The following is a 144,179-nucleotide window of genomic DNA, read 5'->3' on the forward strand; positions in this document are numbered from 1 at the left end:
ACGACTTTGCCCGGAGTTAGCAGTATAGTCAAATAAAATAAAAATAAATAAATAAAATGTTAGCAGGGGTGGCACCAGGATTATTTTACCAGGGGGCCACCCATGATGAGCGAGTTTCTTCAGGGGGGAGGGGGGGGGCTTAGTCATTGTGTTATGACTATGTTTCCTTTCGGGGAGGCAACGGGAGGTAGGGCAGGAGAAAATTTTGGGGGAGCTTCAGCCACGCCGTGCCCACCTTGGGTGCCGCCCTTCAATGTTAGCTGAAAAAATAACAGAACAAGTTGTAACTATGCAAGCAAAAATTAGACTGTTAGTGAAATTGCATATTAACATAGTTAAAGAAGTTACAGTAAAAGTCTTAACGAAATAAACAAGAATCACAGTTTGCAAAAAAAAATGTGATCACATCATTGGTTTGTTGCTCAACAGTACGCTTGAGCCTAAAGTGTCATGAAAATGAGAATAAGGAATAATAGATGTGATTTATCCTAGAAGATCCTTCTAGTTTTATTAGGTTCGGGGAATAAATGACTGATAACATGTGCGAGTCGAACATCGCATGATTCCCGCCTTTTAGGGATAGTCGCAACTAGTGTCGATGCACGGTGGAGGGAAAATAAAGCCCTTATGCAGGGTGTGGCCATAGTATATTTTGGCAAAGGGACATATGCGGGAGAATTTGCGGCGACTGGCGAGTGACGGAAGCTTTATAGAGTCATTCATTCAAGTGATAAAGCAGACAGAATTATATTGGACTAGCTCAAGAGCAGAGGTTAGTACAACGGTGGACTGGTACCAAATGAATGCAGCATATTTGTGCTTACTTTGTACTAAAGTTTTGTGAAAAAGTTTTAAAGGGACAGGGGTTAGCATTACTAATGGTTTTGTTGATGTGAACAGACTAGGTAAGAGTGCTAGTTACACCCAGGTAGTGATGGGATGGTATGAGCTCGAAAGCGGAGTTGTCAAGCAGATAAGCAGTGTAGAAAGGTGTTCGGGAAACGTTTAAGACTTTCTATTCAGTAGTGTTTAGGGTGTGGCTGAACTAATAGAGTAGCAGTCAAAAGCACTGCATCATGTAGAATACTTCTGGAGGTGAAAAGGACACGTGCGATAGATGGGGTGGATCTTGAAATAGAGTGAACTCGGTATGCTCTGTTTCTGATGCCATGTGCAGGGGACCGCATGCGTGAAACCTCAGAAGCTCCGACGGCTGGTATAGAGGCAAAAATGTACACGCCTATGAGGCGAGTTTTCAAAGCCAATTTTTACAGTGTGACGGAATACTTTAGCCTTTACAGTGATGTAGAATAAAATATACTTGGTTCTGTGCTGAGAGGGATGTAAACTGGCATAGTATACTGCTGAATGCTTTATTCGGTGGTTCTGAACTCCGAAGTAGTAAACTGCATTAGACCTCTTAGAGGTGTTTATAATATCGTTTGTGTTCGCATGGTTAGTGTGTATGTACACGCACTAACCAATCATGTAAAATCAATGTATCAATGTAACAAGTCTGTGAGGAGATGGCTGTAAGCTGTGTCGTTTGAGCTATTTGTGGGTGAACTTTTTCTTTGTAAGAATAAATATTGGCAGATCCCACCTACAGTGGCAATCGCTGATATGCGAAGCAGGAATGAGAAAGGTTAATAAGTCATTTTAAAATCAGTACAACAATACGAAGTGGAGGTAAATAATGCCATACATTACTTTCGTGTCATGATTATCATGTTTGGATGTGTCGTTTACCTTCATCTATTGACCTCACGTGATACCAAATTTAGTATAAGTGGAGCTAGCCAAATAGCCACGAGCACGCTATCAGGGCGGTATGTTGTCAATTTCTTACATAACACGCATGTCAGGATTATCATGTTTGCACCAGTCATGTATCTTAGTCATCTATTGACATCATGTAGCACCAAACTTCATATATGTGAAGCTAGCAAAACAGCCGCGAGCGCATAATGAAGGGCCCAATATACCACAACGTTACGCTGATGCGCACGCACGCTGGTCACAGCGACGCTATGTTAACTCGGGCACTCTACAGTCTCGCGCCAGGCGCGACCTACGCGATCAGCGTCCGTCTGCGCGGCCCAACAACAACCGGCGTGAAATGCGACATGCTGTATTTCGCGCCGATGCGTTACCCAGGCATCACTGCGTCTGCCTCTTTTCCTGACGGAGGGACGCAGCACACGCTGAACCGCGCATGTGCCGAAGCAATGCAGCGCGGCGCGCTCCTGCGAGTATGTGGCAGAACATGCGCCTGGCGGGGCAACGCCGGCGTGACGCGACGAAACGAACGCCGGCGCGCACGCGCACCGCGTCACGTTTAAATGTATTGACGCCTTTACGGTGGCATGTAGTCATGTTCTCACAAGACACGCATCTCATGATTATCATGTTTGCACCAGTCACTTACCTTCGTCGTCCATTGACGTCTCGTAATACCAAATTTGGCATATGTAAAGCTAGCGAAACGGCCACGAGAGCATCATGAGTGTGGTATGTAGTCACGTTGTTGCATGACACGCATGTCGTGATTATCAAGTTTGTATGTGTCATTTACTCATGTCGTCCGCTCGCGTCGCGTATTACAGAGTTTGGTACATGTGAAGCTAGCAAAACGGCCACGAGCGCATCATGAGCGTAGCATGTAGTTATGTTGTTAAATGGCACGCATGTCATGATTTTCATGTTAGGGTCTGTCGTATGTGTTCGGCATGTAATCATGTCATACCATACCAGTTTTGCAACATGCCTTGCGAACAAAACTACCGCAAGAGCTGCAAGATCATGAAATGTAAATCATGACAATCATGTAATGGATTTCATGTTGTGACAAGTCATATGTTCTTCATACAGTCATGTTATGTCACACCAAGTTTGGTATAGATACCATTAACAAAACGGCCAGGAGAGCTAAAAGTCCTAAGCGGATAGATGGATACATGGATAGATGGATACATGGATAGATGGATAGATGGATACATGGATAGATGGATACTTGTGTGACGTGCCCGCAAACACGGACTGAACCCCGCTCCTTTCAAGATGTGTACGCTCGTTTCTCAAACCCACGCATGAAAAAAAAAAGGAAAAGAAAACCTTCGGTGTAACGGATGGGCATTCCAGAGTGAAGTACCAGAAGGGTTCTTTCTACTATTCTCACGGGCTCCCCCGTGCAAACATGAGGACCGGGCGGCGCCTTGTCGTCTACAGACCGTGTGGCAGTGTACAATAATCGGCGCGTACCCTTCAGATCTGTGGCATGGGGGAGCAGCAGAACACCTTTTGTTGGTTCGGGGAATGTGACCTTTGCGGCAAGCGCCTGTGCCGGGTCCAGTACGCCTTTCCGTCAGCTTCCGTGGCTCCAGGGCTCATTACTGAGTTCTGCGCAGATGGCCGCCCGCAGCGGTGAACGACGAAGAAGCGGCGGCTACGGAGAATTTCGCGGAAGACACCGAGCTGCATGGAAACGTTGAGACTTGGTCTGGACATCGGCTCACCAAGTACCTGAAGCATCAGGACCATTGTTCGCCCGTAATTAAGGTGTCTTCGGACGGCTCGCCCATCACTCTCCCTGAGGCTCGAGTTTGTACATTGTTACTTGCTCGGCTTTGTTTGGGAGAGGGTTTTCTACTGCTGTAGGCCAAGGGCGCGGCCGCCGAAGATAATACACTCCGACTGAGAAGAAACTATGCTGCGTGGATAGCGGCGATTGGTTTGGTGCCCCGATAGGGCAGAGTGGGAACCCGAGAAAAGCGGCCACGTGTCAGGAAAGGGGAGAAGCGAGGAGAGTTTCTTCCAGGGGGAAAAAAGAAGTAGACGGCGACGGAAGGAGACAGATCAGACCGCGATGTGAAGAACCAACCTTCGGCCCCGACTCGAGCAGCCAACTCCGAGGCTCCGACTACATGGACATTCTGTGAGAAAACTTCACCTGCTTTACTTGAACGAGTTTTGCGGTAAGGAATGCGGCGTATTGAGACATTGCGCGGTTTTATTAATTTATCACTTTATCATTTGTGTCTTTGTATGTTTACTTTGTATTGAGGCACCATTGTATTGCCACCGCTACTCGCTTATGCATCCTGTTTCGCGTGCCGCGAGTATTTGCTGATGTGTTATACCCTTTTGTGTAACAGAGATGTCGTTCACGGGCAATATGTGTGTACGCCATTTGCACTTGTTATTCAATTAAATGCGTCCGTGATTAAGAAAAGATTGTGACGTCTCTTACTTCCCGGCCCCAGCACGAATCCCTGTATGTGGAAAGCAATTGAGACACGTAGCCAAGAGGCAACCGGATAAAAAGAGGGTTGAGAGGCTTCCCTCTCTTTGGCGATCGGTGGCGTAGTGGGGACGTCTCAAGTGGTGGCAGCGGTAGGATTACTGCAGGGGCAACGGTGCGAGATTTTATCCTCGTATTAGGGAAGGAGTGACGGATGGCACGATGAATAAACAGGCTACGCAGGTGGCTCAGGGGAGCGCGCTAGGAACGAGCTCTTTGATGTTAGGAAACATGGTTCCCTCGTTCATGGGAGACGCTGCAGGTCCGAACATTAGGGACTTCCTGCAAATTTTAGAACAGGTTGGTAGAATGGGGGGATGGCAAGACAGCCAACTCATTGGCATTGCGCGTTGTAAGATGCTAGGCGCTGCACATGATTTTGCGTGGAGAGATGATAGTGTCACCGCAGCGTCTACCTACCCTGACTTCAGAGCTTTGGCCCTCGAGCGGTTCGACTCAGAACCCCTTAGTAGCAAGGTGGAGAGGTTTAAGAACGTGAGACAAAACGCCAGAGAGGAAGCGCGCTCGTGCGCAAATCGCATACGATTGCTCGGGACTGCCATCCTGGCTAACTCCAGCGGCGAAGAACCGGCGAAAACTCAGCTGCGCCGCGAGATTCTGGCCGAACAAATGCTGTCGCAGTTCCTAACTGGCCTAAGGGATCCGGTCCGCAGATTTGTTTTGTCTCGCGACCCCAAATCGTTCGACGAGGCGATCGACGTAGCAGCTAAGGAAGAACGTAACGAAAAACTTTCACAGAGCTCCTCGGTGCCCGTTCGGCATGTCGACGAAAACGTGAATGCGCACGAAATGCGCAGCCGCCTCGACCGCCTGGAAAAACTCCTAGAGGAGAGTTTGAGGTCACGCGACCCTGTCGGAGATGATGGGCAAAGAAACGCAAGGCGGCTCCCTTTTTCCGATCGATGTTTTAACTGCGATGGCTTTGGCCATTTCTGGGGAGAATGCGACCGGTATCGACGACGCCGACCGTGGAACACGCATTGTGATCGTCGTACGCCGGAAAACTGTGGCAGCGAGGAGACGACGCCGAAGTCGACGGCTCAGGAAAACTAGGTGCGGCCTCTTCTGGTAACCTTAACAGGCGGAGATCAATAGCAGTGGTAAATTTTTGCGGGGAGACGAATCCGGTCGTTGAGTGTGCCGTGGGGAAGGGTACGCTGAGGCTGCTGATAGATACGGGATCAAAGGTGAGTCTTGTGAAGAGCTGTGCACTGGGAGGAATAGATGAGAGGTGGCAGAAGACATTGCAGAAATAGGATAGTGAGATGTCCCTCGTTGGCATAACTGGTGACCCTATACACACCCTCGGCCGTTTTAGAGTACCCGCAAAAATGAAAGAAACCACGTTTGAGGCAAAATTTTTTATTTGTGGAGACGGACTGTCATTATGGGCAAATGGTATAATTGGCCAAGACATTCTAATAGAACAAGATGCCGACCTCCTGCTGAGTGAGGGGTGCCTGAGAATAGGCAGCGAGCGTGTCCCATTTACCAATTAGGTTGGAAAACCCAGGCCAGCCGAAAAACTTAGTTCCGGTGAAATGAACCACAGTCCACTGAGGCCGCGTAATGTTAATGTTGTCTCCCTGATCGAAGAGGCTACTCTCCCACCACTATGCGAGTGCGTACTGGCAGGTCGGGCTCGCGCACCGGTGCCCCCAGGCGAAACCAAGGTTGTCAAGGTTAATGGCCTAGAAACAAACGGATTAACTGCAGTACCTACTTTGACCACCACACGGGAAGACGGCGTATTGCCAGTAAGGGTGGCAAACCTAACATTGAAGGAGATCCACCTCCCTAAGAATAAAGTGGTCGGCTCCTTGGTTGACACAGAAGCCTACCACGCGGTCGCGATGGTTGAGGGAGCGGGAGGAGGCGCCGTTGACGAAGGAGATCTGTTGAAGATGTTCGATCTGTCGCACGTCGACGGAAAGGAGAGGCAAATGATGGAGAGCATGATAGTGCAGAATCAGTCAATATTCTCAACAGGAACAACAGACTTGGGGCGATGCGAAGCTATCAAGCATAGGCGTAGGGGCGGCACCTGTATATCGCCGGGCATACAGGATCCCTTTCGCACGCAAGGAAGAAATGGAAAGACAGGCAGACTCCTTACTGGGAGCAGAAATAATGCAGCACTCAACCCCCCCCCCCTCGGGAGCGTCCGCACTGCTGGTCGAGAAGCCGGACGGGTCATACCGATTTGTTGTCGATTTCAGGGACCTCAACAAAGTTTCCCGCATTGACCCATATCCGCTTCCACGAAACACTCGCCTAACTGGGGAAGGTGAAATATTTTACGGTCGTGTATATGGTCAGCGGGTACTGGCGAATTGAGATGGAGCCTGGTGATAAAGAAAAAGCAGCCTTCAACACCCCCTCCGGTCATTACGAGTGGAACCGAATGCCCATGGGGCTTGTAAACAGTGCGGCCATCTGGCAGAGAACCGCAGATGTGATCCTCGCAGGCCTACTCGGCAAACTTTGCCACGTATATTTAGACATCATAATATACAGTGAGATGTTCGAGGACCATCTGCGGGACCTCGGTGAGGTGTTTTCGAGAGTGCGAGCGGCTGGCTTGAAATTGAAACCCGCTAAGTGCCAGTTTTTAAAGCCGGAGGTTAAATACTTGGGACACATCGTGTCCGCGGAGGGCGTCCGTCCGGACCCGTTGAAAGTACAGTGCATAAGAGATTTCCCACCACCCAAAAACAAAACCGAGGTGAGACAGTTCTTGGGACTCTTGTCCTATTACAGGAGACACGTTCCTTCATTCGCGAAAATAGCGAAACCAATTACCCGCCTCACCAGCAAGAGCCCATTCGAATGGAATGCAGGCACCCAGGCGGCATTCGAGCAACTAAAAACGCTGCTCGTAACGGCATCTATCCTGCGGTTTCCAGACTTCTCAAAATCGTTTATTTTGACAACGGACGCGTCAAAATACGCTGTCGGAGCGGTGCTATCTCAAGTCCATGACGGACTTGAACACCCAGTGGCCTACGCAAGCCGCCAGCTTAATTTGGAGGAGCAGAAGTATGGCGCGACTGATCAAGAGTGTTTAGCCGTCGTTTGGGCAGTGCGTCACTTTAGATGTTACTTGTACGGTAGGAGTTTCCGAATGGTTACCGACTATCAACCTCTCAGGTGGCTCATGAACGTGAGGGACCCTAGCTCGAGACTGGCGCGCTGGAACTTACTCCTTCAGGAGTACAGCTTCGACATCGTACATCGCCCAGGAAAGCGGAACCAAAACGCCGATGCCATAAGCCGTGTGGGTGTGGCGGGTATGGTCGATTTCACGCCGTCGTCTGATGAAGCTCATTTCCGTGAGGAACAGGGTAGGGATCAGGCACTTCAACAGGTGATCCAGCAATGCAAAAACTCCACAGACAACACCTGTGGGAGGTATCGGCTAGACAGCGCCGGACTATTGAGACTAAAGGAGGGAAGTACTGCAGACGTCGGGAAAATCGCCGTTCCGAGATCGATGGTCGGCGAACTGATGAGAGTACACCATGATTCACCTTGTGCCGGACACCTGGGAATAAGGAAAACCCTGTTGCGATTGAAGAAGGTATTTTCTTGGTTAGGGATGAAAGTGGACGTGGTCAAATACTGTAGCAGATGCAAGTCATGTATTCTCCGGAAGATACCGAAGGGTCGAAAACAGGCTCCACTTCAAATATTCTCTCATGTACACGAGCCGTTTCAGAGAACTGCGATGGATATTGTGGGACCGCTGCCATGTACGACCTCCGGAAATAGGTACGTCTTGGCCTTTGTTGATCACCTGACTCGATTCGCGGAAACATTCACGCTGCCAGACCAGAAGGCGGACACGATCGCTAAGGCATTCGTCGAGGGCGTAGTGTTGCGTTATGGCGCCCCGTTGCAACTCCTCACAGACCAGGGCACCAACTTCACTGGTAAACTCGTGAGAGAGGTATGCGACGTGCTTGGTGTGAAGAGGCTACGAACGACCGCCTACCACCCGCAGTGTAACGGAGCTGTCGAACGCCTAAACCAAGCACTCGTTGGGATCATGTCCCATTACGTGAGCGAGGACCAGGGGGATTGGGATAAGTGGCTCCCGTTTGCGACTTTCGCCTATAATACCGCCGTCCACGAAGGCACAAAAGACAGCCCTTACTACCTCCTGTTTGGCAGGGACCCCGTCGTGCCCGGGGTGGCTTTCTGTAAACCAAAGGGGCACTACGGCACACTCGATGACTACTGCGCGGAGCTAACACAGAGGCTTCAGCGAGCTCACCACATGGCTTCGTCCACGCTCCGTTCTGCGGCAGAGTTGCGTAAAAAGAGGCTTGGACCTTCCCGCAGGGACCCGAAATTTAAAGTTGGAGAGAGAGTTTATATCAGGGTCGGCGCGGTCGTGCGGGAACTGGCCAGGAAGTTAGCCGCCAAATGGGTTGGACCGTATCGCATCATTGAGCGTCTTTCGTCCGTCACCATGCGCGTGCGTAACATTAAAACGCGCGAAAGCAAGGTAATACACGTGAACAGGCTGCGACGAGTGGATCCCTCGGGACGCGCCGAACTTGAGCAAAGCAGCCGACTAGAGTCCTTGACACGGTCATCCGGCAGTCCAGCTATCGGGGCAGGTAACGCGAACATGCCTAACATACCCCCGGAACTGCTGCTGGAGTTAGTTCTACAGGAGCAGCCGGAGCGACTCGTATGTCCAGCAGGCGCCACGTGTTCTAGATACGCCCTTAGAAGCCACGGTCCTGTCCCCGATCTACCTTAGGTTAGGAGACAACGCTATGACCCACCCATACAGCGGACGAACAGGTAGGCAAGAGGCGAGCCGGGATCTTGGGCCACCTGCTATGTCGGGGTCATAAATGTACGTGGTGATTGCTATTTTGATCCCCATGTTTTCACCCATATCCTACTTTCGTTACTTTTGTGTGAGCACTGTGTCGAAGTTTTTCACCCCTCGTGGATTTTGTTTTTGATCTCCATGTTTTCACCCATATCCTACTTTCATTACTTTTGTGTGAGCGCTGTGTCCAAGTTTTTCGCCCCTCGTGGATTTTGTTTTTGATTCCTATGTTTTCACTCATATCCTACTTTCATTACTTTTGCGTGAGCACTGTGCCAAGGTTTTTCGCCCTTTGGGAATTTTTTCTTTGCTCATATACCCGATTCGTTTCAAAGAATGGATTTTGAAGAGGGCGTGTAGTTCATTTGATTAGTGTGGCTTTGTGTTACACGTAATATCTGATGTTGGCCTCTGAGCGAATGATGTGCCTGGAACCGATTGCACCTATGGCATAGGGGAGGAACATAGAGTTAGTGAATGTGAGATTACCTAGACCTCGCCACGTGTCGGAGAGAGGGCGCGAAGGAGACTGGTCTGGGAACGGTGTGGTTTAGATAGACAGGATATGTGACTGGCATCTGTGGCCCAATGTAGGCAGATTATGAGAGGTGGTTGGTCGAGATACCTAAATGGGCGCTGCACAACAGGTGATGAGATGAGACAAGATAACAAACTACGGCGTTTTCCCTACACAATAGTGTCGTGCCTCGATAGGAGGCGGGGAGGGCTGGCTTGCAGGAAGAGATGAAGCAGCCCCGGTATCGACGAGGCCACGTGAAAGTTCAGATTGAAATGGTTTCACAACGTCTCCCCGCACGGAAGTGTCGCGCCTCGTTAGGAGGAAGGGGGGCATTGTGATCGGTATTGATGTATAACGCCTAATGTCACAGTTGCATAGGACAGCATATACGCTACGTTCTCAGCCATTCCGAACACGCAAATCGCGTTGAAGGTCCCTTTCCCTCACCGACAGGTTCGTGCAGCAGAGGCCGGGCAGGAGATGGATGGTATGCGAAGGTAATTCAGTGCATATTCAGAATTCAGATTCAGTGCATATTCAGATTCAGAACATAGGTTATGCTGCCTGTGTGACCTATGTTCTCCCGCCTTCCCGCTTTTCGTCTGGTTTGAAACGTTCGAGGTCTTAAAATTTTGTGCATGTGTGAAATGAAAGTGTATTAAAATGTGTGTATCCTTTGTTCGGTTGTGCCGAGAGTGGACAGTGCAGGCGAAGTGTGTGATGTGCTCGCATGTTAGTGAACCTTCCGCATTGATGACTGAACGCTGCATGTCAAACCATCCGACGAGCAGCTGTGACCAGTGTGCGTTTTGTCCACGCGTCATCCACGAGTTTCTGCAGTGATTCTGAAGGTTTCAAGTGTGTTGTGCGCGGTAGAAATACGGAATCAAACTGCTTCGTGGTGGCTGATGATTCAGCGACAATCACAGATTTGTTCTTCTCAGCGACGCGCCACCGCCACGGCTGAATCACAAGTGTACTGTGTTCGCATATTGTATTCCTAAGACTGCCGCAATGTCTCAATTTCGCTGCGCAACCCGAAGGCGTTACGCGCCCGCATTTCTCGCGTTTGCATTTCCCCGCTGGAAAAATTCTTCTGCAAGATGAAGGGATTGTGACGTCCCCGCAAACACGGACTGAACCCCGCTCCTTCCAAGATGTGTACACTCGTTTCTCAACCCATGCATAAAAAAAGGAAAAGAAAGCCTTCGGTGTAACGAATGGGCATTCCGGAGTGAAGTACCAGAAGGATTATTTCTACTATTCTCACGGGCTCCCCCGCGCAAACAGGAGGACCGGGCGGCGCCTTGTCGTCTACAGACAGTGTGACAGTGTACAATAATCGGCGCGCACCCTTCAGATCTGTGGCATGGGGGAGCAGCAGAACACCTTTTGTTGGTTCGAGGAATGCGACCTTTGCGGCAAGCGCCTGTGCCGGGTCCAGTATGCCTTCCCGTCAGCCTCCGTGGCTCCAGGGCTCATTACTGCGTTCTGCGCAGATGACCGCCCGCGGCGGTGAACGACGAAGAAGCAGCGGCTACGGAAAATTTCGCGGGAGACACCGAGCTGCATGGAAACGTTGAGACTTGGTCTGGACATCGGCTCACCAAGTACCGGAAGCATCGGGACCATTGTTCGCCCGTAATTAAGGTGTCTTCGGACGGCTCGCCCATCACTCTCCCTGAGGCTTGAGTTTGTACATTGTTACTTGCTCGGCTTTGTTTGGGAGAGGGTTTTCTACTGGTGTAGGCCACGGGGGCGGCTGCCGAAGATAATACACTCCGACTGAGCAGAAAATATGCTGCGTGGATAGCGGCGATTGGTTTGGTGCCCCGGTAGGGCAGAGTGGGAACCCGAGAAAAGCGACCACGTGTCAAGAAAGGGGAGAAGCGAGGAGAGTCTCTTCCAGGGGAAAAAAAGAAGTAGACGGCGACGGAAGGAGACAGATCAGACCGCGACGTGAATTACCAACCTTCGGCCCCGACTCGAGCAGCCAACTCCGAGGCTCCGACTACATAGACATTCTGTGAGACGAACTTCACCTCCTTTACTTGAACGAGTTTTGCTGGAAGGAATGCGGCGTATTGAGACATTGCGCGGTTTTATTAATTTATCACTTTATCATTTGTGTCGTTGTATGCTTGCTGTGTATTGAGGCACCGTTGTATTGCCACCGCTACTCGCTTATGTATCCTGTTTCGCGTGCCGCGAGTATTTGCTGATGTGTTACCCTTTTGTGTAACAGAGATGTCGTTCACGGGCAATATGTGTGTATGCCATTTGCACTTGTTATTCAATTAAATGCGTCCATGATTAAGAAAAGATTGTGACGTCTCTTACTTCCCGGCCCCAGCACGAATCCCTGTATGTGGAAAGCAATTGAGACACGTAGCCAAGAGGGAACCGGATGAAAAGGGGGTTGAGAGGCTTCCCTCTCTTTGGCGATCGGTGTCGTATTGGGGACGTCTCACATGGTTAGAGGGATACATGGATCGATGGATAGATAGATGGATAGATAGATGGATACATTCAAAGTCGCCGAAGTTTGCTAAGAAATGCTTCACATTTAAAAATGGAAATATTAGGAGTCATTTCACTTTGCAGAGGTGGCTTGTCATGCAGCAAAGTGGTCACATGGTGGAGTCCAGACTGGTATGAAAGGCTAAGTTGCAAACGTGGCCATTAAAGTTAAAACCTCCGTGACAAGTCTACCATGACACATCAGTGATGACTTTGCCGTGATTATGAATACACTCAAACCTCGATATAATGAACCCGGATATAATGGAATATCGTTTATGAGGAAGCAAATGAAAAATTGTCTTGCAATAGAGTGTTTAGAATATATACCTTTATAACGAATTTTTGGATATAGTGAACTTTTTATGCAACATTTAATCTCATTATAGTGCAGTTTGAATGTAGGCTTCATTGGAACATGTAACATACGAAATCCAGCTTACAATATTAAAGGCTATGCCCATCCTTTTCAAGCAGCGTTTGCCTGTAAACACAAACGCTTACTGGGGAGAAATGGCTTCCGGACGATATAACCCCTTTAGCAATGGTGTGTGCAGCTGTACATGTCAACTACACGAGCACATTGCGCATTGCGTGTTCTTTCAAACTGCCTGAAACGTAGTGTGTGCATTTGCACAGGCTTTGTTATGGACAGCTAGTTAAGTCATTCTTCTGCGTAGTGTTGAACAGGGTCGTTGTGCTGACGTTTCCATGTCTATCGATTGTTTGACATGCCTCGTTCCGGGACCAATGTAAACATCTGCAAAGCAAACTGGGCGCACCTATGTTTTGAGCCTAGAGTTTAGTCCTTCTTGTGCAGCAACGAAATATAGGTAATTGTGTTATAATTAGATATACAATGAGATGCTAATGACAAATAATTACAGAAATGTGCGCATAACAGCAGGTTATCTCATTTCTTCTACTAGAATGCGGTATAGCGGTATAGTGCGTTGAAGATGAGTGTATTGTGTTGAGACACAGCTTCAGTCTATCATAAGGTTCGTCTGAAGGGAATCAAGTCGCATGGAAATGTCATGGCACTAGAATGTTTTTATTTTATTCTTTGACGTTTTCTTTGGGCACTGTTTGACAAAACAACACTTGGAATACCAATGACGCCATTGCTCTGCAGGAGGGGGAGCCATGGCGGTGGAAGACTCAAGGCATTTGTGTGGTTATGCTATATTCACATTTTGTAATCGTAGGTGTGCATTCTAGTCTATGGCAGTTGCCAGGGGTTCCTTGTCTATTTCAAAATGCTTTAATCAGTTTTTCCTTCTGAGCACAAACTTGCTCTCAATGCATATACGGCTGTACTGTGAAGCAAAACGTGCCCATCAGTGGTGGCAGTGGCTTGATTTCCAACAGATGGCTGCGCCAGTGCTTCGAAGTACCTTTCTTGGAAGCCCATATAAAAGCCTCTCAATTCTAACTTTTTTCACTGAAGGAAGGGTTTTGCTGCAACAAAATCCTTCCTCCAATGAGCTACACAGTGTGCCTTGATGAGTACCTAAGTTTATGGATTTGTGCACATTGTGCCTTGATGAGTACTCAAGTTTATAGAATTATCTGATCTTCAAATGTGTGATTATTTTGCTGATTTGTGTGGTACAGATCAACGCCATATCAAGCGTAGGGCCAAAGACTCTTCAGGCAGTCATACACACAATGCTTCATTCTCTGTCGGATCCAAAACCCCTACGGCACTCCAGTAATTGCCAACAAGCCCAGCGCCCAGCTCAGTCATGCCATCAACATGTCATTTCTTGCTATGGCAGCTTTTAACGCTAAGCATAAATGCATGGGTTCGATTTCTGGCCACGAAATCTGTGCTGCAGTTGAAGTTAAATGCGAAAACAGCCATGCGTTTAAATTTAGGTGTGTATTGAAGAACCAAGGGTAGCGAACAAAGATCCGGGCTGTCCTACTATGCCATGCTTCAGAATAGTTTTTTCAAATGGCACCACAGGTTACCACGTGCTTGTGATGGCACAGTAATGCTAGTGACCTCTCTCATGTGATCCTTATTTGCATGAGCAAGGATTGGGCTACACGTTTAGTTAGGCGAACTTCAGCTGTTCAAGTTAGTGATTTCTCCTCGACGTAGCAACTGTGTAGATGCATAACTCAGTTTTAGTGCACATTAGCTGTGCCTGGGTGTCATACAGTAAAACATTTGTGATACGAATGTTGCGGTTTCACCAAAAATATTCGAATCATGTGAAATTTGTATCACCAGACAATATAGAGTATGAGCATCAAAAAAAATCTGGCATATGTTTTTATTACTGCGTCTTGGGACCACATCGTCGCGAACTGCTTTGAATAGTTTCTAGTGAAGTTTTTAGGCAGCAACAATTATAACTGCAGTCTTGAATGCAAGACCCATGCGCACGTGTGAAATTTATGAATAGGGTGTAGCGACCTGCGACATACACTAGCGCCTTCCTAATGCTAGTTAGCTTTTCCGCAAGACACAAGAGTACTGCACCAAAAGTGAATAAGGAATGCTTTGCAGGTAATAAATGAAGGCCTGAAAATTTTAGAAGCAGTGTCCTTTGTTATTACAGTTGAACCCCTTCATAAAGAAACTGATGTAACAGACTGATGGGTGTTAAAAAAACCAGTGTGCCTACATTGAAACAGGGGTTGATAGGAAAATGCATGGTACCCTGCGTGTAAAAGACACCTCATGTAAAAGACAAGAATTGTTGCCTGTTGCACGTCCCTCATAAAGAGCTGAACAGTATTTTCTTACCGCGGTGGTGTTGATGTTTTTTGGGAGATTTAGGGCAATGGCAGCACCACGGGAGAGTTTGCAGAACTGTGCGTTCCCAACAGTCGTGCATGTTGACGTTCTGAGGCGTAGCTCTTTTGCCGAGATCGTCTTCTTCCTCTTTCATTCCTCGTTCACCATTCATAGCATGTCTCAATGCTCGAGGACACTGCCCCCATTGTTGTCCACATGTGGCTGCCACATCGACAGCACAGCATTCTTTGATGTGTAAAAAAAAAGAGCGCGACGTCAATGTTATCTGTAATCTATATATGAAGGCATACGAAAGTGCATTAAGGCTTTTAAAATTAGTGCATGCATTCTTGGAGGCTAGGACATGTCGTTGAAGGCATAGTTTACAAAAATGAACTAGAGAGGACTCTGGCACTGCGATTTTTCAACCATTATCGTAATGATGGGTACTACACGGATTTTCTAGGCTTCTTGCTTTCAGGCTTCGAACACGCTTGTCGATTTGTTCATTGGGGTTTTAGTTTTGTTTTAAAATAAAAAAGGAAGGCACCCTTGGGAACTTCTTGAACAGATTTGAATTGGTGAGCCTGAAAAGTCAAAAAGGTGTAGCGTAACAGCTTAACCTTTGCTAAGTTTTTTGCGGCTAAGTGAATTGAGGACACATGGAGCCAAATTGTGCCGAGAGAACTTAGATTAGACAAATTCGTGGACTACCCAACATTTCCACTTTGGCTAAAGCGCCGCGTGTTACATCTCCCATGCACGCTAGCACCAGAGTCACCTTTAGTATAATAGGACACTCTGTGACCGAAGGTATATTCTGGCGGTGCGGCACTCTAGCCCGCACTTGGGTTTCCGCACCAGTGCATGCTTGTTGCGCATTCTGCGACAGCAGGAGCAGCTCCATATCATAAGTATTTCGTAGCGGAGGTTCATATCAAACGTCCCGGGGTGACAATCGGTACACAACAACCATACTAGATTACATTGTGGGCTTGTAAACCTCTGCTGGACCAAAGAAGAATTCCAATCACCACAAAATTTGTACAAGCACTATTCCTACCACTACGGTTTTACTGTACAATGGGTTTTCTGTGTGAGGCCTCAGAATTTAGTTAGTTTTGCTTCTGAATGATATGAACTTACTCAACCCTCACCTATTTGCTTGTCACTGCTACTGTGAACCTTCAGGTCAAAGAGCAGCCTGGGTCCAACCGATCGTAAAGGCAGTGACACGAGCCTTTCAAGTGGTTGATCCTACAGCCCATTGCCCCCATCTAAAGTGCCGGACTTCAAGACTCCTGACTTTGAGCAGTTCCGCAGTCCTTTCAAGGACTGCACCATACACAGGAATCCCAGCAAAGGTCTTGCCATGCGATATGGTAAGTACACGCTGCATACTTCGATGTCAATGCCTAAGAAGCCCGAAAACTGCCAAAAATTACTCAGAAAAATGTGGTTGCAAAACTTTAAGCATATTTCTGATGACCAGTGAAGCTCTGAGTGGTCTGGTGAGGGCGAATCTTGGGCTGACGAAAAACTCGAGTTCGAGTGCTACATATCGAGTTTTAGACAGTGTCAAATTAACGGAAATATTAAGGTAGCAATAGCCTTCTGTAGCTTGAGTATGCTTTAAGGGAGGATGGAGGGATAAAATTTAGAGACTTTCTGAAAAAAAAATCGCTTTTAGATTTGAGTTGTTTTGGATTGGTGGTGCATTAACGATGCTGAGGATTCTTGGTTGTTTGTGCAGCAGAAGACAATAAAGAAATCATTTTTTTCTCGAGATGTTGGCGTGGAGGTCTCTTACAAAGTCACGGCTGCAAAGTGGGCAAGATGCCGATTGTTAAAGAAACATGAAAGGGCAAAATGTTTTTTTACGTATTAGTAAAGCACGGTTTCATTATCCTGAAAACACTACTCTTGCCGCGACATGAGGCCTGTTATGCGAAAAAATGTGCGAAAAGAAAATGCGGGTGAAGTCGCCACAGTGTGAAATTTAAAAAATGGCACTTCAAGCTTAATTTTCACTGCTAATAACTAATAATGAACTTATGACAGTCAGACTTAAGGCAACACAATTCTTAGAGTGCAGTTTGTCAATCTAAATGAAGTCATTGTTTGTTTTTAGTTTAAGCACCGACATCAAATTTACACTTGTCAAGATTTTAGCGTCGAGTAGCTATTGACCCCCTAGTAGCGATTCGCGACCTAAAACGCATATGAGTGACGAATGAGTATCTGTAATAATAATATATTCACTATCGAACGTGGTTTAAAATAGGTGGAAAACCCGCCAAATTGTAGTGCTGGCAGCGCTACCTCGCGGCCACGTCGAGGCCGCTGCACAGCTAATGCCGCTTTCACAAAAAATAGGGACGTCACACTGGCGTTTCGTCTGCTAGGAGCGCACGTACAGTCAGTCCAGCAGTGTCACTGAATGCTTAGACATGCCTCTGTCGCCAACATCGTCATCCTCGCCGTCCTCGCAGTCCTCGCGGTCAACATCGGCAGGTGATGATGACAGCGACCTGAAATTGGGCATCGCCGTGATTTGCGACGATCCTTGCTTGACAAGCTCTGCGTTAAAGGCTATGTATTTATCAGTCGCGGCCGTACTGTCGGAGCTCAGGAAGACCAACTACACACATCATGTCGCGGACGATTGGCGAGTGAATTGCTGCTTTTAGCTACAGCAGAGCACACGGTAAAAATAGCCTCGGCCTCGAGAAGAGGTCTAGTACTGCCAGTGAAACCCAACTCGTTCGCCAGCACAGTATTTACTCTGTAGCAACTAGCCACAAAGGGAAAAGAGCAAACGCGGCTGTTCTTCACAGGCGTCCAGCCCGTCTGTCCAACGGCGCATATAAAGCCAACCCACTTGCTGCGTTGGGTTTCGTGGCTTGGTGAAACGCCGCACACTTCCCACTTTTTCCGCACCTCGACGTGCAGGTTCTCACTACGCAGTGGTTCCCTGACATTCTGGCACGCATTGTCGCTCTGAATGATCGTACTCACACGCAGTGGAGCACAACGCAAATCAGTCGATGTGACACGATGAATCGCACGCATGCTTCAACATAGCAAGGATAGCGACTAGTGAGAGCATGGCTGGAAGTCGGCTCAAAACACGCTCGAAGATTGTCGACGTCATCGTTACTAGCGTATTGTCACTCGAGATGGTATTTGTGGAACGTGTCACATCGAACACGTAGCACTAGTGTCGATGTCACAGGGCAGTCTATTTTTAGTTTTTTCTCCTTAGCTTTTCTACGCTGTTTGACGTCGCAACAAAATAACTTTTACGCGACGGACGCCATTCAAATTTGGCCAAGAAGGCCTACCGTATTTTTGCACGTATAACCCACCCCTGCTTGTAGGCCCGTGTGCTCAGATTTGGGTGCACGTTAAAGAACCCCAGGTGGTCTAAATTTCCGGAGCCCTCCACTACGGCGTCTCTCATAATCATATAGTGGTTTTGGGACGTTAAACCCCACATATCAATCAATCAAATCAACCCACCCCTGCATATAATCCGCACCCCCACTTTCAGCTCACTGAGAAAGAAAAAAAAATTCTCGCATATTGCCCGCACATTTGATATACAGGAAAGGCTGTACAAAAGCTACTGCTTAAACAACATAGCACATATGTAGACAGAAAAAGCTTTATTTAGCAAGCAGAATACGCTGTCTCCAAGGCCAGTCACAATTCACTCACTGTCACTGCTCTCGCTAGAGCTATCACTTGAGCCGCAGTCCTCACTATTATACACAAGGTCATCTTCGGTTCCATCCATGTTGTTTGTGATGCAGCATTTCTTGAAACTTTTTCGCACCATCTCACCTGGAATCGCCTTCCATGCCTCGACAATCCACTTGCAGAATAGGGCAATATCAGGCCTTCGGACTCGTCCTGTCGGCGTCAAGTCGTAGCAGCCTTCGGCCATTCACTCGGCGTAATAGCGCTTGACATGCGCTTTGAAGGGCTTGTTAAGCGACACATGTAGAGGCTGCAACATTGACGTCATTCCACCGGGTATAACAACTAAGTCGGTGCCGTTGCATGAAAGGCGGTCCTTCACTTCTTTAGTTGTGTGGCCGCGGAACGAGTCAAGAACGATCATGGACCTTTTTGCGAGCATCGCACCGGGCCTCTTCTCCCATACCGTCTTGATCCAGTCTACGAACAAGCCGCTGCTCATCCACGCGTTCTTGTGTGCGCGCACCACCACACCGGCAGGCAAATGAACCTTTGGTAGAGTTTTCCTTTTCAAGATGACGTACGGTCGCAGTTGCATGCCGTCGGCGAGGGCACAAAGCAAGACTGTGATGCGCAGTTTCGTGTTCCTGCCGGTAAGCTCGCTCACCGAACTGCTGCCCGTCTTCTCAATCGTTGTGTCCAGTGGCATTTCAACATAAACAGGAGTTTCATCCGCATTGCCGATTTGCGAGAAAATGTAATTGTGCTGCTTTCGCAGGCCAATTACATATCTCTGGTACTTGAGCAGCTTCTCCTCATAGGAAGCCAGCAAGCGTTGACATATTGTAGTCCGCCGTCTGATTGAGAGCCCTTGCCGCTTCATAAAGCGGTGCGGCCATCCGCGGCTCGCACGGAACTCGTGAGGTAGGCCTAGCTCCCTCGGAAGTCGCCGCGCTTCCACTTGGGCCATCTCGGTCGATACGGCGTGACCCCTGCTTCTCACATCTTCGATGAACTTTACTAGCTCCGCCTCGAGCTCAGGGTAGGCACCGGTCTTGGGGCCATGAAATGACCGACGGTTGTGGTGCGCGGCTTGTAGGCTTTCTTCTTTCTCCGCAGTCGCACGCAGGACTCGTCCACATCGTGCCGTCTTCCCGCTTCGCGATTTCTGTATTCCTCGGCGACGACGATGATCTTAAGCTTTTGCTGTGCCGTGAAGGCCTGCCGCCGTACGTTACATATGGTGACAGAACAGATAGGCTTGGCGAACAGGTCGAGATGTGGAGAACTAGCGGTATCAGCGAGGTAAAGAGCGCTCACACTCGGCGACAACTTGACAACACTACCCCTTCTAGTACACTGTAACAGCACCCTGGAAACAACAGAACCGAAAGGCATGCCTGCTGCCGCTTCAAAAAGTAGTACATTGATTTACTGATAATATCTCTATAGCCACTATAATATCTCGTTTGCCTTGCTGAATTAAATACTGCTTTATTTATTATGGAACTTTCTGAGACAGCACCACCTTTTCGACAAGCCCTTTCCAGCCCCACCGCGGTGGTCTAGTGGCTAAGGTACTCGGCTGCTCACCCGCAAGTCGTGGGTTCGAATCCCGGCTGCGGCGGCTGCATTTCCGATGGAGGCGGAAATGTTGGAGGCCCATGTGCTCAGATTTGGGTGCACGTTAAAGAACCCCAGGTGGTCAAAATTTCCGGAGCCCTCTACTACGGCGTCTCTCATAATAAAATGGTGGTTTTGGGACGTTAAACCCCACGTACCTATCAATTATCAATCGACAAGCCCTTTCCAAAAGTAAACATGGCGTCCGTGACGTAGGGACATGTGGAGGGTCACTGAGCGGCCGCGAACGTCCAAAAAATATACTTGTGGTGTGGTGTGACAGTGGGATTTTACATTGAACAATCGAATTGTATCTCCCCAAATGTTTTTCTAAACGCTTTAATGATGCAAGCAAGCGAAACCAAAATCGGCCGCAAGCTGCCGTGCTACTTGCGGAGCAACACTAATTTGCGGGAACCGCCTCCGTAGCCTTCGCTACACTGTTAAGGGGCTTCATAGCACAACAGGCATTGCTGTGAAGCAGCACTATAGGAAAAACCCCACGTATTATCCGCACCTCCACTTTGCCACAGAAATTTTTGGGTTTTTGGTGTGGGTTATACGCGCAAAAGTACGGTATGCATACCAAGTGATCGAATGATGCGCACATCTCAATCTTGAAATTTGATGTCAGGGCTCTTTTAAGTGAATGTGTCTGTGTTGGAAAACTTGTATCCAGCGATTTTAATTTATGCGAGACTTTGTTGTGAACCAGACGACAATCAAATTAAATTGGCAGGAATTTAGCCTGGCTAATGGAAAAGTCACTTGCTCATTGGTAACGAAGCTCAAGTGGGTGGAAACATATCAAGTGATTGGCATTAAACCGCTGGTTTAATGCCAATTCTTAGTGGGTTATGGTCTTTTTGTGTGCTACTTGGCTGATATATTACTCCAAAGAGTTCATTGCAATTAGCGGGGGATCTTTTTGTGACCAACACTTCTAGTGAGCAACATTCACACCTCGAAAGCTGCGAAAAATTGAAGACGATTGGATCTGATTGTCAGAGCAGCAGCCCCAACTCCGCAGCAGGTCATTTCGATTTTTTGTTTTTGACAATCGACAAAGGATGTTGTAAAATCATCGAATTCTTTCTTCTCAGTTCAAAGTACGTCAGGAAAACTATGATTTCCTAATTGTTTTGCCAATAGCTGCATACATACAAGGTTCTGTTCTAGACAAACTTTACAGGATCAAGGTAGGGTACTTTTCTGATCACAAAGTGTTTTCAATCACATTAAAAAACCTAAATGTCTGACATCCAGTAACAAGGAACAAAAATCTTCACTCTTTGGATTACACCTTTACAAAAATGTCATAAGAGGCGTGTGGCTCTCCTTAGCCTGTACTACAAATCACTTGCAATGGACATAGTTATAAAAAAAGTTGGATATTTTTATTATTTTTCAAATGACAGTTCTCCTAAGTTGATATACCTGATCAATCGCTATAATAGCTGTTTTTTTTAAATAATGCTAGGTTGCTAAAATTCAGAGGTAATCTATGTCTGCAATTTTCGTCAATATTGGTAAAGCAGTTCAATTGTTCAATTCAGCTCTGCAGAACCCGTTAATTATGTACTGAAACCTTATTACAACAAAGTGTCATGCTACACAAAAAATAAGTTTGTGATATATGAAAATTCATTATAAGGTGCATTCCTTACACTCTTTTTATTGCAAGCCCCGCCGCGGTGGTCTAGTGGCTAAGGTACTCAGCTGCTGTCCCGCAGGTCGCGGATTCGAATCCCGGCTGCGGCGGCTGCATTTCCGATGGAGGCGGAAATGTTGTAGGCCCGTGTGCTCAGATTTGGGTGCATGTTAAAGAACCCCAGGTGGTCGAAATTTCAGGAGCCCTCCACTACGGCGTCTCTCATAATCATATGGTTTTGGGACATTAAACCCCAAATATCAATCAAAACTCTTTATATTGCAAGTTTACTCTTGATTTATTTCATCATAGCTGATACTTAATAATGCCAGTGTTCGAGTTTTGAGTGTAGTTGACCTCTATCGACTTTCTATTGGTGACAGAGCCATATTGCTAAGCCTTTAAGGCAGTCTTTATTCAAGACTATCCATAACTGGGTATGAAACGAGACTTTTGTGTGGTTTCCATCCCTCCATCCAGATGACAGCTCTTCAGAGCTCGATTCTCCGGTAAGCGCTACGATCGACGTCAAGAAGATAGTGGCCTTCCCGATCCCTGACACGCCACCACATTACAGTGAGTACTCCGTAAGGACCACACAGTGTCAGTTTTCATGTGCTGTTGTTTCTGGCTGTTCCAAATCAAGGCGTGAGCATGGCCAGGCGATTAAATTTATTTTTCGGACACAAAGTTCTTTATAATAGAAAAAAAAGCCACAAGAAATAAGGTTGAGGTGCAAGTGTTAGTCTCGATAATGCCAGTACGTGAGAGCGATAAAACTGTCCTGTGCGATCAAGAAATCCTTCAAAACAGTACCGCTGTGATGTCTCCTGTGTAACTCCGCCAAAAAATAGTTTTGGACTGGAAACATGAAGTTGACTGACTCCTGGTTTGACTTGTGTGGTTTTACTCTGGCACAACCATACGAGCAATTGGTCCAAAATGGGAACCTCGCGAGGAGTGTATAATTTTTCATATTATGGCGTTTCACAGGCAAAGCCAAAAAAATTAAGGACATCTTACTGCTTTTATTCATGTCGCTATAGTTATCTCTCATGGAAATAAATGTATAGGTATGCATCATGTGCAGGTCTGTTGTTAGTTTTCTGCCATAGGTGCGGATAACCTCAGTGATGTTCAGCACTATCGCAAAAGTGTAAAAAACTGTGATTGGCTCTGAACCTTTCGAACGAGGTTTTTAATTTGTGTACAAGAGTATTAACAAAGGAGAGAGCCACTGTGAAGGGAACTCAGATGACCTACACAGCATTTTCTTCAACCACATTATGTTCAACACCATAAATTCAGTACCCCCTTCCCCCTAATTGAGCTGTTTTCACGTCGGGTTTTTCCTCCACACCCTCAAACTCTTGCGATAGCCTACGAATTTTGAATAAATTTAATGCACATTATTTCGAATGACAAAAAATGCGGGTACAATGAGCACTATAGGTGGTGCTAGCAGGGGGCACGGTGGGGCTGGAGCTTTTCCAGTGGTGCAGCTGTTACCGAGTCTCGGTGTCTTGTGGCGAAAGCTATTGACCCGAGGGCATTATGACTAGACTGCTTCAGTAGTTTCATTCCTAGCAGACAGTGTTGCTTTGCTTTAGCAGCAGTTGGCAAATTTGATTGTAAGAGCGCAGTTGAAAGCGCTGTTGTGCACACACCATTTCGGCAGACGTAGCAAGTCGCTAGTATACCCGTTTACATGCTGTGCTTCTGCCATTTATGTACTTCATGTTGAGATGACGCACCACAAAAACTTCTTTGTGCCCTGGTGCAGCCGTATCCCCTTAAACGATTGCTTTGTGGAAATAAATCAATCGATTCAAAGTAAGTTCACTGCCAAGTCTTAATTCTTATAACGACATGATTTGTTGCGACCGCATTCATTGCTTCACCCTTGCGATGAAACTGCTTTTTTTTATTGGCGGGTTTTCATTAGAGGTGTTGTTTATATGCAAGAAAATTATAGCAGTTACTTAACTAGGTTATACTATTATACTATATTCACTTGCAGCTGGCACACCCGAACTGAGTGGCAGCCCTGAGGTGTTCACACTTCCCGTCAATGTGACCATGAGGCGGAGGCGTGCAACGAGGAATATGTCTCCTCTTGTTCTTCCGGAATCGTTGCCGGAACACCTTACGGAGTATGTCTGAAATCTTTTGCTTTGGCATCCAATGATTATATATATAGGAAAGAAGTGTATACTTAAGGGCTCGTTTTTCAGTGTTTTACACAATATTAATGAGATATAACAGACAATAATGCTAAGGAAGTATAGGGGAAGATACTAGACCGAATTGTAATGTAAATATGAAGAAAAGTAAGTGAATATATATATATATATATATATATATATATATATATATATATATATATATATATATGCATAATGTGTGTGTGTTGTATGAATATTGCGTGCGTTAGTAAGTTTTTTGTTGGTTAGGGAAGTTTTTCTGTGACAGCCGAGAAAATGACTTGTTGCGAAATCAGTGTGCAATGCCTTTGCATGCTATGAAGTATTTCGAGAGCTTGAGGGGATTTGAGAGTGCAGTTGCAAACATTCTAAAATCCAAATGGTTAGCACGCACACACACACACACACACGTACGCACGCACGCACGCGCACACGCACTCAAGCACTCACTCACTCACTCACTCTGCAGAACCCGTTAATTATGTACTGAAACCTTATTACAACAAAGTGTCATGCTACACAAAAAATAAGTTTGTGATATATGAAAATTCGTTATAAGGTGCATTCCTTACATATGTATATAACAAAGAAAGAGAAAGAGACTATATACATGAACGACAATCCGCAAGGTGTCCGTTTAGGAAGTCCAGTTTGTCAATGTGTAGTGACAGTTGGGAACCGGTGGGTCTCTGGTGGGCGACACTGGGAGTTGCACAGAGGACGCAGGAGGAAGTGCCGGGTCGCTGTGGTAGCCGACAAGCGGGTCTCACGGTGACCTGGTCGGACAGGCCGAGAGTGGGCCGTGTGTCGCGAGGTCATGACAGGATGGCGAGTGACAATGTTGGCGCTGGGTGCAGAGGACACTATACTGCCGCCTGTCGAGATTAGAGGTCCCGACAGGGCCCCATGATGGTGGTGGTGGTGGTGGTGGTGATGGTGGGCATGCGCCAGTATCTGCGGCTGGGTGAACGTCGGTATCTGCACCAGGGATTGGTGCTGGTCTGTGTGGAACGCACTCAGTGCGGGCTGGGCCAGCATGGTCTGCGTGGGCAGCATGGCCTGCAGCTGTTGCAACGTCAGTGGCTGTCCGGGGACTATGGCAAACGAGGGGGGCGACATCATGCGTGGCGGGGCCAGAAAGATGTTGGGCCTTGGCCCCAGGTTCTGTAGAATGACAAGCGTCGGGGTGCCAGGCGGTCCTGGATGTCCCCCATGGGGCCTGGGCCCCGTCTGAGGCCCCAGGGTCAGGCCCGTGGCATGGGGTGGCCGCAGGGCCAGTTGGACCCGCTGTATCTGTCCCAGAGAGCTCTGGGTCTGCCCCAGTGCGCCTTGTATCAGAATCGGGCTGTGGCCCAGGCCCGGAATGTACTGGTTCAGCAGGAAAGTGCCGTGCGCAGGTCCAGCCGGAAACATGCCCGGCTGCGCTGCCGCGGGGTTCCCGATGAGCAGCAGACTCCCCGTGTTGAGCCCCATCGCGGCTCCGCGCTGCACCGTGGTCGCAGGCTGCGGCGCCGGTACAGGCGCGGGCCGCGGTGTGGCTTTGTGCTGGGCTGCCCGGGGAGAATGGGACCGGGTGGTCGCCGCTGCCGAAGGGGTCGTCATGTTCGCGCTGCCGCTCGACAGCTTGGGCAGGATCTGTGGCTGCTTTGGCTGGATGAGCCGGGGGGCACCAGAGGTGCGAGGACTGGGGCTGGCCGAAACCACCTGTGCGACGCCGGGTCTCGACGCAGGTGCCTGCTGCGGCGCCACGGGCAGAGGGGCGACGGTGGAAGTTGCTTTGGTGGTTGCCGGTGTCGACGCCGACGATGAGGGCAGGCTCTGGCTCCGCGAAGGCACGGCGCTGGGGCCCGTCGTAGACCACGAAACAGAGACAGGGACAAGGGCGGGGAGCGGGGACGCCGAGGGTGGTCGGCTGCTGGCCGGGGAGCTGCGAGTGGAGTGTGGCGAGGCACCCGGCAGGCCATTGCTGGCACCAGTGGCAGGTGGCGGAGCGGCAGGGGGCACGGTCGAGGGGCTGACCAGCAGCTGCGGCGAGGAGGAGGCCGAGACGTCTGAGCTGGTTGTCGGAAACGGCGAGGGCCACGGTGTCGCGTGTCGTCGCTTTCGTGGAAAACGTGCAGGTGGCAGGTACGTGTGATGAAGCTCTGCACGGAGGCTCTGAGGGAATGTACCTCTCGGAGGGAAGGTCAGTCGCAGTGGGGGAGTCTTCTACCTCGCGGTCGTGATCACGTGCAGGAGTGGATGTTTCTGCGACCGGATCAGGTGTAGAAGTAGTCGAAGCCGGGGTACCGAGGTAGCGGTCAATGGAGGGCTGCGGACCGGTTCGTACCTTGCTCTGCGACGCCTGGGAAACCTGCCTGGTGCGGGTAAACGGAAGCGGACGGTATGTGTTGCCGCTGCGGGCGAGCACCGCAGTGCAGAGGGCATCGTAAGGCTGCGGGCTGGTGCTTGAAGTGGCAGCGAGATGGCGCAACTCTACCGGAAGGGCGTCGAGAAGAATGGCGTGCATCAGCAGCTGGTCCGTGATGCCATTCACCGCAAGAACGGCGTCGAGCTGCATAAACCGTACCTTGGGGTAGGTCGATTGGAACGGCGGCACTGGCGGGCAGAGTTGCGGGAACATGGCAGCGGGCCGTTCGGCGAAGGGCGTGTTCTCCGGGTCACCAATGTAGCGGCGAGAGAAGAAGAGACGTGAGACGGCGTCGAAGGCGGCCGATGGGGCCGTGCCGATCTCGCCACTTTATTCCAGGCCTGAAGCGGAGCCACGTCGGCTACCAGCGTCTGCCACGCCAGGCGTGTCAGCTCGTTCTAATTCTTGCGCAGCTCGAGCTAGCATCAGCTGCGCGAGAGGTGCGGTGCGGTGACCAAGAAAATGATGATGGTGATCATGCACTACAGATTGATTTATTGAAATCACACCAACTTGCCTCCTGTAACAGTGCACATGCTCAATAAGTCATGACCTCGTGCTGACAGAATGCTCCGTGAAGGCCCCCTATGTACTTTTAAAACCAGCAGGTGTTCAGTGTACAAATAGCTCTTTAGAAATAGGACTCAAACGACTATGTGCCTGCCGCTCTCTCTGCTGGCTTTCTAGAAATCGGTAAGGTGGCGAGCGGTGATGCGGCGGGGACATTCGACGCTGTACATGAAAGGGATCGCATGTGCACGAGAGAGATCCAGTGTGAGATTAGCCTTTCCTCACTGAGATTCAGCCTCTGCAATTATTGCGGTTTCGGCGAGTAGCAGAATTCGTTTGTTACTCCAAAAGCCGGCACGTTGCCGAGCATGTGATCTCTTGCACGTCCTGCGCAATTCAAACTCGGCGTGGTCGTCGGCACTGGGAAATGCGTTTTTGAACACTCGGACTGCGTGTTCAGTTCGTGTTTGTCTCATTGCAAGGAACCATCGATGCGAGACAGATTGTTCTTGAATCGAAGTCTATCGTATACGCGGCCACTGTGTCCAGACGTGCACACGATAAAGTCTCGTTATTAACTGCAGTTAGTCGATGTTGATGTGCTGTGGCCCATTTTGTTATTTTACAGTATGTTGACGTGCTCGGTGTGTCTGCATTCTTGAATAATGGCCTGCATCTCTTTTGTCTGAAACGAGCGTGTCACAATCTGCGCACGTTTGCACAGGTCTTTGTTATACAGACGATGAGCCCGATGACAAAGGCTTTCTTTGTGCGATTTCGGGGAAGTGCCCTGCAGACTTGCGCTTTTTTCGCGTACAATGGCATTATAGCGCTGAAGTTCACGTAGGGAGAGTGTCTGCTGCGCATGGTGGTGGGAACCATTGAATAAGTGAGTGCATGCACCATCTGCCGCCGCGCCCGTGCAGCAGCTGTTTTGCTTGGCACACTTGCCTGGTCTTAAGAGCTTCGCTTGGTGGTGACGTTGAAGTGCTGGGCTAAGGAGCTTCATGCCTAAATATGATCAAGCTCTTTCTTTGCATAAAACACTCCACTTTTCCCTGCAAAATGGGAGTGGTGTGTGGCCGAACGACCTATGTGTGGCAGACCGGGTTATGTATTAAGCGTTTAATAGAGCATTCCAGCTCACTAGGAAGTGAGTGGGAAGCACCTGCTGTTTAATTGTAAGACGTGTGCCAAGAAGCAGAAGCTAGTTGTAATGTGATAATTTCGGAGAGCTCGTTTTGCAGAAATCAGGACATCGGAGTCATTTGTTGAGAGTGAAAAATCACTTTATCCGTGACCGAAAGAATAAGATGCAAATAAAATAAATATTTCAGGGTCCAAGTGGCGAGCGATGCTGTCTGCAAGGCAAGCAAATGTTCTACCACAGAGTCACAATATTTGTCAGAATAGCCTCGGAAAAAAAGAGCACTATATCAGTATCATGTAGTGGAAAGAGCTTACGCTTCATATATTGCGTGGCAGAAGCATACAGTCTCGCCAGGCATCAAAATTTGTGAATTTAGCAAAAAGTGGGTGCTCTAAAAGGCCACCCATTATAAGGTCCTCGGACATATTTAACCATAATCAGCAGCAGAACCATAAACAAAGTGAACAGCTGGGTAAGTTCGCGTGTTGCCCTACGGACACGTAGTGAGCCCTCCGCTGATTCACAAAGTAAATATGGCCTAGGGGCACTTAACAGTGGGGCTTGTAACAGGCATTCATCGATGCTTTGAAACGACCAATGTTACACACACAGCCATTTGGGAAAGGGAAGGAGGTCTCGAATTTCTCGTTACAATTCGCCGTCGCTCCACCTAAACCATTCTGACACTCTGGGTCGGACATATTCTGTGCTCAGAAGACTACTTAAAAGGAATGGCCTGTCTGCTGTGCTTGCTGTTCTCCTTCTGGATCGATCTGTGTAAATACACTAGCAAATAGTTATGTTTCATCTCGTTTTACATCACAGTATCGTGGTTCGTTGGCGTAAAACTACAAGTAATAACTGAATGATGGCAGAAATTGATCCTTATTTGTGGTGTACATTGGCGTGCAAGAGTCTTCTTCAAGTTTCAGTTTGTAGTCCACACTTTCGTTTTTCTTGTTACAGGAGATTAGAACAGGAGCCTGAAAGTGACAAAGGTGATGAATCGAACGACAAAGATGATGAATAAGACGAGTCTGACTATGGCGAGGACACGTGGGGCGCCACAGAAATCCCCAGTGCTCGAGCACCGACAGTGCCGTTTTTTCCAAGCCCGGACTTGGCAGCCACGGGCGCATCATCCACGAGGAGATGGCCAGGTGTTACGGTGCACACATAGTGTCACCAGTCTCAACAGCCGATTCTCCGGCAAGCACAGGTGAGCATACTAGTAATTATAGACTGTGATGGACACTGTGGAACAGTTTAACCTCCACTATAACGAAATTGTCTGTATAACAAACTACAGAAGGCTTTTATTAAATGGGAAATCTGTTGAATGGAACTGCTGCTTATTAAATGAAACTGCCTCTGGTATCATTGGTCTCGTACTTGAATTATACACGCTTGTTTGTCGCTTGGTAAATGGAACTCTTGTTAAACGGAATATCCTGGTACCTTTAGGTTTGTTTGATAAGCTTCCTGTAACATGCTGCCCATATGAAAGACTGTGTTTTCGTGTAGTGGAGTTTGCAGGCCTTGCTGCCAGAGGAATACATAGAACAGTGTTTTTTTTTTCAGCTGCACTATAGCAAGCATACGCACAACTGAAAAGGAAAGCAACTGCGCATTTTGCATTAGAAGTTTAACTCTGTGAGGGTCAAATTTTTTGTGACATAACCTCCAAAGATGCGCCTATTTGAAAAAGCGGAGCTTATCGTGGAAGCCACAAACCACCCAAAGAATTTGGTGTGTGGCGCCGTGTGCCATCAACGATACTTCTTTCTTCAAAGCATTTCCCGAAGACGCCGGCGTAGCGACACGGCGATTAGAAGGAGGTCTTCTTGTATTTTTTTTTGCACTCCTTGTTTTGTTCGTTCTTCTTTCTGCTTTTTCTGTGTTTCAAGAAAACACTAAACCTTCACCTGGAAGCAAGAGCCTGTCTTCATTGTTTCTGTGTTCCATTCTTTCTTTGCGCTAGGCCACTTTAGCAAAACTGGAAACAAACTAGCCTAAACCGCTAGTCTGCTTAGACAAAATCGTTAAAGCAAGCGCCACCATTACAGTGGCAGCAAGGAATTCAGGAGCCTTAATTCCTTTTTTTGGTCAGAGACACATGCTGACCGCCGTACTCGTGTAGGATTAGCCGTAGCATGTTACAAGTAACGGCATTAATGGTAGTACATTGCTTTTTTTAGGTAACACAGTAATGTACTCGTTATAATTTCAAAACTCTAACGGGCAAAATACTTACGTTAAGGTGGCGGTCCTACTCTAACGACACTGGCTCTGCATTTTAGGCACTATTTGCTGATGCACCACGCTTACTGTGTGGTCAGAGTATCGATGTGAATTGTATCCACTATAACACAAGTTTGTGCTCCTCTGCAGCAGTAGAGTGACTTCTCGTTCGTGAGTCTTGTGTTGAGGCCGAATTGACGATGTCTAGATGACGGCCTATCTGAGAAGCTACTGCTGCTGAAGTGCAATTGACGCGCCAAATGTTTAAACTAAACAGACTTGTGTTAAATAAAAGCATAGCTTTTCTCGATTCTTTTGTTAATGGTTCCAGTCCTTCGCTTGAACTATGCTACTTCAAGCATAGCTAATAGTGTTGCCGCCAAGTATCCGGATTTCGGTGTACAATGCATTTGACTTGCTTTCATACAGTATACGCAGTTCTTTATTGCAACTGATATCTGTAAATATGTCATTATTAACAATTATATGCAGTGTAGGCCTCTTTGTAATGCATTAATGGAACTCGGACTACGGTGATAAAATAATGAGGAAAAATAATTGCAAGTTTCAATGCACTGCGCGTTTAAAATACTCTGCTGCACATGACTAATCTCTGTACGAAGTATGACTATCCCCGACATAGAGATAAGTATTTCAGTTTTTGCAAAACTATCTCTGAAATATCCCATTACGTCAATTACAAATGTATCTCAGTATTTGTATTTTAGGCTTCCACACTGTGTATTTCAATATCTGTATTCCGGAAAACTTTTTCGGGTGTCTCTGCCCAGCCTTAGTATTAACTGCATGTAACTCCCTGAAAAGATGATTCTTATGCAATAAAAAAAGAAGGCTAAGCCGTGAAACACCTATCCAGAAAAAATCCACACTTCCGCAAAGCCCCACTTTAACGATAAATGAACATATTGCTTTGGCGTCGATTCATCATTTTCCAAGCGTAAGAGCTTCTTATACCAACTGATGCACTCCATGTACAGGAAGTTCTAATAAAACATAACATATATATCAGGTCATCACTTGCATTCTACCGGAAGTCCAATACTACAACTATTGTGGACATTGCAATACTAGTGTATTGTGGACATTGCTAGATGCCTACCAATGAACAGGCGGCAAAGAAAGTGCTCAGGTTCGCCATTACGCTAGGATGTGTATAAAAGCTTTAAAGACGCACTGGTACTGCGTGTTTGGCAGGCTGTCGGGTTCCTCTGAGCAACTACTTTTGATAAGCACTTAACGCATGCAGACTACTTCAAAAGAGATCATCAAAAAGAATACAACTGTGGCACACAAAAAACACAACTCACGAGTGCAGTTGTCCCACTCCCTTTGTCGCTTGTCTCCGTGCACTCCAAGACAGTACTCAGGTGGCCCTTTTGTTGCGACGACAACTACAGAATCGGGCTCAGCCTTGGCTGTGCCGACAATCCCGCGAAGGCAGTGGCCAGTGTCGACGGCGAGGACGCAGGGCTAGTCTCCACAGCTGGAGATGAGGCAATGTGGCCGCCAGTCGACACTCCTGACACTGAAAAGAGTAGTAAAAAAGGGGACAACAGTGCAGCTGTTATTTTCCAGAGGCACTGTGAAAATGTATTTAAAAATGGCAGACAAAAAAAAACAAAAAATCTTCTCATTGCACATGCAGCGTCTTCATAGCCATTATGTTGAACTGTAACTTTACGGCATTTGGCCATTTGAGCCCAATCCAGCTGGCAAGCATTAAAATATTAAAGTAGGCCCATACAGTTGAAACTTGAGATGAATTCTCAAATAAACTGTATTTACCATGTTTATGCGACTGCATGTTGTTGACTTACGAGATTTCAACTTTACTTATGAAGATGCAGAGTCAATTTTTGGAACTCGAAACATCGAACGCCAGCAAGACTAATCACAAACCTAAAAGCGTTTTTCACTAGGAGACCTGGAATAGCCACAGAAATCCTGGAGCGAGCCCTTGGATTGCACCAAGCCGAATCTGCCAGTAAAACATGTGAATGCACCGCGGAGGTCATTTCGCAAGTTGTTTACGTACAGGTCACTAAACCAGTTCTGGTAATGATTCCCTTTTCAGCTTTCCATGTTTCCATGGCACACTTGTCGCCTCTGCAGAGCATGCATTTCGACCACACTGTTCTTAAAAAAGCAGGGGTATCGTTTTCTTGTGCTGCACTGAAAAATGTAAAAGAGCACACGGAGATTTCTGTGGCTGTGCGCCTGCTGCTGCTGGGCGTGCTTATCGCTAGACCGCAGTTCCTTCACAGCAGTGAACGCAGCCATTTTGCAAAGCTCAGCCCATGCACAATGACTGAAGTGACGTACGCTGCTCCTCGAACTTCCGCCCAAATCTAACTTGGTGGGGGAGCAGCGAGAGCAAGACCGCCTCCGGGCGAGTTGCTCTGAAACTGCCATTAAAAAGAGCGAACCCACTCCAAATCTACCAGCGAAATCCAGATTAGTAGCAACGGAGCAAGAAAACCTGCTCTGGATCTACCAGTGAAACGCGCCATTGGATACTGCAGTGTGCTTTCAACATAAAATTTGCTTTCTGGCTTACTCATTGGATTCTGTTCTGCAGCTCTTTTAAAATGTCTCAATAAGTTTTATTACATGCCACTGAGTTCATAAAGACACCATTAGGTTAATAAATGTCGATCACAGATGTCGTAAGTAATGCAACCATTGATTGAAGAGCCACTGTACTAATAGGCAGTGGCCATTTGTTTGTGGGGTACTGGTAATAATTGTCGGAAGCGCCACTGGCTCTCGCATGTTTTCATTCAGCTGTTGTGTGCTACCGATGTTCCCAACATTCGAGCTTGACCATCATGAGTGCCATCCTCGCCTCAAAAAACTGCACTCGTTCACAACAGTGCTCAAGAAGGCTGCCATTCTCTGCGCCGAAGAAGCAAGTACTGCACAGCACGACGCAAGTTTGGAGTTTTGTAATGGCTGGTGCAGCACTGATCAGAATTGGCTGGAACGGCAAATCATCGCAAGTCATGCCAAAGGATGAGGCTTTCATGTCCAGGAGTCTGGATGCTTTTCGCGCAGCCGAGACCTTCCACCATACACGACCAAACTATGAGATCTGTCAACTGGAAACTTGCAAACGGGTGCAAAATTACGCACGCATTGCTGACTTCAGACGGCCGAGTGAAGTCCAGGCGCTGACGGTTCATCGGTTCATCGTGATACATTAAAAAAATAACCATCAAAGGATGCCATGAGTACGCCTTCTTTGACCCTCGTAACGGCAGGTGACCAAAAGCAGTCTCTGATCAAACTCCGGGCAAAGTCTCGAAGCACTGTGAAAGGAAGCCCGATACAAATCCGAGCTATGCGATAATAAATGAAACCAGCGAGGAAAAAAAACACCAGGCCTGTGCGAAATGCGCAGCACAGTCACACCGAAAGCTGGAGGAGTGGCCATTAAGAGCATTTTATAAACAATCCTTGAGTAGCTGCTGCAAACCCACTTACAGAATACCCACCACCCTATAAATTTTGTGTAGTAGGCCGGCATTCTTGTTCACTTGCTCTTGCAGCTCATACCCACTGTGGAAAAGCGGTCAGGAATTCGTTTGTTTGTAGCCTAGAATCCATGGCTCATACCTACTTCGGTGGATCGGCCAAGAGAACATATAGTCTCATATGGGCTGTAACTGCACTATTGCTTACAACCAAAAAAGGGGAAAAAAGTTGTAAAATCAAGACAGTATATTCAAAAAAAGGAAAACAAAGATTACTATGCTTCATCGGAGAAGAGTGGTACCCACTACGCACTTACAAAAAACTTTGCGCAATTTTCTGATGCTGTGACTGACGATGATAAAGAATTATGCCTGAAGCTTGAGTAATGGGTTTGAGCAACCGACATCTCACTTGTTACGCAATTCACATTGTGCGACGCCTGGTTCTGAAGCACTTTATTATTCATATTAACGCCATTCCTTTCCCGACATCAAGCCTGCCTAAAGCTAGTTTGCAACAAAGTTCCAAGCAGCAGCGTGGCTCTGTGGTAGACTACTGCACTGGCACGCAGGGTACCCTGGTTCGAATTCTACTATGCCCTTGTCTTTTACTTTAGAGAGTGTTTTTCCTTGTTCAGCACAATAGTGGTTATGGACACATGTGGTGGCGGCGCACGCTACCCTTGTTGTGATCTTGTAACACCTTTCGTTGTAAAATCTTGCCCTTTCCTTCGCTTTGGCTGTGCTACGTACAGACAAATCACGAAAAATACACTCCAACCTCATTATAACAAAGAGGCATCTTACATAAAAACAGGTTAGTCATAACCAAAAATTTGTTATGAAGGTACATTCTTAGCACTATTTCTATTGCAAGAATATCCTTCATTTACTTCGCTATAACCGATATTTCATTGTATCCAGGTTTGAGTGTATTTGCAAATCCAGAAGCGAGAGGATAAAAGCAAGCGGTGGCGGAGGAAGTAGGTGAGCAGGATAGCGACACCAATGAAGAAGTTATGTTGATCAAGCGATTCTGGTAGGGTGGTCAATCGATCTGAAAGAATAGAATGATGACTCTGAGAAAAGAGTGAAAAATTGAGAAGCGTCACCAACAGGCCGATGGCGGAAGGGAACAACGACTATCAGCGCTGGAGTTTGTGAGAATGTTTCGTGAAAGGGAAACATTCGAGATACGGGCTGGATACATTATGCAAATGGTCAAAACGGTGTTCTTCAATGCAGGAGATTGCATATATAGTGCGATCAGTTTGTTTCCGTTGTTTTAAACACCATCCAAGTTACACTGCGAGTTATGAGTAACTGTTTTTGATAACCGAGTGTTTAGGTTCGTGTGATGCTTGCAGTCTTAGCCCAGATTATACTTTGCGTTAGGAACTCCCTGCTCTGAATGTTTTTGGACAACAACCATCATTCGTTGCTGCCCAAAAAGAGCCTACCCTAAATTGTCTGTGCATTTGTAGTGCATGTAGAAGTGGCCGGTTTGTTGGCCCTTGGTACCTGTCTGGCGATTGCCTCCTTATAAACAGGATCAGTGACAGTAACATACAAAATATCACAAGAACTTGTGAGCAGATCACAGGAGCTTGGGAGCAGGAACACCAAAGATGTTTCAATGTCACTGGGGCCAGCAATAAAGTATACCTGTGGTTTTACGTCCGAAAACCACGACATGGTTACGAGACATGTCGCTGTAAAGGGCTCCAAAAATTTTGACCTTATGATGTTTCTTAACATGCACCGACATCACACAGCACACTGGCTTCTATTTTTTTCACACTAGGGCCTCCGAACTAACGTTTCATGACTAAGAGCTGTCTTGACAGCTAATGAGGAAAGTAGCAAGTTCTGCAACTAATACATTTATTCTTTCAGGGTTTACGCCGTAAGTGTATGGCATTGCATTGGCTTTTGCTTGCGCATCCGAGCGTGCCTCTAGCAGTGCAGCTGGTTTGGTTTCATCGTTCCGGTGCTTTTCGCTTCTTGCACCCGCAAAACTGATGGCTGTGTGGTGTATAATCTCTTAAAGAGTGACCGCTTGTTACTTTCTCCTTTATTGCTCCCCAGAGCGCAATTACATCTGTTTTTATGAGGCGCTACATTACACAAACAATGCCGCCCTGGTTGCGTTTCCTGTTTTGGCGACTCTGAAACGCTAACTCTCTCTTGTTGCCATTAAGACGAATAATTATTTTACCTTTTTCACTTGTTCTCCTTTTTTTATAGGTGCACGACCATAAGAATTTTTTCCACACTTTTACTCACTTCACTTACGCTATTAAAGTGTGCACCAGTTTATTTGCTGCTTGCGAGTCCAGCAAAAAAGTACTCTGGTGTGCCTATTTTTGTGTGTTTGCAAGCTATGTTTATCAAAAGTAACTTACCGTACTTACTCGATTCAACCGCGCCCTCGACTGTAACGCGCACCCGATTTCCACAACGAAAAAAAAAAGTAAGACATCCGTTGCAACACGCACCCATTTTTCCCGCTGGCCCGAACGATCACACCACTCGAAAAAACAACTCATTTCGGGAGCGTCTTCCATTTAAATATGAGGCACGGGGCAAGCTTGTGCTCATCTGACGTGTAACAGAGCATTGCCATCACTGTAGTTTTACCGTGGACCGATGTCAGAACGCGAACTTCCTTCGGCTCTTCTTCTCGACGGTTGTGGTGCCAGGCATGTCGAAGTAAAGAGACGTCTGATCGACATTCCCGATTCGCCCAAGCAGGCAGCCGTTGTTGTGCTGCAAGTTTAGGACGAACCTCTGAAAACTGTGAAGCTTTTCATCGTACTCCTCCGCAAAACTTTTCGCATATGCCCGTTCACCTTCGGAGGGAAAAGCCTTTCCTCTTCATAAAGTTTAGCCAGCACCCGCTCGCTTTAAACTGGCTCCGCGTTAGAACTTTTTCTAAGGCTAATTGCATAGCCCGCACTTGGAGCAGTTCTGTCGTCATGGGCCACTGTGCCGCTCGCTGCTCAAGCACATACTCGCCGAGCAGTTTTTCAATTTGCGGAAACCGACCCTGCAGTGGTCCACTGGAGCCTTTGCGTGAAGCTTTGCTGTCGACAATCTTCTGCTTTTGTTTCCGCCAGTCTCGCACGCACGTTTCGGGAACTCCGAACGACCGCGATGCGGCCCGATTCCTGTCCGTTTCTGCACACGCGATGACGTTTCTTTTAAAAGCGGCATCGTAGTGCACTCGAGTTTTTGGAGTCGGCCCTTCCATGCCCTCGATGCTAATGCACTACAAGATGACGAACTCCTCAGCACACGTACGAAGTGCTGCACATGGGAAACACATAGGCAGAAATGGCCGACGCGCCATGCCAACGCACGAAGGGGGCGGCCATTTTAGAAATTTCGATGGCAATAGAATGACCGCATTCATTTTTTTTTCGTACTCGATTCTAACGCGCATGCGATTTATGAACTCGCTTAATTGGAAAAAAAGGTGCGTGCTAGATTCCAGTAATTACGGTAGTTCTAAAAAAATCATAAGAGTTTCTTATTTAGGGTTTTGCTTGATGCTTTATGGTCCCTCAAAACAATGAGAATTATTTTAAAGGATAGAATAGCCCAAAAATTTAGTTCAGGAATAAAAAAAATAAACATCTTTGGAGGTTATGTCAAAAAAATTTGACCCTCACAGAGTTAAACTTCTATTGCAAAATGCGCAGTTGCTTTCCTTTTCAGTTGTGCGTATACTTGCTATAGTGCAGCTGAAAAAAAAACAAAAAAACACTGCTCTATGTATTCCTCTGGCAGCAAGGCCTGCAAACTCCACTACTCGAAAACACAGTCTTTCATATGGGCAGCATGCTACAGGAGCTTATCAAACAGACCTAAAGGTACCAGGATATTCCATTCAACAAGAGTTCCATTTACCGAGCGACAAACAAGCATGTAGAATTCAAGTACGAGACCAGTGATACCAGAGGCAGTTTCATTTAATAAGCAGCAGTTCCTTTCAACAGATTTCCCGTATACTGAAAGCCTTCTGTAGTTTGTTATACAGACAATTCCGTTATAGTGGAGGTTAAATTGTTCCACAGTGTAAATCACAGTCTATAATTACTAGTATGCTCACCTGTGCTTGCCGGAGAATCGGCTGTTGAGACTGGTGACACTATGTGTGCACCGTAACACCTGGCCATCTCCTCGTGGATGATGCGCCTGTAGGCTGCCAAGTCCGGGCTCGGGAAAAGCGGCACTGCCGGTGCTCGAGCACTGGGGATTTCTGTGGCGCCCCCCATGTCCTCGCCATAGTCAGGCTCGTCTGATTCATTATCTTTGTCGTTCGATTCATCACCTTTGTCACTTTCAGGCTCCTGTTCTAATCTCCTGCAACGAGAAAAACGAAAGTGTGGACTGCAAACTGAAACTTGAAGAAGACTCTTGCACACCAATGTACACCACACCACAAATAAGGATGGATTTCTGCCACCATTTAGTTATTACTTGTGGTTTTACGCCAACGAACCACGGTACTGTGATGTAAAGCGAGATGAAACATAACTATTTGCTAGTGTACTTACACAGATCGATCCAGAAGGAGAATAGCAAGCACAGCAGACAGGCCACTCCTTTTAAGTAGTCTTCTGAACACAGAATATGTCCGACCCAGAGTGTCAGAATGGTTTAGGTGGAGCGACGGCGAATTGCAACGAGAAATTCGAGACCTCCTTCCCTTTCCCAAATGGCTGTGTGCGTAACATTGGTCGTTTCAAAGCATCGATGAATGCCTGTTACAAGCCCCACTGTTAAGTGCCCCTAGGCCATATTTACTTTGTGAATCAGCGGAGGGCCCACTACGTGTCCGTAGGGCAACACGCGAAGCTACCCAGCTGTTCACTTTGTTGATGGTTCTGCTGCTGATTATGGTTAAATATGTGCGAGGACCTTATAATGGGTGGCCTTTTAGAGCACCCACTTTTTGCTAAATTCACATATTTTGATGCCTGGCGAGACTGTATGCTTCTGCCACGCAATATATGAAGCGTAAGCTCTTTCCACTACATGACGCCGATATAGTGCTTTTTTTCCGAGGCTATTCTGACAAAAATTGTGACTCTGTGGTAGTGTGACACTTGCTTGCCATGCAGACAGCATCGCTCGCCACTTGGACCCTGAAATATTTATTTTATTTGCATCTTATTCTTTCGGTCACGGATAAAGTGATTTTTCACTCTCAACAAATGACTCCGATGTCCTGATTTCTGCAAAACGAGCTCTCCGAAATTATCACATTACAACTAGCTTCTGCTTCTTGGCACACGTCTTACAATTACACAGCAGGTGCTTCCCACTCACTTCCTAGTGAGCTGGAATGCTCTATTAAACGCTTAATACATAACCCGGCCTGCCAAACATAGCTCGTTCGGCCACACACCACTCCCATTCTGCAGGGAAAAGTGGAGTGTTTTATGCAAAGAAAGAGCTTGATCATATTTAGGCATGAAGCTCCTTAGCCCAGCACTTCAACGTCACCACCAAGCGAAGCTCTTAAGACCAGGCAAGTGTGCCAAGCAAAACAGCTGCTGCACGGGCGCGGCGGCAGATGGCGCATGCACTCACTTATTCAATGGTTCCCACCACCATGCGCAGCAGACACTCTCCCTACGTGAACTTCAGCGCTATAATGCCATTGTACGCGAAAAAAGCGCAAGTCTGCAGGGCACTTCCCCGAAATCGCACAAAGAAAGCCTTTGTCATCGGGCTCATCGTCTGTATAACAAAGACCTGTGCAAACGTGCGCAGATTGTGACACGCTCGTTTCAGACAAAAGAGATGCAGGCCATTATTCAAGAATGCAGACACACCGAGCACGTCAACATACTGTAAAATAACAAAACGGGCCACAGCACATCAACATCGACTAACTGCAGTTAATAACGAGACTTTATCGTGTGCACTTCTGGACACAGTGGCCGCGTATACGATAGACTTCGATTCAAGAACAATCTGTCTCGCATCGATGGTTCCTTGCAATGAGACAAACACGAACTGAACACGCAGTCCGAGTGTTCAAAAACGCATTTCCCAGTGCCGACGACCACGCCGAGTTTGAATTGCGCAGGACGTGCAAGAGATCACATGCTCGGCAACGTGCCGGCTTTTGGAGTAACAAACGAATTCTGCTACTCGCCGAAACCGCAATAATTGCAGAGGCTGAATCTCAGTGAGGAAAGGCTAATCTCGCACTGGGTCTCTCTCGTGCACATGCGATCCCTTTCATGTACAGCGTCGAATGTCCCCGCCGCATCACCGCTTGCCACCTTACCGATTTCTAGAAAGCCAGCAGAGAGAGCGGCAGGCACATAGTCGTTTGAGTCCTATTTCTAAAGAGCTATTTGTACACTGAACACCTGCTGGTTTTAAAAGTACATAGGGGGCCTTCACGGAGCATTCTGTCAGCACGAGGTCATGACTTCTTGAGCATGTGCACTGTTACAGGAGGCAAGTTGGTGTGATTTCAATAAATCAATCTGTAGTGCATGATCACCATCATCATTTTCTTGGTCACCGCGCCGCACCTCTCGCGCAGCTGATGCTAGCTCGAGCTGCGCAAGAATTAGAACGAGCTGACACGCCTGGCGTGGCAGACGCTGGTAGCCGACGTGGCTCCGCTTCAGGCCTGGAATAAAGTGGCGAGATCGGCACGGCCCCATCGGCCGCCTTCGACGCCGTCTCACGTCTCTTCTTCTCTCGCCGCTACATTGGTGACCCGGAGAACACGCCCTTCGCCGAACGGCCCGCTGCCATGTTCCCGCAACTCTGCCCGCCAGTGCTGCCGTTCCAATCGACCTACCCCAAGGTACGGTTTATGCAGCTCGACGCCGTTCTTGCGGTGAATGGCATCACGGACCAGCTGCTGATGCACGCCATTCTTCTCGACGCCCTTCCGGTAGAGTTGCGCCATCTCGCTGCCACTTCAAGCACCAGCCCGCAGCCTTACGATGCCCTCTGCACTGCGGTGCTCGCCCGCAGCGGCAACACATACCGTCCGCTTCCGTTTACCCGCACCAGGCAGGTTTCCCAGGCGTCGCAGAGCAAGGTACGAACCGGTCCGCAGCCCTCCATTGACCGCTACCTCGGTACCCCGGCTTCGACTACTTCTACACCTGATCTGGTCGCAGAAACATCCACTCCTGCACATGATCACGACCGCGAAGTAGAAGACTCCCCCACTGCGACTGACCTTCCCTCCGAGAGGTACATTCCCTCAGAGCCTCCGTGCAGAGCTTCATCACACGTACCTGCCACCTGCACGTTTTCCACGAAAGCGACGACACGCGACACCGTGGCCCTCGCCGTTTCCGCAACCACCAGCTCAGACGTCTCGGCCTCCTCCTCGCCGCAGCTGCTGGTCAGCCCCTCGACCGTGCCCCCTGCCGCTCCGCCACCTGCCACTGGTGCCAGCAATGGCCTGCCGGGTGCCTCGCCACATTCCACTCGCACCTCCCCGGCCAGCAGCCGACCACCCTCGGCGTCCCCGCTCCCCGCCCTTGTCCCTGTCTCTGTTTCGTGGTCTACGACGGGCCCCAGCGCCGTGCCTTCGCGGAGCCAGAGCCTGCCCTCATCGTCGGCGTCGACACCGGCAACCACCAAAGCAACTGCCACCGTCGCCCCTCTGCCCGTGGCGCCGCAGCAGGCACCTGCGTCGAGACCCGGCGTCGCACAGGTGGTTTCGACCAGCCCCAGTCCTCGCACCTCTGGTGCCCCCCGGCTCATCCAGCCAAAACAGCCACAGATCCTGCCCAAGCTGTCGAGTGGCAGCGCGAACATGACGACCCCTTCGGCAGCGGCGACCACCCGGTCCCAGTCTCCCCGGGCAGCCCAGCACAAAGCCACACCGCGGCCCGCGCCTGTACCGGCGCCGCAGCCTGCGACCACGGTGCAGCGCGGAGCCGCGATGGGGCTCAACACGGGGAGTCCGCTGCTCATCAGGAACCCCGCGGCAGCGCAGCCGGGCATGTTTCCAGCTGGACCTGCGCACGGCACTTTCCTGCTGAACCAGTACATTCCGGGCCTGGGCCACAGCCCGATTCTGATACAAGGCGCACTGGGGCCGACCCAGAGCTCTCTGGGACAGATACAGCGGGTCCAGCTGGCCCTGCGGCCACCCCATGCCACGGGCCTGACCCTGGGGCCTCAGACGGGGCCCAGGCCCCATGGGGGACATCCAGGACCGCCTGGCACCCCGACGCTTGTCATTCCACAGAACCTGAGGCCAAGGCCCAACATCTTTCTGGCACCGCCACGCATGATGTCGCCCCCCTCGTTTGCCATAGTCCCGGGACAGCCACTGACGCTGCAACAGCTGCAGGCCATGCTGCCCACGCAGACCATGCTGGCCCAGCCCGAACTGAGTGCGTTCCACACAGACCAGCACCAATCCTTAGTGCAGATACCGACGTTCACCCAGCCGCAGATACTGGCGCATGCCCACCATCACCACCACCACCACCACCACCATCATGGGGCCCTGTCGGGACCTCTAATCTCGACAGGCGGCAGTATAGTGTCCTCTGCACCCAGCGCCAACATTGTCACTCATCATCCTGTCATGACCTCGCGACACACGGTCCACTCTCGGCCTGTCCGACCAGGTCACCATGAGACCCGCTTGTCGGCTACCACAGCGACCCGGCACTTCCTCCTGTGTCCTCTGTGCAACTCCCAGTGTCGCCCACCAGAGACCCACCGGTTCCCAACGGTCACTACACGTTGACAAACTGCACTTCCTAAACGGACACCTTGCGGATTGTCGTTCATGTATATAGTCTCTTTCTCTTTCTTTGTTATATACACTTCAAATCGCGCAAAGCGCTAAGGGGGGAGCTTTGTAGTGCATGATCACCATCATCATTTTCTTGATCACCGCGCCGCGCCTCTCGCGCAGCTGATGCTAGCTCGAGCTGCGCGAGAATTAGAACGAGCTGACACGCCTGGCGGTTTGGACGCTGATAGCCGACGTGGCTCCGCTTCAGGCGAGGAATAAAGTGGCGAGTTCGGAACGGCTCCATCGGCCGCCTTCGACGTCATCTCACGTCTCTTCTTCTCTCGCCGCTACAAATCTGCTACAGATGAGTTCTGCGGAAACCCGCAAGGTGGCGGAGGGATTAAAAAAGGGGAAAAAGACAATCACCCATTTGCAGCATGAAGCTATAAGGAAACCCGTAAGGATTTGTCAGAAAGAAAAGCTTCTTAGTTCCCGAAAAATTCGTCCTGGTGCGAGATTCGCACTCGGGACCAACGCCTTTACGGGGCGGTCGCTTTTCCAGGAAGCTAGCAATTGGCACTGCGAGAGTGAATTCATCGACAATTTGAAGCAAATGGACGCAAGGATGTCCTTGTGGCTTCCTGCTACAAAAAGGATTGTCTTCCCTTGCTTTCCGAATCGATCTGTGTTCATCCTGTCCACTTATGCTCTGACGTCTTGTCCCAGCCACAATAAAGCAGTTTATCTTTACAGAATAATGTCTTGACTACACCTCTTCTGTCAAATGTTCTGCCTACAACATTTCCGCCTCCATCGGAAATGCAGCCGCCGCAGCCGGGATTCGAACCCGCGACCTGCGGGACAGCAGCTGAGTACTTTAGCCACTAGACCACCGCGGTGGGGCTTGCAATATAAAGAGTGTAAGGAATGCACCTTATATCGAATTTTCATATATCACAAACTTATTTTTTGTGTAGCATGACACTTTGTTGTAATAAGGTTTCAGTACATAATTAACGGGTTCTGCAGAGTGAGTGAGTGAGTGAGTGCTTGAGTGCGTGTGCGCGCGCGTGCGTGCGTACGTGTGTGTGTGTGTGTGCGTGCTAACCATTTGGATTTTAGAATGTTTGCAACTGCACTCTCAAATCCCCTCAAGCTCTCGAAATACTTTATAGCATGCAAAGGCATTGCACACTGATTTCGCAACAAGTCATTTTCTCGGCTGTCACAGAAAAACTTCCCTAACCAACTAAAAACTTACTAACGCACGCAATATTCATACAACGCACACACATTATGCATATATATATATTATAATATATTATATATATAATATATATATACATATATATATATATATATATATATATATATATATATATATATATATATATATATATATATATATATATATATATATATATATATATATATATTTTCACTTACTTTTCTTCATATTTACATTACAATTCGGTCTAGTATCTTCTCCTATACTTCCTTAGCATTATTGTCTGTTATATCTCATTAATATTGTGTAAAACACTGAAAAACGAGCCCTGAAGTATACACTTCTTTCCTATATATATAATCATTGGATGCCAAAGCAAAAGATTTCAGACATACTCCGTAAGGTGTTCCGGCAACGATTCCGGAAGAACAAGAGGAGACATATTCCTCGTTGCACGCCTCCGCCTCATGGTCACATTGACGGGAAGTGTGAACACCTCAGGGCTGCCACTCAGTTCGGGTGTGCCAGCTGCAAGTGAATATAGTATAATAGTATAACCTAGTTAAGTAACTGCTATATTTTTCTTGCATATAAACAACACCTCTAATGAAAACCCGCCAATAAAAAAAGCAGTTTCATCGCAAGGGTGAAGCAATGAATGCGGTCGCAACAAATCATGTCGTTATAAGAATTAAGACTTGGCAGTGAACTTACTTTGAATCGATTGTTTTATTTCCACAAAGCAATCGTTTAAGGGGATACGGCTGCACCAGGGCACAAAGAAGTTTTTGTGGTGCGCCATCTCAACATGAAGTACATAAATGGCAGAAGCACAGCATGTAAACGGGTATACTAGCGACTTGCTACGTCTGCCGAAATGGTGTGTGCACAACAGCGCTTTCAACTGCGCTCTTACAATCAAATTTGCCAACTGCTGCTAAAGCAAAGCAACACTGTCTGCTAGGAATGAAACTACTGAAGCAGTCTAGTCATAATGCCCTCGGGTCAATAGCTTTCGCCACAAGACACCGAGACTCGGTAACAGCTGCACCACTGGAAAAGCTCCAGCCCCACCGTGCCCCCTGCTAGCACCACCTATAGTGCTCATTGTACCCGCATTTTTTGTCATTCGAAATAATGTGCATTAAATTTATTCAAAATTCGTAGGCTATCGCAAGAGTTTGAGGGTGGGGAGGAAAAACCCGACGTGAAAACAGCTCAATTAGGGGGAAGGGGGTACTGAATTTATGGTGATGAACATAATGTGGTTGAAGAAAATGCTGTGTAGGTCATCTGAGTTCCCTTCACAGTGGCTCTCTCCTTTGTTAATACTCTTGTACACAAATTAAAAACCTCGTTCGAAAGGTTCAGAGCCAATCACAGTTTTTTACACTTTTGCGATAGTGCTGAACATCACTGAGGTTATCCGCACCTATGGCAGAAAACTAACAACAGACCTGCACATGATGCATACCTATACATTTATTTCCATGAGAGATAACTATAGCGACATGAATAAAAGCAGTAAGATATCCTTAATTTTTTATGGCTTTGCATGTGAAACGCCATAATATGAAAAATTATACACTCCTCGCGAGGTTCCCATTTTGGACCAATTGCTCGTATGGTTGTGCCAGAGTAAAACCACACAAGTCAAACCAGGAGTCAGTCAACTTCATGTTTCCAGTCCAAAACTATTTTTTGGCGGAGTTACACAGGAGACATCACAGCGGTACTGTTTTGAAGGATTTCTTGATCGCACAGGACAGTTTTATCGCTCTCACGTACTGGCATTATCGAGACTAACACTTGCACCTCAACCTTATTTCTTGTGGCTTTTTTTTCTATTATAAAGAACTTTGTGTCCGAAAAATAAATTTAATCGCCTTGCCGTGCTCACGCCTTGATTTGGAACAGCCAGAAACAACAGCACATGAAAAACTGACACTGTGTGGTCCTTACGGAGTACTCACTGTAATGTGGTGGCGTGTCAGGGATCGGGAAGGCCACTATCTTCTTGACGTCGATCGTAGCGCTTACCGGAGAATCGAGCTCTGAAGAGCTGTCATCTGGATGGAGGGATGGAAACCACACAAAAGTCTCGTTTCATACCCAGTTATGGATAGTCTTGAATAAAGACTGCCTTAAAGGCTTAGCAATATGGCTCTGTCACCAATAGAAAGTCGATAGAGGTCAACTACACTCAAAACTCGAACACTGGCATTATTAAGTATCAGCTATGATGAAATAAATCAAGAGTAAACTTGCAATATAAAGAGTTTTGATTGATATTTGGGGTTTAATGTCCCAAAACCATATGATTATGAGAGACGCCGTAGTGGAGGGCTCCTGAAATTTCGACCACCTGGGGTTCTTTAACATGCACCCAAATCTGAGCACACGGGCCTACAACATTTCCGCCTCCATCGGAAATGCAGCCGCCGCAGCCGGGATTCGAATCCGCGACCTGCGGGACAGCAGCTGAGTACCTTAGCCACTAGACCACCGCGGCGGGGCTTGCAATAAAAAGAGTGTAAGGAATGCACCTTATAATGAATTTTCATATATCACAAACTTATTTTTTGTGTAGCATGACACTTTGTTGTAATAAGGTTTCAGTACATAATTAACGGGTTCTGCAGAGCTGAATTGAACAATTGAACTGCTTTACCAATATTGACGAAAATTGCAGACATAGATTACCTCTGAATTTTAGCAACCTAGCATTATTTAAAAAAAACAGCTATTATAGCGATTTATCAGGCATATCAACTTAGGAGAACTGTCATTTGAAAAATAATAAAAATATCCAACTTTTTTTATAACTATGTCCATTGCAAGTGATTTGTAGTACAGGCTAAGGAGAGCCACACGCCTCTTATGACATTTTTGTAAAGGTGTAATCCAAAGAGTGAAGATTTTTGTTCCTTGTTACTGGATGTCAGACATTTAAGTTTTTTAATGTGTTTGAAAACACTTTGTGATCAGAAAAGTACCCTACCTTGATCCTGTAAAGTTTGTCTAGAACAGAACCTTGTATGTATGCAGCTATTGGCAAAACAATTAGGAAATCATAGTTTTCCTGACGTACTTTGAACTGAGAAGAAAGAATTCGATGATTTTACAACATCCTTTGTCGATGGTCAAAAAAAAAAATTGAAATGACCTGCTGCGGAGTTGGGGCTGCTGCTCTGACAATCAGATCCAATCGTCTTCAATTTTTCGCAGCTTTCGAGGTGTGAATGTTGCTCACTAGAAGTGTTGGTCACAAAAAGATCCCCCGCTAATTGCAATGAACTCTTTGGAGTAATATATCAGCCAAGTAGCACACAAAAAGACCATAACCTACTAAGAATTGGCATTAAACCAGCGGTTTAATGCCAATCACTTGATATGTTTCCACCCACTTGAGCTTCGTTACCAATGAGCAAGTGACTTTTCCATTAGCCAGGCTAAATTCCTGCCAATTTAATTTGATCGTCGTCTGGTTCACAACAAAGTCTCGCATAAATTAAAATCGCTGGATACAAGTTTTCCAACACAGACACATTCAATTAAAAGAGCCCTGACATCAAATTTCAAGATTGAGATGTGCGCATCATTCGATCACTTGGTATGCATACCGTACTTTTGCGCGTATAACCCACACCAAAAACCCAAAAATTTCTGTGGCAAAGTGGAGGTGCGGATAATACGTGGGGTTTTTCCTATAGTGCTGCTTCACAGCAATGCCTGTTGTGCTATGAAGCCCCTTAACAGTGTAGCGAAGGCTACGGAGGCGGTTCCCGCAAATTAGTGTTGCTCCGCAAGTAGCACGGTAGCTTGGGGCCGATTTTGGTTTCGCTTGCTTGCATCATTAAAGCGTTTAGAAAAACGTTTGGGGAGATACAATTCGATTGTTCAATGTTAAATCCCACTGTCACACCACAAGTATATTTTTTGGACGTTCGCGGCCGCTCAGTGACCCTCCACATGTCCCTACGTCACGGACGCCATGTTTACTTTTGGAAAGGGCTTGTCGATTGATAATTGATAGGTACGTGGGGTTTAACGTCCCAAAACCACCATTTGATTATGAGAGACGCCGTAGTAGAGGGCTCCGGAAATTTTGACCACCTGGGGTTCTTTAACGTGCACCCAAATCTGAGCACACGGGCCTCCAACATTTCCGCCTCCATCGGAAATGCAGCCGCCGCAGCCGGGATTCGAACCCACGACTTGCGGGTCAGCAGCCGAGTACCTTAGCCACTAGACCACCGCGGCGGGGCTGGAAAGGGCTTGTCGAAAAGGTGGTGCTGTCTCAGAAAGTTCCATAATAAATAAAGTCAGTTTCATAATAAATAAAGCAGTATTTATTTCAGCAAGGCAAACGAGATATTATAGTGGCTATAGAGATATTGTAATTGCTAACAAAGTAAAGAAAACATTAGAATTCAATCAACCAAAGGAACAAGCAGGATTTCGAACAGGCTACTCAACAATCGACCACATTCATACTATCAATCAGTTAATAGAGAAATGGTCAGAATATAACCAAACACTATACATAGCCTTCGTAGATTACGAGAAGGCGTTTGATTCAGTAGAAATATCAGCCGTCATGCAGACACTGCGGAATAAGGGTGTCGATGAAGCATATATAAATATCCTGGAAAAAATCTACAGGGAATCAACTGCTACCATAGTGCTTCATAAAGAAAGCAACAGAATAACAATCAAGAAGGGTGTAAGGCAGGGGGACACAATCTCCCCAATGCTATTGACCGCATGCTTACAGGAGGTTTTTAGAAGGCTAGAATGGGAACAGTTAGGGATAAGAGTTAATGGAGAGTACCTTAGTAACCTGCGCTTCGCCGATGACATTGCATTGCTAAGTAACTCAGGGGACGAATTGCAACTCATGATTACGGAGTTGAACAGGGAGAGCAGAAAGGTGGGTCTTAAAATTAATCTGCAGAAAACGGAAGTAATGTACAACAACCTCGGAAAAGAGCAGCGCTTCGAGATAGGTAATACTGCACTTCAAGTTGTAAAAGACTATGTCTACTTAGCACAGGTAATAACCGCAGAGCCGAACCACGAGATTGAAGTAACTAGAAGAATAAGAATGGGGTGGAGCACATTCGGCAAGCACTCTGAAATTATGACAGGTAGATTGCCACTATCCCTCAAGAGGAAGGTATATAACAGCTGTATCTTGCCGGTACTTTGCTACGGAGCAGAAACTTGGAGACTTACAAAGAGGGTGCAGCTTAAATTGAGGACGACGCAGCGAGCATTGGAAAGAAAAATGGTAGGTGTAACCTTTAGAGACAAGAAGAGAGCAGAGTGGATTAGGGAACAAACGGGGGTTAAGGATATAATAGCTGAAATAAAGAAGAGCAAATGGCCATGGGTCGGGCATGTAGCGCGTAGACAGGATAACCGCTGGTCATTAAGGGTAACCAACTGAACTCCCAGAGAAGGCAAGCAGGTTAGGGGGAGACAGAAGGTTAGGGGGGCAGATGATATTAAGAAGTTTGCGGGTATAAATTGGCAGCAGCAAGCACAGGACCGGTTTAACTGGCGGAACATGGGAGAGGCCTTTGTCCTGCAGTGGACGTAGTCGGGCTAGTGATGATGATGATGTATGTCATGTAACGACATGACTACTTGCCAGGCTCATGATGCGTTTACGGCCATTTCGCTAGCATCACATGTACCAAATTTGGTATTACAATACGTGAATGGATGACAAAGGTATGCGACTAGTACAAACATGACAGTCATATGATGCGTGTCATGTAACAACATGACTACATGCCACGCTCATGATACGCTGGCGGCCGTTTCTCTAGCTTCACATGTACCAAACTCGGTAATACGCGACGCGAGTGGACGAAATAGGTAAATGAGACATCCAAACATGATGATCACGACATGCGTGTCGTGTACTGCATGCCACACTCATGATGCGCTCACGGCCGTTTCGCTAGCTTCACATATGCCAAATTTGATATTACGCGACGCCAATGAATGAGGAAAATATGTGACTGGTGCAAACATACTAATCATAAGATGCCCGCCATGTGAGAACATGACTATATGCCACAGTCAAGGCCCCAATATTTCGCCGGCGTTCATTTCGTAGCGTCACCCCAGCGTTGCTACGCCAGGCCCTGGTCTTGCCATATACTCGCAGGTGCGTGCCGCAGGGAGACGCAGTGTTGTCTGGGTAACACATCGGTACAGAGTAATGTTACTCTATGCCTTTGGCGCAAAATGCAGCATATCGCATTTCGCACAGGTTGCCATCGGGCCACACTGACAGACGCTGGTCGCGCTAGGCGTCAGACTATAGAGTGGTCGCGTTTTACTAACGTAGCGTCGCTGCGTGCAGCGTGCGCGTGCATCAACGCTACATTGGAGTATAGTGGGCCCTTCATGATGCGCTCGCAGCCGTTTTGCTAGCTCCACATGTACCAAATTTGGTGTTAGGTGATGCCAATGAATGACGAAACTTATGACTGGTGCAAACATGATAATCCTGACACGCGTGTCATGTAAGAACATGACAACATACTACGCTCATGGCGAGCTCGCGGCCGTTTCGCTAGCTCCACATTTATTAAATGTAGTATCACGTGACATGAATATATGACAAAGGTAAACGACAAATTCAAACATGATTATCATGACACCAAAGTCATGTACGGCATCATTTACCTCCACCTCGTACCGTTGTGCTGATTTTAAAGTGACACATCAACATTTCTCATTCATGCTTCGCTTATCGATTCCCATGCATGCACTGTATGTGGGATCTGTCAATTTTTTTCTTTCTTTATGTCAGTCACATTCTTTAGCAACTTAGACTGTCGAAAATGTGCGCGTACGGCCCTTTTCTTGAGCATGTCTCCCCCTGCAACTTCTTTATTTCCTCTAATGAAACTTTTTAACACAGTTGAAGTCTAAGCTTCAAGCAGGGAACGCACATTGGCAGCCTCGTGAGCACTTCATAGTCATTACTCACGAGGCTGCTTGCTGACCCACTAGGACAACATAACACACTTTCAGCTTTTCTATGTCCTCCTTAAGTTCGGCCAATTGGTTGATGGTATCTGCATAGCCGGCCGACTTGGCTAAGCGATGGCGACGGCTGATAATGATGACTGTCATGTCTTCTGCGAGGACTACGCATTTCTCCTCAAATAGCGCTCGTTTTTCTTCTTTGAACACTATAAACACCACAAAACGTCTTGTTTTACCATTTTCAACAACGTTTCACCAGCACAAAGCGGACAAACAGACGTTTTCTATGTCTTGAAGCGAACTGACGCCAGTTGTTGAAAGCATGTCGGGACTTGAATTTCACTGTCTTTGAGTTCAGTGATCGGAGATAGTCCATTCTTTTTCGCCGATGATATTCTGGAAAGTACCCCACTTCTATCGGGCAGCTTTCGCTTCTTTGTCGGGGCTATTTGAAAGGTAAGCGGGAAAATTCGGGAATATCTGTGCAAGGCATCCTTTGAGAAGGTCCCACTTTCCTCTGGCGATTTGTACCTTTTTACCATTAATGACGTGAGTGAAAGTCTCCAGGACGTCCTCCTCATGAAGGTGCATATCACACACACGTGATGTGCTGGGCAGTTTCTTATCCGCACGAGAAACAGCGTGGTTCCATGCCTTTCGCTGCTCTGGTACACACGAGGCACAAAAAAAATGTCATGGTACATGTCTCTCATTTCCTGTAGCCACTTGTACAACCGAAAACGCAACGTGTGGGCATGATGAAAACACGCAACACATACAAACCAGAAAAGGGCATGCTGAAGCACAAGACTGTTCACGCAGAAAGAAGCCTCCACGGTAGCGACGCACTGCAACATGCACAGCCGACGGAGGTTAGTACGGGAGTGACACGAGCGAGCATGCTGCGAGTGAATCCTGATGTGACAGCAGCGTCATGTTTGTCTCTGGCAGTGGCGGCGCCAAGCAACATGGCTTAGTTTTGCAACTTACCTAGTTCTAAAAATGTTGGCTACAGTAACATAGAAGTTCTGTAATGAAAAGAACCTTTGCATGCCAAATTTTGAATTAAAGTGTCAGCTTCTCAATTTGACTATGTTAAGCAGTAATATTGCCAGAAATATATGTCAGATATTCAATAGAGAGCTGTTCTTGGGAGTCAGAGAAAATTTGTTCTACAAAAAAATTGTTACGAAGGTCTGCCGCATGTTTAAAGTGTCCTGGTTGCCTTCTCTGACAGTTTCCAGCAGCTTCAGCATTGCTTGCATCGTTTTATCAGACACAGGGTTGCATCTAGTGTCACTAGGAGTTCCTATAATGTCATGACGACACGCGCATGGGTGCGCATCAGTGCTACAAAACACATGCGCTGTTTGAAACTGTCTAGCAACCCCACCTGAATTGAGTCAGAACAACCTTAGAGTTCAAGGATAATAGCACCTCAGCTTCAAGTTTTATGGTCACGACGTATTGCATCAGCCTGAGACATCCGCAGCCGTTCCTGGATTTCCTTTGTTTGCATCCTCAAGTTGTCTCCTCTGCGGCAACTGCGTATAGCTTTTGACCTTTGTGCGCAATCTTATAGCTACTCTGGTTACGTGTGTGGTCCACCTTTTGCTGGAGGGCAGCGTGCTGGCGCTGGCTGCGGAGCTTTTCCTAATGAGAAGAAGGCCCCCGGAGATCTTTGCCCCGACTATGAAGCAGTGTGAAAAGCTTTAGAACTGCGTGCGATATTGTCTTCTTTTTAACACAATATGCGCGAAAATGTAAATAAATATGCTTGGATACATATATTGAAACGCCAACCTATGCGGAGTAAGGTGGCTCATGGAGAGAGGTGACGCTAGATGAAATGGTGAAGTTCATTAGACACCTCATTTACAGAGGGATTATTCACATCACGGGTATCCATCTATATAATGGAATACCTAGAGACTTATCACAAGACAACAAAAATTTACAGAGAAAAGTGTACAAGTACACTTGTGTCTCAAAAAAAACCATGCAATATTTCACTGCATTGCACGAGGGAGCGATGGAGCAACACCTTGGTTCTGGTTTTCTTTGTTTATGTGAAGAGAAACATATTGTACAACATTGACTATTTTTCCTGGGCCATTTTATCTACAAAACCTATATTCAAAATTTCCTTTGTTTTGAATATTTTTGCATATATAGTGTTTTTTTTGCACTGTTTACCATGTAATGACCAAAAATTACACACTTCTCACATTTTTATTCATTCTAAAGTATTTTGTTGTTCTACAAGATATATTTTTCAAAAACAGCATTTCACTGTGCCAAGTTTGGTATGCTGCAATGCATGCTGGAGCACTTTTCTAACTGCAAAAACAATTTCCCGAGACATATGAAAAGCAACCATTTTCGTGCAGTAAGAAAAAAGTTAGGACTTGTCGCACAAAACCAATTAGAACATTTGAATGTTGTCACTAACGTGAAACTAGAAATATGTGAATATTCGAACTTTCAAACATTTTGAATTGCACAGGAATTTTACTATAAGAACTTCTGCAACGTAAATAAACAGCCCACGTGCGAATTTTTAGACTGTTCTGAAAAGTTGCACATTCTTAAACGATGAATGCATGCGTTTATATCCTGCTCAAGCAGTAAAATCAGCACAGCTCATTGCGAAATAGTTGCTTTATTGCCTCCCAGTTATCCAGCGTTTTGGTGTGTGGCCAAGTTCTCTAGAACACATTCGGTGATTGCCGTGAAGCCCGCTTGACTCTCTGAAGCTCGGATATTGTCTTTATATTAAATATTCAATTTTTACACAAGATTTGTGAGCAAAAGTTAGAAAAGTATTACGAAATTGCTGCTAACAATAAAGTTTGGATGAGGTGCTCACTGCTAGACCGCTGTACCGGGAGAGTCTATCTACATACTACATACATGAGTAGTGCGATATAGCGACATACTTTGAGGTTTCGCTTTTGAAAATTATCTTTTGTGGTTTTCAGCAAAAATAGTCCAGGGGTAGTTGCCCACACTTCCCACTCGAAAGATGCAAGTTCGAATCGCAGCAGTAGACGGTCGATTTTTATTGTTTGTGTAACTTTTACAGCTGTATTGGCTTGCTTTTTTTCTTTCTAAATCTAGCTTCAGTTGCTATGCATTGCTACGAAAAGTTACGTGAAATATGAAGTTTTTACCGAATCCCATGCAGTGGCACTGCAAATGAATACACTTGCTGTCAAACGTTTTTTTAAATTCATATTTCATGGAATTTTTGGTAGAAATATGTAGCAACTGAAGCTCAAAAAAGGAAACCAAGACAGCAGTACAAGTGACACTAAGAATACAAATCTACTACCTACAGCTGCTGGGTCTTTTGAGTGGGAAGCAGGAACTCTGCCCCTCTACTACTTCAGCAAAGCCGCACGCATCTCTTAAAGCAATGACAAATCACAGACAACCAACCGAAGTTCCGCATGCAGATTGACTCTGTTTGGCCTGCATTTTCTGTGCATTGGTGCTACAGTCGTTCCGGGCACTCCCCTCTCCTAGTAAACTCGTTTAAGGTTGGAGTGTGTGCACCTGGATCCCTGGGTTGATTGACGACGCAAACTATAGATGGCCAACGTGGCCTCCACATCTCGCTGAAAGTAGCGCAAAGTTTCGAGGCTGGTCGGGCATTTTGGTGCAGTGAGGCACAATTCCGGCGAATTTCATGGTTTTGATGCAGCTCAGCGCAAAAAAGGGCAATTGAATCAAATTGGCGCAGGTGTTGCACTCCTGAACACCGCGAAACACTTGCGTCTGCACCTCACCATTCACTGACCTAGCACTGCACTCTGTGCAAGAAGACGAGGGCAAAAAAAAAAAGCAGAAGCAGTGTGCACTGCGTTTTAACTTTAGCTCGAGGACATTTATGGTCAAGTTCAACAAAGTTATCGCAAGTGTAATTTCCACCTGGTAAGAGTGCACAGTTTCAAGTAGTACTCACAAAACAATGCAACTTACGAGCTCTTCATGGCCAAATGCCACCGATGGTGATAATGGTGATATACAGCTGAAATTCCCATCAATCAATGACGGCTGCCTGGCATTCGTTATCAGAGACTCTTCTGGATGAGCCCACTGAAAGAGCAAAAAAGAAAAGAGGAAGAAAAAACTGTCCATTTTCAGATATAAATCTCTAACCTTTCATGTGAAGGCTTGTGCAAATATTCCCAATTCCAATTTGCCTCAATTGGAAATTGCAAAGTATTAGAAATGAATGACTGCATCTATATAATATTGGTCCACATGTAACCTCCTGTAAAAGTGGTTTTACTGCAAGATAAAGGTTCTAAGCCTTGAAAGCACCTACCCAAGTGTATGAAGCACCTACCCAAGTGGGTGGGCTCGGTGGCTACGCCACGGAACAGTCATCTAACCCGCTCCTGTTTGCCATGCAGGTGTACGTGATGCTTGCCATTCACGCACTTGCCTCCGCCTCACTGGGCACAGTGCCCTACAGACAAGCAGCCTGCGAGCCTTTGTGGCTCGATATCGGCGCGGATACGCCTACCCAATGCGGTTTGAACATCGATGCACTGGCCTGTCAAGCGGCGCCCCCACGCGAGGAACTATGGATACGGCAGCCACTAGTAGCCCCATCGCCATCAGCATCACCGACAGCTATAAAACTGGAGCATCCCCGCGCGGCCTGCTGTGGGCTCGGTGGCTACGCCACGGAACAGTCATCTAACCCGCTCCTGTTTGCCATGCAGGTTGGTAGAAAAAGCTCTTTGTTTTCAAAAAAATCAAATAATTACTGTCTCGTCCAGCTGCCGAGCCCGCAGTACTGTGTATGCCTTGCTTTTGAATGTATCGATGCCATTCACTGTTTATTACTGCTACTGTCAGGGGATATAGAAACCAATCCAGGGCCTACTGACCCTGTAATTCTGGCTGAGCTGAAAAAAATATCTACCGGGCAGTCTGCACTCCTTTCCGAAGTGCAAGACTTAAAAGTACAGCTGCATACTACGGGAAAAACTATTCGTGGCCTAAGTGATAGAATAGCACAGTTGGAGGAGCACTACAAAACCCTTTCATCTGTGCGATCAGAACTAGTGACATTGCAGGCCAGTACGGCTGCCACCAGCCGTCACATTGAAACCTTAGAGGCTCGGCTTGAGGACGCTGACAATCGCTCGCGACGCAACAACCTGCTATTCCACGGACTTCCAGATACTAACCACTCTGAAACTTTCTTGGAATCGGAAGGATTAATTATGAACCTCTGCAGTGAGCACTTAAACATAAAAATTGATCCAAAGGAAATTGAAAGGGCACATCGGCTCGGCCGCTACAAGGCTGGCCTGCAGCGTCCTATCATAGTAAGATTTACATCTTTTAAAACTAAAGAAGCTATCTTGTCTAACGGCAAAAAACTGAAAGGTACAACTTACGCAATCAGGCAGGACTTCTCACGCTCGGTTCAAAATGCACGAAAACACCTAATAGCCTTCGCTAGAAACAAGTCAACCGCTTTTTCATGCCCTTACAAAACGTTGTTTCTTGGTTCAAAGAAGTATGCCTTCGATGAAGTATCGCAAAAAGTCAAAGAAATCCCATAGCAAACCAGGCAGCATCGCCAACTGCCACACCGCACCCGTAATGACGCCCGAGCAAATGTCACTACTTCTGTGGTCTACACTAACGTGCGCAGCTTCCTTTCAAAACGCAAGGAAATATGTAGTCTTGTCTCGTCATCTAGCAGCAATATAGTCGTGCTCTCCGAAACGTGGCTTTCTGGTGACGTCACAGACGACAAAATCCTGACCGATCTTCCGAACTTCAACGTTTTTCGTAACGATCGTAAGGGCGCCCGTGGGGGAGGTGTTCTGATCGCCACTAGTAAGCTATTTTCGTGCTCAGTCATCGACATTGCGACTGACTTAGAAATCCTATGGCTTCTCATTCGTTCTACACCACTAACATTGCTACTTGGAGTGTGCTATCGGCCCCCGCAAAGCAACCCAGACTTTCCACAGAAATTTAACCACATATTGAATCATCTCATGTTGAAACACCCCAACGCGCGCGACCTAATTTTCGGCGACTTTAACTATCCCGACATCGATTGGCAAAATCTGGCAGCTTTGTCAGGAACAAGCGCGGAAGCAAAAGAATTCTTCAATGTCTGCCTAAACTTCAACCTCACACAGCTGGTGTTGGAGCCAACCCGCGTGACAAGTAGCTCAGCGAACATATTGGACTTGATATTAACAACACATCCCGAAACGCTATCTTCGCTTACATATTTGCGCGAAATCAGCGACCATAAGGTTATACACTCAGTCTTCAATTTCAGTCACTCGCCCAGCCTGATTCAATCCAAGACTATCAATCTATATGATAAAGGGAATTACGAGGCAATCAACAACGAACTTCAAGGCTTTTTACCAGACTTTGAAGCTCGCCTTTCAAGCAGAACAGTCGAAGACAACTGGACAATCTTCAAAAACAAAATAGGGGAGCTAGCAAGAAAGTTCATACCTACAACTACTTTTCGTACGTCTTCCCAGAAACCATGGTTCTCAAAAACCTTGAAAAGACTAGAAAATTCAGACTGAAAAGACTAGAAAAGACTAGTTCAAACACCTTGAAAAGACTAGACATTCGAGATACGGCCCGTATCTCGAATGTTTCCCTTTCACGAAACATTCTCACTAACTCCAGCACTGATAGTCGTTGTTCCCTTCTGCTATCGGCCTGTTGGCGACGCTTCTCAATTCTTCACTGTTTTCTCAGAGTCGTCATTCTATTCTTTCAGATCTATTGACCACCCTACCAGAATCGCTTGATCAACATAACTTCTTCATTGGTGTCGCTATCCTGCTCACCTACTCCCTCCGCGACCGCTTGCTTTTATCCTCTCGCTTTTGGATTTGCAAACACTACACTCAAACCTGGATACAATGAAATATCGGTTACAGCGAAGTAAATGAAGGATATTCTTGCAATAGAAATAGTGCTAAGAATGTACCTTTATAACAAATTTTTGGTTATAACTAACCTGTTTTCATGTAAGATGCCTCTTTGTTATAATGAGGTTGGAGTGTATTTTCCGTGATTTGTCTGTACGTAGCACAGCCAAAGCAAAGGAAAGGGCAAGATTTTACAACGAAAGGTGTTACAAAATCACAAGGGTAGCGTGCGCCGCCACCGCTTGTGTCCATAACCACCATTGTGCTGAAGAAGGAAAAACACTCTGTAAATTAAAAGACTAGGGCATAGTAGAATTCGAACCAGGGTACCCTGCGTGCCAGCCCAGTATTTTACCACAGAGCCACGCTGCTGCTTGGAACTTTGTTGCAAATTAGCTTTAGGCAGGCTTGATGTCGGGCAAGGAATGGCGTTAATATGAATAATAAAGTGCTTCAGAACCAGGCGTCGCACAATGTGAATTGCGTAACAAGTGAGATGTCGGTTGCTCCAACCCATTACTCAAGATTCAGGCATAATTCTTTATCATCGTCGGTCACAGCATCAGAAAATTGCACAAAATTTTTTGCAAGTGCGTAGTGGGTACCACTCTTCTCCGATAAAGCATAGGAATCTTCTTCTTTTTTTTGAATATACAGTGTTCATTTTACAACTTTTTTTTTCCCTTTTTTGTGGTAAGCAATAGTGCAGTTATAGCCCATATGAGACTATATGTTCTCTTGGCCGATCCCCCAGAGTACGTATGAGCCGTGGATTCTAGGCTACAAACAAACGAATTCCTGACCGCTTTTCCACAGTGGGTATGAGCTGCAAGAGAAAGTGAACAAGAATGCTGGCCTACAACACAAAATTTATAGCGTGGTGGGTATTCTGTAAGTGGGTTTGCAGCAGCTACTCAAGGATTGTTTATAAAAGGCTCTTAATGGCCACTCCTCCAGCTCTCGGTGCGACTGTGCTGCGCATTTCGCACAGGCTTGGTGTTTTTTTTCCTTGCTGGTTTCATTTATTATCGTATAGCTCGGCTTTGTATCGGGCTTCCTTTCACAGTGCTTCGAGACTTTGCCCGAAGTTTGATCAGAGACTGCTTTTGGTCACATGCCGTTACGAGGGGCAGAGAAGGAGTACTCATGGCATCCTTTGATGGTTATTTTTTTAATGTGTCACGATGAACTTTCAGCGCCTGGACTTCACTCGGCTGTCTGAGGTCAGCAATGCGTGCCTATTTGAGCACCCGTTTGTAAGTTTCCAGTTGACAGATCGCATAGTTTGGTCATGTATGGTGGAAGGTCTCAGCTGCGAAAAGCATCCAGACTCCTGGACATGAAAGCCTCATCCTTTGACATGACTTGCGATGATTTGCCGCTCTAGCCATTACTGAACAGTGCTGCACCAGCCATTACAAAACTCCAAACTTGCGTCGTGCTGTGCAGTACTTGCTTCTTCGGCGCAGAGAATGGTAGCCTTCTTGAGCACTGTTGTGAACGAGTGCAGTTTTATGAGGCGAGGATGGCACTCATGATGGTCAAACTCGACTGTTGGGAACATCGGTAGCACACAACAGCCGAATGAAAACATGCGAGAGCCAGTGGTGCTTCCGACAACTATTACCAGTACCCCTCAAACAAATGGCCACTGCCTATTAGTACAGTGGCTCTTCAATCAACGGTTGCATTAATTACGACATCTGTGATTGTCATTTATCATCCTCATGGTGTCTGTATGAACTCAGTGTCTTGTAATAAAACTTACTGAGACATTTTAAAAGAGCTGCAGAACAGAATCCAATGAGTAAGCCAGAAAGCAAATTTTATGTTGAAAGCACACTGCAGTATCCAATGGCGCGTTTCACTGGTAGATCCAGAGCAGGTTTTCTTGCTCCGTTGCGACTAATCTGGATTTTGCTGGTAGATTTGGAGTGGGTCCGTTCTTTTTAGTGGCGGTTTCAGAGCAACTCACCCGGAGGCGGTCTTGCTCTCGCTGCTCCCCCGCCAAGTTAGATTTGGGTGGAAGTTTGAGGAGCAGCGTACGTCACTTCCGCCATTGTGCATGGGCTGAGCATTGCAAAATGGCTGCGTTCACTGCTGTGAAGGAACCGCGGTCTAGGGATAAGCACACCCAGCAGCAGCAGGCGCACAGCCACAGAAATCTGCGTCTGCTTTTTTACATTTTTTAGTGCAGCACAAGAAATTATAGCCCTGCTTTCCGTGAACAGTGTGGTCGAAATGCATGCTCTGCAGAGGCGACAAGTTTGCCATGGAAACATAGAAAGCTGAAAAGGGAATCATTACCGGAACTGGTTCAGTGACCTGTACGTAAACAACTTGCGAAACGACCTCCGCGGTGCATTCACGCGTTTCACTGGCAGATTCCGCTTGGTGCAATCCAAGGGCTCGCTCCAGGATTTCTGTGGCTATTCCAGGTCTCCTAGTAAAAAACGCTTTTAGGTTTGTGATTAGTCTTGCTGGCGTTCGATGTTTCGAGTTCCAAAAATTTACTCTGCATCTTCATATGTAAAGTTTAAATCTCTAAAGTCAACAACATGCAGTCGCATAAACATGGTAAATACAGTTTATTTGAGACTTCACTTCAAGTTTCAACTGTATGGGCCCACTTTCATATTTTAATGCTTGCCAGCTGGATTGGGCTCAAATGGCCAAATGTCGTAAAGTTACAGTTCAACATAATGGCTATGCAGACGCTGCATGTGCAGTGAGAAGATTTTTTTTTTGTCTGCCATTTTTTCTAAATACATTTTCACAGTGCCTCTGGCAAATAACAGCTGCACTGTTGTCCCCTTTTTTACTACTCTTTTCAGTGTCAGGAGTGTCGGCTGGCGGCCACATTGCCTCATCTCCAGCTGTGGAGACTAGCCCTGCATCCTCGCCGTCGACACTGTCCACTGCCTTCGCGAGATTGTCGGCACAGCCAAGGCTGAGCCCGATTCTGAAGTTGTCGTCGCAACAAAAGGGCCGCCTGAGTACTGTCTTGGAGTGCACGGAGACAAGCGACAAAGGGAGTGGGACAACTGCACTCGTGAGTTGTGGTTGTGTGCTACAGTTGTATTCTTTTTGATGATCTCATTTGAAGTAGTCGGCATGCGTCAAGTGCTTATCAAATATATTTGCTCAGAGGAGCCCGACAGCCTGCCAAACACGCAGTACCAGTGCGTCTTTGAAGCTTTTATACACATCCTAGCATGATGGCGAACCCGAGCACTTTTTTTGCAGCCTGTTCATTGGTAGGCATCTAGCAATGTCCACAATACACTAGTATTGCAATGTCCACAATAGTCGTAGTATTGGACTTGCGGTAGAATGCAAGTGATGACCTGATATATATGTTGTGTTTTATTAAAACTTCCTGTACGTTGAGTGCATCAGTTGGTATAAAAAGCTCTTACGCTTGGAAAGTGATGAATCGACGCCAAAGCAATATGTTCATTTATCTTTAAAGTGGGGCTTTGCGGCAGTGTGGATTTTTTCTGGATATGTGTTTCACAGCTTAGCCTTCTTTTTTTATTGCAGAAGAACAATCTTTTCAGGGAGTTACATGCAGGTAATACTAAGGCTGGGCAGAGATACACGAAAAAGTGTTCCGGAATACAGATATTGAAATACACAGTGTGGAAGCCTAAAATACACATACTGAGATACATTTGTAATTGACGTAATGGGATATTTCAAAGATAGTTTTGCAAAAACTGAAATACTTTTCTCTATGTCGGGGATAATCATACTTCGTACAGAGATTAGTCATGTGCAGCAGAGTATTTTAAATGCGCAGTGCATTGAAACTTGCAATTATTTTTACTCATTATTTAATCACCGTAGTCCGAGTTTCATTAACGCATTACAAAGAGGCCTACACTGCACGTAATTGTTAATAATGACATATTTACTGATATCAGTTGCAATAAATAACTACGTATGCTGTATGAAAGCAAGTCAAATGCATTGTACACCGAAATCTGGATACTTAGCGGCAACACTATTAGCTATGCTAGAAGTAGCATAGTTGAAGCGAAGGGCTGGAACCATTAACAAACGAATCGAGAAAAGCTATGCTATTATTTAACTATTTAACACAAGTCTGTTTAGTTTAAACATTTGGCGCGTCAATTGCACTTCAGCAGCAGTAGCTTCTCAGATGGGCCGTCATCTAGACATCGTCAATTTGGCCTCAAAACAAGACTCACGAACGAGAAGTCACTCTACTGCTGCAGAGGAGCACAAACTTGTGTTATAGTGGATACAATTCACATCGATACTCTGACCACACAGTAAGCGTGGTGCATCAGCAAATAGTGCCTAAAATGCAGAGCCAGTGTCGTCAGAGTAGGACCGCCACCTTAACGTAAGTATTTTGCTCGTTAGAGTTTTGAAATGGTAACGAGTACATTACTGAGTTACCTAAAAAAGCAATGTACTACCATTAATGCCGTTACTTGTAACATGCTACGGCTAATCCTGCATGAACACAGCGGTCAGCATGTGTCTCTGACTAAAAAAAGGAATTAAGGCTCCTGAATTCCTTGCTGCCACTGTAATGGTGGCGCTTGCTTCACCGATTTTCTCTAAGCAGACTAGCGGTTCAGGCTCGTTGGTTTTCAGTTTTGCTAAAGTGGCCTAGCGCAAAGAAAGAATGGAACACAGAAACTATGAAGACGGGCGCTTGCTTCCAGGTGAAGGTTTAGTGTTTTCTTGAAACACAGAAAAAGCAGAAATAAGAACGAACAAAACAAGAAGTGCAAAAGAAAATGCAAGAAGACCTCCTTCCAATCGCCGTGTCGCTACGCCAGCGTCTTCCGGAAATGCTTTGAAGAAAGAAGTATCGTTTATGGCACACGGCACCACATACCAAATTCTTTGGGTGGTTTGTGGCTTCCACGATAAGCTCCGCTTTTTCAAATAGACGCTGCAAAAAACAGAGAAGAAAAAAAAACGAGAGAAAAAATTATGCACTGCTCATTCAATTGGCATGAGGAAACACGCCCCGCCGCGGTGGTCTAGTGGCTAAGGTACTCGGCTGCTGACCCGCAGGGCGCGGGTTCGAATCCCGGCTGCGGCGGCTGCATTTCCGATGGAGGCGGAAATGTTGTAGGCCCGTGTGCTCAGATTTGGGTGCACGTTAAAGAACCCCAGGTGGTCTAAATTTCCGGAGCCCTCCACTACGGCGTCTCTCATAATCAAATAGTGGTTTTGGGACGTTAAACCCCATATATCATCATCATCATGAGGAAACACATTTTAAGAACGACACTGTTGCTTGCCGCCCATTGTGCAGTATACAATGCTGCTCGTAATGAAAACATCGCTGCTGGAGTTCAAAATGGCAGTATAGCAGTGTTGGGAAGCTCAAGCAGGTGATCATTCAAACACATTCCAGTTCTGCCTGAAGGTGCAAAATGGAATGCGCGTAGCAAAGCGACTAGCTCACCTTCAGGAAGGTACGAGTCAGTTTCACCCTCAGCAGAAATGTAGAAATGGTGAGTGCATATCTCGCCGCGAACTGCCAAGATCAGAGCAGAAAAAAAATGGTTCCCATTCTAAACAAGTCTTGCCTCATTTCAGAAAAAAAAGTTACCAGATACCCGTGTCCTGGATAGTATCGAGATAGGGGCAATACATTGTAAAGTATTTCACTACTGAGGTACAAATACATTTTTGAAAAGTATCTTAATACAGCTATACAGCTACTCAAAAGTATCTCTGATGGGGGTGTAGCTCAGTGGGTAGAGCTCTTGCTTTGCGTGTGAAAAGTATCTCTGAAATACTGTCGCGATACTCTTGTATCGTAATACTGCTCAGCCCTGGTTAATACATACACTTGGGTAGGTGCTTTCAAGGCTTAGAACCTTTCTCTTGCAGTAAAACCACTTTTACAGGAGGTTACATGTGGACCAATATTATATAGACGCAGTCATTCATTTCTAATACTTTGCAATTTCCAATTGAGGCAAATTGGAATTGGGAATATTTGCACAAGCCTTCACATGAAAGGTTAGAGATTTATATCTGAAAATGGACAGTTTTTTCTTCCTCTTTTCTTTTTTGCTCTTTCAGTGGGCTCATCCAGAAGAGTCTCTGATAACGAATGCCAGGCAGCCGTCATTGATTGATGGGAATTTCAGCTGTATATCACCATTATCACCATCGGTGGCATTTGGCCATGAAGAGCTCGTAAGTTGCATTGTTTTGTGAGTACTACTTGAAACTGTGCACTCTTACCAGGTGGAAATTACACTTGCGATAACTTTGTTGAACTTGACCATAAATGTCCTCGAGCTAAAGTTGAAACGCAGTGCACACTGCTTCTGCTTTTTTTTTTGCCCTCGTCTTCTTGCACAGAGTGCAGTGCTAGGTCAGTGAATGGTGAGGTGCAGACGCAAGTGTTTCGCGGTGTTCAGGAGTGCAACACCTGCGCCAATTTGATTCAATTGCCCTTTTTTGCGCTGAGCTACATCAAAACCATGAAATTTGCCGGAATTGTGCCACACTGCACCAAAATGCCCGACCAGCCTCGAAACTTTGCGCTACTTTCAGCGAGATGTGGAGGCCACGTTGGCCATCTATAGTTTGCGTCGTCAATCAACCCAGGGATCCAGGTGCACACACTCCAACCTTAAACGAGTTTACTAGGAGAGGGGAGTGCCCGGAACGACTGTAGCACCAATGCACAGAAAATGCAGGCCAAACAGAGTCAATCTGCATGCGGAACTTCGGTTGGTTGTCTGTGATTTGTCATTGCTTTAAGAGATGCGTGCGGCTTTGCTGAAGTAGTAGAGGGGCAGAGTTCCTGCTTCCCACTCAAAAGACCCAGCAGCTGTAGGTAGTAGATTTGTATTCTTAGTGTCACTTGTACTGCTGTCTTGGTTTCCTTTTTTGAGCTTCAGTTGCTACATATTTCTACCAAAAAATCCATGAAATATGAATTTAAAAAAACGTTTGACAGCAAGTGTATTCATTTGCAGTGCCACTGCATGGGATTCGGTAAAAACTTCATATTTCACGTAACTTTTCGTAGCAATGCATAGCAACTGAAGCTAGATTTAGAAAGAAAAAAAGCAAGCCAATACAGCTGTAAAAGTTACACAAACAATAAAAATCGACCGTCTACTGCTGCGATTCGAACTTGAATCTTTCGAGTGGGAAGTGTGGGCAACTACCTCTGGACTATTTTTGCTGAAAACCACAAAAGATAATTTTCAAAAGCGAAACCTCAAAGTATGTCGCTATATCGCACTACTCATGTATGTAGTATGTAGATAGACTCTCCCGGTACAGCGGTCTAGCAGTGAGCACCTCATCCAAACTTTATTGTTAGCAGCAATTTCGTAATGCTTTTCTAACTTTTGCTCACAAATCTTGTGTAAAAATTGAATATTTAATATAAAGACAATATCCGAGCTTCAGAGAGTCAAGCGGGCTTCACGGCAATCACCGAATGTGTTCTAGAGAACTTGGCCACACACCAAAACGCTGGATAACTGGGAGGCAATAAAGCAACTATTTCGCAATGAGCTGTGCTGATTTTACTGCTTGAGCAGGATATAAACGCATGCATTCATCGCTTAAGAATGTGCAACTTTTCAGAACAGTCTAAAAATTCGCACGTGGGCTGTTTATTTACGTTGCAGAAGTTCTTATAGTAAAATTCCTGTGCAATTCAAAATGTTTGAAAATTCGAATATTCACATATTTCTAGTTTCACGTTAGTGACAACATTCAAATGTTCCAATTGGTTTTGTGCGACAAGTCCTAACTCTTTTCTTACTGCACGAAAATGGTTGCTTTTCATATGTCTCGGGAAATTGTTTTTGCAGTTAGAAAAGTGCTCCAGCATGCATTGCAGCATACCAAACTTCGCACAGTGAAATGCTGTTTTTGAAAAATATATCTTGTAGAACAACAAAATACTTTAGAATGAATAAAAATGTGAGAAGTGTGTAATTTTTGGTCATTACATGGTAAACAGTGCAAAAAAAAAACACTATATATGCAAAAATATTCAAAACAAAGTAAATTTTGAATATAGGTTTTGTAGATAAAATGGCCCAGGAAAAACAGTCAATGTTGTACAATATGTTTCTCTTCACATAAACAAAGAAAACCAGAACCAATGTGTTGCTCCATCGCTCACTCGTGCAATGAAGTGAAATATTGCATGGTTTTTTTGAGACAAAAGTGAACTTGTACACTTTTCTCTGTAAATTTTTGTTGTCTTGTGATAAGTCTCTAGGTATTCCAATATATAGATGGATACCCGTGATGTGAATAATCCCTCTGTAAATGAGGTGTCTAATGAACTTCATTTCATCTAGCGTCACCTCTCTCCATGAGCCACCTTACTCCGCATAGGTTGGCGTTTCAATATATGTATCCAAGCATATTTATTTACATTTTCGCGCATATTGTGTTAAAAAGAAGACAATATCGCACGCAGTTCTAAAACTTTTCACACTGCTTCATAGTCGGGGCCAAGATGTGCTCCGGGGGCCTTCTTGTCATTAGGAAAAGCTCCGCAGCCAGCGCCAGCACGCTGCCCTCCAGCAAAAGGTGGACCACACACGTAACCAGAGTAGCTATAAGATTGCGCACAAAGGTCAGAAGCTATACGCAGTTGCCGCAGAGGAGACAACTTGAGGATGCAAACAAAGGAAATCCATGAACGGCTGCGGATGTCTCAGGCTGATGCAATACGTCGTGACCATAAAACTTGAAGCTGAGGTGCTATTATCCTTGAACTCTAAGGTTGTTCTGACTCAATTCAGGTGGGGTTGCTAGACAGTTTCAAACAGCGCATGTGTTTTGTAGCACTGGTGCGCACCCATGCGCGTGTCGTCATGACAACATTATATGAACTCCTAGTGACACTAGATGCAACCCTGTGTCTGATATAACGATGCAAGCAAAGCTGAAGCTGCTGGAAACTGTCAGAGAAGGCAACCAGGACACTTTAAACATGCGGCAGACCTTCGTAACAATTTTTTTGTAAAACAAATTTTCTCTGACTCCCAAGAACAGCTCTCTATTGAATATCTGACATATATTTCTGGCAATATTACTGCTTAACATAGTCAAATTGAAAAGCTGACACTTTAATTCAAAATTTGGCATGCAAAGGTTCTTTTCATTACAGAACTTCTATGTTACTGTAGCCAACATTTTTAGAACTAGGTAAGTTGCAAAACTAAGCCATGTTGCTTGGCGCCGCCACTGCCAGAGACAAACATGACGCTGCTGTCGCATCAGGATTCACTCGCAGCATGCTCGCTCGTGTCACTCCCGTACTAACCTCCGTCGGCTGTGCATGTTGCAGTGCGTCGCTACCGTGGAGGCTTCTTTCTGCGTGAACAGTCTTGTGCTTCAGCATGCCCTTTTCTGGTTTGTATGTGTTGCGTGTTTTCATCATGCCCACACGTTGCGTTTTCGGTTGTACAAGTGGCTACAGGAAATGAGATACATGTACCATGACATTTTTTTTGTGCCTCGTGTGTACCAGAGCAGCGAAAGGCATGGAACCACGCTGTTTCTCGTGCGGATAAGAATCTGCCCAGCACATCACGTGTGTGTGATATGCACCTTCATGAGGAGGACGTCCTGGAGACTTTCACTTACGTCATCAATGGTAAAAAGGTACAAATCGCCAGAGGAAAGTGGGACCTTCTCAAAGGATGCCTTGCACAGATATTCCCGAATTTTCCCGCTTACCTTTCAAATAGCCCCGACGAAGAAGTGAAAGCTGCCCGATAGAAGTGGGGTACTTTCCAGAATATCATCGGCGAAAAAGAATGGACTATCTCCGATCACTGAACTCAAAGACAGTGAAATTCAAGTCCCGACATGCTTTCAACAACTGGCGTCAGTTCGCTTCAAGACATAGAAAACGTCTGTTTGTCCGCTTTGTACTGTTGAAACGTTGTTGAAAATGGTTAAACAAGACGTTTTGTGGTGTTTATAGTGTTCAAAGAAGAAAAACGAGCGCTATTTGAGGAGAAATGCGTAGTCCTCGCAGAAGACATGACAGTCACCATTATCAGCCGTCGCCATCGCTTAGCCAAGTCGGCCGGCTATGCAGATACCATCAACCAATTGGCCGAACTTATGGAGGACATAGAAAAGCTGAAAGTGTGTTATGTTGTCCTAGTGGGTCAGCAAGCAGCCTCGTGAGTAATGACTATGAAGTGCTCACGAGGCTGCCAATGTGCGTTCCCTGCTTGAAGCTTAGACTTCAACTGTGTTAAAAAGTTTCATTAAAGGAAATAAAGAAGTTGCAGGGGGAGACATGCTCAAGAAAAGGGCCGTACGCGCACATTTTCGACAGTCTAAGTTGCTAAAGAATGTGACTGACATAAAGAAAGAAAAAAATTGACAGATCCCACATACAGTGGGGATCGATAAGCGAAGCATGAATGAGAAATGTTGATGTGTCACTTTAAAATCAGCACAACGGTATGAGGTGGAGGTAAATGATGCCGTACATGACTTTGGTGTCATGATAATCATGTTTGAATTTGTCGTTTACCTTTGTCATATATTCATGTCACGTGATACTATACTTAATAAATGTGGAGCTAGCGAAACGGCCGCGAGCTCGCCATGAGCGTAGTATGTTGTCATGTTCTTACATGACACGCGTGTCAGGATTATCATGTTTGCACCAGTCATATGTTTCGTCATTCATTGGCATCACCTAACACCAAATTTGGTACATGTGGAGCTAGCAAAACGGCTGCGAGCGCATCATGAAGGGCCCAATATACTCCAATGTAGCGTTGATGCACGCGCACGCTGCACACAGCGACGCTACGTTATCAAAACGCGACCACTTTATAGTCTGACGCCGAGCGCGACCAGCGTCTGTCAGTGTGGCCCGATGGCAACCTGTGCGAAATGCGATATGCTGCATTTTGCGCCAAAGGCATAGAGGAACATTACTCTGTGCCGATGGGTTACCCAGACAACACTGCGTCTCCCTGCGGCACGCACCTGCGAGTATATGGCAAGACCAGGGCCTGGCGTAGCAACGCTGGGGTGACGCTACGAAATGAACGCCGGCGAAATATTCGGGCCTTGACTGTGGCATATAGTCATGTTCTCACATGGCAGGCATCTTATGATTAGTATGTTTGCACCAGTCACATATTTTCCTCATTCATTGGCGTCGCGTAATATCAAATTTGGCATATGTGAAGCTAGCGAAACGGCCGTGAGCGCATCATGAGTGTGGCATGCAGTACACGACACGCATGTCGTGATCATCATGTTTGGATGTCTCATTTACCTATTTCGTCCACTCGCGTCGCGTATTACCGAGTTTGGTACATGTGAAGCTAGAGAAACGGCCGCCAGCGTATCATGAGCGTGGCATGTAGTCATGTTGTTACATGACACGCATCATATGACTGTCATGTTTGTACTAGTCGCATACCTTTGTCATCCATTCACGTATTGTAATACCAAATTTGGTACATGTGATGCTAGCGAAATGGCCGTAAACGCATCATGAGCCTGGCAAGTAGTCATGTCGTTACATGACATACATCATCATCATCACTAGCCCGACTACGTCCACTGCAGGACAAAGGCCTCTCCCATGTTCCGCCAGTTAAACCGGTCCTGTGCTTGCTGCTGCCAATTTATACCCGCAAACTTCTTAATATCATCTGCCCCCCTAACCTTCTGTCTCCCCCTAACCTGCTTGCCTTCTCTGGGAATTCAGTTAGTTACCCTTAATGACCAGCGGTTATCCTGTCTACGCGCTACATGCCCGACCCATGGCCATTTGCTCTTCTTTATTTCAGCTATTATATCCTTAACCCCCGTTTGTTCCCTAATCCACTCTGCTCTCTTCTTGTCTCTAAAGGTTACACCTACCATTTTTCTTTCCAATGCTCGCTGCGTCGTCCTCAATTTAAGCTGCACCCTCTTTGTAAGTCTCCAGGTTTCTGCTCCGTAGCAAAGTACCGGCAAGATACAGATGTTATATACCTTCCTCTTGAGGGATAGTGGCAATGTACCTGTCATAATTTCAGAGTGCTTGCCGAATGTGCTCCACTCCATTCTTATTCTTCTAGTTACTTCAATCTCGTGGTTCGGCTCTGCGGTTATTACCTGTGCTAAGTAGACATAGTCTTTTACAACTTGAAGTGCAGTATTACCTATCTCGAAGCGCTGCTCTTTTCCGAGGTTGTTGTACATTACTTCCGTTTTCTGCAGATTAATTTTAAGACCCACCTTTCTGCTCTCCCTGTTCAACTCCGTAATCATGAGTTGCAATTCGTCCCCTGAGTTACTTAGCAATGCAATGTCATCGGCGAAGCGCAGGTTACTAAGGTACTCTCCATTAACTCTTATCCCTAACTGTTCCCATTCTAGCCTTCTAAAAACCTCCTGTAAGCATGCGGTCAATAGCATTGGGGAGATTGTGTCCCCCTGCCTTACACCCTTCTTGATTGTTATTCTGTTGCTTTCTTTATGAAGCACTATGGTAGCAGTTGATTCCCTGTAGATTTTTTCCAGGATATTTATATATGCTTCATCGACACCCTTATTCCGCAGTGTCTGCATGACAGCTGATATTTCTACTGAATCAAACGCCTTCTCGTAATCTACGAAGGCTATGTATAGTGTTTGGTTATATTCTGACCATTTCTCTATTAACTGATTGATAGTATGAATGTGGTCGATTGTTGAGTAGCCTGTTCGAAATCCTGCTTGTTCCTTTGGTTGATTGAATTCTAATGTTTTCTTTACTTTGTTAGCAATTACCTTGGTAAATAGCTTGTATACTACAGAGAGCAAGCTGATCGGCGTGTAATTCAAGTCCTTGTCATCGCGTTTCTTATGTATTAAGATGATGTTAGCGTTCTTCCAAGACTGGCACTCTTCCTCTCAGGAGACATCTCGTAAACAGGGTGGCTAGTTTTTCTAACACAATCTGTCCTCCATTTTCAGCAGATCTGATGTTACCTGATCTTGACCAGCAGCTTTTCCTCTCTGCATGCTTTCCAAAGCTTTTCTAACTTCTATCATTACTGGTGGGGTGTTATCTGGGTTACTGCTAGTTCTTATAGTATTAAAGTTGTGGTTGTCCCGGCTACTGTTCAGGTCTCTGTAGAACTCCTCCGCTAATTTAACTATCCTATCCATATTGGTAGTTATTTTGCCTTCTTTGTCCCTTAGTGCATACATCTGATTTTTGCCTATCCCAAGTTTCCTCTTCACTGCTTTGACGCTTCCTCCGTTTTTCAGAGCGTGTTCAATTCTCTCCATGTTATACCTTCTTACATCAAATACCTTACGCCTATTAATCAACTTCGAAAGCTCTGCCAGTTTTATTTTGTCTGTTGTATTCGAGACTTTCATGATTTGACGCTTCTTAATGAAATTCTTCGTTTCCTGGGAAAGCTTACCAGTGTCCTGTCTAACTACCGTGCCTCCAACTTCCACTGCACACTCCGTAATGATACTCGTCAGATCATCATTCATTGTATCTACGCTAAGGTTGGTTTCCTCACTAGGAGCCGAGTACCTGTTCTGAAGTGAGACTCTGAATTCCTGTGCTTTCCGTCTCAGTGCTAGCTCATTGATTGGCTTCTTGTGTAACATTTTCTGCCGTTCGTTCCTCAAGTCTAGGGGAATTCGAGACCGTACCATTCTATGGTCACTGCATCGTACCTTGCCAACCACTTCCACATCCTGCACGATTCCCAAGTGTGCACTCATTATAAAGTCTATTTCGTTCTTATTTTCGCCATTAGGGCTCCTCCATGTCCACTTGCGGTTTCCTCGTTTTCGGTAGAAGGTATTCAAAATCCGTAAATTATTGCGTTCTGTGAATTCTAGTAGAAGCTCTTCTCTGGCGTTTCTATACCGATACCATAATCTCCTACTGCCTGGTCTCCAGCCTGCTTCTTCCCTACTTTTGAATTAAAGTCTCCCATCAGTATAGTATACTGTGTTTTTACCTTACTCATTGTGGATTCAACGTCTTCATAGAAGCTTTCAACTGAAGCGTCATCGTGGCTGGATGTAGGTGCATTAGCCTGTACCACCTTCATCTTGTATCTTTTATTCAGTTTAGTTACGATACCTACCACCCTTTCATTAATGCTATAGTATTGCTCTATGTTGCCAGCTATGTTTTTGTGAATTATGAACCTCACTCCCAGTTCTCTTCTGTCAGCGAAGCCCCTATAGCAAAGGACGTGCCCATTCTGTAGCACCGTATAGGCCTCATCTGTCCTCCTAACCTCACTAAGCCTTATTATGTCCCATTTAATGCCCTCTGGCTCCTCGAATAGTACAGCTAGACTTCCCTCACTAGATAAGGTTCTAGCGTTAAACCTTGCCAAGTTCAGGTTCCAATGGTGGCCTGTCCGGATCCAGAGATTCTTAGCACCCTCTGCTGCGTTGCAGATCTGACCGCCGCCGTGGTCAGTTGCTTCACAGCTGCTGGGGACTGAGGGCCGTGGTTTATTTCACGTATGCATGTGGAAGGTAGTGGCCAGATACTGCACCAGGGTGGCCAATCCTTCTCTGGTGAGGGGGTGCGTTCCCGGTGGTGTTTTGTCGGTGAGGCCGCACCCCAGGCCTCTTAATGCAGTTCCATCACCACGCGGATTTTTTTTATCCGGTTGGGAACTGCACGGCACCGGGATTTGAACCGCGGACCATTTGCATGCGAGGCGGATGCTCTAACCACTATGCCATCGCCATGACATACATGTCACGAATTTTATGGTAGGGTCTGTCGCTTGTATTCGCCATGCAATCATGTCATACCATACCAGTTTTGCAACATGCCATGTCAACAAAACCACCGCAAGAGCTGCAGGACCATGAAATGTAAATCATGACATCGATGACATACATGTCATGATTTTCAAGTTATGACTAGTCAGTTATGTTCTTCATACAGTCATGTTATGCCATACCAAGTTTGGTATCGATACCATTATTGAAAAGGCCAGGAGAGCTAAAAAGTCATAGGCGGCTACATAGATGGGTGGGTGGGTGGCACACAGAGACGATGCACACAGAAGTATAAGAAGTGTTATAACCGGCCCCGCGGCTGGGCCGCGCCTCGAAACGCACGAACAGAGTGGCCAGGGCAAAAAGCGAGCGTTTATTGTCCGGCTTGGGTTTTTATAAGAACGAAAAATAAGGGAAGAGGAAGAGGGAGATAAGATAGAAGGCGCGCGCAGCGTAGACTGGCAGCGCTTGTTTAGCGGTGGCGAACAGTTCGTGGCATTCCTTCTTCCTTAGAATCCATAACGCTCCACTGGCTTCTTGATACGTGTGGAATGTCTTAGCTCTGGGGGCGGGTGGCCCGGAAGACCGGGGCCAGTAGCCGCTGGAGCTTCGCAGTCTTGTACTGGAGGGTCCGGGCTTATCTGGGGGCTAGGGAGAGCCTCTGGACTCGGCGGTTCTTCGATGCTTCTCAGCCTGAGCTGGTCCATGTGCCGGTGAACAAGCCCGTTCTCCGTGTCGACAGACACGATGCGTGCACCAGAGGTTGACCGGACCTTCCCAGGTGTCCACTTGTCACCACGGCCGTAATTGCGAAGGTACACAGGATCTCCCGGTGCGAAGTTCCACTCGGCGCTGTCAGCAGAGTGGACATCCCCTGTTGCTCGGCTCTTGGGAGGAAAACACATGTCTAATCGGGTGCGGAGCTGGTAACCCAACAACATTTCTGATGGTGAGCGCCCGGACGGAAGCGGCGTGTTTCTATAGCGGCACAGTGTTCTAGCCAGCGCCCTTGACAAGTCTGCGTCCCCACACTTCTTTAGTCCGTCTTTGATTGTTCGCACCGCACGATCGGCGAGTCCATTACTCTGTGGATGGTGGGGGGGTGCCCGCATGTGAACTACTCTGTTCTGTTGCAAGAACTCCTTGAACTCCCATCCAGTGAATGGCGTGCCATTATCAGACACTACTGTGTGTGGCAGACCGAATCTACTGAACAGCGTTCGCAGGGTATCGACTGTGTTGCGCGAGGTCGCGTGAGCCAGGGGAATGGCCTCAATTCATTTACTGTGAGAGTCCACGACGACAAGAAGCATCTTGTTTTGGATCGGATCCGCGAAGTCGACATGCAATCGCGACCATCTTTCCTGCGTCTCTGGCCAGCGAATGGGTGCTTGCGCGGGTGGCATGGGCAACGCCTGTACGCAGTGCTGACACACAGCGGCTAAGCGCTCAATATCGTGGTCCAAGCCCGGCCACTAAAATTTTGACCGTGCAACTGCCTTCATTGCAGAAACTCCTTGATGAGCTCCATGTAATAACTTCAGTAGCTTCTTCCTGGCTTCCGCCGGAACCACAACACGATGACCCCAGTGAAGCAAGTTATGCTGCACGGACAGCTCGTTCCGCCTTTTGTGATACTCCCGCATCTCTGTGCCTTCGTCCGCAGTGCGTTGTGGCCAACCTTTGATTACGTATCTGCACACACTCGACAGTACGCCGTCTGACTGCGTGAGGGCTTCAAGCTCTTTCATGGGCACCGCCAACTCGTCCCACTGGTTCACGACGAGGACGTACTCGGCCGCATCCTCGTCGTCCTGCAGCTCCTGTTCAAGAGATTGGGGTAACCGGCTTAATGCATCCGCGTTGAGCATAAATTTTCCCGGCTTGTACTGCAGTTTATACTTGTATGCACCAAGTAGTAGCGCCCATCTTTGTATTCTGGCTGCCGCCATGATGGGGGTCTGACGGTCGTGCCTTAACAGGCCCAGCAAAGGCTGGTGATCCGTAACCAGAGTGAACTCTCGCCCCAACAGGTAGTCCCTAAGCCTAGTAACACCAAATATCAAGGCTAACGCCTCGCGCTCAATCTGAGAGTACTTTCTTTCGGCAGTTGTCAGCGTTCTCGATCGAAAGCCTACGGGTCGCTTCTCGCCTTCGGTGTGATGAAAAAGTGCAGCACCAACTCCGTATGGGGACGCATCACACTCCAAGAAGAGCTCACGGTTCGGGTCAAAATGAGTGAGTATGGGTGCCGCGCACAACGCATTTTTCACCTGGACAAAGGCTTTCTTTTCTTTGGTGCTCCACGTCCACTTAGCGCCCTTTTTCAGCAGTTTGTACAACGGTGCTAGAATGGTAGACTAGTCGGGCATAAACTTGTTATAAAAGGTTACCATGCCCAGAAATGAGCGTAGCTCGCAGACGTTCTGTGGAGAGGGGGCTAGCCTGATGGCATCCACGTTCTTTTCCATGGGATGCAGTCCGTTCGCGTCAATACGGTGACCTAGATATGTAACAGAGGGCTCGCTAACGCGGCAGTCATCAGCACGAAGCTTAATGCCATGTTCAGGGAAGCGCTCGAGCACAGCCATCAGATTGCAACTTTGGCTGTCACCCTCTTCCGCTATCAACACGTCATCTAGGTACGCTTGCACCCCAGGCAAGCCCTGTAGGATTGATTCGATCCGCCTTTGAAATATCGCCGGTGCCGAAGCAATCCCAAACGAGAGGCGGTTGAAGCAAAAGAGGCCCTTGTGGGTGTTTATCACGGCCAATTTGTGACTCTTCGTCTAGCGGGATCTGGTTGTAGGCGTCGCGCAAATCCAAAATGCTGAACCGCTCCCCCCCCACCTAATTGCGCAAAAATATCCTCGATAAGAGGCAGCGGGTATTGTTCCAGCTCGCATACTAAGTTCAAAGTAACCTTGAAGTCACCGCAAATGCGAACTGTGCCGTCTTTCTTTGAGACTGGAACAATGGGCGTAGCCCATTCCGAGTGCGTCACTGGTGATATAATGCCAGATGCCAGGAGTCGATCTATTGCCTCTGAAACTTTATCTAACAGAGCGTAGGGTACCTTTCTTGCCTTGAAAAACTTTGGCGTCACTCCAGGCTTGATGTGAAGGCGCACCGGTGGGCCTTTCACGAGTCCTACCCCCTCCGTGCACAGGTCGGAGTAGCGGTCCAACACAGCAGGCGCGGGCGGAGACTCCGGGCTCGACCCGAGTGGTGGCGCAGCTACGTGGAGTACTGCTGGGCTCTGCTCTTGTAGTTTCTGCAGCAAATCACGATCGCACAGGAGAGGACCTTCGCAGTCCAAGACGATTAGGTTGCAATCAACCTCCGCCGATTTGTGGCCTACAAGCATTGACAGTACTCCGAGTACGGGTAGCTTCCCCAAATAGCACGCCACCTTTATCTTCGGCTCTTGCAACTTCTGCCATTGATGACGGTGGGCTTTGTAGGTTGCTCTAGGAATGACGCATACGGGCGAGCCGGTATCAACGTCCATTTTCAGCTTTACGCCGTTCCATGTGAACGTTTCCTGAATCGGTGGCACCAATGAATTCTTCGAAGTTACGGACCAAAGTTGCGACGCGCTGCTATCACTGCCGTTGGCTTGGGCTGTTACATTCAACGCGTTGTCGATTCTTTGGCACATGCGTGCCAAGTGCCCTTGCTTTCCCACATTTGTAACAGTGCCTCCCACGCATTGAACAAGTCGCGCGCTTATGATTACGCTTTCCACAGCACTCGCATAGCTTTCAGTCTTCGTTTTTCTTCTGGCCTCGCGACACCCAGCGTTGCTCCTTCATTGCTGACACTGTTACCGGGGGCGTTTCTCGATTTATGTTCTCCGCATCTAACTCTGCCCTTTCTGCCCCCAACGCAAGTGCCTCTGCTTCTTGTAATGTCAACGCAGATTTCGCGAGCAGCTGCTTTTGCAAATTTCTTGAACGTACCCCGCACACGATACGGTCCCTTAACATCCTATCCAGCATGGACGAGAAGTTGCAGTTATGCGCTAGGCGCCGCATTTCCACAATGAATGCGTGAACAGACTCTCCTTTCTGCTGGTTTCGGTGGAAAAACTTGAAGCTTTCTGAAATTTCGTTTGGTCGTGGGTCATAATACTCGCTTAGAACTTTCACTACCGCATCGTAGCCGAGTGCGTTTGGCCTCTGCGGTGCCACTCTACCGCATAGCACATCAATCGTTCGCGACCCAAGTGCGGCTACCAACAGGGCTCTTTTCCTTGCGTTGTCCGTGACTTCGTTTGCTTCAAAATATGCCTCAACCTTCACGAGGTACGCTTGCCACTTATCTGTGTCGTCGTTGAATTCTGAGAGGCGGTGACTCATTCCTGTCGATGGGGTGGCTGCTTGCCCGCCTTCAGGAAGCAGCTGGGTCTCGTTCTTTGTTGAAATACTCGTCGCCACTGTTATAACCGGCCCCGCGGCTGGGCCGCGCCCCGAAATGCACGAACAGAGTGGCCAGGGCAGAAAGCGAGCATTCATTGTCCGGCTTGGGTTTTTATAAGAACGAAAGGTAAGGGAAGGGGAAGAGGGAGATAAGATAGAAGGTGCGCGCAGCGTAGACTGGCAGTGCTTGTTTAGCGGTGGCGAACAGTTCGTGGCAAGAAGTATCACGCTATAAGAAGTATCATGCTGGCTCTGATAGTGTAAAAAGAAGCGTAATTCACACAACGAAGGTTTCAGCTCACATTAGACGAACGTTTCGGCCGTTCGACCGGCCATCCCCAGACGAAGGCCGGCCCCACGGCCGAAACGTTCGTCTAAATTGTGCTGAAACGTTGTTTGTGTGAATTACGCTTCTTTTTATATATATTTATATATACACACACATATATCGTAACGGGGATTGAAAGAGCGAGAGAGAAAAAGTAGGACTCTCTCGAGCGATGGTGATTCGGCAGTGATGGTTGAGCGCTGGCATTTTCAGTTTAAATAAACCCACCACATCCGTAACAGCTTTGGTGGAGGTGCTGGGTCCTGCACCCCGCAGCAGAAGTTCTTCGAAGTAGCAGACAGTTAGCTGTCCTACTCCCAGACAACATCAGCATGAATTACGACACAGCAATCCCGTTGACGTACTACGCTGCTGCATCCACCAGTGCCACCAACATGGCTCAAGGTGGTCATAGACCTTGACAACCATACTACTGGGCACTTGAACCATGGATATTCTCGGATAAAACTGACGAAGACGTGGATGCTTGGCAAAAACACTACGACAGAGTTAGCTGCTACTACGGATGGGGCGCGCCGGCAAAGCTTGTGAACGTAGTATTCTTCCTTGCTGGGACTGCTTTGCTTTTGTTTGAGAACCATGAACATGTCCTCACCACTTGGAATATATTTGTTGAGGAACTGAATGCCTGCTTTGGGGACACGAGTTCTATGAAAAATAAAGCTCAGCAAACGCTGTAACGTAGGGCTCAGTTGCCCGGTGAAACGTGCACAACCTACATTGCAGAGGTATGGAAGCTTTGCGGGATGGTCAACGCAAATATGTCTGACGAAGGCAAAGTCGGTCATTTGTTAAAAGGCATCACCGAGGACATGTACAATTTTCTCATAACGAAAGAAAACTTGAACACTCCTATTTTCAAGCAGCAGTGTCGCGCTTTCGAGGCGTTGAAGAGCCGGAGAGTTTTACCCAAGTTCAGGCACTTGGACAATGTTCCCACTGTTGCAAGTATGGACGTTGCTGCCTGCAAAGACATTCCCTTCCTCGTACGTTGGGTAGTTCGCGAAGAGCTCGTACGGCTTCGAACAGGTGATACTCACCACCAATGCTCATTCGCCGCGTGCCCCGAGCCACCTCTCTACTAGATGCGAGAGCGCCACGTCGAAAACCAACCGCGCACAGAAACTGCAGATTTCGCCCTGCAGCTTTCATTTTCCCCTACAGGTCACGGCCACCACCGGATGTCACCACATCGACGTGCCGTTGCAGACCTCCGAACGTCGTCAACCAGGCCTCTACCAGAAGACTACTATGCGTCATCACGAAATGTTCCTACAGAGCATGTTGAAATGTATATGAAGCATCGTTTATTGTGGGCAGTTCAGAAAGCCATAATTATAATGTATTTGCCTTATGCTGCTAAATATAGCGCAGTATTAAGTTTCTGCAGCAGCACAACAGCAAATCCCAATATTATACTGTTAGCAAAGCTCTTTAAGGATGGCCGCCACGGCATCTTGCCAGGACGACTACGCGTTTTCGTATGCTAGCGGGAGCTTGTTGCGCCGCCAGCGCCACCAAACCGGAAGCTGTCCTTGCGCCGTGTGACGGGTAGTCTGACTTGGGTAGTTTGACTCTTAGAACTTGCCTGGTTGTAGAAACGTTGACTGTAGCATAATCACGAGGAGCACGCACTTCCATCAAGTTCCCCAGCCTAGTGCACTTTTTTAACAATACACGCGCATTGGTTCGTGCAAAGGTCTGTCAAAAATCACTACGTTGCCAAAACAGGAATTCTAATTGATTCTGAAAGTTAAGTGGCTGGACTAACTACTAGAAAGCGCTGGGTGCATGAGAAACAAATTTTACATGCCAAAATCGATGACCCAAAAGTGTCGATCACTAGTGATAGATTTGAATAGGCGTGGTAACGAAACAGTTGAGTAATATTCATACAAACCTAGCTAGGCCACACTTTTTGTGTGTTAAAACTTTAAAAAGCATTCTTTATATTACCTCAGAATACAGAAGACTTCTGATCGTTAAATACAGTCGAACCCCCTTATAGGAGACACTGATACAAGAGACAAATGGGTATAAGAGACACCAGTGTGCCTACAGTTGAAACCTGCCTTCGACGTCAATGGGCACGTTTTTTTCTTGTCGTCTGCAAGGGTTTTGAAGTTTTAAGGTGAATAACTTCTGTCACCTTGCTCCAACTTCTGTATTTCTTGTTGTGTTCATCTCTGTATTCCGCACAACACACAGCCCAGTGCTTCAGAATGCAGGCAGAACAAGGAACATTGCAGAGCCCCTTTAAATCCAGAGTGATGTTGATAATAGAGGTGTTCAAGTTATTTACTGATGACTCTTTGTACTATATCTAGATGTTTAGCAGTACTCTTATCTCCTTGGCTTTTCTCTCGCAGGATCGACAGTCCGAACAGCCGCTTTCAGACTCTCTGCTTTCGTTCATGAAACACGAGCGAAGCATTCTGCAGGCTTCCTTGGACGAGGGTGCCGTCCTTCCCAATAGCGGAGCAAGACAACTGTCGAGTCTGAAGGCAGTCTCTGTGTCTTCACTTTTGACAATCGACACTGTTTTTGACAACCTTTTTAAATAGTGCGAACCATTTTGCTTTGACCAGCCAACAAAAGGCAGCAGGAGAGGGCCTGCAACAACTCTGGCAATGTGAAAACCTATTAACCTGCTCTTTCAGTTGGCAGAGGTTGTCAGTTTTAGTGCTCTTTTTTTCCTTTTTACAAGAGCGGCTGCATGCATGTAGGCTCGTACTTATGACCATGCAGTAAATTATTGCACCGAAATTTTTTATTGTGGACAAATGGGCTGGCACAATGTATATACTACTCTTTGTCAACTCTGTTTGCATTGTATAGAGTTTCACGCTGTATAGATCTAGTTTTGTCATCCTGGTACCCCGGGAGGCGTCAAACATGACCAGCTTGATGTGTTTTTAAAATTTTGGTACATTAACGAGGCTGTCAGACCTCTTATCAATCCTTCAGATGTTGCATGTAAAAACAACCTGTATATAGTCAAATGTGTGCATAATTTCGAGGCTTTCAACATTTCATTGCTACGAAAATATTATTTATATGTCTTGTAACTATAAATATTAAATATATTATATTTATTGTCCGGTCCTGCTGTTTTAGATAAATATAAGAAATTGTAAGCTAGGAATGCAATGCCTATTCTTTTTCAGCTTCTGTGTTCATTTTGAGAATGAGAAATTTTACTTCAGACGCTGCTTGTCAGAAATGATAGGGCCTTCAGCAAAGCCTTTACATTGTAACTGGAACACTGCGAAATGGTGTTTAATGATGCATATATGTGTTCTTAGCCATTTGTCAACATACCTAGCAAGAACAAGTGTACATAATTTTGTATGAAGTGCCTCAAAGAGCTAAGCTACCACAACTGAACTGTTTAACTATAAATGAATAAATGATAAAGTTGTCTACATTATTGCCATGCAAAAAAGGGGGAAAAGGACCACCGGCCACAAGCTAAGCTACAAAACTAGCTTGGTTGTGCCTGAGGCCCAACTGAATACACTGATGTGGTATACATGGCTAGAAAACTGCACCTAACAAGCAAAATGAATTACTTCATGCTTCACAATAAAAACTAAATTTTTAAGTTGGAACTCGAATGAAATACTCAACCGGTACAATATACATTTAAAAAGCATACGAACTGCACATTACACAATATGTGTTATTTATTTGTTGGTGTGTGTATGTAACAGTCATGTTCAGTGTGTCACCGTCCATAAAGTAATGGCATCCAGAGGGATGCACACAGACGCACTTCACTTTAACTATTTACTTTCAATAAAACATGAAAATGAAATACACATGAAAAGGTACTGACAACAATGTTATAACTGTAGTGGCTGCTTCGAATTCAACATTGCTAATTAGGAGTCCAAATAGTAACCTAACTTCGCTGCACGTTAAAAAACATAGTCTGAATATAGTACTTTTCTTGGTGGAAGTTCGGGTCCGCAGTAGCAATTGACACCGGGCCCTAGAGCGTAGCCGATGTGGGTTCTGTCCAGGAGTCCGTGCACATCTCGCCTTCGCCCGAACCAAGTCTCGACTGCCTCGAGCTCTAGGTCAGCTTCGTCGAAATATCGCGGCTTCTCTCGAGATTTTTTCGGGGTCAATTGCAAGAGAGGAGCCTTTGTTCCTGCTGCGCCGGGGTGCGTGGTGTTTACACTGAACTTTGCCTGGCGCCGGGACTGCAGGGCCCACGTAGGGGGTGACTTCATGTTTTCTGGTGTGCGATATGGGACGCCCACTCCAAGTTTGCACTGTCTGGTGATGTATTTACTGGGCATATTTACACTTGAGTTTGATTATTCAACGAAATCCTTTTGTATATGCACGCCAGTGACAATGTGTAGATTGAAACCTGGATGTAACAAAGCCAGATATAAAGAAATATCGGTTATAACGAAGTAAACGAAAGTCTTGCAATAGTCGGGAATATACCTTTATAACAAATTTTTCGATATAACGAACCTATTTTCGTGTGAGATCGAACTTTGCTGTTATGAGGTTTGAGTTCAGTTCTCAGTACAATGATGTTCGTTTTATGTTGTTAAACTAGCTAATAATTAATTGACTTCTCCGCATGCCATGATGCCAGGTATGCTGTGGGAGCGCAGGTTGATTGATATGTGAGGTTTAGCATCCCGAAACCAGCATATGTATATTGCCACCTACTTCTAGTAGTGGCTCGTATGCCAAAGCAAAGGCTCAAGTTTCAAGTTTCAAGTTTATTCAACAACGATGTCAGTTTACAGAAAAGTGTGTACAGGATTGGTAGTACACACAAGGAGCCCCAAAGTTGGAAACTGTCAGGGGGGCTCCCATACATGATGTTAACGGGAGAAGAAACAAAATATACAACATTCAGTTGTTACGGTATCTTCAGTAAGAGAAAAAAAAAGCACAGTGCGAAAAAACGAAAGTAGAAAATACATATATGTTTAGCAAGGCAAAAAAGAAAACTCTGAAGAACAAACAAGCGCAAGTTATAATACAAAACGTAAGGACAATATAACATGTAGCAATTGTTATCACTACATTAAAAAGCAGTTGCTAAGATGAAGACAACTGTTGCAAAAAATATTTCTTTACTTGGTTTTTGAATGCATGTTCTGTGGTTGATGATTTTATTACGTAAGGAAGGGAATTCCACAGCTTGATTCCCGTAAATGTGGTAGTGAACTTGCCGTAGTTTGTGCGAACTTTAGGCAGAAGGCGGTTATCAAGCTCAGAAAACCTAGTAATATTATTATTTACAAGGCCTTCCAAGACAATGCCATCTATATGCACATTACCGCGAAAAAGCCTATACATCACAACTGATAACTTCAGCTGAAAGAGGTGATAAAGAGGATGTATATTTAAATTCTGATAAAGTGGCGTTGCATTAGTTAAGAAATGGCTGAAAGTCATGAGTCGAAGTGCTTGATTCTGTAGGCGTTGTAAAAGCCACAAAAGAGAAAGAAGTGTGCGTGAGGGCCCCGCTCTGGCAAACAAGCCCAACCAACAACTCCACCTCACAAATGAGGCACCATCCGTTTCATGGCCGATCCCCCGTGGTGGGTTGCCCCAGGACTTTAAGGAACAACCAACCAAGCCCAACCGACGCGCTTGGTTAGAGCTGTGTTGCGCAGACGTCGGTAAACCGTCGGTTGGTCGACTTCGAGCGCGTGGCTGCTTTGAACGAATGGAACGACGCGGCCAAACTATGGCGTGTGTACTTCTATTTGGAGGAGGGAGCACGTACCTGGTACATGAATCATGAGGAACAGATGACATCGTGGCCCGAATTCCGCCGCCAGCTGTTGGATACTTACAGAAGTGCTGATCGCAACGAACGAGCGGAGCGAGCGCTCCAGGCCCGCATCCAGATGCCCAATGAAACTGTCATGACCTATGTAGAAGATATGACGCGCCTGCTCCGACGGGCTGATTCGAGTATGACAGAGGAAAAGAAGTTGCGTCACCTGATGCGGGGAGTTAAGGAGCAACTTTTCGCTGGCCTTGTACGGAGCCCCCCGAACACGGTCGCCGAGTTTTTGTCCGAAGCCGTCACGATAAAAAAGATGCTTCAGCATCGATCCAGCCTGTATGAGCGGCAAGTGAACACGTCCACTGCTCAAGTTCTCACGACTATTGGGAGCAACACCGAGTGTCTGCGCGACATCCGCTCTATAGTACGCGAGGAGCTGCAAAAGGCTGCCGCACCACCACTACCTACAGTGAGTTCCATTGCAAGCATATTCAAGAACGAGCTGCATCATGCCCTTCGTGACCCTGTGAGTCTGGATAACGCCACACCCGCCCCGGCTGACTACCAGCGTGCGACCTATGCGGAAGCCTTGAAGCGCACAGCTTCCTCTTCCCCGCTGTTTGTTCAGGCACCTCCTACGGTTTCACTTCAGTCGGTGCAGCCTCTATGGTACTACGAGAACACACTCACGCCCCCACCCGAGTTTTTGATAGAGTTTGAACCCCGTATTGTTCCTAATCGGCAGTGTTGCCGGTAACACGAACAATATAGTATCAAACTGCACTCTAATATGAAAATGGAGGTTAGATTGTGCTCACGTAGGCACCCATTTAAAAAAAAGAGACATTTGTAGGCACCTATAAGCGTTTTGGCACGAACGCCATAAGTAGGCATATATAGGCACCTAACAACACTATAAAAGCTTTCCTTGACCTCTCATTTCTGCTCATAAAAGCTTAGAATTCTGCTCATTCGCTTAGAATTTGATCGCTTGTCGTGACAAGTGGGCTAATTTTTATATGTGGTATCTCCTCTTCGAATTCGATTTAAAATCATTGGAATTGAATCGCTATACATTTTGAACTTAAAATTCATTACTCGCAGAAGCCTAGATACAGGAGGTGGTTAAAAATCTAAAGGAATACAATAGCGGATGTCCAAAAGAGTGGTAACGCAGGTAGTATACTTAACAATGAACTATCGACTGTGTATGTTCTCTCACTTGACAAATCAAAAGCTAGTGACCGAAAGGAAGTCTCATATGTCTAAGTCTTTATTATATGCTGTTTTAAAAAGTGCCACCATACGCACTAAGTGAGGGATATTAGAGGAGCTTGCTCGGCGATGATCGGGTAATGCTCAAATATTTTGTACACACTCCTCTACAATCATAAGAACACCAATAAATAAAGACGTGACAAGTTTGCTGGTGTCCGGTCCCTTGCACTGCGTCCTGCCCCTTGCGCAGTGCAAGAGACAGGACGCAGGGTATCGAGTAAATTAGTGCTTGGTGGCGCTCTGTTCCCTGTTTTTACAGCGAAAGCTGTTATAAGATCACAACTCGAACTTGTTGGCAAACTTGCCTTAGGCAGGCTTGATGTCAGGAATTCAATCGCGGTAATACGACTTGTAAAACGTTTTAAAACAGCGAAAGAACAAGCTTGCAGTCGTCGTGTAATGCGAACAGCGTAACGGGTGGGTTGTTTAATGCTCCAACACATTACAAAAGCTTGTTTTTGTTCATCTATTAGCTGTTTCACATACCCACTTCAGGCATAATTCATCATTGTTGTCAGCCACTGCATAAGCTATTGGCACGAAATTCTTCGCAATAGTTTAGTGGACACCATGCTTCTCAGAAGAATGACAAAAAATAGTATAGCGAATGTCGGCCAGCCACCCTAAAATATCTATTATTAAGGCCGTAGTGGGCATCAAGCAAGTTTGTTTTCAGCACTCGCCCAATGAGTGTTTAGAAAAGGCTCTGAAAGGCCGCTCTGCTTTCACTGTGACTGTGCGGCACCTTCCGCGCAGGCCCAGCAGCTTTTCTTGTGAATGTGTTGTTTAGCATGCTAAAAAGTTATGAACGAACGCCGACTTGAGGCCAACGACAACAATAAAAAAGGCCATCCCGCCGAAGGTAACCCTGATGGGATGCGAAGCAGCAGCGTTCCGCACGAGTTGTACGGCGCTAACGCGGTTGCTGTGGTGAGCGCTGCGAGTTTTGTTTGAAGCCATGGCTGGCATAGGTCTTGTTGGTGACACGTACAAACATATTTCAACGCGTACGTTAGGCGCGCGTCAGGTTTATTGCTCGTGAACCGACAATTTGGGGGTGTAGTGAGCATTGGTCGCTGCATGTGTTATGGGCGAACAGATGTGGCAAGCAAGAGAGTGACGTTAGCGAGGGGAGCGTGACGCCAACGCGTAGCAGTGCTCTGACCTACTTGGCACCGCACCAACACCTGCGGTGCATTGTACGGAGGGACAGCGTTACACAGGCTAGTCAAAGAGTTGCTTCACAGTGGATGCTGTCGCAACAGCGAAGTTCTCACCTTGAAACTACCACTGGTGCTCGCGACGAGTGACCTAATTCTTCCTCGGACGTACGAGACGTCTCGCCCATCCTTGGAAAAGGAGTGGTGGACATCAACCCCCGCGGCTGCCTAGGGTTTCCACCGCGCCTCTAGCGCCAAGTGGGGCCTTGCATTAGTTCGGGCCATTCCGGCCGACGCCACTTAGAAATACCGCTTCGTCCGTCATTGAGACAGTTGCGCCATCTACATGTGTGCCTAGAAAAGTTTGTCCTTCGTGCTTATGCACAATGCGGTGCCTCGTTCTTACCATTTAAGCCGATGAGAATATCCACTACCCCCAACGCGATGCAACAGGTTTGCACATGCACCCCTCCACCCCCACCTCGGAAAGACTTAATCCTGCCGACGCCCTGTTATCATTACACGTAACTGTAATTCATCCATTGTCGAAAGCCTACTCATGTTTGTGATTTTCAGTTCCAGTCCATTTTGTTTATTTTTTTAGTCTTCTTTGGTCGCCTATTTTAATCGTAATAAAATGAACCATCTATCAATAAACACATTGTGCTTACATTGAAGTTACCTATGTCTAATTATCATTATCAGTGGATACCTTAGTACGTTCCAAGCGTTTGCCGACTTGACGCCACATCAACGGCTACAGAGGTCCCCATTCTTTGCGTGTCAAAAACTATGCAGAAATCGCACAACAGCGAAAACCACTCGAATTTTCTTTTCTTGCGATTAACGAAAACTTGGCACGTTGTGAAGATATATTTGTTACAAATTTATTGTAATGGCAAAGGAACTCTCGAATTCATTGTGTGATAACATAACATTTCTTGCTGGGTATTTTAATTCACAACACAAGAAATACGGGTGGGACGGTTACGGGGATATACACCATAGGGGGTGTAAAAGCGCGTAATCATGAGCTGTGCATGCACATTTTGACGCAGTCGTCCTTCGTTCGGAATCGGTTATCGCCAGTAGGGCAGCGGTGGTGTGCGAGGACGGCTCCCGATGCCTTGACGCAGCGGAAGGTGCCGCTTCCCGCAGTGGGAACTCCGATAGCGAAGTACGGAAACCTAGCATTTGGAATAAGGAAAAAAGAGACATCATATGCGCCACGAAACTTTCGTCATGATTCATGACACTAATGCGTTAGTTATAATATTGTTACGGATGTGATGGGTTTATTTACAATGAAAAATGGCAGCGCTCTACCGTCACTGCCAAATCACCATCGCTCGAGCGCGTCCGATCTCTTCTTCTTCCTCGCTCTTTCAGTCCGCGTTACATTTCCCTCCGGGCAAGACGAAGCTCACCGAGCGAGTAGAAGCGATCGGTTGTTGTAGGGCTTCAATCGGGCAATGTGCACAATTTGCGTCTTGCGCGAACGCCGGTTCTGAGCTGTCACTCTCGCGACAGCGTAAGTGATGTCAATTAAGCACTGAGTAATTACAAACGGTCCTGAGTACTTAGAAAGAAACTTCTGGCAAAGTCCCTTTTTTCGAACAGGCGTCCACAGCCAGACCAAATCACCTGTAGCGAAAGTCACGGGCGGGTGTTTTGCGTCGTAACGGTCTTTCGCGCGAGCGTGGGCGGAAAGAGTTCGGAGCCGAGCAAGTCGACGAGCTTCTTCGGCGCGACACAAAGTCTGCGCGACACTGGCGTTTTCGTTCGTCGAAAATGGAAGTATGGTGTCAAGGAAACTTTGCGGATGACGAGCATAGAGAAGAAAGAAAGGCGTATAACCTGTGACTTCGTGTTTCGCGGTATTAAAGGCGTATGTAACAAAAGGTAATACGGCATCCCAGTTCTTGTGATCCGCTGCGACGTACATTGAAAGCATGTTGATGATGGTACGATTGGTGCGCTCAGTGAGGCCGTTGGTCTGAGGGTGGTATGGCGGGGAATGGCGATACTGACACCCACAAAGCCGTAGCGACTATTCGACAACGTCAGCGGTAAACTGACGGCCGCGATCACTTATCACCACACGAGGGGCCCCGTGATGAAGTATAATCGAGTGTAGAAGAAACCATGACACATCAGATGATGTGGCTGAAGCAACCGCCATCGTTTCGGTATACCGCGTCAGGTAATCTTCGCACACAATAATCCAGCGGCGGCCGGTGGTAGACTTGGGGAAAGGGCCCAGTAAATCTATGCCGACTTTTTCGAATGGTGATGTCGGTGGCTTAACCGGCTGCAGTGGGCCGGCCGATGGTGTGGTAGGTTGTTTGTGGCGTTGGCAGACATCACAACTTGCGACGTAGTGCTTGGTGGTCTTCCAGAGTCGAGGCCAGTAAAAACGTTGTCGGATACGGTGAAGCGTTCGGGCAAATCCAAGGTGCCCAGACGTGATGTCATCGTGCATGGCTTGGAATACCGCAAGACGCAGGCATTCTGGCACGACAAGTAGTAGTGTGGAACCATGGCTGGAGTAATTTTTGCGATATAGTAGGGCGTCATGAATCACGAATGGCGTGGCGCGTTTAGAGCTACGAGCCACATCAATCATTGGTTTCAGCGAAGGGTCACGCTGTTGTTCGTGACGAAAGACATCCAATTTTGGGAAGTTGGATGAGATTGCGGCCAGGTAGTTGTCAAAATCATCAGCATCCACAGTTGGAGATGAAAGACGAGATAAGCAGTCGGCATCTGCGTGACATCGACCGCTCTTGTAGGTCACAGAATAATTATATTCTTGAAGCCGTAAGGCCCAGCGAGCCAACCGACCAGCTGGGTCACGTAGTCCGACAAGCCAACAAAGCGAATGGTGATCTGTGACGATCTTGAACTGCCGGCCGTACAAATAAGGTCTGAACTTTTGGACGGCGAAAACAACTGCAAGACATTCCAGTTCGGTGACCGTATAATTCCTCTCCGCCTTAGTCAAAGTACGACTTGCATACGCCACGACGTGCTGCCGGCTATCGTGATATTGAACTAGCACGGCACCAACTCCGATACCACTAGCATCTGTATGCAGTTCCGTGAGTGCCTCCGGGTCGAAATGGCGCAAGAGGGGCCCGGAAGTAAGCAAATACTTCAGCTGCTCGAAAGCAGCCTCACACTCAATGGTCCATCGAAATGGAGTGTTTGTGCGGAGCAACTCTGTCAGGGGATGAGCAAGCTGGGCGAAGTCTTTGATAAACCGACGAAAATAAGAACACAGGCCCACGAAGCTACGGAGATCCTTCAAAGACGTCGGTTGCTTGAAGTCTCGGAGAGCACTGATTTTGTGCGGGTCTGGTCGTATACCGTCCTTGTCAACTAGATATCCAAGCACAAGGGCTTGACGCTCACCAAAATGACACTTCTTTGCGTTTAAAATGAGACCAGCTTGTTTGACGCAGTCTAGAACAACGCTAAGCCGATGGTTGTGTTCGTGGAATGTCTTGCCAAAAATAATTACATCATCGAGATAACACATACATATCTCCCATTTGAGACCGCGAAGGATGGAGTCCATGAATCGCTCGAAGGTAGCTGGGGCATTGCATAAGCCAAACGGCATAACGTTGAATTCAAATAATCCATCAGGCGTTACAAAAGCAGTCTTCTCTTTGTCAGACGGATGCATTGGTATTTGCCAGTATCCAGACCTTAGGTCGACAGACGAAAAGTATGCGGCCGAGTGCAGACAATCAACAGCATCGTCGATGCGTGGTAGCGGATACACGTCTTTCTTTGTGACGGCGTTGAGACGGCGGTAGTCTACACAGAATCACCAAGAGTTTTCTTTTTTTTACCAATATAACAGGAGCTGCCCAGGGACTGCTTGACTTTTGAATAACGCCTTTCTGCAGCATGTCGTTGACCTGATCGGCGATCACTTGCCTCTCTGACGGGGATACGCGATAGGGTTTCTGGCGTATCGGTGTAGCATCTCCCGTGTTGATGCGGTGGTGCATACGGGATTCGGGCAACATGGAACAATGCTTGTTTTGAGCGAAATCAAAGACTCCCGCGTAGCGTGTAAGTACCTCCTCAAGGACATTCCGCTCGGAAGAAGGCAACGACTTGTTGATCATACGTTTAATCGCGGCTGAGTAGTTGGGCGCAGTCTGACTGATAGCTGGAGACTCTGAGACCATTCTCACGTCAACTGTGGCCTGCTCCTCGAACGTACCCAGTTTGAATCCGGCTGGTAGAACAACAGGCTCTGAGGCTGCGTTGAGGGCCCACAAGCAAGCATGTCCGTCGATGGCTGTAAGGACAGACCGTGGGACCAGCACATTCTTCTTAATGGCGTTTGCATGATCAGGCTCCACAAGTCCAGTGCAGGTTCCTGAGCGGACATGAGAAGAGCATACGGGTACAAACACTGCTGTCCGACCAGGGATCGTCACATCTTCAGACAACGAAAGAGCATCGATGGGCAGAGTCGGAAAATCGTCAACTATTGCAGCGGGCAACGTACTTTGTAGAAGAATATCTCCAGTTCCACAGTCAAGCGTAGCGCCGCATTCATAAAGGAGGTCTATCCCTAAAATGATGTCATGAGTTGCGCGAGCCAGTACGGTGAATTCAACTCGGAAATTTTGTCCACCAATCGTGAGTACAACTGAACAAATACCAACAGGGCATAACGTTTCGCCTCCAACTCCACGAAAAGTTTCTTTACGATTCCACGCGAACATAACTTTGTGACCCAAGAAACGATGTTTGAAACGAAGGCTCATAACCGAAACAGCAGCACCAGTGTCTACAAGAGCAAGAGTATCTACACCGTCTATACACACACGCACTTTGTTCATCAACATCACAGCAGAAGGAGGAATTGGCGAAACTGACCGTCCCGCGACCGCACCTCCATCGGTCGCACCAGTTAGTTTTCCAGCTGATGCGGGGAAGGTGACCGACGACGCGGAGACGGCGACCGGCGGGACCGTGTCGGAGGCGGCGTCAGGCTTCTCTCGGAGGCAGGGGACTCGCTGCGAAATTCGTTAGGCCATTGCTGTCGAGGACGGTGGTCGGCCGAGTGAGAGGTCCAGGTTTCGTGCACACGAGGCGGGTGCGTCGAAAAGCGTGGCGGCACAGGCGTTTCGTACATACGAGCCGGATACGTCGAAAAACGTGGCGGTGCAGGCGGCCGTCTGGGACAGAAGCGCGAAATATGTCCTGGGAGACCACATGTGTAGCAAACGGGGACTTGTCGACTTACGTTAGCCGGAGCAGAGGTGGCAGATGTACGCGGGGACGGGTCGTGCTCCGCAGGAACATTTTGTGATGAAGCATAGTAATCTTCTGGTAGAGGCCTGGTTGACGACGGTCGGGGGTCCGCAGCGGCACGTCGAGATGATGACATCCGGTGGTGGCCACGACCCGTCGGGGAAAACGGAAGCCGCGGGGTAAAATCTGCAGTTTCTGTGCGTGGTCGGTTTTCGACGTGACGCTCTCGCATCCAGTAGGGAGGTGGTTCGGGGCACGCGGCGAACGAGCATTGGTGGTGAACGTCACCTGCTTGAAGTCGTACGAGCTCTTCTCGAACTACCCGACGTACGAGGTAGAAAATGTCTTCGCAGGTGGCGACGTCCATACTTGCGACAGTGGGAACATTGTCCAAGCGCCCGAACTTGGGTAAAATTCTTCGGGTCTTCAACGCCTCGAATGCGCGACACTGCTGCCTGAAAATCGAAGGAGTGTTCAAGTTTTCTTTTGTTATCAAAAAATTGTACACGTCCTCGGCGATGCCTTTCAACAAATGACCGACTTTGTCTTCGTCAGACATATTTGCGTTGACAATTCCGCAAAGCTTCAACACTTCTTCAATGTAGGTTGTGCACGTCTCGCCGGGCAACTGAGCCCTACGTGACAGCGTTTGCTCAGCTTTCTTTTTCATGGAACTCGTGTCCCCAAAGCAGGCCTTCAGTTCCTTAACAAATATATCCCAAGTGAGGAGGACATGTTCATGGTTCTCAAACCAGAGCAAGGCTGTCCCGGCAAGGAAGAATACTACGTTCACGAGCTTCGCCGGTGCGCCCTATTCGTAGTAGCGGCTCACTCTCTCGAAGTGTTTTAGCCAAGCGTCCACGTCTTCGTCAGTTTTACCTGAGAAAACTCGTGGCTCAGGTGCCCAGTAGTCTGGTTGTCGATGTCGACGGCCACCTTGTGCCGTGTCGGTGGCACTGGTGGATGCAGCAGCGTAGGACGTCGATGGGATTCCTGTGTCGTCGTTCATGCTGATGTTGTCCGGAGGTAGGCCAGCTAAGCGTCTGCTTCTTCGAAAAACTTCTGCTGCGGGAACCAGGATGGCAAGTTACCCAGCACCGCTCCACCAAAGGTGTTACGGATGTGATGGGTTTATTTACAATGAAAAATGGCAGCGCTCTACCGTCACTGCCAAATCACCATCGCTCGAGCACGTCCGATCTCTTCTTCTTCCTCGCTCTTTCAGTCCGCGTTACAATATTTATTATAATAGGTACATTACATTGCCATCGAACGTAAGCCAAGACTTGGTCATTGTTATCTATTTCCGGGCTTGTGTTGAATTTACTGTGGGCTTTGCGCAAACTGCAAACATCTTGACACAGGGCAACTCTTCAATGCGAACGCGTAAGCAACACTATAGCCTCACGTTGGCTAGCGCCAGATATGCGAAAATTTGATTTCACTAGTTCTAGTTCACCACAGCTGCTGAAAAATACGTCGGCATTATAACAGAGGTTGAGTGATTTATCTCTTAGGAAAAGCAAAAGAATTGTACTTCGTGTGGGGCTGCGAGGAACTTTAACACGGGGGTGTCTCTTATGCATTCTTTTGACTCTCGGTCCAAAGCCATCGTTTGTTTTCCCAGTGGATGTATTGATACTGTGATATGCTGCCTTAAGCAAGCCTTCTGAAGCTCGCTCGGTTTTGCGCAGCCTCCGTATTTGGCTCACCTTTGGCCAAGCGATAACGTCATGCCGAACGTCATAGTGACGTCATCACGTTATTACTTATGCATCACTCGTGTTGCAGCCGATGGTCAATTATTGTATTTGACGAGGTATACCTAAGGCTTTCACCTTCAAGGACTTCACGTTATTTCCACATATTGCAACTTTCCCCCAGAGCAATTCGCCTTTGTACGGGCTTTCAAACGCGGAAACATGAAGTTGGCCTCGTAGTAAATAGCTTCCTTTTCGTTTTGAGCACGTCCCCTTTAATTCGCTGGCCTCTGAGGACAACCACAGGTTAGAATGGTAACAACGTGCGTTGAAATTAAAATGTAATTATACCCTTGTTGCATATATGCGGTAACTTAATTGAATACACTTTGAGCGAGTGTACTTCGCCACGAGTGTCATTAGCATGCTGTCACACGAAAAACTAGTGTCACTCACTGCAATGTACACAATGCCAGCAAGGGTGTTTGCCAACGTCCCTTCGCTGTGACGGACTGTTTAGCTTCGGTAGCAGTGGCTTGCACATAAATACGCTAGGGTATAAAGAGGCGCTCATGGTATTTAAACATCTGTTGCCGTTATTATGAATACTGCTGTGTGATGAAAGAAGTCATATCAGAACTAAAAGCTCGCTACCCTTGTGATCGAGCAGCTTCCTGTCACGTCTGCTTGGAGAATATGCACATACTTTCTATATGCAATGGCTGCGTCCGCGGCGTTGTTTGCTTCCGTGCACATGCTTAGGTCAGTCGTTCTCTAGTAGTTTGCGATGGCGTGTGCCATTGGGTCACTTCCACGAAGACAACATGGTCCGGCGCTGAGGGACGGCAGCAAAAATAAATTTGTGTTGCGCAACTCTCCGCTGACTGCTACTGCTATCGTTTCCAAAGTACACATCACTTTCTCGTGTAGCTGCACACCTCCAAGGCGGTGCTCTGAGCGTAAGGGGACTTGCACACAGTGCACTTGAGTTGCCACGTGTGGCAGTGGTATTACATTCAGAGTAATCATCCACTCAATGTTAACGGCTTATGTCTACATTTAAACAAATAAGCAGTGTATAGGTTACTTGAAGAACCGTGACAAGATGATTACTCTTTTTGCGTGCTCACAAAGCAGTCCGCTGCCAGCGTTGAAGGTACTGTCGGCTGCGTAACAGTGCGCTGTCTGATATGGCTCAATAATTGACTGGAGGTCCTGTTGTCGAGCTCGGCGGCGTGAAGTAGCTTTTGCAGACTTTGAGGCTCTGAAGGTGTGAGACGCCCGATGAGCAGATGCTTGACTGTTATGTACGTATTCTCTGCAAGTGGACCGAGGAGTGGATTGCGTACTTCGTTGACTATTTTCGGTAATAGGCTAGCAACCGCTTGGTCATATTTTGTTAAGACAGCATTAATTTGACAAGCACCGAATCGCGACTTCACCTTCAGGAACCAAAGATGCGGCTCTACTGTCCAAAACGACGGGAGCTTGGTGTCGATGGCGGAAATGGCTGGTGCGTCAGTTGATCTCTGCATGACAGTCGATATGTTGAAATGGCGGTAAGCCTCGTCCGGTACCCTACGGTTGGGACACGAGTACGCGCGGCAAAGAAATACAACTGCACGGTGAGGATCCCCACTTTCCACTGACTTCTTTATTTTTTTTTCTGTTCACTCTCGCAGTTCTTTTCTTGCTCTCGAGGTGAGGGAGCCGAGTAGGAGAAGGGAGAATCGGTTATGAGAGGAGAACTGCCGCTTTTTTTTTGCCTCGGACTGTTGGCAGCCACCACAATCCCTTTAACAATCACTCTTTAACACGCTGAGCATAGAATCAACGTTTAATTTCAGAAAAGGAAGATATAAAAAGAATTGCGAAACTTGATACCACCTGTGAACTGCTCACGATTGCGGCAATTAAAGCAAGCACCGCCGCTGGTGACACCTACCGAAGTTGGTGAGCAGTGCATGGCTCCCTGACCGGTGGCATGCAGCGGTGTCTCAGGTGGTGTTGTTGCTGGTCGCCAGCTCCCTCGCAGAGTTGGGCGCATTCATGCCTACTGGTAAACGCCTCTCCACCATCAGCGTCCGTCAGCGGAGGGCAAGCACCCAGCGGGAAATTCCACGGTTGGCATCGGGAGCCGTCGTAGTACCACCACTTGTGGCGCACGTCACGCCTGCGACGAGAGGACACGTACATAAAATCTGTGGTTCAAGGGTGTCAATGCAAGAAATTAACTGAACTCTAGGAAGATATAGGCTTTGTTATTAGAGAGGCGTGCTTGCACGCGTATACAATAACGCCCGGCTACAGTAACGCCCGGCTACAGTGGTCTAGTGACGAAGGCACTCAGCTGCTGACCCTAAGGTCGTGGGATCAAATCCCGGCCGCGGCGGCCGCACTTTCGATGAAGGCAAAATTGCTTAGATTTTTGTGCACGTTAAGAACCCCAGGTGGTTGAAATTTTCGAAGCCCTCCACTACGGCTTTTACTGTAACCGTATGGTGGTTTTGGGACATTAAAGTCCAACAATTATTATTACTATTTATTTTTATTGATTGAAAATACTTCAAAGACTCTAACAAGTGCGATGAGGGCACGCTATCACGTTCTTCTTATTGAAGCGACTAGTCTGAGGCTCCTCTTCAGACATTCAGACGACCTTACTTTCCTGCGACTGCGAATGTCCATCAAAATATTGATAACCATTGGTTAGAATAAGAAAGTGAATCATAGGTGGGATATTGTTAAATGTGGTTTCGCTGTAGGACGAAAGGGGTCGCGCTGAGCGCAGCTTGGTAGGCTGATGATTTGCAAGATGACGCAATGATAATGAAGCGTGGCAGTTAGGGCTAGTTGGTAAGTCATCACGACTGTTACAGTACGAGCTCAGAACGAAGACGAAGGGACAGGAAGTTGAGCGCTGAAAAATCATTGATTATCTACGGAGTGAATGATGATGAGTGGGGCGAAGCGTCCGTCCATCCATCCATCCGTTCGTCCATGCATGCGTCTGATCGCGTTTGAGAATGCAGACGGTGCTCGGGTAGCACCGACGATACGCGCGCCAAGGAAGGCGAGCGCGGGCTTCTTCAACGCGCCCGCCACTCTGCTTCGTCAATGCCCCACCAACTATCCGCTACGTACGGCGACAATTCAGGGACTGAGAGAGGCACTCATTCCCCGCGCACTCAGGCAAAGCGCGCGCAGCATCGTTTTGGAGAGTAGCGCTACAGTGCCATTTAGAATATTCTCACTTAACTTCAGTATGTACTTCTGTGGGAAATCGCCGTCTATTATACTGTTCGGGAGATACTGCCTTCTTTTCTCTCTCGTCTCTTCTCGCGGTTACGCGTGACAAGGTTAGACTAAGAGGAGCTTCGCCCCTCCAAAAAGTTACGGTGCGCCATACTGTTTCGCTTGGCTGTACTAGAGGGAAACTGTATTGTCTTCTTGTCATTATGTCGTCGTTCTGAGCTCGTGCTATAACAAACGTCATGACCTAGAAACTAACCTAAACCGTCACGCTTCTATGCAGTAATCATTCTGCATTGATCTCAGATAGATCATGAAAATTTCAAACTGTTCCGGTTGTGAAATAACACTAAATCATGCGAAGCTTATCAAAGTACGGGTTCACCTTCTGGTTTTATTGCGGTACTTCAGTGTATAGTGTGTCCCAGGAAACGTTTGCTCTAATAGATTTCTGTGCCATTTTACGGAAAGCATGAAGACACTTAAGAACAACCACCAAAGGGCAGACAAGTGCGATATACCGTTTGTTGAGAAGTATCAACTTGAAAAAGGCTTTTTCGCGCAGTTATAGACAGGGACGATAGAAGACGAAAATACAGGACGTCCGTCGTCTCACAACTGAGGCATCAACACCACCGTGTTGAATATTATGTGATCCGATCAGCATTTTTCTTTGTTTTAACACACTTTACTTCTTTAAAGCTATTGTTGTTTCTACTTACAAATACATAAACAACGCCAGATCAATTGCATGACGTCTGGGTTGAAGTCGCCTTTTTTTTTCTCTTTTTCTCGCTGATCTATACTTTCTTCATTGTCACCGTACTTACTAATCTTCTCCGTTTATTTACAAAACTCACGTATTTCTTTAAAGTCCCTTTGTACTCAGTGTACTACAACGATCGAAGCAAAAACGTAGAATCTTGGGAGACCTTATCATGCAACCACGACGTCGAAGAACAACGTGAAGTCATCGACCTCGCCTTGACCACCGCCGTATACCAAGGCGTTCCGGCCGACGGCTAGGGGAATGAACGGGGTAAGAGGCCAAAGCTTCCACCTCCATCATTGTCGATGTGTGCAAATAATTAATATTTCTCTCTTTCTCTCACTCAGTGTACGCGAAAGGGTTGACTTCTGTCAGTTACTGCTTCATTATTTATCACTTTTATTTTATTCCCGGCTTAACGAATGCCGTAATTATCTGAGGCGTACAGACGTGTCATGCATCCTTGAACTGCATACCTGGTGCACATTGAGAAAGTGGCTGTATGAAAGCACTTTTCAGCCGGCACTGCGCTCTCGACGCAGTTCTTCCGGCCGCTGGCGTGCGAGACGAACTTGTTGCGGCTGTGGTTGCAGACGACGGTGCTGTCGGTGGGTGTCATGACGCACGCGTTCACCGCCGGCTGGGAGTAGTACTCGTCGCGCACCTTCACGCAGTACTTGTGCAAAGCGAAGTAACAGCCGTGTTTTGGTGTCTGCTGTGGGAGAAAAGATTGGTGGGAGTCCAAACCATACGCGCTACAATGCGTCAGCGCGTGGCAGGCCGCCTTGCTATCTGCGCGCTTTTCCTGTAAACAGAGGGCGCGCAAGTGCACGTAGTTGCGCGCCCTTTCTATTCATATGAACGCGACGCGACGCCGAGTGTGCACGCCACGCGATGGCGTGTTGTAAGGCGTATGCATGCCTTCAAGCTTTGCCTGTAAGGGGCTCTGAACCATACATCTTAAGTTTTTTAGGGGCAAAGCCCCTATATCTAGATGTATGGTTTGTTGTGACTTTTCGTTGTGACCTCGTGAATTTATTCGTTTTGACTTCGCATTTTTGAACGTGCGAGAAAGTCCCGCCTTTTTTCTTGCACCTCAAACGCTAAGCGGCGTCTTCGTCTACATGAAACGCTGATGGTGCGCCCCCGTCACGTTCCATAGTGTGGTGCACGGAGGAAGGAAAGGTAAGCAGAGGCCCTGACGTCACTCGTTGTGAAGCCGCGATGAAGCCGGAAGTCGGCCATATTGACTAGGAAAATTCTCCTTTCTTGTTTACATATCAATGCGAAGCAGAAGGTGCGACTCCCTCTCCGGCTCGGAAAGCACGTGGGCTGCGCAGCGCGTGTGTCGTGACGATCCGAAACTAATGGAACGGGGCTCATCACTCTGAGCTTGTGGGACACCTTCAGCGAAATCGCTTCGTCCGAGTAATAACAGGAAGTAACAGCTCACCGACAACGAAGCAACTACGAGAGAACGCGCGCTAGATGCACTGACAACGGCGAGTGCTTTCACGTCATTAATTCAGCAACTGTACAGACAACGCGATCGGTCGTGCGCCTTCTACGGTTTCATTCCGCCACGCGGCCGACGCAGCGTCCTGCCACTGTGTCCGTGTTCCACGTGAAACTCACCGGCGTCAGCATTCCGCGACCGTGGTGACTTTGAGCACGGTGCTAGTGACAGTTGAACGTGGTTGCTGTTACGTTGAGATTACATGCAATGCTGGTGGAGAGTGTACCAAGCGGAACAGAAAGGGTGTTTTAATACGCACATGCAAGTTGTTACTGTACACACACAACACGAAACTACGTATGTGCACATGGTCCTCATGGCGTCTTGCTGGGCTCAACAGCGTCGTCCGTTGTCACAAGCAGGAGCACTGCTCAACCGTCACTGACCTGGAAGGCGTTCATCGTCATTCAGCTTCGTCATGGTGCCCAACGCAATTTCGCTGAACACTAACTGCTTCATCCGCGTCATCCGCCGCACGACACGGGAATATGCACTTGTTCTACGCACTGTTGAAACCCCGTGATGGACAAAGGGATTTGTAAACGTTTCTAAGAGTAATGTAACAGCCAGGAGAACACTGCGTAACCAATAATGCGGCGCAGAGCACAGATATTGTCCGCCACGGCTCAGCACGAGACCTGGGGAGGCACACATTCCACCGCCAGACGCGGCCGCTCACTGCTAGACCAGCTCCACTGCGCAACACGTAACCATAGCAACGCCGCCATTGTGCCTAGTGAATATGGCCGCCATGATGTCATTTCCGCCACATTTTTTACGCCCTGCGCAGGCTGGGCATGCCCTCTCCTTACCTTTCCTTCCTCCGTGGTGTGGCGGAGGTGTGCCAAAACGGACTACTCGCATAGTATTACATGTGTAGAAGCTCCGCCTCCGTAGCTTTCCCTTCAGTGCCAAGAAAAGCTGTCGCCGGGTAGTAGTAGTAGTAGTAGTAGTAGTAGTGGTAGTGGTAGTGGTAGTGGTAGTGGTAGTGGTAGTAGTAGTAATAGTAGTAGTAGTAGTAGTGGTAGTGGTGGTGGTGGTGGTGGTAGTGGTGGTAGTGGTGGTAGTGGTAGTAGCAGTAGTAGTAGTCGTAGTCGTAGTAGTAGTAGTAGTGGTAGTGGTAGTGGTGGTAGTGGTAGTGGTGGTAGTGGTAGTGGTGGTAGTGGTGGTAATGGTAGTGGTGGTAGTAGTAGTAGTAGTAGCAGTAGCAGCAGTAGCAGCAGCAGTAGCAGCAGTAGTAGCAGCAGCAGTAGTAGCAGCAGTAATAGCAGCAGTAGTAGCAGCAGCAGTAGCAGCAGCAATAGCAGCAGTAGTAGCAGCAGCAGTAGCAGCAGCAGTAGCAGCAGTAGTAGCAGCAGTAGTAGCAGCAGCAGTAGTAGTAGCAGCAGCAGCAGCAGCAGCAGCAGCAGCAGCAGCAGCAAGTAGCCACGTCTCGTTTTGTCATAGGAATGTCCGCTGGATGATGGCACTTCTATATGATAAAAAGATGCGAGGTGGCGGTACCTGGAAAGTTCACTAGGTGAACGGACAGGCAGACAGATGCTAGCACAGACGAACGGACAGACAGACAGATGTACGGACACACAGACGGCTGGTCAGACACATGCACGGATGGACGGATGGATGCACACACTGGCGGAATCAAGAACGAACGGACTGACGAATGCTTCGCCCAACTCATCAGCATTCAGTCCCTGGATATACTGTGATTTTCTTTATTAATACACAACAGAGAGAATTATATCGCTCGTGTCTGTGGCAGCTGCAACATAATATGCTTCAGACAGCGTGGAAATGATGGGCAGTACACGGAATCGCCTACGCTTCCTTCTTTATAGGCGCCGTACACTGATCAAAGGGAGCTGCGTGGCCCGCACTAGCCCATCTTGTTGTGACTGGCGCCAGGGCTGACGAGGGAGTGGCGCTCTTAGGATCCTCAAACAAGTAACCGACCGACCGGCTGCCTATGACCGCTAGGCATTGTCCCTCCTAGCCGGAGGGTGAGACGTCGTGTTGCCACGACGCCGTAAGCCGTTCGAAAGAGGACAACAAATACGGCATCTTCATTAGAAGAGACCACGGCGGCTGCCGCAAATCGCCACGCTAATTAAGCGAGCAGTTCGGCGGACCCTTTGAAGTATGCTGTCATGAGCTTGGGACCCCTCGACCAGCGGCACACACACGACGAGGAAGAGCCCCGCTGGCGCCACCTTAGATTGCAGAGTCACGCATATTGGACGTTCACGTGGGCCCTGCATGCTCGTCCCCCTCGCCAGTTGAGTGTGATCTGTGAATTAACAGTACCATTTGCACGTGTTCCCCGATCTAGGGATCTGGGGAGCACATAACCTTTATAATGAGCCACCCGGCTCATTCGAATGAGCGCCATGTAGAGGAACGCCAGATTTGAAAGCTTGTCACGTAAGAAAGGGCTTCTCATTTACGAGAGCTCACCTTGTATATAGTGTAAATAAACCCTCAAGTCTCTCTTCTTCCTGCCTCGACAACTTCATCCCGGACCTCCGGTGCATGCAAACCCAGGTCACAACAATCCCAAGTTCGCTGACGTTGGCTGCTACAGGCGTGCGAAAACAAACGCGCGCATGCATCCTTCATGTATCCGTGCTGTAATCCGTTCGATCATACATAGAGAGAGACGCCCGAATCGCTTTCCATTTTGACAAACCCCGTATCATTATTGTGTGTTTTCTCCGCTAGGCATTGCATTCTGGTGCTGGAGTGATACTGTGAACTCTACTGCACGGTGCCTATGCTCCTTGTGGCATTGGGCGGCCTGCAGCCGATTTGTTGCAAGACGAAGTTCCGTGAAAGTTTAGCAGTCCCACTTCACCACCTTCGGTCATTCAGCTGGACAACTTCAAATCAGTTCACGTGAATGATATGATTTAGTTTTTTATTTGATTTATAAATCAGAACACAACGATAAATAAAGTCACGAGTGCATTCAAAGCCATAAGCGCGAAGCCTAGGCAAATATATAGGTGCTTCTCATCATTCATACAGTGGTTTTCAAGCCTGCAGACATAAAGACGCTCGCGAGTAGCAGGAATGTCAGCCCTACTATGATGCGTCAAAACTTGCTTAGTCCAGGAACGAGATAACAGGTGAGACAGAGATGTCCTTGCTGTTTTGTACGCCAAGAAAATTAATAATGTGCATATGCGATGAGGAAAGCTTATCGATTTTTTTGTTTTGCATATTTCTCTCATAATTATGTCGCATTGGTGCTTGCCAAGAAGCGATAAATTTAGTTTGCTGTTTGCACTATGTCGCGTTAGCCTTCTTTGTGTGACGTTCATTTTACTCGAAAGAGGTTTATTCGTACTTACCTCAGTATCCGTTTTCGTAGCAGCCTCTTCCGCTCTTTCAGCAGACCCAAGAGTCGTTGCTGCCGGCGCTTCTACCGCCCCGTCGGTGGTTTCAGACACCCCGTCATCAGCGTACCTGGGTCCGTGGTGGTGCTGGTCTGATCTCGGCGTCGATGACGCGAGTGTGGCTTTGGATGCGGTCACCGTACCGCAACGCGTCGAAGCCATTTCACGGCGGCCGGCAATGGTCTTTTCGCGTACTCTCACGTCCGGGAGAGGACTCCTCGATGAGGCGGGATTGAAGCCATCATACTCACTTACGCTGTAGTCGTTGTGGGTCAGAATATTCGCACTAATGTCTTTGCTCATTATGAAGAGGCCGATGACGCCAATCAAGAACATTGCGGCGAGTGCCGTGACTACGAGGACAGCCTGGAGTAGTTGTGAATATATATGAATAATTCGATTTCAATTGTCAACTACACTATGTCAACTATGAAAGCTGTTTTGATAGCAGATTAATTATCAGAAGGGTAAGGACCGAAGAGCTCGTAGAAATGGGGTAACAAGCCCCAATTCGCGTCTCCCTCTCAAGAAAAGGAAATAGCTAATGGTCCTTGATTGAACTGTGAATTTGTGCTGTTTGTAATGAATTTCTCATTTAAATAAAACTTTGTAACACTAACGCCAGAGCCATCACCTCACCGTCATCTTTCCTATCATATAATCTGCAGTGAAACGTGAAGCACAGCACAGTTACAAGTGCTAAAATTAAGGTTAACCAACCAAGGAGACGTGTGTTTCTTATACGTCTTGCACATAATTTCCTCCAAATTAAACCTTACAACTTTGCGGGTATTGGAATGTGGTAGTTTCGTCCCTTGTTTCATCAATTACTCGAAAAACATGTCATGTGTGCATAAAAATTTACTCAGAGGGCACCTTGAGCACGTATGCGTCTTAAAAGCTTATTTATGCACCCTATAGTCAAACTATAGCCTATATTAAACACTGGTAAGCCGAAATATACTTTCTATTGAATTATTCGTAAACACCACATTTATTTCACGTCCGTGCACTAGTATGGCTGCATAAAACAAAAATGGCTGGAACGCTTCATACATCGAATATTGGCTAGCATGAAACGCCATGCACGAGAAGTACATAGGTTTTCCACAAACAAAGCTTTATGGCAGTGATCGGTGTGTTCAGTGAGTAAACAGTAATTGTTTTTATTTAACAGTGCCATTTGCGTGGAGACCATAGTTTCTCGCGTATAATGCACCTTTGCCTTAAGGTTGTGCCCCTAACAACTAACACCGCAGGAAAAATGAATAAAGAAATAACCCAAGCGCTGTCGTGAAGCCGCTTATCTTTCAATATTGTGTGGCGGCACCGTGAAGTAAACATGCGTGCCCATATTCCTATGCGATAAGATTTTAAATAGGTTTATACTGAATTATACAATATATCACGCTGCTTGCCTGTTTCCCCTTTTTTGCGATTTTATAACCCGCCGCAGTGGTCTAGTGGCTAAGGTACTCGGCTGCTGACCCACAGGTCGCGGGTTCGAATCCCGGCTGTGGCGGCTGCATTTCCGATGGAGGCGGAAATGGTGTAGGCCCGTGTGCTCAGATTAGGGTGCACGTTAAAGAACCCCAGGTGGTCGAAATTTCCGGAGCCCTCCACTACGGCGTCTCTCATAATCATATGGTGGTTTTGGGACGTTAAACCCCACATATCAATCATTTTGCGATTTTATTATTGGCAGGTTCAAGTGTAAAATCCATTTTGTACGCCGAGTTTATATGATGGCTGAGCTTAATTAGTGACTCTATACAGTATACCAAGCTCGCATCAGTGAATCCTTATGCGTACTCTGCCATAATACAGGCGACACGGCACATTGTATGCTTCAGGCGATCACGTATTTATCCGGCGAAAGCTTCGCATCGTGCTTCGCGGCTAAACGTGGCGACACTTTTGTAGCGTTAGCTACACTAGCCTCGCTGAGCCAATTTCGCGTGGCACTGGTCTGCGCATGCGCAATGATACTCCGCCGCCGCGCGCGGTTCGCCACCGGTGTGCTTCGATGCGCTGCGCAGAGTGGTGTCACGCACCGGAGCCGGCACCTCCTTCGCACTCGGCCGCGGCCGCACGTGACTCGCCGCCGCCGGTGTGCGCTTTTCAGAGGAGTGCCGTTATAGCCTTGGTAGACATATGGACGCCGACGCGCGCGCCTTCCCTGTGCAGTCGCCATTTGGCACTGCGCTGGAGCCGCTTGACAGCGCTTCTGACTGGCGTTTGCCACTGTGGTATAGCCATGGAGATGGAGAGTGCAAATGCTGCTCGACGGTGCAGTAGAGCGGAGAAGCTTAACTCATCGGATCTCGAAGTAGTTGCCCGGCAAAATAAATATACATGTGCCACAAAATACGTATACCGTGTGTGTATCATTGGTACAGCTGTAAGCATGATATCTGGAAAGCTAAGAATAATCAGCTGAACCTTTGCTAACGCTACGTATATCTTGGCCATAGCTGAGATAAGCCACTCCCATTTTTTTCCTGCGTAGAAAAGCCAATTCAAGTGAAAACGTGTCATATCGCTATGTCTGCTCACCTTTGGCGCCCACGACACCCGCTCGCGTTGGGTGGCTACATCGAAGTCTGTGGTGTAGTAAGCTCGTGACAGTAAGTGCTCGTCAGTTCCTTGAAGAGCCGACGCACTGTGCCCGCCAGCAGCAGCAGCGTCGCCACGCATGACGCCGATCCTCTGCGGGAGCCGGCCGGGGATGATCCGACAGTTGCCGCTGCTTGGGCTGAGTCGATGGCGCCACAAGGATGCGAACTGGGACTGTGAGCTACGCGATGAAAAGGCTCGCACTCGGTGCTTGTCTACCGCTCCCTTGGCAAGACTCGTGTTGTGAAGCTGTAGCCTTCCTGACGTGGCCATGTCATGGAATGGAAGCCCGTGTGCGAACCATTTGGAGAGACGGTTACGTTCTTCTTGTTTTGTTTGTTTTGTCTCTTAGGAGAAATGGGCTGATGCCCAGTAGGGGGATTGACCACACTGTCTATTATAAATAAAAATTAAATGCTGTAGAATAGCAACAAAAAAATAGGAGAACGAAATCACTGTAAAAAAAGAAAATCAGAAAGGTGAAATACAGAAACGGTAGGAAACTGTGGTGGAAAGATTCCACAATACATAAACGCAAAATAACCTTTCTTTCACGGCATTTACGACATGTGCCTAAGTGCTATTCTGATGCTGATACTTGTAGCTCTAAAGGCAAATACACATTGTCTCGAGCCTCGTATATATTACATAAATGTGTTCTAAGTTCTATAGACTCTCTTTTTCAAAACGATTGCACAGACAGCTATTATATGGACAGAGTAATAAAAATTCATGAAATAATACTAATTCCTGAAGCATTCATAGACTACAGATAACTAAATTTTGGTTTGCCAATCTTTTAGGGATGTGCCACCACAGTGGTCTAGTGGCTAAGGCACCCGGCTGCTGAGCCGCAGGTCGCGAAATCGATACCCGGCTGCGGTGGCTGCATTTTTGGTGGAAACGAAAATGCTGTAGGCTCGTGTGCTCTGATTTGGCTGCACGTTAAAATAGCCCAGGTGGTCGAAATTTCCGGAGCCCTCCCTACGGCGTCTCTCATAATCATATGGCAGTTTTGAGACGTTAAATCCCACTTATTATTAATAATCTTTTAAGGATAGCTGCATAAATGACACTCATATGCTTCATACGATATTCCATTTATGTTTTCAGAGTGGCTCGTACGTCACTAATGTGGTCTCTTTTTTTGATGACCTTGCGTAAACTGGTTTGCTAAATTATACATAGCTCATATTGGCCACTATGCTTTTTTTTCATGAGTGCCTTTTGTTCCGATTCTGATCGGGAAATTCTCAGTGATCCAAAAAGATAATCAAAAGGCCTAGGTCAGAGTGAGCAAAAAATGCATATATTTTGGCGGACGTTTTTTTTTGCTCTTCTGGAGTGAGATGATGTCAGAAATGCGCTGGTGGTTTTACTTAATTAAGAATCTTCTCTCAACTCTATGGAGGATCTAATTAACGAGCTTATAGCGCAAAAAAAGAACATGAAAGGAGGACAAGTGGAACATGCGCTTGTCCTTCTTTCGTATTTTTTTTCGCGCCATAAGCTAGTTAAAAATGAACCAACTCGCCCAACAAGTCACTCTGGTAAATCTAATATTCTCTTGTGCTTTCTCGTAGTTATATATCACATATTGTAATTGAAGATTTTGTGTGAAATGTCTCCTCTTAATTTTCCTTCTAACTGCGCATTCCACTGCAGCTTATGAACTTCACTGTTTCAGCGCGAGGTCGTCCGAAGGCCCTAAAGAAGTTGAAGTTAGGAGCACGCGCTCACTCGAACGTATCACCCACTTTCCTGAACAAGATCGTTCCTGTTCGCGTTGATCCTGTTCTGCGCTGCTGCTCACGGGTTGGAACGGCTTGAACGACGGGCGGCGGGATCGCACTTGAGTTTAACGTTTGCTTCTTTGTTGTTTTAGTGCTTTTTTGGCAGTTCTTTGGGGTTTGTGTCATATGATTTTCTGAGTTCAAGCGACTCAGGCTATCTAGATGTCGGTTTCTTCGCCTGGCCAAGGGCCTTCTCCTTGGCTAGCATCTATACCGGTCAAGGATTGGCCGATTGATTCTTTTCTTTGCAGTGGGGTTATCAACGTCCCCGTGGCTCTGGTACCGACCAATGGAGGTACGATACCTATGAAGAACCCGAAGATGATTCAAATGGAGCTTCGGAAAGCCACAACACACTTTCAAAAGATCACTGAGGTCCGGCATTTCGGTCGTGGTGGTATTTTGTGCTCCTCTGCCGATCAGGAGTGCGTCCGAGAGCTTCTCAACTGTTCCGAATTTGCAGCACAGCCGGTGAGCCCGTTTATTCCAGCGCATCTGGCATGTTCGAAAGGCATAGTCCGCGGTGTAGATACGAGCCTGACCCCTGCAGAAATTCTTGAGTTATTTTCAGTAGCAGGTGCAGTGTCAGCTTACAGGTGCACGCGTCTGGTTGACAATAAAAAATCACCCACCGAATCAGTCATAGTAACCTTTGCGGGAACGATAAGACCATCTGAAATTAAAGCTTGGCCTAGCTCTTATCTATAAGGTAGAGCCTCTATCCCCTAAGCCACTGCAGTGCTTGAATTGTTGGAGATATGGCCACAGCGTGAAAGGGTGCAGATCAACTGCCAGATGTCGACGATGCGGAGAAAATCATGACAGCCGTAAGTGCAACTCGACGGAAGAGAAGTGCTGTTTATGTCATGAAGCGCATCCTGCAGACTCTTTAGATTGTCAGGCGAAAGAACAAGAAGTTAAGCTGCTGGAAATTGTGGAACGCAGGCGTTGCTCCCGGAGGGAAGCTGTGACTGAATTACAAGAACGCTCGGAAGGTTACGCAAGCATAACAGCACGACATACCACTGTTATGGATGCATAGTTAGCAAAATATATAGCAGAGGCTGTAGAGAAGGCAACGGAAAAGGCGATGGAGCGTCTTGCCAGCAGTATTATTGGAGTCGTGGCTGAATTGTTAACATCTCAGTTGACCCAAATCATTGCTTCAGTGTCTATGAAAAATCAGACTTCACAGGATTTGGAGGTTTCAAATTGTGCCGGGACAAAAAGTCCGATAGCTCCTACACGATGCGCATCTCCTAAAGCAGGACCCTCCAATAAGATACTGCGGGCAGATACAGAAACCGTATCAGATGACACTGATGAATTCACAGATATGGATGCGGAATCTCATAATTTCTTGAAGCGCGCCAGATCTCCCCTATCGAAAAAGTCTTCACAGAAATCAAAATCTAAAAAGTTCCTGTCGAAGAAAGACGTTTTGGAGAACCTCTCCAAAAAAGACTTTTTGAAGAAAGATCTTATGGATCAAGCAGTCTCTGTGGCGGGTTTATAGAGTCAAAATAGGCTCCTTAAAAGTATTACAGTGGAATTGTCGCTCAATAGGGTCGGCTACCACAGATTTATCGTGTATTTTTTCGCAAATTTCCCCAGATATTATTACTTTACAAGAAACTTGGCTTACAAATGGACAAAAATTTTACCTAAAAAATTATCGCTTATTTCGTTTAGACAGACCTAGCAGAGGTGGTGGACTTGCCATTTTTATATCAACAAAACTTAGTCATAGAGCGAAGATTAACAACCTGTGCATGGATTCTAACTATGAAATTATGGTATTAGACATCACTCTGCCAGGCTGTTCTCCTTTTTCTTTTGTTAACGCATACTTTCCGGTAGGAGTACAGGACACAAGATGCTTAGATGCAATGTTAGCTTCCTGCAGGAAGGATGTAATATTAACTGGTAACTTTAATTCACACCACGTGTCTTGGGGTTTCAAGACTAATGTAAATAGAAGGCGCTTGTGGGAATGGACTGTTGATAATAACTTATCTTGTGTAAATTTCCCCACTGTTACGTTTATTAGGAGACAATCAAAGTCGGCGATAGATCTGACCTTTTGCAGCTCCTCACTAAACATTTCGTCGTGGAAAACATTAGATTGCGCAACAAACAGTGACCACCTTCCTATTAGCTTTGATATTAACTTTTGCGGGATATTTTTAACTGGTAAAATTGGCTCGTTTGTAAATTATGAGCGTTTACAAAAAGACTTAAAGCCTATTTTGGTTCTTCGCAAGGACATGCAGGAAGACATTCGGGCTATGAGTCTGTGTGCGGTACTGAGAAGAGCAATAAAAAAGTCAACTTTTTCAATAATTTCAGGCACAGGCGGGTCGTTTAGCCCATGGTGGAACGCTGATTGTACGAGGGGGTATAGAAAACGAAAAGCGGCGTGGAAGCAACTTAACCACAACCAATGCCCAAAAAACTTGTGTGACTATAAATACGTGGCAGCAGATTTTAAACGCACAGTACGCAAAGCAAAAGATGACTATGACACTAACAAATTTAGCTATCTTTCAAAACCATACAAGAGAAAGGCGCTTTTTAGATTTTTGCGTTCCAGAAAAATGATACCACCATCAGAGAATATTGATTCTTCAATTCTATCGCCTAGTGAACTCACTCAAATCTTAGAAAATGTTGCTAAAGGATTAGAAGAAAGATTCAGATCAACAATGCCAAGACACATAGTAAAGCCAATTGCAGGGGAGGAGTTCAACGAGGTGACATTAGCGGAACTAGCGGGTGTAGTCAGGCACTTACCTCCTACAGCACCTGGACCAGATGGAGTAACTTCAGCAATGATAAAAGTACTATATGACATTTCCCCACATGAACTCTGTAATATGGTTAATTACTCTTTGAAAAATTCTTGGATACCGGCGGATTGGAAACTTTCCAAAATAATTCAGATACTTAAAAAACAGGGGCTTGGGTATACACTTGACAATGTGAGGCCAGTTTCTCTTACATCTAATTTGGTTAAACTAACTGAAAGAGTTTTGAATGCACGTGTAATAAAATACATTGAGGAGAAATCAATATTGAACCCCAGTCAAATTGGCTTTAAATCGGAATGCTCCGTATGGTGTGCGCACGCGGATTTGGAGAGTCGTATACAGTTGGCTAGGCGTAGAAGAGAGTATTGTGCATTAGTTACTCTGGATTTGGCCAAGGCGTATGACAAAGTGGAGCATAAAATACTAATAGAGCAGATGTAAAGGTCACACTTACCAAAATACATGACATCATGGGTAGCAGAGTTTTTAAGGGAGAGAGAGTTTTATTGCTTTCAAAGGGGTTGTTTTTCTAACAGATATCGACAATACCGTGGCGTACCACAAGGTGCAGTGCTCTCACCGGTGTTGTTTAACATCTTCCTCAGTTCGATTCCAACACATAGCAATATTCATTTATATGTTTATGCAGATGACATTGCTTTCTTTGCGATAAACAGTGATCTGCAAATACTTTATCAGACATTACAGAATTACCTAAATATGATAGAGGAATGGCTTCGAAAAATTGGAATGTCTCTAAATGTAAACAAAAGCGCGCTTCTAGCGTTCTCGTTCAGGGATCCTGTCAACATCTCCTTGATGTATGGCACAGAGCAGATTACCCAGGTGGATTCACTTAAATACTTAGGTATTATATATAACAGCTCGTTAAATTGGAAAAGCCACATCGATCACATTGCGTCCAAAGCAACACGAGCCATGGGGTGGTTACGCAAGCTCAGCAACATAAAAAGGGGGTTGCGAAGAAATACATTGGTAATGGTCTATAAAATGTACATTCGTCCTATCATGGAATTCGGCTGTGTCTTATTTTCGGGCAGTGCGACATATAAAATGAAACCGCTAATACTATTAGCAAAGGAGGCTTTACGACTGTGCCTTGGACTGCCCAAGTTTGTTGCTAACAATGTGCTATACATCGAAGCGCGTCTACCGTCATTGTTGAATAGATTCAAAATGCTTACTATCAAAACATTTTTAAAACTATACACTGTGCCCCAGAGAGCATCATTTTATGCTTTTAATAAAGAACCAAATTTATTTTTTGAAACTTGGTGGTCACGATTCCACTGCCCACAGATCTTGTTCGTTCAAGCGCTGCTAGAACCACTGAACGTCAAAATCAAAGATATTTTCACAACAAGAGACGTTAACTTAGATCCTAAGATAGAATTTGAGAATATTTATCCCTCTAACGAAAAGCAAATGCCATTTCAATATTTAAATGATTGGCTGCAGGATTACTTGGCGCATGTGAACTTGAACAACATAATTGCGACCGATGCATCCGTATCAAATGAAAAGGCTGGGGCAGGCATCTTCTAACGTTCCCTCGACTGGTCCTTTTCGGTTAGACTCCCAGATTACACACCAATATTCATGGCAGAATTATTTGCAATTGTACTGGCACTACGGAAACTTCCTTTGGGTGAATCGGAAGCAGTCGTAGTTACAGATTCTTTTTCAGTATGTGCTGCTCTGTCTTCAGGAGCCAACTTAACACTTATGCACATTTTTCGACAACTCATACCGACAAACTTGAAAAAACTGCAGCTCTTATGGGTACCAGGTCATCGTGGCATATATCTCAATGAGATGGCGGATGCACTAGCCACAGTATCTCTTAGCGGTCCCATTATCCCGATTTTGCCTGATACGGCTTACGCGACAGCAATAAGGTTTAGAAACTTCTGTTTGCGTGATTACGACTGCTACTCATTGGATAAATATCGAGATTTCGCACATCTAAGATGCCGCTGGAATAGACAGTGGTGTGAAACACGGCACTTGGAAGTTACTTTTACAAGATTGCGTTGCAGAATTCCTCAACTGAATTATTATTTGCATAAAGTTGGTCTAAAGGCGTCACCTTTACGTCAGACTTGCGAAAAAATGGAAACGATAGATCACTTCTTTTTGTTCTGTCGCCGGTATTCTCATCAGCGGAAAAGATACCTGGTAGCTCCACTTGAAAAATTGGGATTAGAACTAAATGTGGCAGTAATTTTGTCGTTTGGCAGCATTAAATTCGGTTATAGCTACAGGGACGCTGCTCTGCGGTATTTGAATACATAATTGAAACAAAGCGATTGCCATGTTAATCTGTCTATATATATATATATATATATATATATATATATATATATATATATATATATATATATATATATATATATATATCATTTTAGACCCACCATTACGTCTGTCTCAAATCGCATCTGATGGCCTGCATCGCTCCCTGCTCAGATATACTCCTTTTTCAATTTTCGGCTTTTCTTTCTATATTTTTTTCAGTGCAAAATTACGTTTTCTTTGAAAAACCATTAGCCTTTTAGTTAAGATCCTGCCGCCCGGTTCTTGGCCGATCCCCCTTTGTGGGTGTGCGCCAGAGTGTCAAGGATCATCATCATCATCATCACCCACTTTGCATTCACTGTTCGGGGACTCTTCTTAGAAATGGCGTCAGGCCCTCGTCAAAGCCCGAAGATCACTGACGACTGCTCCACAGAAGGGTCTCCACAGCGAGAACCAGAAAGCGCCGCGCCATGCAGATCACTACGGCGGTTTTCTGGGGGCCCTTTTCAGCAGGGACTTTGCTTTTCCACCGGCGGAAGTAGTGAGATGGTCTCGCAGGTGGCCTCATCGTCTTCAACGCAAGGCCTTCCAAAGCACGATACAGTGGCGGCGCATGTAGAATTCGGAAGAGTATCGCACCCAAGCAGCCGGCAATGGAGCGTCATCAGCAGCTTCCGCGACGTGCGCAGATTGTCGCCGGTGTATTCGAGCGAAGGAGACCGCTACAGCCCGCACAGCATGAGCCGCCTCTTCTCGCAGTCCACGTTTGGTTACGAGTTCGACCAGGCGTCGCTGTCACACCGCGTCAGCTCCATAGCCGAAGACTGGCAGTGGTGCGCTGATGTGGGTCCCTGCCAACGGTACGCGCTGATGATATTCTTGGTTGCGGTGCTGGTGGCCTGCGTCACTGCGGTCGTGGTGGACATGCGATGGACCGCGCTCTCCCGCAACCATTGGACGCAGCTCTTGGTAGACCCGAACCTTCCCATGGTTGTATCGCCAGTCGAGGGCAACACGTCGGTGCAGAGAACCACGTACCTCTTGCGGACTACAATGGCCACAGGTGAGTCGTCATCCAGTGCTAAGGAAAGGGTGGTATTCTACGAATGGATGATCTTGGGCGGTCTCGACGATAATGTAACGGTTGCATCTGATGTGCAAGAAGAAACCACTGTACTGATCATGAAAGGCACGCAACCACCATCAAGCGAGAAAAATATAACAAGAGGAAGGAATAGTACCGTAGCACTGACTCAAACTTTTGCATCTCTGCCCTCGACCACGAAGCGTCGCAGCACGCAACGTCCCGCGGCATCATCACGGGAAGGTTTCCATTCGAGGCGGAACGTCTTGTCGGCACCGATACGCAGACCGCTAAGTTTACTGCAACACTGCCCGCCTTCACAGCTGCGTCCGTCAATATTGATGTTGTCCAATAAACTAAAGCTAGCAATCGCTTAGACAAAAAAAAGCCACAGAAACATCGAGACAGCCACAGTAGGAGGGTCTGTGGTCAGTCAACTCAGGACAGGGCTAATTGCTGAGTGGAATCTTTTGTCTTGTAGCAGGTGTAGAATGATAATGCATGCGATTACTAACAGGAGATATTATATAATTAGTTATAGTTTACCGAAATACAAAACGACGCGCAACCAGGGTAGATGAAGTCGATGGAACTGGAAAGGTTGTAACACATTTTTTTCATAGGGGTTACGCCATGTTTTTTCAATGGTTCTTGTATTTCAGTGACCATGTACTAACTAGTTCACCAAGACGCATTACAGGAATTCTAGGCGATACGTCCATATTTTTGGAAAGTGACGGTTAGGGGACATCTGTGTGCTTTCGTGCACCGCAAGCGGTTACAGTGCTCGGCTACAGACCCGAATGTCGCAGGTTTGATCCAGGTTAAGATGGTGGCATTTGATAGAGACAAAATGGTAGTAGTTGGTGTACTGTGTGATGTCGGTGCACGCTAAAGAGCCCCAGATTGATGGTCGAACCCTAGATTGTATCGATTGTTACGTTGCATTAGGTGTTCCCAATAAACTTCGTTTGGGGATGCTTCGTAAACATCGGTCTCATTCTAGCAGGAGCGAAAAGAATACTCGAACAAAATTTACAAAATGTTGCCTTTTACCTTTCGCAGACAAAGCACAAGTGCGGCCTGGCCTTCTACACGTATTGTTTGACGTTCCTGCACGAGGCCTACCACCGCCACACGACGCGCTCGTGTGTGCGCACTCTGGTGGACGACGTGCACGTCTGCAATCACTCGCCGAACAGGTTCACCTCGCGCAGTGAGTGCGAGAAGAAATGTGTCCACACCCACGTGACATCGGATGCCTGCTTCGAGAAGACCCTATTCTCCTGGTGTAACAGGTGCGTGCCTTAGTACAAAATTACCAAAGAGGGCCGATAACCCGCCACTGCCAGTTAACAAACAACTTGGTGGATTCTTTTTGGCCTCATCTAGCGTTACATGCACAATGTGCGATGAAGGAAATTAGTCGCGAAAGCAAAAAAAATGATATGGTTCCTATGAATTCTATAGCATTCAAGTTGCACACAGCGAAGTGGTGTATAACACCGTTCGATGTCAGGATCATTCGTACTTACCTATACATCGTTGCAGAAAACGTGTTTCAAACATGTATTATTCAAAATTACTTCTTTGATTGATTGATTAGTAACGTCCCAAAACCACCATATCATTATGTGAGACACTGTAGTAGAGGGCTCCGGAAATTTCGACCACCTGGGGTTCTTTAACGTGCACCCAAACCTGAGCACACGGGCCTACATCATCTCCGCCTCCATCGGAAATGCAGCCGCTGCAGCCGGGATTCAATCCCGTGACCTGTGGGTCAGCAGCCGAGTACCTTTGCTACTAGACCACTGCGGTGGGGCTAAAATTACTTCTTCGGGAAGGTGTACTGCCTAATTGGGTGTTTAAAAGAGGCACTTCACTGTACAGGTGCTAAAATGTTACTGAATTTGATATTAAGACTGCCAACATAAAATAAAGAAATCACAAGGATGGGCTCTGATTGTCTACTGACTATTTATTGCAAGTAACCAAGCAGAACTTTCTTCCTACGAGTTGGTAAGGTTGAATTGCTCCATCCTCCTCAGTATTCGATACGAATGACTTAGAACACGAAATATAAACGTCTGTTCTATAATTTCAATTATCGCACTCAGTCTTGCTTTCTTTGCCTTTGTTTTTCTCATGGGCCTGATTGTTATTTTTCTGCTATAGTTTCGTGCGCTGCCTATATGGCCCCTCCTGCAAAGGCTTCATGATGGTCTTTGGAATTGGTGAATAAATAAAAGAAATCAGGATGGAACATGGTACAGCTCTAGACTCAGATGGAACCTGAATGACTGCTTGTCCTATAAGTAGATGGCGGCTGCGCTTTCGAGCTCTTTTGTGCATTAGACGGTTGGACGACAGCCGGCCCGAGGAAAACAAAGGACAGCCTTCTCGCGCATGCATATATTTTGTGCTAATTATGATGTGCTGTGTTCACCTTTCTTCACAATATCACCAGTTGGCACCTTCTTTGCTTCTGTGCATATTTTTTCTTTCGAATAGACAAGATGTCAAGTTCAGTTGGTGGATTTTCGATGGTCAGCGATGTCGGCCATGCGACTTTCCCAAGGGCCGATGCCCAAGCTCCGACGACAGCGACATCTTCGGAAGCCTGGACGAATGTGTGGATCGCTGCTCATCGCCCAAGCTTCTGGGTGATAGCGATCGCCAGAAAAAGTGTAGGGGACCCGGAGACGGAGTCACGTGTGACTCCAATGTCCTGCGGTTCCCGTTCTTTGCCGACGTGTCGCCCGGCGCTGACGGTCACGTGCGATGCGTCCGCGCGTCGGCGGCAACTCTGCTGACGCACCGCTGCCTCATCGGCTCCAACCGGTTCTCGTCCGACGAAGCCTGCAAGCGAGCGTGTGTGGACGGCGCTACGCTGCGGCGAAGACTGAAAAAAGAGGATGTGTAATGAAGTGACTTTTTATCTTACTTGGACCCATTGTTTTGCCTACACATCTTAGTTACACTTCTTGTAACAACTATTGCCTTTATATGAAGGAATACGTTGTTACTTAGTAGCAGAAGAAATACTGCCTATAAACAAAAGGGACAGTTGCTAGAAAGAGGCTAGCGCCTCTCTCTTTAACAGGTGTCTATTTTTGTGCCACCAGTGATAATGACACCACGACTAGCTAGCCCGAGAAACCACTGTTAGGTCGTGGTATCGCATTCCTGGATAGGTTTCTTAACCCTTTAATAGTTTTGGATGAGCCCAGCTCGTCCTTGCCAGACTATGCCCAAACCGTTTGGGACGAGTGGCTCGTCCACTTGAAATATCTCTCCACGAGCATTTTGAATGAGGCTCGGTCGTTGCTTAGTTCATGGTTACAATGCTAGAGTAAAGTAGCAAATTGATGATGATGATGGTATGTGGGGTTTAACGTCTCAAAACCACCATATCATTATGAGAGACGTGTAGTGGATCCGAGAATTCAGACCACCTGGGGTTCTTTAACGTGCACCTAAATCTGAGCACACGGGCCTACAACATTCCCGTTTCCATCGGAAATCCAGCTGCCGCAACCGGGATTTGATCCCGTGACCTGTGGGTCAGCAGCCGACTACCTTAGTCACTAGACCACCGTGGCGGGGCAAGTAGCAAATTGGACTACTTGGTACAAACTCATCAAGATCAGCCCCCCCCCCATAAAAAAGACATGAAAACACTAGTAAGTGGGTGGTACAAGTGCTGTCCAACAAGTGAATGAATAAACTTTCTTTTAAATCCGGTAGTTTGGTTCGTGCGAGGTGCGCAAAGAAAGGATTAACTTCTGTAATTTTTTCCTCCATCAATTATGACGGTGGTGCCTCAGGAGACCGCTTGAAGTCCTTGAACCCGGGCGGCATCTTAGGCTTGCCGGATGGCCCTAAAGTCCCTGGGTATCTTTAGGAAAGTAACGCCAATTTTTTTAACCAAGCTGCCGTGCCACGCACCCTCCTCACCCGCCTCTCGTGTCACCACGAACATCGTACGTGTTATCAGAGTTACATAGCATTCTTGATAGAAAAGTGACGCGAGGCGTGGCATAGGGCCAGTGGCCGCACCGTGAACGTTGTGGAGAGGATTAAAAAAAAGCCTTATGAACACTTTGGAGAGGAGGGCTGGACACTTTGGAGAGGATATGGGGGAGAGTGATCGTCTCGGAGTTCGTTACTGCCTGACATGGGTCGCGGAGGGAGCGACGGCAGCGACATTAGCTCTTCCGGCACACCCCCAAAAAATGTGCCGTGATGTGACACTTTCCCCGCTCACTTTACAAGCGTCCATCGGGCATAGGCTTGAATAACACAGGCGTAGGATCACAGGGCTGGGGTACGTATTTGTTTGATATTATCTCGTAGTTGCGGCCTGTGTTTTCTTCAATTTTTGGGGGGCGGTGGGTATTTGCTTCTGTTTATTCTGTATTGTTGTGTAATGTCGTTGAATGTGGTCAGGCAATCACGCCATGAACACTCTGGTTGTTTTTCTTGTGTTGATAATGTCAACGCCCTGCTCTCGGTGGTGGAGGTGGCCATCGAATTGCCTGCGGCTCGGTGAGTGAGATCTCGAGTGGCGGTGTGCGCTGCCTGGTTGCCTGTGAGCGGGACGCTGGTGTGCGCCGCGGTTCACATAAGGAAGACATCCGCATTTTCAGTTTTAAAATACGAGGACGACAACGCCGAGGCTATCGCTCCTTGCAGCTCGCCGCCGCCTTTGTTGCCATAACTAGATTGAAATATCCGGGCCACCTGACACGAGATGCGGCCGCGCGCGAAGCCACATATGGCATCTTGCGAGTCGCTCTTCACGACCGCAGCCTCCGGTGCCACGACCATTGCAAGAGCAATCGCCGCCTCTTAGGCAGACTCTGTGTGTTCCGTACGCATTGTGGTGCTCGCGATTCATTTATCCGTGCTATTCACAACTTCGATCACGTGAACACGCCTCCCCTCTGCGTATCGCGCGGCGTCCACGAACCCTGCCTCGTCGCTGTTGCCATACATTCTTTAGACTCCCGCTTTTGTCGTGGCGCCCGACGTGGTGCGTTGGGTGAATGTTCTTGGGGAGCAGCGGGACAATCAGACGGTCACCAACCGTGATCGGAACCATCGTCTTCTCTCGGCATCGTGTTTCGTATGTTATGCCTGGAGACTCGAGGATGTGCCTGACCGTCTTGGACTTCGACAATCGCTCATATTGTGCAATGTTCTGCACCTCGATCAGTTCGTCCAGGGTGTTGTGCAGGCCCAGCTCAAAGAACTTGTCGGTGCTCGTGTTCAAAGGTATGCCAAAAGCCCTCTTGAACGCCTTGCGAATCATGCAATCGACGTTGTTTCGTTTGGACGCCAGCCACTTTAAATGAGGGGCTACGAAGTTTATGCGGCTGATCGCGTACGCCTGTACGAGGCGGATCGAGCAGCTTTCCTGCATACCGCTGCGTCTGTTCGTTGTATGTTTAAAGAAGAAAAATTGCCCGCAGCTTCCCTCGGGAAAACACTGAGGAGGATGCGGAGCATATAATTGGTTAATGGGGTGTTAAAGTGCGACTTACTTGGGTCGATGGCTAAATTGGTTAACGTGGTTGTGAAATGGGGTGTTAAATTGCGACTTACTTGGGTCGATGGCTAAATTGGTTAACGTGGTTGTAGGAGGGGGTGTTAAATGAGTGAACACGTACACACGTATGCGAAAGGGCGGCGCTGGTCGAAGGGACGTCGATCATTGTGTTTGTGGATTCGTTGGAATTCATTTCACCGCGACCTTGGACGTCGACGCGTCGTACAAACCAACCGACGAGCGGCAACTGAGCGAGCGAGCGCCGACCTTGAATATATATACAGCGCGACGGCGCATGCACTGTCAGCTGTTGAATGTTGTCGAAGCGCGACGGCGCATGCGCGTCCACTGGAGAATCAGGAGAATTGTAGAATGTTCTCGAAGGGGAGAAGCGCGCGCGGCACAGATGGTGGGTGACGGTGCATGCGAGCGTCAGCTGTCGAATGTTCGAGAAGGGGGAGAAGCGCAACGGCGCATGCGCGCGCGTCAGCTGCTGATGTTTTCGAAGCGCGACGGCGCATGCGCGCGCGTCAGCAGCCGATGTTCTCGAAGCGTGACGGCGCATGCGCGCTACATTATACAGCTAGCGAATGTTCGTGAAGAGGAGAAGCGCACGCGGTGTGTAGAGGAGGAAGGGTGCACAGATGGTGGAGGAGTGAAGCGCGCGCGGTGTGTAGAGGAGGAAGGGATGCACAGATAATGGAAGAAGGAGGAAGAAGCTTGCGGACGGCGCCACACTACAAGCCTCGAGTATTAGATGCTCCGCATCTAAAAAAACAACTTGTCATATATAAGTATAAAAGAAGGCGCTAAAGATTGTATCGACCCCGACCAAGCATGTAGTCACGTGTGCTGATCGAATCCCAGCTGCGGTGGCTGCATTTTCGATGAAGGCGAAAATACTGTAGGCCTGTGTGATCAGATTTGGGGGTACGTTAAAGAACCCCAGGTGGTCAAAATTTCCGGAGTCCTCCACTACGGTGTCTCTTATAACCGTATGTTGGTTTTGTGAGGTTAAACCCCACACATCAAATTAATGCTGTAGATATGAAACTTGAGCACTTGTGAGTGCGATAGAAGGCTATTTATAACACTTGTCTTTTGTTTGAATGATTTCAAACGCGTCAGTTATTTCACGCTGATCGTGATGTGCAGTGCTAGCTATCCAATTCTATAAACATTACATATGTAATCCCATCACACAGCAGTCTCGTCGGGTTAACGTCACTTGTAGGTGAGTGTCATCCACTGAAGTGAGTTTATGTAGCAGTGTTCGGGGCTCCCAACTTCGCGAGCACAAGCGTTAAATATGGGCTTACCGCTTCTCGTGTTGCTAATACTCATGTTGCTATTGGCATCGTTGCGCAAGTGTAAACAGGTGGTTGCATAGAACATGGGTAACTCTCTGTGCGTACAACATGTTTACATATATTTAGCGTAATTTCGTAGCGTGTCGCTCAATACCAAGGATTACGACATGGTCAACTTCCCACTGCATGCGTCGCATAACGTAGATTACCAAAGTACGTGGGATCTGACGCACTTCTTTTTTTACCCACTCCTTCTCATTGTCAACCTCATGTGCCTCCGGGAGACCCTGTAGGAAATTTCGGAAGTGCGTCTTGCCATTTGTGGCAAGAAGATGTAATAGCATGCGTATTGAAAAATAAAACGAGAGCTTCGTCTTTTTATACGCGTTCAATTTACGTCGGGAAGTAGAGGAGCCAGACAGCTGGATGCTTCATAATGAGTCACCTTTCACGGTTGCCGCATCATTCAGTCATTCGTTAGCTATGGGCCCATGGTCAATGAGTTATGTTATAGCACTAACCAAGACAATTAAAAAACCTCAACAATATAATGGTCGACCTAATCAAGTATAGTAAGGTTGAAACGATGAAGGTGTCCCATCTAATTCTAGTTGGAATTTGAAAATACGTGAACGCACTTTTCGACGATGTTACTAACGGCTTGGAGTACAGCGTGACATGAACGCTTGCCCAACGTAATTGTTTGTTCGGCCAAGTAACGACAATTTCATTCGGCCCCGCGTGTCCCAGCATAAAAAATGACCAGACAGTGACGCTCGTTGATGGCACGCGATGAAGAGACGGTTGCTTGCGGCCGCACAAGCGATAACCTGTGCGCCTGCTTATCGCTGTCATTAAGAACGGCGATGGAATAATCGTTCGTATGCGAAAATGAGAAAACACTGCAATATATTGCGCTAGTGGGTGTGTTACGTTTGGTGTTTTTGCGAGTGTGTACTTGGTGAGCATATTTTTCGAGCAAGCGGAATAACGGGAATTCATACAAAGCAACTGTCAAATCAGGCGTTTGTGAACCGATTAACAAATTTTCTATATGAAAGTTTCTAAGCATTTTCGTTGCATTAGAAGTCCTTTTCTCTTAGTCAATTGAGCAATTAAGCATAACCCAAACGTTTGTGTGACCTATGCCATGCAATATTGAGCAACAAACATTTGGATGCGTCGTTGGAAAGTGCGTCGGCATGCCTTTATACTCTGGCTATAGAGCTAGCTAGGGCCACCCTGCGCATAATTTCAATTCGCAGTTGATTGTTTTTTGAGATAATGTTTACAAGACTAATGTAAACCAACTAATCATGTACCTAGAACTTTGTGGTTGGACACGTGTTACTTTGCAGTCTTTCGAACTAGCTAGCATTCGGAGATTCGGTATTTGCTTCTGTAAAAAGACTGACAAGTGAAAGAAGAAGTAAAGAACACCATTGGGTGCTTGTTACTCGAGAGAAAAAAATAATAAACGAAGCAAGGCCTTCTGTCGGCTACGATTCTACCGGTGCTGTAAACACAAGAAGACTGTGGGTTTAAGTTGGCCAGAAAAATGTTTTCAAAGTGGGTGTAGTATTACTCGGCGGCGAGGCTTTCTTAACATACTGGTTTATTCGCCTCAAACAGCACCTGCAATAAAAAATGACAATCAGGATACCGTCATATGCAGTCATGTTACCTCCCAGCACCAACGTTTTTTTTCTTTTGAGTGCGCGGTGTAAAACGTGCAGCTGTCGCAGTATATGCAACTGTGACAGTCTTCTTCACGCTTGAATGTATATATGTTTCTGCCAGGAAGGTGGACATGCGTAGGAAATTTCATTTACCAGCCTTCTCGATGAAATGCTCTCGATCCACCCACGCGAAACATGTTTCGAATAATGAAAAAAGACGCAGGTACATTGAGGGGCAAAGTCTGAGTACAGCAGGTGAGTCGCTCTATGCATGTTCCTCCAGAAAATAGTGATTGCAGTGTGCTAACCAACATGCCAGTTAGAGCTGGTTGAACACTTTGCTAAGTGGTACTTTGAATTCAAGTAAGCCATTTATCTGAGTAGCTTGAAGGTGAACATATTTTTCGTATGTGTATGGCTTGGTAAAAATTTATAGGGTTAAACTAACTCTCAAGCCATTATTACTCTATATATAGTGTGTACAGCTAAAGTTAGACCTAAAAACTGTCCCGACGTTTTGGGAACAATTCATCATCATTATTCTCATAATTCAGGTTGTTCCGGTGTTTTTGTGACTATTTCCGCATACTGTGCTCATATAAACTCTGCAAAATGCACTAAAGAAAGTCTCTAGCTTTGTATATAGTTGGTTGGACAGTAACCTCTGAAGAAGCGACCGAATAGGTCTCGACACATCAGGCCAGTTTTTAGTTCTCAATTTTTACAATAGAAATTGCACACTAAATGTTGCCGGGGAGTTTATTTTATTTTTATAGTTGTAACTGCGTAACCTTTTTGCATGTATAGGTGTAACTCCGTAACCTTCGTGTTGCAAGTCACGCACCTTTTCGTATTGCATTCGCCGGAGAAGGCTGTACCTTTGTGCATATAAGCGCGCACAGTGCCAGCAGACCCCCCTTACTTTCTTTTAGGGGAGTGCGAAAGCAAGGAAGATTAACAATGGTTACGAGGACAAAAATCATAGTTCCCCACAATACTTACTAGAGGGAACTCTGGCGCTATTGTCTACGGGAGTTGCAACATACGGCGCTTCAGCGAGCATGGGAATGATGGGTAGTACACACATTTGTCTAATTTTCGTACTTCTGGCCTGCTTCTGGCTTCGTGTGTGTTCGTGTGGCCTAGAGCTGTTTTTTGACGAAAACATAAATTAGCAAATGTTCACCGTTCGCGCTTCACAACCTTATACTTTTAATCTTACTATTTCGAATCAAGTACCTCAGTTCAAAAGGGTTTGTTTTTTCTTTCAAAACAAAACCGTAACCAGTAATAAACATAGCCGCAAGTACGATTCGCCGCCCACAAGTACGAAGACTAGGCAAATGTGTTTACTACACATCATTCCCATGGTCACTGAACGATCGCAGCGCCAGAGTGCCCTCTAGCTAATTTTGAGAAACTCTATGACAAAAATGACATTATCGTACGCTTCTCACAGGCCTGCCTTTAGTCTCCGACATTCTAGGAGTAAGCATAGAAGTGAGCAGCTATTGCAATGACATATCACAAGGAATGGGCAACCATCGGCTTCAAAAACCTGCCTAGCGATTGGCGGAGAAATCGGGCTATAAGTGGCATAAGCGCCGTCTCCGCAGAAGTGTAGATAGGCGGTTGGCGGCGCGTATACAAATAGACGCAGCGGCGCTGCGTTACGTGCGGTCTGAGCCGATTGTCGGCGAGTAAAGTGCGTTGACCATAGTTTACTGGTTTTATCTATGCTCCTCTCTACCTAATAGATGCACGAAGCCTGTTCAACGTTTCCATTACCAGCGAGTTGAGCGCTATCTGCATTTCAAATGGATGCTCGCCTTGGGTGACTCTCTGCCCTCTTTTGCGCTAAATTACGCTTTTGCTGTGTTATTTGTACGTGTTTAGCTTGCGTTCTGCCTACTACTCCCATCTGTAGCATGACTGAACGACTTCTTTACTTCTTTTTTATCTGCATGAACAAAAAAAGAGCAAAAAAGATCGTTGAAATCCGCATATCTGTGCGATGAGTTCGGTATATCACCATTCGCACTTATACGCATGCGCATTTTCTTCTCACTATGTTCACCATGAAAGGTGGTGCAGTCGATAAGTCTAGTCAGGAAAACTTAGTGGCTGACAGCGCTTTGCGCTACATTGCGCATTGCGTGCACATGTACGCACATGTACTTGCACCGACAGATATGAGAACCTTGTTAGAGATCAGGAAAATGCTTTCGTCGATGGATTATGTGCATGAAAGTGCTACAACAAGGGTCTGGTTATTTCATGAGACAAGCACGTTTTATTTTTTCAAGCGAAAACTGACCGCTGACTTCTATTGATTAGTAACAACGTCGCAAAAACGCTCAAGACAACGTGAAAAAATTTAAGATTTTCAGTGAAGTTATACAGAATTGTATGTAAGGCCTGCCGTCTGAATGAATCTTGAGCGACTGGGCTGTTTAAAGGGTTTTAAAATTTAAGCACACTGTTGCGCACGGTAACTTCGTTGAAAGTACAGTTCAAGTACGGAAGTGTCACAGTTTACAGATAAACACAAATTGGGCTCCTTGCATAATCGATAAAATACAGCACCGTAGTTGTGCGCCTACGAACAGCGTGCAGGTAAGTGGCCTATAAACCTCGTTTTTCCTTAGAACTGAGTCTCTAAAATGCTGAATTCACACACCATTTGATGGTCCTCATGTTTGGGAGGATGCTAAGAACATATTACAAACTGCTTGAAGCAGAAAGCGGCACTCACTTTGATATTATTTTCGTGAATGGCGGGCATGATAACAATATGTTTATTGTTATCATGCCCGCCATTGCTCTGGAAAGTGCTCTGGAAAGTGGCGCTCGCTGACCTTATTACACTGCATTAGCAGCCGAGAAAAACCGAATTCTTTCGTACGTCGTTTCAAGCATACGTATATTTAGTTGCACTCGTGCTGACGTGACCGGATGAACTCATTTTTGAGAACGTGCATGACGTACACGCACACAGACACACGACGAGGCTAGTTGACGCACGCAGCAATCCGTACTTGCGCGCTTCAGCTAGTTGCCGCCAGGCGGCGACTCCGCTCGATCTCGCGGCGAGTTGCCCCACACATTAAGCAATCACAAGACAGGTGCGAGTGACACATCATGTTCATCATCATCATCATCATCGTCATCATCAGCCTGACTACGTCCACTGCAGGACAAAGGCCTCTCCCATGTTCCGCCAGTTAACCCGGTCCTGTGCTTGCTGCTGCCAATTTATACCCGCAAACTTCTTAATCTCGTCTGCCTACCTAACCTTCTGTCTCCCCCTAACCCGCTTCCCTTCTCTGGATATCCAGTTAGTTACCCTTAATGACCAGCGGTTATCCTGTCTACGCGCTACATGCCCGGCCCAGGTCCATTTCCTCTTCTTTAGTTCAACTATAATATCCTTAACCCCCGTTTTTCCCCTAATCCACCCTGCTCTCTTTTTGTCTCTTAAGGTTACACCTACAATTTTCTTTCCATTGCTCGCTGCGTCGTCCTCAATTTAAGCTGAACCCTCTTTGTAAGTCTCCAGGTTTCTGCTCCGTAGCTAAGTACCGGCAAGATACAGCTGTTATATACCTTCCTCTTGAGGGATAGTGGCAATCTACCTGTCATAATTTGAGAGTGCTTGCCGAATGTACTCCACCCCATTCTTATTCTTCTAGTTACTTCAATCTCGTGGTTAGGCTCTGCGGTTATTACCTGCCTTAAGTAGACACTCTTTTACAACTTCAAGTGCTCTATTGCCTATCTCGAAGCACTGCTCCTTTCCGAGGTTGTTGTACATTACTTTCGTTCTCTGCAGATTCATTCTAAGACCCACCTTTCTGCTCTACTTGTCTAACTCCGTAATCATGAGTTGCAATTGATTGATTGATTTGTGGGGTTTAACGTCCCAAAACCATCATATGATTATGAGAGACGCCGTAGTGGAGGGCTCCGGAAATTTAGACCACCTGGGGTTCTTTAACGTGCACCCAAATCTGAGCACACGGGCCTACAACATTTCCGCCTCCATCGGAAATGCAGCCGCCGCAGCCGGGATTCGAACCCGCGCCCTGCGGGTCAGCAGCCGAGTACCTTAGCCACTAGACCACCGCGGCGGGGCATGAGTTGCAATTCGTCCCCTGAATTACTCAGCAATGCAATGTCATCGGCGAAGCGCAGGGTACTAAGGTATTCTCCATTAACTCTTATCCCTAACTGTTCCCATTATAGGCTTCTGAAAACCTCCTGTAAGCACGCGGTAAATAGCATTGGGGAGATTGTGTCCCCCTGCCTTACAAACTTCTTGATTAGTATTCTGTTGCTTTCTTTATGAAGCATTATGGTAGCAGTTGATCCCCTGTAGATTTCTTCCAGAATGTTTATATATACTTCATCTACGCCCTGATTCCTCAGTGTCTGCATGACGGCTGATGTTTCTACTGAATCAAACGCCTTCTCGTAATCTATGAAGGCTATGTATAGTGGCTGGTTATACTCTGAGCATTTATCTATTACCTGATTGATAGTATGAATGTGGTCAATTGTTGAGTAGCCTGTTCGAAATCCTGCTTGTATCTGTGGTTGATTGAATTCTATTGTTTTCTTTACTTTGTTAGCAATTACCTTTGTAAATAGCTTGTATACTACAGAGAGCGAGCTGATCGGCCTGTAATTCTTCAAGTCCTTGTCATCTCCTATCCTATAAATTAAGGTGATGCTAGCGTTCTTCCAAGAATCTGGTACCCTTCCCGTCAGGAGATACCTAGTAAACAGGGTGGCTAGTTTTTCTAACACAATCTGTCCTCCATCTTTCAGCAGGTCTGATGTTAATTGATGCTTACCTGCAGCTTTGCCTCTTTGCAAGCTCTCCAAAGCTTTTCTGACTTCTTCTATCATTACTGGTGGGGTGTCACCTGGGTTATTGCTTGTTCTTATAGTATTAAGATGGTGGTTGTCTGGCTACTGTACAGATCTCTGTAAAACTCCTCCGCTATTTTAACTATCCTATCCATATTGGTAGTTATTTTGTCTTCTTTGTCCCTTAGGGCATACATCCGAGTTTTGCCTATCCCAAGTTTCCTCTTCATTCGCTTTGACGCTTCCTCCGTTTTTCAGAGCGTGTTCAATTCTCTCCAAGTTATACCTTCTTACATCGCATACCTTACGCCTATTAATTAACTCTGAAAGCGCTACCTTTTCTATTTTGTCTGTTGTTCTTGACACTTTCGTGCTTTGACGTTTCTTAATTAGGTTCTTCGTTTCCTGGGAAAGCTTGCCAGTGTCCTGTCTAACTACCCTGCCTCCAACTTCCACTGCACACTACGTAACGATACTCGTTAGATTATCATTCATTGTATCTACGCTAAGGTTGGTTTCCTCACTAAGAGCCGAGTACCTGTTCCGCAGCGACACTCTGAATACTTGTACTTTCCCTCTCAGTGATAGCTCATTGATTGGCTTCTTGCGTATCAGTTTCTGTCGTTCCTTCTTCAAGTCTAGGCAAATTCGAGACCGTACCATTCTATGGTCACTGCATCGTACCTTGCCAACCACTTCCACATCCTGCACGATTCCTGGGGGTGCAGTCATTATAAAGTCTATTTCGTATAAAAAAATAATTTGGTAACATCACCGCACAAACAAATTTAAATTTTGTCTGCTTAATATATCAATAAACCGCACCCCATAGGCTATTTGGAGGCCCAACTCCGTATTCTCTAGACCTTTAATTAAGGGGGTAATCAGCAGAAATCTCATTTGATTAAAACATTTTTATAAAAACAACCACAAACTTGACTGATACACCGCTGAAACCTACATTTAGAACATGACAATCTGGGTGCGGCGATGGCATAGTGGTTAGAGCATCCGCCTCGCATGCAAGAGGTCCGTGGTTCAAATCCCGGTGCTGCGCAGTTCCCAACCGGAAAAAAAAATCCGCGTGTTGATGGAACTGCATTAAGAGGCCTGAGGTGCGGCCTCACCGGTAACCACCACCGGGAATGCCCTCTCTCATCAGAGAAGGATTGGCCACCCTGTTGCAGTATCTGGCCACTACCTCCCACATGCATACGTCAAGTAACTCACGGCCCTCAGTTCCCAGCAGCTGCGAAGCAACTGACCACGGTGGCGGTAAGATCTGCAACGCAGCAGCGGGTGCTAAGAATCTCTGGACTACAGGCCGCCTTTGGAACCTGAACTTAGCAACGTGTAACGCTAGAACCTTATCTAGTGAGGGAAGTCTAGCTGTACTATTCGAGGAGCTAGAGGGTGTTAAATGGGATATAATAGGGCTCAGTGAGGTTAGGAGGACAGATGAGGCCTATACGGTGCTACATAATGGGCACGTCTTTTGCTATCGGGGCTTGGCTGACAGAAGAGAACTGGGAGTGGGGTTCCTAATTCACAGAAACATAGCTGGCAACATAGAGGAATACATTAATGAAAGAGTGGTAGGTATCGTAATTAAACGGAATAAAAGATACAAGATGAAGGTAGTACAGGCTTACGCGCCTACATCCAGCCATGATGACGCTTCAGTTGAAAACTTCTATGCAGACGTGGAATCGGCAATGAGTAAAGTAAAAACACAGTATACTATAGTGATGGGCGACTTTAATGCAAAGGTAGGGAAGAAGCAGGCTGGAGACCAGGCAGTAGGAGATTATGGCATCGGCACTAGAAACGCCAGAGGAGAGCTAATAGTAGAATTCGCAGAACGCAATAATTTGCGGATTTTGAATACTTTCTACCGAAAACGAGAAAACCGCAAGTGGACATGGAGGAGCCCTAATGGCGAAAATAAGAACGAGTGACACAAGTTGAGTTTAAAGCAGAACGCAGCAATTTTCAAACAGTGAATTCACTTGTGGAGGGGAAAAAAGATCAATCCTACTCGCCAATCTTACTCGCCGCAATAGTTAGCGGTGAGATACTAACATGCTGGAAAATTTTTCGCACTGCTTGCAACCACGGGACCGTTGTTTGTCGAGACCTCTCGAAATTACGTCGAACTGTCAAAACTGTGCCGACGAGCTTGTTTGGTAGTGCCTGCCCGTGCACACTTTATAGGTCAGTAAGTGCTTTTGAATGATGGATGAATGAATGAAAAACTTTATTGAGGTCCCAAGGATTCCAAGCCCGTTTTATAGAGGGATGATCACGGGTAAAAAAAAAACAAGAACGAAAAATTGGCCCTGTATCTGCATGTTAATCTGCAAACTTCGTCGAAAGACGATAGTCTTACGTGTGGAGAGAGTGAACGAAACATTTATTTGATGTTCTGCGCAAGAAAATCAGTGAAGGGTATACAAGGCATAAAGGGCATAAAGTGCCTAAAGTGAAGTGAAGGGCATAAAGTGCCTCAAGCGTGCGGCGGAGTCGAACGAACGCATCAAGTCATGTCACACGTGAGACATGAGCGCCATTTTGTAGTTTTCTTGGAAAACGAAGCGCGTGGCTCTGAGACAGGTGTGCGTTCCCGTCTCAAAAGTGATAAGGTGTAGAACGCAAGGCGACGGGTAGGTGCCACCACCGTCTCGTCTTAGCAAAGCGTTGGAAACACTCACCTTTTTTGTGCAAGCTTTGCATAGTCAACGCAGCGTGATAAGCGCTATGGTCCTCAAAATTACTTATGCGTGCTTTTTCTAGTAAAAACGCACATGCAGAATATACACGGGTTGTTACTGTGCCCCAGACATGCGCAATAATCGTTTTTAATTGGCAATTGCACAAGTATGAACGCTGAACCTTGAGCAACATTGGTGGGTGCTGTGGGCGGAGTTGACCGTTTCAAGTACCCAATGCTGTTAAGAGTGGACAAACAGGCAAATGTACAGACATACAGATAGACCAAAATTTTTGCGTCGAAAGTCCCCAAAAAAGACAATCGCCTTTTTTAAAAAAACGTACTTAGTCTTCAGCATGATTCATGAAGAGTTCTATTGCAACACTCGCTTTCACATTGCGTTCAAAAATATTGAGGAATCTTGCACTACGTTGCATAAGACTCAAAGCTGCGAAACGGGACAATTATGAAATTAATCTCGTTGCTTCTACGGTATTTCTGCACCTTGATTAGGGGATGCAGGTTCTAGGTGGTTTTGGTGTTGTTGCTAAGTTTGAGCAAGGTGGTGCTACTTTTTATGCCTATGTTGGTTCTCAGCGCACAAAGGTCCGAGTTAAACTACATACAGCCTCAGACATAACCCGGTTCTTTAAACTCCGGAGACAGAAACTCACGCTGTAACCAAACGTTCGCACTTCTCGGAGGTCTGCGGGCACGTCATCGTTGGTGTAGGCCTTTGATCGCTTCAATGTCCTCTCGCCGCCACCGTTGCCTTTTTTCGTTACCTATAGTAATCACGTTGCACCTATTCGGAGTCTCCAGCTCGTCGGCGTCACTTTGTAGCCATTTGCTAGGCTAAGTGTTTGCGGTTTTTTGTTTCATTTTTAGAAAACCAGCGGTCAGTAGCTGGATATAAACAAGTATTACGGCACATACACGCTTATGATGATGATAATTTCCTGTATGGCCTCGTAAGGGACGATATGAAAAATGAATTTTCTGTTAAAAATAAGGCAGTGTCTCCAACAAAGCACAGCAGGGCGCAACCTTGCTCGTCGTGTCAGTCGAAAAGCGAAACTGGCGCACCATTCACAGCTGGCGTGAAAAGAGGCCACCATTAATGGCGAATGCGAAGACATGGAAAAAGAGCGATTGTTGTCCTCGCCTCGCTTCCCTTTTCCTGCGAGATCAATATTTATTTCAAGAAATAGTTAAACAGAACACTATCGACAGAGCATTTGTCTTAAATTCACCTCTGCCAGTGGGCCGCAGTGACGCAGTTTAGTTCTGCAAGTGTGAGTGAGCATTTATTAGAAGGCAGAGAGGTTGGCCTGAGCTAGTTCACTCTAGCCTGCTACTCTACACAGGCAGTAAGGGAAAAGGGAAAGAAAAAAGTTTGAGGATGATGATGGGGACAGGAAAAGGTGGTGCGTATACGTACGGTAGCCACTTATCATAGCTCCCTACAGCCTTCAATATCTATTCCGGTGCTTTTGATGGAGCCTGAAATAGCCCTTGTAGTCATTTTTGACACTGTTTGGTCACTCATTGCTGACTAAATGTAGCTTTTACTGAGCGGCGTTCGTCTGATGCTTGTCAACGTAGAAGTAAGCACTGTTCTTCGCGCCACGTATAATGGACAGTCACAAAATATGCGAGCTAAAGTTTCGCACACTTGGCAGTGCTCACAGTTCGGGCTGTTAGGTGGGCGTAGTGACGAGTGAAGACGACGCTCATGTGAATCTGATGCAGCACACTATAGCATGTATTCGGCTGATTTTAGCCGGAAGACGAAAAGTCTTATCGAGGTATGTTTCCCGTAGACACCTGTTGCGATGATCTGGTAGCCACCAATGAGTGGCAGCGCATTCGCGCACAAGTGATCTCGACAATGTATTGACGTCACTTCGTGTATGTGGTACTTTGAGGTACATGGGAGCGTTGTATACTGCCGCTCTTGCTTCGCTATCGCTTACTTCGTTGCCAACCAAGCCGCGGTGTCCAGGAACCCATTGGAGTGAAACAAAGTAACCATTTTATTGTGTTAGGTCGAATGCTTGGACAGTTTCTGAAGCTAACGCGTAAAATTGGCCTCTTCTTGAGCAAGAATCGATGGCTTGAAGCGCTGATTTTGCATCGGACAGAATTGTTCATTTACGCGGTGCTTGGCCGTTCACAAATTGTATAGCTTCCTGTATAGCAACAAGTCTCGCAGCTATTGAAGATGACCTGTGATCTGATTTCTACTGCCGGAAAATACCGAGTTGAGGAATCCTGAAGGCTGCAGCTGAGGCGGACGAAGTTACGCATCCATCGGTGTAGATGAGCACAGAGTCGCCGTATCGGTCAGCCAAATTTGCTAAGGTGAGTTGCTTGAAGGCAACATAAGGAACATGCGACCTATTTGAAATTCCATGAATGTGAAGGGTTCTGCAACGGTAGACACAGTGAAGAAAGCAAAATTAAGAAGGGGAGGTTGAACAATTGACTAGCAAACATTGCCATTGGAAAGAAAGCTGTCCGATGTCTCACATACAGGTAATCTTTGAAGATTTCATGTCAGAATATAAAAATTATGTCGCGATACCTATCTCCAACATTGACTCATATCTGGGCGTTGATTCAGTAATGTATTTTTTCATTCACGGTTGTGTTTCACAACAAGGTAACACACATGGGTTGCCTCGCGAACACAATATTTTAAACTAGTCATGTCTATGTAGCTCACGAACATACTTATTAAAATGAATGCAATGGGGGGTTGCGAAGATAGTAATTTGTGGACCTCTAGCCGTAGGCTGCAATCGAGAACCTTGCGGGTCGCCTGTTTGAGACCCTATAGAGGTCTGTAGAGTGCCTGTAGAGTGTCTATAGAGGCCATTGAGTGTTTTGGCGATGCAGGTGTGGAAAAAATACAGGGCCTAACGCTCTGAAGTTGAGCACCTTACCCAGCAGACTGAATGAATGTACGTACCATTAATTTTTCTTTATTACCTTGTGCATCATAGATTGGACAAACTCACTCAGCTACGTAACCAAACTGCAATACAATCCAGCCATGAATCGTCAGCTATTGGCTGCCTCTGTATTGCAACTTTGGCACGTGTAACAATGCCTCCACACTATATAGAAACTCACTCCGGTGCATTAAATTTTAGGAATCGGGATACCTACTCGGAAAAATACACCCGTGTCGCCTCGATTTGACATCTGCTGTGTGAAAGGCCATTGGAGTTCGCGAAAGGCTGTGCAGGCACAGTATCACAACAGCTTCACATGGCATTTATCTTGTTAGTGACGCTCAAAGTTGTAAAGCGATTCCTACTACGAGAAAGGCCCCAAAGGAACGCTCTGGACAATTTCCGCCACCTCTTGTTCTTTAACGTGCACCGATAGCGTACACCACACGGTCGTCTCTAATTTAATTTGTAGTCATCAGGTACTCCATTCTCATTTTGAGCTGAAAGAAGTGGTAAAATCTTTTTTCAGAGCTATATATTATTTCACGAAGCAAGTTCTAAGCTAACAACAACAGCCGATTTTGGTGGCGTCGGTTATCGTCACTGCGAGTGATGTCCATAGTACTTTAAATGAAAAATTGGGGTTCGAAATCAAGGATTAAGTGTGGAAAATAAGCACTCGTTCAAAAAGCCACGGCCGTGGTTGAATACTCTTCAAGAAAAATGACTACAGAGGCGGCATGTCGAGCGAGAAAACGCGCTCGGCTGCATTTCCGATGGAGGTGGAAATGTTGTAGGCCCGTGTGCTCAGATTTGGGTGCACTTTAAAGAACCCCGAATGGTCGAAATTTCTAGAGCTCTCCACTACGGCGTCTCTCATAATCATGTGGTGGTTTCGCGACGTGAAACTCCACATATATATTGAGAAAACGCGCTAATATATGTAATTGTGTATCTGAAAAGCAGAATCGCACAGTATGTCACATCGTATGAGCGGCATAACGAATATGGGGATTAAATTTTTGCACCAGTACCGATATTCACATGGCAACGCAGTCCATAGATCAACGAAGTACATTTTGGCAGTGCAGCCCCGTGAGGGCAGGCCCCATCTGGAGGCTCGCGAGACGGGAGCCTTCACGTCTTCTCCGGCTCAGTACTGACTCGCCCTTCACGACAATTGCCCGATATGCACAAGATCACGAAGAGTGACAGCCTGACAAGTGACAGAGATTCGTTGTGCGAACTTTCTGCGATGGATGTCGTGACGACTCCGACTTCACCTCGCGACACAGCCGGCCAGCTACTTCTCACGTTTCCGACACTGGACCGGATCATGGAGGCCCTCTACGAAAAGCGGAGTCAATTACGCAAGGCCGTCACGCAGGTCATCGCAGACGTCGAACGTCTTCGGCAATCGGATCGCCCACCAATATGTGAGTTACGACGTATTCACCGAGTTTTGATTGAGCAATGTCAGGAACTCAGAAGCATCGACCATTAAATAGAGGATGCAGTTGACATCAATGATTTGGAAGCAGAGATGGAGGAGGCGGAAGTTTATGAGCGTCATATCATTCTAGCGAATGTCAGAACTGAATATAAAATCGCCGATGTATTAAAGGTACGGCAGGCTCGTTTGGAGACAACAAGACTACAGATTAATATGGAAGCAGAAAGAAGGGCACTATCTGCATCTGCGTCACCACCATCCAGCCAAGGCCTATGAGACAGCAATCTTGTAGCACAGATGCCAGTCGAGTCAGCCTCAAGACATATTCTTGAGCGTGGTGGAAGGTAATCGATCAGGACCTTCACTGAAGTAACGACCATCGAAGGAGCCTGCGCAGAACAACTGCTACTTACAAGTACCCGGACCATGCCTGCGGAGCTGTCGTCAGCGTGCCATACACATGAACCTGTTGTCAAGACATCTACAACAACTCCGGCGTTTGAGGTGAAAGAAATTCCCATGAATGAAAAGGGGGAAGACTTTGTAGACCCAAAGAGCCACCCACTAGATGTTGAGGATACGTCCAAGCCAAGGCTGGCAGACTTAGACGTTGTAAAGTCCTCATCGCCCTGCTTACAAGTGCCCGATGGAGGAAAATCAAGGTCAATTCTCAAAATGACAAGTAACAGAAGAAAGAAGCAAAAGGCCACGACGACACAAAAGCCAGCCCCTTGCGCTGCTGTAAGCTTAAGTTCTTCGAGAAAGCCACAGAAGCTAATATTGAAGAGAGTGTGCAAGGAACATATTATTTCCGCAAAGATGACAAATGCTGACTCAGCGCAACAGCGGCGAATGAGAGAGACCAGACGAAGGCGGAAGCAGAAGGATTACAAGCTAAATTCAGCAACGAAGAGAAAGCAGAGGAAAAGGTTACTCAAGTATAGCTACACGAGATATTTCTGGAATAGTAGTCTCTGCGAGTTTTCGTGCCAAGGAAACTTGCTCAACAACAATGCAGGTTCATCAAGGTTAACCCGTTCCGAAGCACGAGTGTGGATAAACGTCGGAAGCACCGTTGAAAAACCAGGTGCAAGAGCAAACCCGGATTGTTCCACGTAGATTAACTTGGACCTCAAAATATTAGGGACGAACATTGTGTGTTTAGTGTTTACAACTGTGATATTAATCATCATGAGGCCATACTGGGGGGCCTGGAGGATGTTGCAAATTGTGTAGAGGATGAGGAGCGACATTATCATCATCGGAGATTAGACCGGCATTCGGAATAAAGAGGAGGTCGAACGGGTGGGCTTCGCCATGGGCACGGCGGCTAGTTACATTCCTCAACACATGGTATTTTAGCGCTGCTAAGCTCGAGGGTGCGGGTTAGGTTTCCGGCCACGCGTTTTGTCTTTCAATTGGGTCGAATTGCAAAAAAGCACCGGTGTGCTCGAAGTTTAGGTTCTTGTTGGAGAAACAGAGCTTTGTTATGATGAGCCTGCTGTCCCACTATACGGCATGACCCATGATCTAATTGCCCTAAAAAGCAGCCATACACGTGCCCATGAAAAACTTTTTTAACGGGGCCAACTTAGGCAAGCATTGTCATAATATGTGCTGCGCGGACGCGAAACAGAAACTAAAAAAAAAAACAATAGTGTGCCGTGCGGTGGCGAAGAGGATGTGATGTGTGCGTGTATGTGCCGTGCGGTGCCTACGAGGAAGACGACAGCTCGTGAGGCGCGGGCTCGAGGGTGCGTGACCCGTGCCTTCGGCAGTGCGCGAGGTACGTCGTTCGAGGCAGGACTACCTCGTTGGGCGTCTGGCCCATAGGTACGACCCAGGCCACGTCGCGACACTCGTACCAGCCGAGTAGACAGCTCAGACTCCGCTAGACGACCGGTCTAGGAGAGCTGGCGCCAGGTTCCTGAACCTGTCCTTGTCCCGCTGGTCGTGGAGAGCTGGCGCCGGGTGCCTGAACCTGCCCTTGCGCCGCTGTTCCAGGAGGGCTGGCGTGGGTTTCCGAGGCGGACTGCAGGTGCTCAAGGGCACAACTCCTTGCCGCCGGAACACGTGTGTCGTCGGCTCCAGTTCGTCGACAGTGGCGCTGAGCCACTGGAGTTTGACGCGGCGACCCTGCGTCTCCCGACTTCGTCACTGCAGGTGACGACGCCGCACAACGTCGACTTCGCCACTGAATGGTGTCGACGGGGCATCAACGACGGCCCAGGCTACTACCCCGTCGACCTGAACTGTAGGCCGAACGTTCTACTTATTCATTTAGTTTAGCCGCGTGTTTTTTGTTAGGAACTTCGTAATGTGTGGGTTGTCCATGTGTGAAGGGTACAATAGAAGTTGGACGTGTGTTTGTGCACTGGCGTGCTGTCTGATTCTTTCTGGAGCGGTCCTGCCCCAATAACATCACAAACTGGCGAGCCTGCCAGGATCCGCTCGTTAAACCAGTGAAAGAGGACAGTTTCGCTCGAGGCAGACACACGTTCAGACTGCACCATGGACTTGGAAAAACTCGCCGCTATAGGGCTCCAACTAGGGTTCTCGGGTGCAGAGCTAAACAAGTGGATTGAAGCCCAACAGGCTAAGCTAAGGGATGAGAGAGCTGCAGAGCGAGAGGCAGCCAAAGAAGCTGACAAGAGACAGCGTGAAATTCTGCAGCTTAAGCTAAAGCTTCAGGAAGGAGCTCAGAATATGCCTGTAGCAGCTAATGACGCTTTGACTGCGCCCAGCACCTCCTCACCCCTCAATCCGCAGAAGTTACTGCCTGTATTTGACGAGAAACGCGATGATCTGCACGCGTATCTGCAGCGATTCGGGCGCGTAGCCACAGGACAGGATTGGCCGCAAGAAAAATGGGGTCTCGCTGTTAGCCTGTGCCTAACGGGTGACGCGTTAACCGTGATAGGCCGAATGACTGCCGCTGATTCGCTGGACTACCAAAAAGTAAAGAAAGCTCTACTGCAGAGATTTCAGTTTACGGCTCAAGGCTACCAAGATAAGTTTCGGAAAGCACGAGCAGCAGATGGTGAAACTGGACGACAGTTAGCAGCAAGAATTACCAGTTATTTCGATCATTGGATAGACATGGCAAACGTATCCCAAACCTATGAAGGTCTAAGGGATCACGTAATCTCTGAGCAATTCTTGAGTTGTTGCCATCCAAAGCTGGTTGTTTTCTTAAAAGAGCGAGAGTGCAAGTCACTAGATGAACTCGCTAATTTGACGGATCGCTTCCTTGAGGCGCAGAATTTGACTAATATAGGAAAAGGTCCTGACCCCGCGAAAGAGTCCAGTGGAAAGCCTACCGAAGCGTCGCGGAAACCGCAACTCAAGTGTATCCTGTGTCATCGTTTCGGACATTTGGCTCCTGACTGCCGCAATCCACCTAAGCAGATGCTGAAATGCAAGTTGTGCGGTAAAACGGGACATGTCACAGAAACTTGCCGAAACCAGCATGGGGACAACAAACCGAGTTCTTCGTGCGCATTTAGCGAACCTGACTCTGCCCGGGCTGGTGCTAGAAAAACAGCCAAGCGTCCAGGAGGGAAGATTCCTTGCTCGAGTCACCACGACGACAAGAACGTGCAGGGTACAATACGTTTTCTGGCCGACGGGATGCCAGTGGTCGAAGGTCTGCTGCTAGGAAGAGAGGTTCGAGTCTTACGCGATACGGGATGCAACACGGCAATCGTCCGACGGGAGCTCGTTCCTGATGTGTGCCTGACAGGCAAGAAAATCAGTGTCGTTCTCCTAGACAGGTCAACTAGCCATCTCCCGGAAGCTATTGTACAAGTCAACACGCCGTACTTCACAGGGATGCTGAAAGTGGCTTGTATGGATCAACCCCTCTATGACCTTGTGCTGGGAAATCTTCCAGGCGTCAGAGGACCATACGATCCAGATTCTGACTGGAAGCAGGCGACTCATACCCAGGTGGATGAGTTACCTGCACAAGCACACCCGACCAAGTCACCTGTCACCTCAAGATCTGCTTCTTCAAGCGTGGCAAAAACCAAAGCCAATCAACAAGGTCAAGAAAATATCAGGCCTTTGTACGTGTCAACAACGCTCTTACCTGACGTTACCAGAGCCCAACTCGTCGAGGAACAGCGAAATGACCCGACACTCAAAGCTGTCTTTGCTAAAGTGAATAAAGAGTTCAAATCGGGAAAGGGCCACTGTTACGATTTCATCGAAGATAAAGGATTGCTTTATCGACGCTACCGCCTTGCCACTGGCAGGACGTTTAAACAGCTGGTCACTCCGAAAGCGTTCCGGGTAGGCATACTGGATATTGCTCATGGCAGTATCATGGCGGGACACCAAGGCATCAAAAGAACTACTGATCGTGTCCTAGAAGAATTTTATTGGCCTGACCTGAACGGAGACGTAAAGCGCTTTGTCAAGTCTTGCGACAAGTGCCAGAGAACTACCCCTAAAGGAAAAGTTGGAGTCGCACCACTAGGCAACATGCCTCTTATCCGGACACCTTTTGAAAGGGTCGCGGTTGATTTAATCGGCCCATTTTCACCAAGATCGGACCGTGGGAACCGATATGTTCTGACACTTATCGATTTTGCGACTCGCTACCCTGACGCTGTAGCATTGCCCGCAATCGATGCAGTTCACATTGCGGAAGCACTCATCGAGATTTTTTTCCCGCATCGGCTTGCCAAAGGAAATCGTCACCGACCAAGGGGCAAGTTTTACCTCAGAATTAATGAACGAGGTTAAAGGCTTCTCTCCGTGAAGATGCTAAAGACAACCCCATATCATGCGATGGCGAACGGTCTCGTGGAGAAATTTAATGGCACCCTGAAGACAATGCTAAAGAGAATGTGCCAAGAGAGACCTCGATCTTGGGACAGGTACCTAGCTCCGCTACTCTTTGCATATAGGGAAGTTCCACAGACAAGCCTCGGGTTCTCTCCGTTTCAGCTCATTTACGGCCGCCACGTCCGAGGACCGCTAACAGTGCTGAGAGAACTGTGGACAAATGAGGGGCTAGACGCAGAAACGCGGACGACTTACACCTACGTCTTTGATTTGCGTAATCGCCTAGAGGAGACTTGCAAGATAGCCCATGAACAGCTGGAGAAGGCTCGTGTGAAGCAGAAAACCTATTATGACAGGAAAAGTCGCCCTAGAAAATTATGCCCAGACAACAAGGTTTTAATTCTGCTCCCGACTGACTCCAACAAGCTGTTAATGCAGTGGAAAGGGCCGTTCCAAGTCATCGAACGGAAAAATGATGTCGACTACGTCATCGATGTGTTTGGGAAAAACAAGATTTTTCATATCAACATGCTCAAAAAATACGAAGAGCGCGAAGTGACGGAACCACAACAGGTGTCAGTTGTTGCAGAGCTCCACGAAAATCTCCCCGAAGAAGAAGACGAAGTCAAACAAATGCCCATATTGAGCTTGTATCGCACGCAGTTCAGCAAGGAGGTCAAGCTATCAACACACCTCACTGCTGAACAAGTTCAGAATGTGCAAGCACTTTTTCAAGAGTATGCGGACATTTTTTCTGACTTACCAGGGAAAACAGCACTCGTGGAGTGTTCGCTACGTCTGACCTCCAATAAGCCTGTGCATGTTCCGCAGTACCCCATCCCCCTTGCCTTGCAAGAAAGAGTAGAAAAGGAAGTGCAAGAGATGCTGAAACTCGGTATTATTGAGCGGTCTCAGTCGCCGTACCACGCTCCCATTGTCGTGGTGAAGAAACCGGACAACACGATTAGGTTGTGCATAGACTTCAGAGAATTGAACAAGATTATGGTCCCCGACTGCGAGCCAATACCACGCATCGATGTAGTTCTTGCACTTGTTGGACAAAAGCAGTTTTTCTCCAAATTTGATTTCACGAAAGGATACTGGCAAGTACCGATGGATCCAAACAGTCGTGAAAAACTGCTTTCTCCAGCATGTCTGGGCTCTATCACTTCCTCTACATGCCTTTTGGCATTAAAACGGCGCCAGCAGTATTCGCGCGCCTTATGAGATCAGTACTGGGTGGTGTCGACAACGTTCACCATTATTTCGACGATGTCATCATTGCGACCGATACTTGGCAAGAGCACATCGACACCCTCAGACAAGTTTTTGAACGAATTAACCAAGCTCACCTCACCATAAAACCAAGTAAATGTGAGATAGGAGAGCGAAGCATATCCTTCTTGGGACATCGAATCGGGGAGACTACAGTTGAACCGCTTCTCAAAACGCTGGACAAGATTCTTGCCGCAAAACGACCTACAACCAAGAAAGCAGTGCAGTCGTTTCTTGGCTTGACCGGCTATTACAGGAAGTTTATACCTAACTACGCCGAACTGACCAAGCCGCTGACGGACCTTACAAGAAAGGGACAAAGCCACACTGTTTCATGGGGCACACATCAAGAGGAAGCATTTACGGCCCTCAAGAAGAAGCTCGGTGATGCTCCCATCCTCCTTGCTCCCGACCTCTCGAAGGAGTTCGTTCTTCGTACGGATGCCTCCAATACAAGCCTGGGCGCAGTATTGCTCCAGATGGGAAAGGGCCAGGTGCTGCATCCAGTTGCTTACGCAAGTCGTAATTTATTGCCCCGAGAAACCCACTATTCAACAATAGAACGGGAATGCCTTGCACTTGTTTGGGCAGTGCAAAAATTTCATATTTACCTCTATGGCAAACCTTTTGTCATTCAGTCAGACCACCAACCATTACAGTATTTAAATTCCGCCAAACACGTGAACAACAGAGTGTTGAGGTGGAGTCTCCTTATGCAGGAGTACTCATTCACAGTTCATTACATCAAAGGTTGTGACAATGTTGGAGCCGACTACTTGAGTCGCGCATAACTGCCGTTCAGGTAGCAACGTGGTTCTTAATACTACTAGCCCTCAGTCGTGAATAGTTGACTCCTAGTTGCGACATAGCAACCCTACTTGTACGGTAGTTTTCCAACCGAACTGTAAGCAGCCTTCTGTGAACATTCTGCTACTATGTACATGCGACCCCTAAGGCAATGCAGTGCAGTGCAGGGACCGTGCCGTGACCGTGCAGTGCAGTGACCATTCGTTCGCCCCGCGCCCTTGTAGTAGAATAGTTGCAAACAACTTTCTCGGAAAAGGGGGTGATGTCATAATATGTGCTGCGCGGACGCGAAACAGAAACTAAAAAAAAACGACAATAGTGTGCCGTGCGGTGGCGAAGAGGATGTGATGTGTGCGTGTATGTGCCGTGCGGTGCCTACGAGGAAGACGACAGCTCGTGAGGCGCGGGCTCGAGGGTGCGTGACCCGTGCCTTCGGCAGTGCGCGAGGTACGTCGTTCGAGGCAGGACTACCTCGTTGGGCGTCTGGCCCATAGGTACGACCCAGGCCACGTCGCGACACTCGTACCAGCCGAGTAGACAGCTCAGCCTCCGCTAGACGACCGGTCTAGGAGAGCTGGCGCCAGGTTCCTGAACCTGTCCTTGTCCCGCTGGTCGTGGAGAGCTGGCGCCGGGTGCCTGAACCTGCCCTTGCGCCGCTGTTCCAGGAGGGCTGGCGTGGGTTTCCGAGGCGGACTGCAGGTGCTCAAGGGCACAACTCCCTGCCGCCGGAACACGTGTGTCGTCGGCTCCAGTTCGTCGACAGTGGCGCTGAGCCACTGGAGTTCGACGCGGCGACCCTGCGTCTCCCGACTTCGTCACTGCAGGTGACGACGCCGCACAACGTCGACTTCGCCACTGAATGGTGTCGACGGGGCATCAACGACGGCCCAGGCTACTACCCCGACGACCTGAACTGTAGGCCGAACGTTCTACTTATTCATTTAGTTTAGCCGCGTGTTTTTTGTTAGGAACTTCGTAATGTGTGGGTTGTCCATGTGTGAAGGGTACAATAGAAGTTGGACGTGTGTTTGTGCACTGGCGTGCTGTCTGATTCTTTCTGGAGCGGTCCTGCCCCAATAACATCACAAGCATAATTAAAACACAATGTGCAAGTGATTTGTACTGTAGAATGAGAGCGACGTCAACAGCCATTGAGCGTCTAGCTATCTGCGAGGAGGTGTGTCGAAGTTTATATAAGCGCCAGAACATTCGAGCCTCATTACTCTCGCTCACGCAAGCTCTCTAAAAACTTTATTGTTCAGGTTCTGCACGCAATCTCAACAAAATGATGTTGATGAACCGCGAAACTTCTCAACCTTTGGGGTGTGCTCTGTGCTAACCATTTCGAACACCATTTTCGGGTATGACCTCAGCACATCAAAATCAAGCACTGACCATGACTCATACTACCATTTTCTGAAAAAAAACATCACCCTGATGCTTAGAACAGAATAAGGACCGCTTGACAATATGATTGTTTGGACGCTTAAAATCCCAGCACTAATCGATGTATTATTTTCTCACAATATATGAAATGTATATATTTGTTGTTGTTGGGTGTCGGCGCATACAACGAATCGTGGCATACGGGTCTGAACCACACGCGACAAAAGGAAAGAGTCTGAGGCTCACGCGATAGGAAGGTATAGCATTAATGATATCATAACGTGTCACTCATTATAGCACGAGACGGATTTCTTGAGCTCCGCATGGTTTGAATTTTACATCTGTCGGGGAAGACCTCATAAGTAAATTACAAACGGAACAAAAGCCATGTGCACATCTCATTTTTTTTTCTTTTGCTCGTCAGCTTTGTCGTGGTGGCTCTCTTTGCGGCTGCGCATTGGACAACAGCTCGCTCCATCTTAGCGTGGTAGCGTATCGCGGCTGGCCGCTCCATTGCGCTACGATTAGTGGTTGCTCTTCGGAAAATGGTTCAACAAAATTGAGAGCAATGTTCATTGTGGCAGAAAAGCAGAGAGGTTGGCCTGAATCTTTTTTCTGGCCTGCTACTCAGCGTTGTGAAAAGGAAAGGGTTGAAAAATGAAGGAAAGAGAAGATGCTGATGATCATGAGAAAGGTGGTGATGAACCGAAAATTTGGAAGTTCAAATCAATTTATAGTCTCTTAGAGAGTTCTGTCTCGCATAAAAACTTGTTCAGCACTTTCAGATTATCGCGCCTAAGACGAGGTTGTGTTTCCAACATAACTTTTGTAGAAACTTGTTCAGGACTCAACTGAATCAACATCATCACCATCATCATCCTGGCTATGCCCACGGCAAGGCAAATGTTTTTTTCCCATCATACACTAATCAATCCAATCTTGTGCTTTCCGTTGCCACGTTATACCTGCGAAATTTTCAATCTCATTGGCCCACCTAACTTTTTCTCCGCTTCATGCGTCAGCCTTCCCTGGGAATCTTGTCAGTTAACCTCAATAACCAGCTATTATCCTGCCTACGTGCAACGTGCCCATCTCCACTTCTTCTTGATTTCAACTTTGATATCATTAGGGACAGTTTGTTACCTAACCCACTATGCTCTCTTCTTGTCTCTTAAGGCTACACCTATGATTTTCATTTCCATCGTTCCCTGCGTCGTCCTCAATTTAAGCTGAACCCTCTTCGTAAGCTTCCAGGTTTCTGCTTCGTAGGTAAATACCGGCAAGATGCTTCTGGTATGTATCTTCCTCTTGAGGGCTAGGGGCAGATTACAATTCCTGATTTTCACCTATCGTAAAGTGTTGTTTTCTGTTGAGATGTTGCACATTACTTTAGTTTTGTGCATAATACTTTTCAGATCTACTCATTTGCTTTCCGTGTGCAGTTAAGTAATCATGCGAGTTAATTCATCCGCCGAGTGACTCAAGGCATTGTCACAAGAAAAACTGAGGTTACCAAGATACTCTCCATTAACTCTTATTTTTAACTCTTCCCAATCTAGGGTACTAAAAACCTCCTGTTACCCCGTGGTGAATAGCATTGGGGAGATCATGTCTCCCCGCCTTGCATCCTTATTCATTGGGATTGTGTCGCTTTCATTATGAAGAACTATGGTGGCTGTGGATCGACTGTATATATTTTCAGTACATTTATGCAGGGTTATTCGATGCCTTGATGCCGTAGTGCTTGCACTACTGCTGATATCTCGACTGAGCCAACACCTACTCGTAACCCGAGCGGCGCCGGGGCACGAAGGCCTTGAGGTCTAGGCCCGCGTGACATTAGGACTTCTAGTGTAACGTGAGATAGGGTGAACCCCACGCCCTGCGCGGCCGGAGGGAATCCCGCATGCTGGAACCCAATAAAGTTTATTCTCTCTCTCTCTATAAAAAACTACGTATAGCGATTGGTTGTATTCCGTGCATTTCTCTAATACCAGAATTTCAGTACGAATATGGTGTATTATGAAGAATCCTGTACGAAAACCTGTTTGGTCCTTTGATTGATTGAACTTTATTGTCACCTTATTCTATTGCGTATTATATTTTTAAATTCCTTATATAGAACGAACAGTAAGCTGATTGCCCTGTAGTTTTTCAAGTACTTGACGTTTATTTTTTTATAGATTAAAATGATGTTTGCGGTCTTTCTAGATTCTGGTACCCTTCCCGTCAAGAGACACCTCGTATATAAGGTGGCCAATCTTTCTGACAAAATTCTTCGCCATCTTTCAGGAGCTCCGTCGTTACATTATCCTCACCAGTGGTCTTCCCTCTTTGCATTCCTTCTATGACTTTCGTTACTTCGCCTGTCGTTATAGGTAGGATGTCGGATTCCTCTGGAATATTATTGTTTCTGACGATGTTATCGTCGGTGTTTCAGGTTCTGTACAGCTCTCTGTAGAACTCTTCGACCACCTCGACTATCCAACTTATATTGGTTTCGACATTACCTTCCTTGTTCCTCAATGCCTATGCACAAGTCAGCCTTCACAGTTTTTAGGCTTCTGCGGCTTTTTACAGCCTGCTCCATTCTTTCCATGTTATCTCTTCTGATGTCATCTACCTTATGCCTATTGACCAAATTTGAATACTCAACTAGCTCTACTATGTCAGTTGCAATCGAGGCTTTCATGGTATGTTGTCTTTCAATAAGATATTTAGTTTACTGGGATAATTTGCCAGTGACCTGTACAGTGGCAGTACCTCCGACTTCCGTTTCGTACTCTTTGATGATACGAGTTAGAATATGGTTCGTTATGGCAACGCTACCGTCGGTTATCTTGTTCAGTGTCTCGAATCTAACCTGAAGTGAAAATCTGAATTCTTGGACTTTCCCTCCCACCGCTAGTCCATGAATTGGCTTTTTGCGTATCAGTTTTCGTCTTTGCTTTTTTAAATATAGGTGAATACGAGCTCTAATCAATTTATGGTCACAGCATCTGATCTTGCCAACTTCTGCTACATCCTCTACAATGCCTTAGTGTGCGCACAGAATGCAACCTTTTTCATTTTAGTTTCGCCATTAGGGCTTTGCCACGTTCACTTACGTTTAGCCTGTTTTCTGAAGAAGATACTGAAGATCCCTAAATTAATTAACGTTCTGCAAACTCTATTAACAACTCCTCTTTGGCATTTTAAGGGACGATTACATATTCC

General features: G+C 46.8%; 4 protein-coding genes across 4 annotated transcripts in view; 3 read left to right on the top strand and 1 right to left on the bottom strand.

Annotated features, from left to right (window-relative positions):
• Positions 1–16,039: 16,039 nt before the first annotated feature.
• LOC142784638 (uncharacterized) lies at positions 16,040–29,318 on the top strand. The gene is made up of 4 exons (XM_075883066.1): positions 16,040–16,344; positions 22,419–22,514; positions 23,959–24,091; positions 29,179–29,318. Exons 1-4 carry the CDS (start codon positions 16,335–16,337, stop codon positions 29,240–29,242), a joined length of 303 nt encoding a protein of 100 aa, XP_075739181.1. The 5' UTR covers positions 16,040–16,334; the 3' UTR covers positions 29,243–29,318.
• A 12-nt stretch (positions 29,319–29,330) lies between these two features.
• On the top strand, positions 29,331–68,064 carry LOC142784785 (uncharacterized). Its single transcript, XM_075883284.1, has 5 exons — positions 29,331–29,431; positions 60,711–60,928; positions 63,958–64,074; positions 64,243–64,255; positions 67,856–68,064. Exons 1-5 carry the CDS (start codon positions 29,365–29,367, stop codon positions 68,062–68,064), a joined length of 624 nt encoding a protein of 207 aa, XP_075739399.1. The 5' UTR covers positions 29,331–29,364.
• On the bottom strand, positions 31,763–46,008 carry LOC142784637 (uncharacterized). The gene is made up of 4 exons (XM_075883065.1): positions 45,898–46,008; positions 44,320–44,452; positions 38,062–38,315; positions 31,763–31,999 (listed from the first exon to the last, which is right to left on the bottom strand). Exons 2-4 carry the CDS (start codon positions 44,391–44,393, stop codon positions 31,866–31,868), a joined length of 462 nt encoding a protein of 153 aa, XP_075739180.1. The 5' UTR covers positions 44,394–44,452; positions 45,898–46,008; the 3' UTR covers positions 31,763–31,865.
• A 48,296-nt stretch (positions 68,065–116,360) lies between the features above and the next one.
• Positions 116,361–144,179, top strand: part of LOC142784724 (sodium/iodide cotransporter-like) — an 80,475-nt gene continuing 52,656 nt past the window's right edge. The window contains exon 1 of the mRNA XM_075883226.1: positions 116,361–116,496. The gene's annotated coding sequence lies outside the window, so the exon portion shown is untranslated. The remainder of the gene's footprint in view (positions 116,497–144,179) is intronic.

Source organism: Rhipicephalus microplus, unplaced genomic scaffold (assembly GCF_043290135.1).
Source record: "Rhipicephalus microplus isolate Deutch F79 unplaced genomic scaffold, USDA_Rmic scaffold_15, whole genome shotgun sequence".
In the NCBI taxonomy this organism is placed as follows: domain Eukaryota; kingdom Metazoa; phylum Arthropoda; class Arachnida; order Ixodida; family Ixodidae; genus Rhipicephalus; species Rhipicephalus microplus.

Bases quoted from the DNA above. Each gene is read 5' to 3' on its own strand.
- LOC142784638 (XM_075883066.1), top strand. The intron at 22,515-23,958 runs GTGAGTACTCCG...ATTCACTTGCAG, and splicing joins TGACACGCCACCACATTACA to CTGGCACACCCGAACTGAGT. The intron at 24,092-29,178 runs GTATGTCTGAAA...TTCTTGTTACAG, and splicing joins TTGCCGGAACACCTTACGGA to GAGATTAGAACAGGAGCCTG.
- LOC142784785 (XM_075883284.1), top strand. From the start codon at position 29,365: ATGGCCAGGTGTTACGGTGCACACATAGTGTCACCAGTCTCAACAGCC. The intron at 29,432-60,710 runs GTGAGCATACTA...TACTCTTTTCAG, and splicing joins CGATTCTCCGGCAAGCACAG to TGTCAGGAGTGTCGGCTGGC. The intron at 60,929-63,957 runs GTGAGTTGTGGT...TTGCTCTTTCAG, and splicing joins GGAGTGGGACAACTGCACTC to TGGGCTCATCCAGAAGAGTC.
- LOC142784637 (XM_075883065.1), bottom strand. From the start codon at position 44,393: ATGAGGCGGAGGCGTGCAACGAGGAATATGTCTCCTCTTGTTCTTCCG. The intron at 38,316-44,319 runs GTATGTCTGAAA...TTCTCGTTGCAG, and splicing joins TTGCCGGAACACCTTACGGA to GAGATTAGAACAGGAGCCTG. The intron at 32,000-38,061 runs GTGAGCATACTA...TACTCTTTTCAG, and splicing joins CGATTCTCCGGCAAGCACAG to TGTCAGGAGTGTCGACTGGC.